We start from the raw sequence: 101893 nt of genomic DNA on the forward strand, positions 1-101893 counted from the left end.
GGAAAATATTGAGTAAAAGTGTAAAACAGTAAACTTGAAAAAGCTTTGAGGGGACAAGATGCATGTATGAATGCGTATACGTGTGTGCTGGTTATGCGATAGTGTGAACCAAAGTGCACAGAAGTGCTGATGAATTTGAACCTCTGCAGATATGGCAGCACAGCCGACTAGAGGAAGACTCAGAGGGAAAGAATGATGAGCACCTCAGCAATGGCGAGCTTTAGTCCACATCACTGATAGATTAGTCACACCAGTCCAAAGACCTCACCTACTCTCACCCTCCTCAGCAATGCAACACACAGATAAGCTATGCGTATACAATAAGCTGCGTGAGAAGACAAATGCTGAATTACCTTCAAAACCAAGAGGCTTGGCACAGAGGCTGATGGTCCGTGTCCACATGTTGAGAAAATGTCAAATGTTGTCTGGCACAACACTTCCTTATATGAGAAGACAAATAATCATGACTTACTTTTTAAAATTAATTACAGCTAATTTATCTGCCAGGATTTTATGAGAGGGATATGGTGCTAAAGAAGTCTCGAGTCTCATGACGGCTCAGTCTATTTAAGTATGACAAACAGTAAGAATATAAACATAAGATCACATTTCAAATCTATCTTTTTTGAACTGACCTAGTTGCTCTTTTAGGGTGTGATAAATTCTGCATGGCCAAGCTATATACCAGCCAGATCTTTAATATTAGCTATAGTTATTTTTTTAAATTCAAAATTAGATGGATCATTTTGAGCTACTTTAATAAAATACATACATTTCATGGAACTTTATAGTTGACCCCACTACATTTTAGAGGGAAATATTATACTTTTTATACCAACATGTATATTTGATAACACTTGGGTCAGTCTGCAGATTTCACATACAAAACATAAGATCAGCTTAATAAATGTGGTGCAATGTGGTGCATTGTTACAATTGAAATTTTCCGAGAGGATACAGAATAATTATAATTAGCTCTAATTTGACCCGTTACGAATATGTAGAAAATGTAGATTTTCATGTTGATGCATCTTTATCTTGTGACAACCTTTAAAGGATGAATTGTGAATGCCTCAAATCTGCCATGTACTACAGAGAAATCAGTCAAAATCATTTGGAAGACTCATGTAATGCAACAGAAGAGAGTAAAATAAGAGTTTTGCGATTTGGTTCCTCATTTTCTTTACTCACATGTATTGCTTGTCTCGCCATCCTGTAAGAGAGGCAAGGCAAGGCAGCTTTATTTATATAGCGCATTTCATACCCAGGGGCAACTCAATGTGCTTTACATAAAAACAAACATTTAACAGTAAGAATTGGAAACAAAAAAACATAAAAACATACAATTTGAAAAATAAATAAAACCCAATTATAGTAAAAACATGGAAACATTTAAACATACAATTAAAAACAAAACCCCCCCACTAATAATAAAAAAAATAGTAGAGAAAAAATAGAAAGAGAGAAAAATAAAATAAAAACTAGACTAGAATAGAGCATTAAATAAAATAATGATTTGCTTTAAAATCATTAAAAGGACATACAGTGCAAAAGACATTAAAATTGAAAGTGCTTTAAAAGAGCTCAATCATAAGCACAGGAGAAGAGAAAGGGATCCCTTCTCTGTTGCTCTTTCTGAGGTTTATTCCATTTTCCCTTTTAAACATTTTTTCCCCTGATGTGAACCGAAGGTCTAAGGATAGAGACAGTTGTATTGATGAGCAGACTGTAAAGCTCCCTGAAACAAATTTTTGATACTGGGCTATAGCCTACTAAATTGACTTGACTACTACTGTCCCACACTCCAATCCAGAAGGTGGCGGCAATGCACCTATAAGCTGGTTGCCACCCTCCACTAAAACCTAAAAAGGAGGAAGAAGCGCTCGCTGTAGGCCTTTGATGTCGCAGAAAAAAGACTTTTGTTGTAAAGAGCTCCGTAAACGCAGCATGCGACACAGGAAGATGCGCATGCGCAGTACGACTGCTGGTGAAGTGTTGCCATAACAGGCAAGTGGCTAACGCTAATGTTTGCTAACTAATTAAGATAGGTGAGTGGGTTTTTATTCAAACTTGTCTTAAAAATTCAGTTAAAGAGCGACACATATTTTAAGTGTTGGAAAAAATACAAAATAACGACAATAAGGTGAGTTGTCATTCTGTGCTGAAATTATTTGGGCCTTGTCAGTGAGCAGCTGGCTATCATAAACTGGCTAACAAGCTGTTAGCAATGGCGAGCTTTTGCAGCTTGCCACAAACAGGCGTTTGTTTATATCAGTTTTTCTTCATTTCTGTGACAAATATACTTACTTAGTTAACTTCTCCCACCGCTTTATATGGTTCATTGTGCCCGATCAATAAATACAAAGTTTTAAAGTCGAGGTGAAGCTTACGTTAATGTTTGTTAGCTTTGTGTTAACGTTAGGTGGACATTTTCTGTAGTCAGCGGCCAGTTAAAGCAAAACGATGGGTATCAACTGTGTACTCATCCTTTTCATAAGAAATAATCAATGTCTTAGAGCAGAACAGCTACTCAACCATAATCACTGATCAGTATTTTCTCTTGTTATCGTTACCTGATGATTACATTTACTTGATTGAAACGCTAGCGACGACTAAGGTTAGTAAACACCAGGCCGCAGAGCTCACAGTCTGCCTTTAATACTGTCGAGGCCTTGTTAGTTGTCAGCAGTGTTTCACCAGGCCAAACTTTTGATCAGGACACCGGTTTGGTTGGCTTTTCTTGTCTCGTTCAAAGAGGAATGCCTACCAGCTGTCAAATGTCATGTAAAACATTCATCATCATTGTACCCCAGGCTTGAGCTGACTTTTTCTAGATGCAGCTGTGTGACAATGAGGGGGGAGACAAAACTATATCAATGTTGTCAATTACACTGCAGGCAACTGGACACTCAATTCATGGGGTGAGATCCAAAGTCCAAATTTGTAGAACTTTCTTTTCTGTTAAATCCACGATAGCACTATTTGTGTCATCTCAAAACTGCAAACTACATGTGGGCACTGACAATGTAAACAATAACATTTGTGACTAATATATAGACCAGGCCAACATATTAAACCTTGTTAGCTGATGAGTAAAAATAAGTTGTGGTTCATTTTTGTAACTACAATGTTCTGCTCAGTGCATATATTGATCATAATTCTTTAAAAATAAAATTTAGATCATGAGGTTAAAAAGTATTGTTTTGTATTTATGTTTTTTAAAGAAAAAGACATATCATTAAATTCTTAAAAGCCCTCAAGTACCTAACTGTAATCAACTGGTTTTGACCTGTATTTTTCTTTTTTTCTGGTTTTTCCCTTTGATTCAGGTGTTGTTGTTGTGTGTGTGAGTGTTCCAGTCCGAATCATGGAACAGTGTGCATGTGTGGAGCGGGAGCTGGAGAAGGTGCTCCATCGCTTTGTAATGTACGGCCACCAATCTGAAGAGAGGCTCGATGAGCTCCTGCGCAGTGTCTGTGAGATACGAGGACAGCTAGTTGCATTTGGTAAGAGAGACTGAACACTGAATTAAATCTTACTGTTGTGATCATTTAAATTCAGTGTGCCTATCAGAAAAGAAAACAGTGCTTTGTTATTAATGCTTAATCAGTGCTTTATTGCATCTAATCACACACAGATAAAGACATACACAGTGAAAACTTTTTGTCCTTTTTCAGGTGTACAAGATGCAGACTTGTCAGTCCTATCTCAGACTATGGCCCAGTGTTGTAAGAATATCAAAGAAACAGTGCAGATGCTCGCCTCCCGACATAAGGACATCCATGGCAGTGTGTCAAAAGTGGGCAAAGCCATTGACAGGGTAAGGCCTGCCACTAACTTTATGTGATATTGTCCATTAGGCGTATAAATGCTTCACCTATGGTCTGCTTCTCTGCAGAATTTTGATGCAGAGATTAGTGCTGTGGTGGCAGAGACAGTGTGGGACACCCCAGAGAGACAGAAATATCTGAGTGAAACCATTGTGGAGCATCTGTACAGGCAAGGGATGCTCAGTGTTGCAGAGGATTTGTGTCAGGTAAACAACTATGAAACTTTGATTTGGATTTTTTGGTGTAATCCTGAATAGCTTTGTGATAACTCTGAAATTCATAAATGCAAATCTAGTGCAATATTTATTTATGTTAACTTCATGAGAATAACTTTAACTAACTGAAAATACCCATGTCTTTTTCTAGGAGTCTGGTGTAGTTATAGATATGAGTATGAAGCAGCCTTTCCTGGAACTGAACAGGATCCTTGAAGCTCTGAGGATGCAGGATCTCAGACCGGCACTAGAGTATGTTTTCTTTTCCTTTTACTGTTTTCTGCATCTACTCACTCATCATCTTGTAAAGACCTAACTATTTCCACACATTGGTAAAGATAGAAAATAAGTTAGATGACAGACGTTTCAGTTGTTTTAAGTTAAAATGTACTGCCACAAAAAAAACATTTAACACAGTGTAACCATTAAAAAAAAAAAAATCAAGAAAACAGTTTTTTTTTCATAGTTGCTAACATTTTTACCATCTGCCTGAATACTTCATGCATTTTCTATTCAGATAGTGGTACTATGATCATGCCAGCTGTGTCGCTTTTGGATGTTCTTTGCTAACTGTACTTGTCCGTGTCTGTACCTTTTCAGGTGGGCAGTGACAAATCGGCAGCGCCTTTTGGACCTGAACAGCAGTTTAGAGTTCAAATTGCACCGCTTGTACTTCATCAGCCTGCTCAGTGGGGGAATCGGCAACCAAATGGAGGCCCTGCAGTACGCCAGGCACTTTCAGCCTTTTGCCTCTCAGCACCAGAGAGGTAGGCAGTTGAAAATTGCATCATTGTGGCATTTTTGACACAAACACACAAAGACATTTAATTTGAGTCGTATTTCACTGTTTATTTAAACCTAAAATATTTTGCCTTTTGAAAGAAAGTGTTCTTGAGGCAAACACATGAATAGTATTTACCCCTGAATATTCATTTTTGTTTGTTTTTGTAATTTATCATCCCTCTATGTTTTTGTCCCTGCAGATATCCAGATCCTGATGGGCAGTCTGGTTTACCTGCGTCATGGCATCGAGAACTCTCCGTACCGTAGTTTACTGGAGACAAATCAGTGGGCTGAAATCTGTAACATCTTTACCAGAGATGCCTGCGCTTTACTGGGCCTCTCCGTAGAGTCTCCACTCAGTGTTAGGTTAGAAAACAATGAACAACACACGAGACATCATCTCTGACTTCCTTTATAGTCTATACATTTATACTCAAGCTCAGTGTTAAAAACATTTGGATCATTTTAATTTTTTTTCTCGGTTGTCTTGTGTATGTTTTTTCTCCCCAGCTTTGCATCAGGCTGTATGGCTCTGCCTGTGTTAATGAACATCAAGCAGGTGATAGAGCAGAGACAGTGCAGCGGAGTCTGGACGCACAAAGATGAGCTGCCTGTGAGTTTCTTTAGTCTTCACATTTTCCAGATATTTTGATCTTTTTTTTTCTTCATTCTCTCTCACCTTTCATTTTGTCTTGACAGATTGAAATTGACCTGGGCAAAAAGTGCTGGTACCACTCTGTTTTCGCCTGCCCGATCCTGCGGCAGCAAACCTCAGAGAGCAACCCACCTATGAAGCTCATCTGTGGCCACGTCATCTCCAGAGACGCCCTCAACAAACTGACCAATGCTGGGAAGTAAGTCGGCCATGCATAGGGAAGCAATCTTGTCACCTTTTGCCGAAAATGTGAAAGTCGTCGTTTTGAATCCAGAATAGGTCATTTGTAATTGACCAAATTAGCTTTTTAAATTTGAGGCAGGGGGTGCTGGATGAGGACTGAGAGACTGAGCCGCCAAACATTTCTCAATTCTCTGTTTAGGATTGGGTGCAATTGAAACATATTTCAACTAGTTTGGCGCTTAGTGCGCAGTTGTTGTTTTGGTGTTGGACTATAGCATGAAGTTCCAATGCTAATAGATCCAGGGTGTCTGATGAAATAATTTCACACTCTCAAAATATAATAAGGTGTGTTTTCCAATTAATTTGTCAGCAGTTGTTAGGGCTGTGCGATATGACAAAATATATCATATGATGATAGAACAAAGTCCAGTGTGATATTATATTCTAGCGTTTATTTTGTTGTGAAACCAATCACACTCTTTATGACAATATTTTTCATCATTTTAATTCATTGAATTAAAATGTGCTATATCAGGATAGGTATAGTTATCGCGATATGAGATATTGGTCATATCACAGAGCCATAGTTGTTGTGCATATAGTATCTGTGGACCCTCCTGAATGGGTCAAGACCCCAGAAACAGTACTATTTTTACGTGTTTTGACTTGTTGCCATGTGAACCCTGATGATGACCACAAGTACAAACGTGTTAATCTAACAATAAAGTTGTGACCCATTATTCCTCCTAAATAAATTGTGAAAGGTTTATAGTTAAGAGGTTGAAACAACAGATATTTTCTGTTTAAACCAACAAGCCACACACTGTAACTTCTTGCCCTCTTCACCTTCTCTTGTCTCATTTTCAGGTTGAAATGCCCGTACTGCCCCATGGAGCAGAATCCGTCACATGCCAAACAGATCTACTTTTGATACCACACACTCTCCTCATGAGTAAGGATGAAGTTACCCTGGAGCTCTTTGCGTTTCCAGGACCATTTGCTCTGGCCCTTTTCCTCAGTCCCTGGCCCTCGGCCTGTTGTTGTAAGCATTAAGGTTTTATCCCAGTGCTCCTCTGGACAACCTTGGCTATCCCGTAATCCACCTCGGACCCTCCAACTTTGCATAGTATACAGAGTCCAGTGGGGATGGTCCAACTCTAACCTGTAGTTGCGTGAGGAGCCTGTCAGTTAATGAGAAACATCCTCCCGAAGAAGCACCTCTGAAAAAGGATCATTCATTGAAACTCATTTGCAAATGCCTGCAGAGTTATAGGCTTATCTTTTTAAAGTATGTAATACTTTATAGTGTTTGTTTCCTCTGCTTTATTGACTGTTTGAGTTGGCTTACGAATGACTGCTTCTTTGTTTCCTTTTTCCTTTTTTTTTTTTTTGACAGAAGCAGTTGAATGAATGATTACGGATGGGTGTAGAGTTTGAGTAAATGATATCGATAGACAGTTTCTGATTTCAAGATGATAATAAACTATTCTATTATACACAAGAAAGGTATGTTTAGTAACAAAGTGTGCTGAAGGTTTATTATTTGCTGGTGAAGGGAACTGTGGAGGTCTTTCTTTTGAATCGAACTCTGATTGTGACCCATTATTCCTCCATAATGTAATAAAGGCCTCACGTAGCTTGAAAGTCACTGTTGGCTGATGTATCCGTTTTGATCAGTTCAACAGTTAACTCATCAATGGTGGAACAGCTTTTTTTTTTTTTTTTTTTTGTGACTGACTGCACCAGCAAGATTTTCCTCATTATAGAAGCCATTTGTCTTGTTGTATGTATGTATTTAACAAAGACAACAAAAAGGAAACAAAAAATATATACTACTGTGAAATGTGCTCTGTTTCTATTTTTCATTGCAACTGCCAGACAGGCTCATGTAAAATAGTAAATCAAACCGAACGGCAACATGCATAATCGACACTACTGCGTAAACTTTCAGAACTAACGACTCGACAGAACACATCACGGTTGTGCCATCGCCTCTCACTCTGCCCCGCACTGTGTATCCTAAGCTTGCACGCCATGTGATTTGGAGATGTAAAGTGGTGTGATGGTAGACGTATGGTCTGACTATAGGCTTGTGATTCAGCTTTACTCGTCGTGGGTGGGGAAGTCCTCTGATCATTGTGGCTGTTGTTTAATATATACTTAGAAAATGCCTCTGCTGCATAGGTTCGGCTTTTATTTGAGATGGAGTCAGAATAGAAACCTTGAAATCCATACATTTCCTCAGGGCTCATTGTAACCGTTCATACCACACTTTGCAGTTAGTATTAAAGTTATACATTTATATAAAGAGTCTTGAACAAAAAAAAAAAGATTACACATATTTCACTATTGATTCTGAGGCTGGTAGATTGGGTGTATTTGGAGTTTGTATATATTATTCAACTGGTGATGTTTCAGCTTACAATTGGGGAAAGCGTGCCACAAGGTCCAACGTTATTTGGATGTGTGTTGATGCTCCGTACTAATAGTTCCTGGTGTCCTCTTGAAAATGGTGATGTCACCTCACATCGGTGAGGCTAATTTGTTCAGCAAGCACTGCACCAGCATAGCTCACACTGACAATGCAACATATAACTCAGTTTAAAGACAAACATTTTTATCTCGGTTTAATTTGGACTGAATTAAAGTACATGTTTTGTGCGAGATTTCATTGAATTTCCTCCGTTTTTCTTTCTTTGGTTGACAATCATTCATCGCTTCTCTGAGTGTTCCTTCAGATAGACTGCTAGCGCTCTGTACTTCTGTCGTATTAATTTTGTTGAATGTTTGCGTTTCCTGCTCTTGTGTGTTATGCAACTTTTATTGTAAATATTTATCCTCTAACATGTTTCATATACTTGCATCTGAAATTAAAATAAAAATTTATACTCCAAGTCAGTTTTGGAGGCTTGCAATGGCATTCGGTGGTGGACTGCTCCTATACTTAATTTACTGTGGGTTTCACCTGATGTCGCTATAGCTGCTCACTCCTTCTTTTATTACCACTTGGTGGCGCTATTGCTGTATTATCCATACTTGAACAAAAAAGCCATGAAATCTGTTAGATCTCAAGTTATGAGGTTTTAATTTAGATGACTTTCAAAATCGGAAGCTATTTTTTCCTACATGCATTATTCACTAATATTTGATCATGTCAGATGAACAGCACTGATGGCATTCCACGCTGCAACCCTCCTACAGAGGTCTGTGAGGTAAGAATCTTTTTTTTCTCCCTCATCCCACTTCAGTAAATCACTCAACCTCTCCTGAGCTGTGCAGTTATATTAAGCCCTAGTTTATATAATGTTGTAAATGCGAAGGTTTGGGCATTGTGAGTCAGTCACAGCTCATAACTATTCAGATTATACGACCCTGCATAAAAAAATCACTTATTTACATTCTTTTGTAAAAAGTTTTTATTTACGTATACCCCTAAGCACATTTAGATCTTTTACTGTCACACCTCCATTCCTCCCAAGATATCCTTTTGCACTTAATTGTACATTTGATGGTTTCCGTAGGCGTGCCTGTTTTGTTAAGCAAACAGGGATCCTGCTATATTTCCATCTCAGCTGACCTCCCACCTCTGCTGTTTGTAATGCAGAAGGTGGTATGTGAGGGCTGGCTGGGGTTGAGCAGGGAGAGGCGGAGATAAGGATCCAAGGCTAAACCTCTAAAAGCCACATTAGTCCCAAAAGCCTCTGCCGCTCTGTTGTTCATTCTGTCATAAAGCTCCTGTCCTTGGGTTTTATTGGCACGCTCTGTGGAGATTTTAAGCCCCTTCAAAGCAGGCCATCGTCTGAGCCCTCGGGTGAATGCCATCAGCTCCACCTCTAATATTTTGACAAGTGATTTCTGGGCAGTTTCATTCAGAAAACAGAAGAGAAAAGCCTTTTTAGAGCAGTTTGCACCCAAAAAAAGAAGAAAAGGCAACCACCAACCAAACAACTTTTACACCACGTCATAACTGTTTATTATGAATCCAGAACAATCATATATATTTATACTGTACAGTTTTAATTCCAGTAAATAGACAAGAGTCACAGTATGTTGAAAGGTCGATTGAGAGCTGGCTTTTGAATGTTCGTATATTTATAATAAACAATACAGAAAAAAACAATTTCACCTATGTCATGCATTTGATGTTACTGTATGGGAAAGTGCACCACATCGCACCAATAAGCAGGGCAGTCACATTCATCTACTATCACTTTCATAGCATTCAAAAGGTGTGGAAGTGTGCCCATTTAAGACAACAGTGTGCTTGGGACACAGAGACAAAAAGGCAAATCAAGTCAAAAATTACAATTATGTACAAAATATATTGATCTCATTTGACAGGACCCAGAAACTGACAGAGATAAATCCAACATATCCAGTTTCTTAAAAGTAGTTGTCTTGATGGCAAACAAATAGCCTAAGTAACTTGGCACCAGAGAGCTCTAATCCTCAATACTTAACCCAGAGATGCAGCTTACCTCGCAGAGTCCAGGTGAACTCTGGATCCACAGGTGCTGAGAAGATACAGGGTTGCACAAAATCCCTTTACATCCTTTGGTTACTGTCAAGACTTAACACCAGTCCAAAAAGTAACTACCAAATTATCACAACTGGTAATAATCAGCTTATCAATGTGTTCATTTACAGGTTGACATCTGGACAGAAATCTTGGTGCTTGGTTGGAGTTTGACCATGTTTTATACAGAAATGATGCAACTCTTTTCCATGGATAGATGATACACAGGCATAAGATTTCTGTGCAGTTTCAGTGTAGGAGGTTATTGGTCCAGTTTTGCAGGAGAAGGGCAAATCAACATAGTAGGTGCATGGGCAGAGAAAAGTGAACAGACAGGAAGCTACGGAGGCCTGGTGCTGCCAGGAAAAGAAGAGATAAAAAATGTAACGTGTGATAAAAAATAAAAAATACCCAAAGAGTCCAAATTTAGAGACAAAACTATGAAATAAGTCAAACGTTTGAGTAAAACTATTGATAATGACGAGGTAACTTTTTACCAATATCTCACAACCTTGACTTAGTGAGAATATTTTGACTAAATAACTGATTATTTTGACAAACCAACATTTTCATGTAGTACCTAAAATGTGGTGCAACTTTTAAAAAAATATTATCTCATAATTTTGACTTATTATTTCATAATTTTGACCTAATGAGTCCGTTGTTTTCTTTTCCTGGCAGACGTGGTCAGGCAAAAACAGTTTACATTGCAAATGAGTCTGACACATTCAAATTTCAGATGATTCAATCCTCTCTATCCACGGCAGACCAGAGGAAGGTCTGTCCTCTTTTTGTTCCCCGTCTCTTTCACTCCTCAGCTCTGGCACTTCTCTTTCTAATGTCCCATTCCTGCTCCCTCCTCCTCCTCCTGCTCCTTCTCCTGCTACTCGCTCTTTGCTTGCCCTCAGCTGGTGCAGTTCCCTCTCCAGCGCTTCATTGCGGTGGTACATCTCTAAGTAGCTGGCCTGCAGCTCCTTCTGGTAGTGGATGACTTTGTCCTTTTCTGTCTGCCATGTCTGCCTCTCTTCCTCGAAAGCCATGGCCTGGGCCTCGCTCTGGCGTCGCTCCAACAGTAGCTCTGCACGCAGACGCTCCTCTGTAGGTCCCCCGCACCCTCCTGCAACCAAAAGGTTCACATAGCTTCAACTACAGTCCAGCACAGCCATGGGGGGAATATAATCAAATACATTGGCTGCATTTGAATGCACAGAGAGCTCTGCTCCTGGCCTGGTTACTCAAATAACCTTGTGTTGGGTCCAAGTTGTTGTTCATTACTCAAAATAACCCAAACAAGCTTTGCTGTGATGATAAGAAACCCAGTTAATTTAAGATGCCTAACTTGATATTTAACAGACATCTGTGGCATATAAATTTTCCATTCATTCATCATCTTGGCTTGCTCGGGTAGGTCTTGAATACTTCCAACTTACTAGAATACTTCTAGCTGGTTTTATTTAATAAGAGAAGTCCTTTAAGAGTTGCAAATGGCTAAATGCTGTGTCTGTGCATATGGTGCCTCAGGATGACCAGCATGAGGTTAACCACGAAATCATGTAATTCAAACATTGCCGGTGACACGTGAACACATGACTGAGAGACTGAAACAGATCAATCTACCTGTCGCCCCAGCTGGAGCACTCTCTTCAGCTCCTTTTCCATCTTCATGGGCAGTCTGAGAGGGGCATCTGCGACGCTGCGTCCCCTGCAGGACAAGCTTTAGTGCGTCTATCTGTACCTCCCGGTTGCGCAGGTCTGTGCGGGTCTCCCTGAGCTGCGTCTTTAGCTGGAAGATCTCACTCAACTTCTGGGTCACCTCCGCCTGGGAGTCCCTGAGCTGCTGCTTCAGCAAAGAGATCTCCCCTGACTTCTGGCAAACCTGAGAGAAGGAATAATGGGATCAGAAAGGACAGGAGCAGGAAAAACATACATTTTTAAAGACTAAGAAATTTATGATCATTTTAACAGGACAAATAATGATGATATTCACTGATCTCCACTGTTCCCAGTAATTACAGAAGTAAGTACTGTCATAAATAGCCTCCAAAGACCTTACCTCCCACTGCGTCTCCTCCAGGGTTGGACTGGTTCGCTTCACCGTGGCTCCAGCCTCCTGGCTTTTTTCCCTTTTCAGAGTGTCGAGCTCCTCTTGCAGTCGAGTCTTATCCTGCTGGGCTTTGTACAGCTGCAACTGCAGGGTGCGCTGGGAACGCTGGGCATGCTGGGAAACCTGACGGAGCTTGGCGGCATAGAGGCGCTTCAGCTCCTCCACCTCCTTCTCCCACAGACGCTGTTTGCCCTCAAACACCTGCATGCGGAGAGCAGACGGGGGTAAATCTTTGAACAGATTGATGTATAGAGTGATAGTGAAAAACAGACAAATACAATCAGATTCACCTGAGCGATTGCGCCCTCGCTCTCATCCAGGTTTCTCCTCATCTGTTTCAGCTCATGTTCTTTCTCCACCAGGCGCTCCTCCAGATCGCGCACCTGCAAAGGACAACAGCAAGAATGAGTTATCAATCTGTAAATCATATTCCTGCTCATTCTCCCATCCATCCATCTGCTTCTTACTTACCACTTCCTCAACAGACAAGGAGAGTGTCCATTCATAAGGAGGTGGAGCATCCCCACTATATGGAGCCAGACGACTAAGGGTCGCCATGCTCCGACACGCCATCTCCCCTATGGCCACACCCCCCGACCCAACAGCCTTCTGGCCCAGAGAGGTGCGGTCCAGGGAGCCGATGGTGTTGATGTGGCCCATAGACGCGCTAGAGGAAAGAAAGAAACCACAGAGACCATAAAAATCTCTTCTGTTATCACTTCCCACACAGTCATTAAGATAAAAAACTCAATTATAGCACTCAATTTGATTGTAAAGTACTAACAGAACCAAGACAATGATGCTGCAGCAGACCTGATGTGAGCCAGGTGTGGGCGGAAGGGGGGCCGGTATGGCGGCAGACTGCTCATGGAGTTATGGCCCGAGTCTGACAAGTTATCATCCTCCTGGCTCAACCCACGTACTGCCTACACAGTTAGAATTATACAGTTATTCATCAATAACATGAATAGGTTGACAAATGATTAATCTTATTCATTAATTGTGGCTAAATTAAATGACAAATAAAACTTGTATTGATTTTGTATTTAAACCCTATGATGTGCACCTAGATCCTTCTTTGGCCTGAGCCTTTTAAACATTCAGTTTAAAAGATATTCTGATACCAAAAGCACAAATATCTGTGCTTGGTCTTGACTTAATGGGGATTGGGTCCAAGCTAAACGTTATGTGTTAGGATACCTTGTTAGCACTGGATGTTGGTCCTCCATGACGCGAGGGTGAGGAAGATGAAGAGGAGGTGGATACAGCTTTAGGGACATGGGCGTAAGCTCTGTGCAGCCCATTGGAAAGGCCGTGATCCACATCCTCCGACTTGGAAGACGGATACAAGTTCTGCATGGAGCTGAAGTTTTTGGGGGTGACCGGCTTAAAGGCAGAAGACCTGAAACGAACCTGGAGAAAGAAAACAAAGTTCAGGTATTTAGATGATGCAGTGGAGGAATCTAAAGGGGAGAGAAAGACTGAGCTATGTAACATAAATCACACGGTTTCTATTAAATCAATACTGTTTTTTTTAAAAAGAGGATAGAAGAGGACTTTGTTGTGTTGGTGTCATCAGAATAAGAAACCAGGTTTAATTTAGCTTGTCCCTATTTATTATTACAGTAGTAAACAACACTTACCTTTTCATACTTGCCCCCACTTGGTAGTGAGTTCTTTGTCAAATCAACTTCGGTGCCGTCTTTATGGTAGACCTTGGCGTACACGTCCTCCTCTTGTCCACTGATAGAGGCGAAGCCGGAGATAATGTCCTTCTTACTGTCACTGCTGTGGCTTGCTTTAGGCTCTTTTCTGTTTGGGAACACGGTAGGTCAGCTGAGGTCATGTCCATGTGAATGTTCTACGACAGCGTCTGCTTCTAACGCAGCAGCACCCACCTGGTGATGTTGAGGTAGTTGAGTAGCTCTCTCTGGGTGAAGCCTTTCTTAAGGAGGCCGTTGGACTGTTTGGGCCTCACCTGGGGAACAGCACGGTTCAATTTAGTGGGAGATACGTCTGGTCTCTCTACCAGACTGCCGACGCTTCCCATGCCGCAACGGGAGGAGAGGGGCGGATTTGGGAAAGGGTGACGGAAGTTTTTGTTGGGGCCACGGGTCAGAGGAAGAGTCTGGACTGAGGTTGCCATTGGTTACGGGGCTCGGTGGGGAGATAAGGTGCTCTGTAAAAAGGAGAAAAAGAAAGTGAGCATACAGGGAAGGTGCGGCGAGTAGTTAATGTAATCATCATTTATCAAATGTTATGTTTGTTCCCTTTTATGCACCAATCTGTTTTTAACATTGTCTATGCCAGGCACTAGTGTGTTCACTGTGGGGTCTCACACAATCAGCTTTTCACTCCCTTCCTGATATAAACCCCTTTTGCCCCTTTTACAACCCTGAGTGGATGTTGGCCTCTGGAGAGAGAGCGAGAGCTGAAAGACGTTTCATCAGCTGTGTTTCTCTGTTCAGACAGCTGTCTCAAGAGTACAGCTGGAACAACTGAGCTCAACACACCATCACAGCATAGCACCTCACTACAAAACATACACACAAATTGCCCTTTGTGCCAATCTATTAAAGAGGAAAGATAAATGTAAAATAACAAATACTAGACCGATTTGAAGTTTTTGAAAATATTTTATAATGCAGTTGTTAAAGAATCAGTAGCACGTGTTCGCTTGTCCCAACAGCAAATCAAAAGACTGCGGGATCATGTGAAACATGGACTCTGTGGTACTCTGTAAGGGGAAAGGTTTATTCTGAGGCAGGGCCACATATGTCACATCACAAGCCTGTTGCATAACTCGGATTCAACTAACAGCAGGGATCAAAGGAGAGAAAAAAGGACAGAAGTGCTTTAGTAAACAATACACATTATGGACAATTTAATCAAGTCCTATGGCCTACGGCTTATTTTGTTTGCCAATTTTCTGCGTCTCATGAAAATCATGAACATCCAATGTACCAATCATGCACTGTTCCTTCATGTGTCTAGCATGGCCTGAATCTATACTGAACAGATGTGATGGCTGTCTGGGTCATATTGGGTTTTCTTTTCAGTCACAGCAGGAAAATTAAAGCAGCGATACAGCGATGAACATTTTGTTTAGGTTTTTTTTTTTTTATTACTAAACCAGCTGCCAAGTTATCCAAACACCTACCTAAGAGGCATGATTGTTTTGCCAACTCAAGTTGGAACCTCTTCAGGCTCGAGTTTGAGTATTTTCCCTCCACACTCTCCCCACCACCATCGGTTTTCAAATCACCCACATGTTCCCTCCTTTCCTTCTTTTCAGACAACCTCATTAAGGATCACTATTGATTTCACCCTTTTGACCCTCTCTCTCTTTCCGTGCATAAACACCCCCAGCAGCCATAAAACATTCTTGACACCATAAAACACACAAATACGTTGCAGTCTTTCCGACTATAAACACGACCGGAGGGAAGCAATTTCTTTTTCTCTGCTTAGCTTCTGTGGCAGCTATGGCACAGGTAGAGTTTAAAGGGCCAAACCAGACCTTTTTCTTTTTCTTTCACTCGTTAACTTCTAATCTTGAATACTTAACATTGCTGCTAACCATTTTTCAAAGCACACCACAAATCTTAATATTATTTCATTACTTGCAGGCAATTATTGGTTTCCATTCATTTATTTTATCAGGAAAATAAACCCAAGAGGCTTAAAAGTGGCTTCACATAGATAATCCATCACAGAGAACATTTCCTGATACAATAGATGTTGTTGTTGTTGTGTAATGCATTTGTGAGACGGGACTGTTGTGGAAACTCTTCCCTTCCCTTGTGCGTTCAAGGACATCTGACATCTGATAGCTGATATTACAGATATGGCTGCCAGTAACCACTCTACTGGAAAAGGCCTTTTCTCAGAATATCTGAGTCCTGGAACATGACCCATGAACTAACATAAGAAGGATAATATAATATTATATGTATTGCAACACAGAAACTGGAGTATCTTTATAAATGTTACTTCTCATAGTCCCTGCTTGCATTTGCATCAATATGCATCAAATCAAATGTATCAGTACAAAGAATGGATTACCTATCTCATGCAAGTGTAAAGACTCGAGTTGATTTTGATCGCCTAAAAAGTAGGAAATCAAACATTGGAAACTTTTTTTTTCTCCTATGAAGTCTACAGAAGAATGTGCACAATTTGTAGGATGAAACATGCAAAACCCCCAGTTTGGAGGATGCTCACGAGTGCTTTGGCAGACAGCTGCATATCTGCATGAGGGATCAAACCTGCGCTCATAATGACTGGGCCATCCTGCTCCCTGGCTGTCAATTCCCATCACAGTCAGTACACACTCATGACACGCATGCTACCTTAAAGCAATTTCACACTCTCTGCTGTCACACACAACTATCCCGTGTATGAGCACTGACACCCATAGTCACACTCTGGCATATCCTCTTGCTTCTCATACAATGCACATTTATCAAGAGCTTTGCACCGCTGGCCCCGACAGTTATAACAATTATGCAAATGGTTAAAATAGGCAGTGAGAGCTTTGCAGTGGCAGCTTCAGCCCACTCCATTCAGGGCTCTCAGCCAGGCCGAGATCAAAGCAGCCCAAGCTGCTCATGTTTATATTCATGAGGTACTGTTTCCCCAAATGTAAAACTTTCCACTAAAGCATCCGGCTCCTAATAAGCCAATATAATAGAGGCTGAACTCAGGCGGAGATCCCTGTGAGGGGAAGAAACCTGATAATCAATTATTATGAATATAATCAACTATAATGTGACATTGTGAGCAAGTGTACTTCTTGGTGCTATCCAACTGAGAAGTCTGACTGTATCCTAGGTCAGAGTGCAACTTAGTCATGATGGATATAAGTCGGTGCAGGTCATGGGGAATGTGTGTACATGTCTGACACCATATGAATAAATCATGAGCATGCCAAACCTTGAGGCCACTGGCCAAGGTCTGACACAGTATTTTTAGGTACAGTATATTACCCCGTTTAGGTCTTGTATCTGCCAAAGACATGAGAGTCCAATCGATGCTTGACGGGAAGCTGAGGTTGGGGTGAGGGCGGGTGAGGCAAGGCGATTGCTTTTGGGTAGAGAAGAGGGTAAAAATCCTTTTAGTCTGCAACTACAAATCTTTAAGGACTGAAGAAATCTTGCATCCAGTTGTTTTCCATAATTGCCTTCTAGTTTATGGGCCTGAGTAAACCAGGAGACACAGCAAGATTTACAACCTGGGGGCCCAACTAGCCAAGGGGCCCTGAAACGCAACACACCTCCTTAAATCACTCACACACACACACACACACACACACACACACACACACACACACACACACACACACACACACACACACACACACACACACACACACGGATCAAAGCAGTGCTTCCTGCCAGCTTTGAACAGTTATGGTCTAATTGAAAAGTGCTCTGCTCTTGATTAATGCTTCTTTCAAAGCAGTGATGAGCTTTTCCAAAAGTCGTTAACTTTGATCAAACATGAACATTTTTAGCATGAGTTTATCAAAGTGCTGTGTATATATAAGTGAGCCTCTTTATCCTTCTGATACACCTTTACCTGCATCTGCTGGGCTATATAAACATAATGGACATACATTGGTGGACTGAAAGATGTAACAATGTTTAGTTAAGATGCCTCTGACACCTTGCTCAACAAACTGTTTTTGTAATCAGTCATTTCATTAGGTATCTGAATATATGTATATGCATTGACTATTGTCTGTCTCCTCTGTGTCTTGCCTCTTGTGATCTAGAGCAGTATATTCTAAAGAGGAACGATGTGAGCATGTTGCTGAGAGGCGTGAGGCTCCCCTGAAAGCTTGCAGTGAGGCTTTACAATGAAGGTTTTGGCTTTTTTTTGCGTTTTCTCAGGACGATGCCCTAACACATCTAGAAAACCACACAACTGCTACTTAACAACAATCACAAAGAAAACAAAACATGCTGCAAGTTGAGGGTTTCAAGGACACGCTCTCCTTAAAATATTGTAATCAGGTCTCCTGTGGGTGAAAACAAAGCTTTCAATGAAACACTTGAGCGTGAATAGAGGGGACATTTCAAACCTTCAGAGACACAAGGGTCACCACTGGGACAAAGACAGAGGAGAGACGGACGGGGAAGCCAAATTCCAAACATGCTTCACGGAACACAAGCTCGGGCTCGTCAGCTTCTGATGCACAAAATGCTCACTCCCACGGGCGCTCGCTCACACTTTGTGTGTGCAGGTCATTCATCGCATCCCCGAAAAAAGCATATGCACACAGCTCGCAGCTCCAGATCCTCTGCCCTCTTCCCTCGGAGCTCTCTCTCCCAGCTCCGTGATCAAAGTTTGTTTACGTTTGTGGGGTAACTTTGCAGGTTACATCTAAAACTCCCACACAGCGCACACTCTGTTATGTTATATAAGCTCTATCAAAGCTGTGCTCGCTAGTGTTCACAGCTGCTAGTTGTGCAAAACACTATCGAGCGATCACTAAATACATCACTCGCCTTACTTCATCTAGTCCACAGAGAAATAAATGCAGTCATATTTTTAACAGTGAAAGCCTAACAACCCATTTTATGACTCTAACAACAAACGTAGCATGCTAAGACACAAGTTCCTGCCACAAAACGGGCTAATAAAGCAGGAAAAGACAAGAACAAGACAGTGCACTCTGTTGGGCTATATTAGCTGTGTTTAAGCTAAATGCTTACAAAAATAATATGCTAAAATGCTGATAATTAGGAAATTATATTGTGGTTTATCATATTTACGGCCTTTATCTGATAGGTCACTCAAAATGCTCTGAGATAACTTCTGTTGTGATTTGGCCTTATATAAATAAAACTGACTTGACTGTATATATGGAGCAGTGTTTAACGCCAGCGAGTTACCGCTCAGCTCATACACTTTGCCCAACATAGTGATGACTTCACAGATTTTTAAAATAGCTTTCCTCGGCTTGAACGTTTTACAAATATAAAACCTCCATGGATCAAAAATGTTGTCAGCAGTTTTACAGAGGCCTCTTTTACAGTAGTGGTCAATGGGGAAAATGCTTTTTGAGCCACAGGGGGATTTTTCACTGCAATACTACGCGTGACCACTGGGGAAAATTAACTGCAAGACTGAGCAGCAGCACCATATCCAGCTCTTATAATACATTCATGGTCTGTTAACTTGTTGCCAAAGATTAAAACCACTCAAGAATGAGCAGGTAAACATTTTGCAAGTAGGAAAGCAATGATAGTAGTTGTGCGCCCAGGATTAACAGTTACTCACTCCTTTGGATACTACATGCCCTCAATGATGGTTTTCTCCTCACAGGCTACAAGATTGCTTGTGCGAGCAGAGATATTCTGTGTGTGAATGCTGTGAAAGCATTTGCAAAAATGACTACAAACAAACAAGGTGCCCTGTGAGGAAGGTAGCACCATTAAAGCTTTAAATAAATGCTGGTTCTCCCTCTTAGGCCAATCCGTAGAACTTTTCATTAAAAAACAAAGAGGGACGACATGAATTATAATTTTATTTAATAATGGATGGGGACCCGCTTCTAAAACCGAGAGCACAAAATGAAATCCATGTAAAGCCAAGTGTGACTTTGTCTTATATGAGTGTTTCGACTGTCTAAATTTGTCAGCAGCAACAGCAGGGTGAGCTGTGCCAGAGGCCGAGAAAGGAAGGAATCAACCCACATGTGAAGCGAAGCAGTGCTCTGCTCTACGACTATTACATGCTAGTGTGTAATGAGTGTGTGTGAGAGTGTCTCTGGCTGTGGGGCACGACAGCAGAAGAGTGCTCGACAGCAGCCTCTAATTGTTAGCAGGTTATTCATTATGGATGAGAGACAATCACACAGACAGACTTCGTTCCTCTCCAGGAGACCCCGAGGCCATTCGGAGGAGCCAAGACGCTGAAAAGCAGGGTCATGAAATGTTCCTTCTCCTCAGTTTGCGTGTCATGTGTTATCCTACATCTGTGACAGCTACTGTTTAGCAGACATGGAAATTTGGTCAGAGCCACCTGAGGCTAAACTCTTTCGAAGTGATTCTTGTCTTCTGTTTTCTGAATGAGAGAGCAGACAGAACTGTGCATAAAAGGTCTATTTTCATTTCACGACACTGAAGATGAGAAGCGCCCATAATTCACTGGTGGTCAGAGGCGGCGGCACTAAAGCTAAAGGGCCAGTGTTCAGTCTCACACTGTCTCCATTGATGACGACCGCTTAAGTCTTTACAGAGGTCGACAGGTCATATTTGGTAATAGCTGTAGATACAAGCTGCTATTGAGAACACACAGTCAAGATCTGACATTTTATTACATGGTCTGACAAGGAGGAACAGCTGAATTTTGGGGAACACTGGGCCAGCTTGTATATACCATACTATACAAGTCTATATACTCTAGACTCATTACTATGGATAAAATATAGCCTAATTATTTTGCTTCTACTGTGTGATGCCTTTTTGAAGCAAAGCATCTTTTCCAACTTTTTCAACCAATAGTCATATATATGAAGAGTCTTCCATACGTGTATATCTTAAAATGTTACTCTGTGTTAACAGCAGAAAAGTAAGATTTTGACAGTGTAATTTCAGACAAATAGAAGTATTATTTATTCCCTTATGGATTGAGGAAATTCTTCTACTTCTTTCTTAAACTAAATAAAACTTCCAATTTTTTTTAAGATGAGCTAAAACATTACCTTTTTGCAAAGACTGGACTGTATGGGGTTTTTCTTAGCTCATAAAAAGTTGACAAGTGACCAATTCCCAACATTTATTTCTTGTTATGACAGATAAAACATAAAATAACACAGTTTGAATTGAGCCTGTTAAAAGATATATCCTTCCTCGCATGCCATGCCTGTCATCTTCATCCATCCATTATCTTTTGACATTTAGTCGTTTAATGGATTTGAGCGGGCTCCTTCTTCAAATGTCTTTCCATGCTGAGTAGATAGATGAGACTTTGAAATTTAAAATGCTATCGAACCCTCATTAATAATTTCCACCGCAGCCTTTCTAATCACTGACCCAGAAGAGAAAACCTTGAAACTTGACTAAAACTTGAAACTTTAAGAACATTTAATTTACTGAAAAATACACAGTGAAAAAGGCTACCTCAAAGAATCTGCAAGTAGAGCAGCTTTAATTTTTATAAGCCCTACAGCTCTGTTTCGAAGTCTTACAGTCCTGATCATTACTGCCTGGCTTTGCCCTGAACTCTCTGCGCTAAATCAGCTTTCAAGACATCCTCTGAGGCGGACCAGCTGAGGTGGGTTTCCTCACTTTGCATCTGTTAGCTTATTGACAGCGGTCTGCACAGTGTGTCTTGGCCTCAATTGCCTCTGCTGACTGTATAGTATTGTATTTCTGCGCTGAATTCAATTACTGGTTGCAACTACAGTAGTGATGTGGGGGTTATCTGGGGTTACTGGTTGCACTGGTGTTCCATTGACCCTTATTGATCTGTTTCTAACTGATGTTATGTAAGGCTGTTTGAGTGCAAGAAGATGTCACCCGAGGGAGTGTACAGAGAGGGCCACGTCTTACCTCTGCATGTATTATTAGAGGGATTTATGGGGAAGTTTATTCAGCAACAGCGCTGTTTTGGTTGTTTTCCAATAGTGATTCAGTCCAAAAAACAAGTTTTGTTAAGATATGAAGTATTCCATTTTCTGGTGTGGAAGGATTGATTGTATAATCTCTAACTTTGTTTTGATTAGGACTAAATGAAGATCTGTGTTGAACCCTCTGTGAGGTTACAAGTTCAGCCTCTGTGGATGTGTGTGTGTGTGTGTGTGTGTGTGTGTGTGTGTGTGTGTGTGTGTGTGTGTGTGTGTGTGTGTGTGTGTGTGTGTGTGTGTGTGTGAAAAACAGAGATTAGTACCAGCAGTATAAGGATAAGTACTTCAGTGTTGTTTCAAGTGGCGTCAGTCATTACACACACACACACACACACACACACACACACACACACACACACACACACACACACACACACACACACACACACACACACACACACACACACACACACACACACACACACACACAAATCACCTGAGTGGTAAATACAACACACCAAACCAAATATACCTGATATACTGTACTTATGTTAAATACAATAGTGCATTGGTTTCCTTCACTAAAAAAGAACTTCTAATTTTAGATCCAACCACTATCCAAAGCAACAACTGCCTGTCTCACACTGTCCATCTGTTTAACAGTCACAGGAGATAGTCAGTCTTGCATGAGTAATCTCAGTGATCTCAGTTATTCAATTATTACTGCATGAACTTAAAAAACTGTCTAAACAATTAGTCACTGCATCACTGCATCATATATTCTGAACATGGAGGTATGATGCACGTTAAAACCGTGCTCCAGCTTTAATAAATATATGATATAAAATATTAAAATATTAAAAGCCTGAAATAATGTCTAGGACTGCTCTGGTGTAACTTAGTCCAGTCTTGGAAGAATGAAACATTTTTCTGGCACTATGTTCAGGTGTTAATGTATGAAATACAGTGCCTGGCATGATGGGAAATGTTTTGTTTACTTGTTTTGAAAATGTTAAAGTGACGAGATTTAGATCCTCCAGATTTTGTCCATATCATCTATTTGTCCAATCCCACCTGCACCTTTTCCTAATTTCATCAAGGAAGTCAGCTACTGTAAAAACACCATCCAGAAATAATTTATCACATAACTATGTTGGAATTTGTGAGAAAGCAAACAATACAAAGGCTATTTATTTCATCTGATCCTGAGTCCAAGTTCTCTGTTTGGTTTCTGTGCACCTTGTTACAAAGCAGGGCTCAAACAGTGTTTGCCAACTGCTGCTATCAGCAGAGCCGCTCAACGCAGAGCTGATGTTCAGAGAGAAGAATGTAAAGAGAGAGAGCGATGTGAAGAAACAAACGCACATTCCTTACATTTCTCACTGGGTAATTATTAATGTGCCTTCACATAACCCATACAGCACTGATAAGAGTGAAGTGGAGGCCCTCGTTCCTGCACTACAGGCTCTCCAGTGTTTTGGGTCATTTTTAAATGATAGTGTCTATTATCCAAAGCAACTTAGTTCCTATGAGAACCATGTTGGTAATATCAGACTCTTAATGACTGATCATTTTACAACATAATCAGAGAGGGGGATTCATATAGTGTTAAATTGGGCTGATAAAGACAAAAGAGAACGCTAGCTCCTTATTAAATTCATTACAGGGACAGTAGGGGGGATGTGAGCAGAGACTCTCTTTCTCTTTTCGCTCTGTAGCTTCTTTGTTTCCTGGAGCGGTTCACGTAGGAGTCACTGTTCTGTGATTACAGCGATAGAAATCAAGTGGTTCCCACATCGACCCACACCTGAACCTTTCCACTTAACAGCTGCAGCGAGTGCACATGCGTCCACACACCTTCAACAGGTCGGGCCACACACACAGCACAAATTGCAAATAGGAAAATGTGCGGACTGCAGATGCATACACAGATATGGATTGACACACAGTATGGCTGCTTTGAATGTTAATGCTTAACAACTAAAAGCCTAAACAAGCGCAGATAAAAAGCTTTACCGATCACATCCTGGGAAACTTCTCTCTGATCTCATATGATCTCTAACACCCGGAGCCCTGCGAGTCAGGTAGTAAACATTGATGCTGACACATGCTGATGCCAAGTCAGAGGATCAGCATGCTTTCCTCCTGTGGAGTTTCTCTGTAAACAGAGTAAGTGTTTGTTGTTTGCCCGAGGTGAGAAACAGCACAGTGGGAACAACCGAAAATTAGCTTGTTTAGCCATATAGGGGTCAAAACTTCCCTGCGCAGAGTTTACAATGGCAACAGTGAAATGTCAACATGAGAAGCATTTCACCTTTTGCTGCTGAGACATTTTGCCCCTAAGTGCACAGAGAAAGTGGAGACTACACAACTCTTAAAATGCAATGGGTAGCAGCATACGAACAAAGTCAGCCTAATGAAATCTTGTTACTGAGCTTGGGTACAACAGAAAGCCATGAATAGCCCTCGGGGGAATTCCAGGGACACAAGTAGACCATCAGACAAGCGATCATAAAAAAAAACCCTAGAAAAAGAATGCATGTAATGGAAAGAGGGTTTATTGAAGAAATCACGATGCACAGCTCAGCAAAGCAGCTAATCCTATATATTGTTATTTAATCACCATGTGGCACCGTTTTGGGACATTCAATAATTAACAGTTAATTAGCATATTTTTTCCTTTTTGGAAGTAAATGGGGAGGCTGCTGCTCAGCATGACGTCATCTGCCCAGGAGAAAAGACTTAGTTAAAAAGTTAGCTAATTCCAATTCAGCTCCACTGCAAACAAGCATTCCCTGTGGTCTAACTAATTAACAATCAGACTGCTTTCCTCTTCTCTCTGCAGCTTAAGCAGTTTTTTGACAGTGCTGCCTTAAATCTCAGTATGACCTCTAACCACACTGAGCTCACTGGCATGTAAATAAGTCAAAGGAGCAATTCTCTGGACTGTATAAAACATACACAAACAGGTTGGGTGAGTTTTTCCTTTGATTTGAAGCCCAGTATCACAAAGAAGGGAGATTAGATACTTTCAGTATCATAAGACCGACTTTTCAAAGCAAATAGAAAGCCAAACTATCTGATGACATTAAGTCAACAGAGATACAGAAATAACTTTCCACAGAATATAAAGATATGTTTAAATAGCCTGATGGTAAAAAAATAATAGTTTTTTTTACCTGTCTGTCTGTTTGTCCACCTGAAACTTCACTTCTCTGCTCCTGATGCCATACTCACTCTGTTCACTCTTTCTATCTCATGCTCGCGCTACCGATTATCACGCCACATGACTTCCTGTTTCTCAGTCTGTGATGGCATCAGGGGAGGTGTGGATGGGAGGGAGTTGCCTGGTCCTGGTCCACTGACATGCAGGCCACCACAGGATGACTTTGCATTGATCTAAATAGAAGACTAAACTCACCTTAAGCTGCGCATGAGGGCAGTTTGAATGGAGACTGGAGGTTTACCTGTGTTTTATAGAGGAAACTGGTAGCTATCACAAAGTTGACCACAACAGCTTTAAGCCAAACGCAACACCCCTGAGAGAGAGTCTGGTACTTTCCTGTTCACCCTACACCCTCCTCACCTGCTCATCTCTTTGTGCACTTTAAGTCCTTTCAGAGGCCAGTGTGGTTGGACTTGTTCTCCCTGTTCCAGAGACAAAAGCCCTCAATATGAACCAGCTTTGAGATGGTCAATCCATATCCAACATTGACACACGAGAACCAGCTTCACTGGACACATAGCAACAGCTCAATGCATCTTGTTTACCCTCGGATAATAAGGCAATAATAAAGGATCTGACTTGAGTTAACAGACAGACAGCAGGAGCGCACAGAAAGAGGGATGAGGGTAGGAAAAAATAAGACGGCGCAGATGAGGAAGACGTGGAAAATGAGAGCATGTGGGGGCTGTCTCAGCATGGACTGTCTGGACAATAGTCTGAGTGTAAGTCTCCCTTCCTGAGGCTGGGCTACTGGACGGGTTCTGCAGCGTATCACATTACATAAGTCAAACTGGAGACGCTCGCATCTGAGGAGGGAGAAAAGAGAGGACATTGTTCACTGCTTTCTGACCAGGAGAGAGCGACTACTTCCGTCTTTCCTTGCCATGTGATGATGTGGGCTGCAAAGCTCACTTGGGTGCTGAGGCAGGGAGGGAAGGTGGTATCTGAACTTCTTGAAGCTGGCACCAATAGGAGGGCATACAGGAATCTCAGTTAATAAAGCACCTTGCCAACCAGAGATGCACTATGCAGCGATTGGCAAGCTATTAAAGACATTCCAGAGCAAGAATGTGATGTTCTGTGGCGCCCTTTGGCCTTGCCAGCTACCATTTCAAAAAAATCAGCTGAAAAATGAAAAGTAGGGATAACCCCATCAAAGGTAGCCAGCCAGTTCTAACACTTGAGCAGGTGCCGCTGCAATGTTGTCATTACCTCTGGGCCCCACAGGCATATCCAGTCTCAGATTCCACAGATTCTCAGTTGTAAGACTCCTAGCTGGCCGACAGAACAAGACGCTCTGGGAACCTGGAAAAGTGGTGAGGGTGGTATGTGTATGTGCATTGATGGAAAAATGGCAGCGCAGGGGGGATGGGGGTAAGTGGGTGGGAATGGCGTGTTGAGTATTGTGAGACAGACAGAATAGCGAGGGTGTGAGTGGAGATCCGCAGATACAAGGCAAGAACAACAGAAAAGGGACGAGTCGGGGCCTGCTTACAGATACTGTACTGTACCTGTCTGACCAGTCAACTAGACGAGAAGACAAACCCAGGCTAGACTCATTTCCTCTGCCTAAGCTCCTCTGGACAACAACGTTACAGGAAGCAGCAATGGGAGGCACACTAGCTGTCTGGTTCATGAGAAATAACATAACACCCACCTGAGCTCGATCATTTCTGTCAGTTTAGAGTTTGCTCTCTGAGAAAAACATGATGTGACATTTTAAAACTCTGTCAATAAGGATTTAGTTAGCTGGAAGTTCACAGAGACAAAGTTCACACGAGAAAAAACCCCCAACTAAGATAGATAATTACAGATAAATTCATTTGTTGATGGAATGATTTGACATTTTTGGAAATACAATAGATAGATAATTAGAGCTTGTTAGCTAAGTTTAGCACATATATTGGAAATACTTAGTCTTGCTCTGTCCGGTGTTAGCCTAATATATTCACCTACAGACACCTTTAAAGTTCTCTTATCTACATGTTATTTCCCAAGAAGTGTTAAAATATCCGTTTCTTGTCTTGAAGGATTTTCTGACCTTAGGATAGAGTCAGGCTAACTGTTTCCGCTTGTTTCCAGTCTTTGTGCTAGGCTAAGCTAACCACATGCCGGTGGTAGCTTTATATTTATCATACAGATGCGAGAGTGGTATTCATCTTCTCATCTAACTCTTGATGAATAAGTGTATTTTCCAAAAAATATTCCTTTGAAAAACTAATTAAGACCTGTAAAAGATAAGAATTACAGTCCGAAGGAGTCCGAACCATTATTTTTCTACCTGTGTGACCTAAGTGAGAGATAAGCTGGCCAAGTGAAGATAACTGTATGTAACCTTTAAATCTACCGTATTGATTTTATGTGAAAGAACAGGACGTGACAGCAAACTGAAATTCTGTTGGGTAGAACAGAGCAGCCTGGACGACCGCTACTTGTACACGCAGATATAAATAAACTACAATGCCTGCTCGCAGAAGAGGGCTCCGACTCATGGCCTTTTGTTCTGCAACGCTACAACTCTTCAGACTAAATAAATGAGACAGGGGCCAAGTACCCTGCACACACACACAATTCATCCCAACACACACACAAACATTGCTGCTGGTATCTGTAGAAGGCAAGCGGTCCACACAGGGAAATAAGGCTGATCAATAAAAACCCAAGAAAACAGTTGGAACACACAACAGCTGATTCACAGAGGGGAAAAGTCTACGTTCATTAACAAAACAGTCCCAGGTTGAGATGCTGCGGCTATTTCCATCTGTCCTCCGATTTGGTGACATTTAGAGACAAAGAGCACAATAGGCTATGGGGTCGGTCCACCCTCCTACATTCTCAGACCTTTCCCCTCTGAAGGTCATGAGATCCCGCCTGTCCCATGAGGATAAAACTATTGTTCAGTAATCAGGAGGCAGGTCAAGCACCAACTAACCCAGGAAATATGGGCACAGTAGACTTTACTATGCTCAAATATTAAATATCTTCCAGATCTGGTTAATCTGTCAGCAGAAGAGATTTTGATTGATAGAATTAAGCATGTGGACCAACAAGCTTGCTCCTCATTATAGGAAATCTACCCATGCATACTCACACTTACACTTTAACTGTTATAAATTATCAATCTGTTATGTTTAGTCTGTGCAAATCTTTTGAAAAGTTAGTTATGTAATCTAAAATCGAACATAAACATTAAAGTATTCACCTAATGTCAATATACTCGTGATAGACATTTAATGAATATGACTTAGAGCAATGAGACGGTTTGTTAGAGGTGGAAAACAATATTGCATTTAAAGTGTATGGAAGGAACTGAAACCTCCTAGGAGGAGACAATGACTAATGACAAGAACAAGCTGTATAACCAACATTATATAAAGTTAATGTTGTGAACATGTTAGCAAAAAGTCGCATATGTACACTTCCAATGGACACAAGCAACATTAGCTTTCGTTTCTTGCCACCTGGCATGGTTCTGTAGTTGCTAAATGATTTGACTATGTCAACTAGTCTGCCATTAGGAGCTTGGCATGTAACAAAGTTGCTTATCAGAGCTGTAAAACCAAAACAATGAGTTGAAATATGCTAAAACGCTCCATAAAGTTGATGGAAACGGCACAGTCTAGTGATAATTCACAGTGGGTTCAACACCATAAGAGACTCCTTTCACATTACGCATAGTCATTTTATCCATTGTCAATATAAAAATATTGAGCAAAGCAGGTTTACTGTGTCTCAAAGATCATTTAGGCAAGTTGTAAGGAGTTTCAGAATGATCACTTACCCTGAAATTCAAGATACTACATGCCTGTTATTGTGTTTTGTTTTCTTCTATTGTAGCTTTAAATCTGTCAAGAGGAAATGGCAGGAATGGCAACATACTTATAAAGCTCAACCTTTAGCTATTAGGAAACACCTGTCACTCGGGGATAATGATTAACTTGGGCGTGTAGGAAAATAACAAGCTTCTAAGGGTGTAAGACCTGCAACGTGAACTACATGGAATTTGTGTATTATAAAGCAGGGATAAACTGAGACTGATCAAATTTGAGCTGCTGTTTCAACCGTCACAAAAGTCTGTGTGGACTGGTTCATGTAGTTTAACAACTGATCTTCTTGCGCAGAGTTACACAGGATTTATATGCTGGCGGATATTTACAGACCAACACTTCTTTATTCTAATGTATTAATCCAAACTAACATTTACTGTGATAGCTTTGAGTTGGGATATCTAAAGTGTTATATCCAACAGTGGCAGAATCCAGGCAGGGAAAGCTAAACTCAAGGCCAGGTCCCACAGTGATTTTCTTAACCCAGCCAGGCTTTAATCGCAGCGACAGACGGCCAAGAGAGCGGATCAGGCGAGCCACAGGCAGAGGGATGACCGAGGAGTGAAAGCTCTAAGTGTCAGTTGACGACACTTTCTCCACAGTGCAATCAGGCATGGCGTTGTCTATAAAGAGTCTATGAGATGAGTGCAGACAGGAGGGAGAGAAGAGGGTGAGAGGATAAGCCCGAGATTAGGAGCAAAGACTGAGACGATGGGGAGAAAGGGGAGGAAAAGCTGAGGAGTTGAGGAGGGGAGACAGACCAAACCCAGTGAGTGGAAGGACGGCTGATTAGTGTTTGATTAGCTTGCTGGCCTGAGGGGAAATCTCTGCTAACCAACACAATGCCATTACAACTGTGCTCTTGCTGCTACACCATCTGCTAGACTGTGGTACGCATGACTGACCTGCTGTGCACTTACATGCTGCACAACAAGAAAAAGAACAACTAACAGCATGCTGCTCTGTAGTTCACAGTGATGTTGGATTTATTGGGCTCTGAAAGGGAAAAATATTTAATTGCACATTTAGTGATTCTAAAACTAAAATCACACTGTGAGAGGTGCAAGGTAGAAAATGACTGTTTCGTGATAAAGGACTTCATGAGTTTGTATCGATGACTCTTAAAATCTGGCAACCCGGAGCAAATGGTCAGCAGTCATCTAATGGTCAGCACAATTAGTGTTTCATCAGCTGCCGTTGCTTTATGGAGACACACACACCCATACACACACACACACAGGGGAGTGTCAATCCCTTGGGAACTCAAACAGCTGAATGATGACATCGCATCAGCTGTCTGGCTGATTCTGCTGAAAGAAGAGCAGCAAAGATACAGGTTTTGCTAATAGGATGTCGTCAAAAATGTCTCCAAAAGCCTTTAGCTTTGCTGTACTGACAAAATCTAACATGATGACACTTTTGAATGACACACCGTTGATAATATTTTAGCGGTGAATATAGGAGTTTTGAGAAGATAAAAACATACTTTAGTTCTGCAAGTAACTTTTTTTTTTTTTTAAATTGGGTATTCTTCCTACATTGACAGAGCACAGAAAAAAGCAACTTCACTTCACATTTGAGAAGCTGTAATCAGTATGTTATGGTATCATTACTTAATCAATTACCATAATAATTCATGAATTTCACAAATGTACAGTTAATTTTCTGTTAAACCACTAAATAATTATTGGATCTGCCCATTTTAAAAAAAATTAACAAATGAGACAATTTTAGAAATGATGAATCTTGGTAATATGACAACATAGGTCAAAAATCTACAACTGGTGTTTCACTTAATGTCAATGCACTCAGGAATGGTCTGTGCACTCAAATCACAACCACATTTTCTCACAGAACACTCACAGTGTCTAGACAAGCAGATAGTTCCTTCAACCGAGTCAAATGGAAATTTTACATTGTTTTGAGCACAGAAATGAAACTCTATTGTATTGGAGTGGGAGCAGAAGTTTCAGTCACTAGTAACTCAAAACCTGCGGATATGAAGTTACATCTTTCTGCATGGATAGACACTCCTGAGGTAGATTTGGCATGTGATTTAATTTAAAATCCCAATCTCAAACTCCAGCTAACACTGCTTTATTTTATGTGTTTTATTTGTTTTCACAGTTGATGATAAAATGCTGACTGCAAAATCTTGACTCTCTGCCCAACACTCAGTCACCCCACATACTGTAGTGTCATACAAAAGTGGGTTGAATGAGATGAACAGATGCATTTTTGTGTGGTGGCTTTAACCCTAAACAGTACTTAAGTTGTCTCAATGATTGCCAGTGATCAGTCATGCACAATCACAAAGCAGTACATAACCTTGAATCGTCCGATAACTCATTCCTGAATTATAGGAATGGTTACCACGTAGTCTCCAACAGCTCACACATCTATTATGTCTCTATTGTCAGATATGCTCCTTCACTTGCGTCAGCATGCACCTATAACTTCCTGAAGCTCTCCATGAGTCCTCAGGTCAGAGGTCACCTGTGGCCTCTGGTCTCCACGACGACAGCCTGGCAGTCCCCAAGACTGAGCTGGAGTCTCCCCCTCCACCCACACACATATACACACACACAGCTTTTGTCCCCAAACTCCTGTGCATCAAAAGAGAGCACGGAGTGTGAGCTTCAACCCAAACATTTACAGCCCTGCAGGGCAAACACTTCAATACACTGGAAGTGCATGGGACCACCATAGCTGCAAAGTGACAGAAGATAAATGACAAAATATGCACTGTGGATCCATCAGACTTTCTTACTCTCTCTCTCTCTCTCTCTCTCTCTCTCTCTCTCTCTCTCTCTCTCTCTCTCTCTCTCTCTCTCTCTCTCTCACACACACACACACACACACACACACACACACACACACACACACACACACACACAGTAAAACCCTTGCAAATGCCAGTGAAACAGCCAACAGAGAATCAAATTGTGAGGATTAACCCTGATTTGAGAACATAAAGTATGTGGTCCAGTTAAGAGCAACGCTGTGTCATTAGCTCAAAGGCTTTCATCTGCACAGTCAAGCTTATCATCAACTTTATTTCATTCAGGTCTACTCTGCAGAAGGTTTTGAACATACCATCATCATGAACCGCAACACTACATGCACTACACAGATTCCGGCTGCGTCGCAGCGTGCAATGGGAATCAGGGATCAGGGAAAGATTAGAAAAAATTGGGGCTTACCATATTCTGCATGCAGGACATCTCTTGGTCAGCACTGATACTCTGTTGCAGTTTTGTCTCTCGCCGGTTATATAATGAAACAAATGCCGTTTACGTGGCTCCGCAGGATATTTTCCAGGACTTGGTGCGGAGCAGACACGGATCTGCCTGCTGGGGGCGTGGAGCGGAGCGCAGACTGTCTGTTTTCCCTCTCGGAGGTTTGAACAGCAGAGAGAAGAGTGAGTGAGAGGAAACATAAGAGGCAGGGAAACATGTGCCTGTCCCTTGGTAAAACGACTGACACACTTTATATTGTGAAGAGAGACAGCGCCATCTAGCGACCAGAAGAGCGACTGCGCAACTTGATCAGGAGCATCCAGACGCAGATGGCAAAGATCCAGCATTTACTTTAATTGATTTACTTTTACACGTAACAACCGTGCAAAGCAGGCAACTGCTCCAGGGACCCAAAAGTCTAAGTTTTATTGCATGTGAAATGGTTTTGATTGCACTGTACTTTAAGGATAGGTATGGTGATGTTTTTGTTATTGCCAACAAATCCCATAAAAACACCAAAACCAAAAATATAGAATATTTAATTTAAGTCTTTTAAGACTTTCTGACTTCCATACACTGTCGGTTCAACCGAGACCAAAGCTGATTGGTTCCTAATTAATCTTTTAAAACGGGTCACTTAAAAAAAAAAGGCTCAGTGCTAAAAAAGAACTGTAGTTTTTAACGATTTTTAGTCAACATAAAATATAATGGCTGTCTTCGTTGGAATGAATGAATATGTCACACATCAACATGCAACAGACTAATTAATTTTTTTTAATTTTTTGGATAATATTGGAGGTTTATTGCACTGTTTTTGACACCATTGACCATCACATGATCACATCTTATTACAGAGACATTTAATTGGCATTAAATGAACTGCATTAAGGTGTTTCAAGTCCTATTTATTAGATCGATTTCAGTCCTCCATGCACGCAAAAGACACAGAATTCCTCAAGGTCCTGTGCTTGGACCAATAATATTCACCTTATATGTGCTTGCTCTAAGTAATGTTATGAAGAAATACTCACAGAATATACTCACTTATATCCTTTAAGCCAGATGAACCCAATCAGTTAACTAAACTCCAAGTATCCCTTAAAGACATAAAGATCTGGATGACCTGCATATGTCTATTCCTGAATTCAGAAAAAACTTTATTTTTTGAGTGAATAACTTTAACTAACTGTAAGTTATTATGCGTGGCTCTAACCAACTTAGAAACACATTATCTAATGTTACAGTTACTCTGGATGGCATTACTATAGCCTCCAGCATAACTATTGAGAATCTGAGAGTCATCTTTGATAAGGACATGTCCATTAACTCCCAATTGCAGTTCCTTATTAACAGGTTGCACCAAGGTCTCTAAAAACTCTCCAGCTCGTCCGGAATACAGTTACACACGTGTACTTAGAAAAACTAGAAGAAGACATCATATTTCTCCCACTTTAGCTTCACTACACTGATTTCATGTAAAATCCAAAAGTAGAGTATTTAAAATCCTTCTCCTCACCTACAAAGCCCTTTATGGTTAGGCATCATAGTATCTTAGAGAGCTCATAGTACATAGTAACCCACTAGAACACTGGGCTGAATGCAGGCTTACTTGTGATTCCTTGAGTCTCCAAAAGTAGAATGGGAGGCAGAGCCTTCAGCTATCAGGCTCCTCTCCTGTGGAACCATCTTCCAGTATGGGTCCGGGTGGCAGACAAACTCTATGTTTAAGAGTAGGCTTAAAACTTTCTTTTTTGATAAAGTGTACAGTTAGGGCCAGCCCAGGCTTGCCTTGGACAAGCCCCTAGTTATGCTGCTGTAGGCCTAGGCTGCCTGGGGAATTCCCATAATGCACTGTGCTCCTCTCTCCTCCTCTCCTTCTCCATTTGTATTCATTCATGTCCCATTAAAGCATGTGACTAACTTTACATCTTCCTGGTAGTTTTGAGCTTTCATGTCTCACATATGTAAACCTTTATTGGCTTACTGCCTGCTGTCCCCGTGGTCAGACAACATGGATTTGAGCTTAAAGTAGCAAATATGGCACATATATCCCAAAGCAAATGTGGACCTTTTTTTGGTAAAGATGCAGTGCTCTTGGGTATGTGTATTCAAAATGTGGGTTAGTTCTGGTTTATCTGGTTTTCCAGATTTAGGAAACAGGAGCGGGTTGCCCAAGTGCCATCATTCCACATGGTGTGTGGGCCAGTTGAAATGGCTTAAAGTGTCCAGTGTGGGAAGAATCTAGGTCACATCAATTTTGCATTCTGGGTAATGATCACTTAATGTTGTCTATCATAATATTGATACTGCATGATAATATTTCAGAATTTGTAACTCCTATTTATGTTAAAGAAGAATCACTCTTATAGAAAAATTCACAAACTGCCTCATAACCATAATCACAGTCATAATCACAATCATAATCATTATCATATCCATAATCACAATCATAATCATAATCATAATCATAATCATAATAATCATTATAGACAATAATTTGCTTTTATTTTCAATATTCTGTGGGCTAGTGCACATTATAAAGTAAGTAGATTAAGACAATTGACCCTATGTGTTTATAAAGCTGTTTAATATACAAACTTATGATGCACAACACTTTACATACAGGGCATTTGTCTGGAAAACTAGATATAGGTTATTATAGCAGTGTGCTTCATTATTCATTATTAATATTTTGATGTGATGTTCTCATTGTTGAAGTAATACTGTTTAAAATGGCAGAGCAAACCAGCTGCTGCATCAGTGATGTCATGCAACTGTACTGTCTCATGGTTTCTTAGGTTTTGTTTTGGGCACCACTTTAACATTTGTGGACACTGATTTGGCTCCTTGCAGGTTCTGAGCGGTGCAGGTGTACGTTCCCTGGTCGACATCCCTCACCTCGTCCACCAGGAGAACAGACTGAGTCTGCTGCCGAGCCGCACCTCCACTGACTGGACTGACGCCGTCCTGTGTGTACAGAGGCCTCCCTATCTGTATCCAGCACAAAAAGTGTTCTCTTTACAAAAAAACACCACGGCTTAATTGTGAGTAAGTCATTAATAAATGATTATAGGCCTGGATGATCTGCAGCCCATAGGTTCAATTCTTGTTGACTAATAATGAACTAGCCAAAAAAACAAAGTAAGCTATAGTGGTATATACTATACCATATAGTATACCACTATAGCTTACTCTAGTATGGATCCTTTACTTAATTTAGCTCATCTGGCAAACAGGGTTTTTTTATGCTTCAAAATAGCTTACCACTCATCAGTAAAGCTCTAATAACTCATTTATTACCCTAATAAAGCAATCAGCTACTTATAAACCCTTTGAAAGTATCCTGTATTTAAAGTGGTAAAGCAGAAAAGCTGTATGTAGCATTCTGACCTCCTGTCCAGGGTATTCCCAGGTGATCTCTATGGCCACATTCGGTTCTCCCACTGCAGTACAGCTGACACGCAGATTCTCACCCACGGCCACTGAGCTCGTCGAGGCCTGGATCACTGGGGCAGGAGGAGCCATCGGGTCTAAAATGTGGGATATCAAAGAGCCCTGAAAGTGTTAAGGTACACCAGCCAAGTAGGCACATACAATATAATATGTTCTGTCTGTTTTTGTCTGGTATTTGTCTGTTTTTGTCTGTCTCTGTGAAAAAAAAAGTGTATCAGCTATACACTTTATTTTTAAAGTCAAATATTAAATTTTTTATATGTTCTGGGACATTTCTAATCTCTAAAAGGCATTGGTGTTTAATTTTGTTATAAGTGATTGTCTCTTTGTGTGTGCTGGTTTGGCCACTAGCAATAAGCAGGTAAAGACAGAAAATGAAGGTATGATTGAAGGAATGACTCTGTAGCCACACTCACAGTTGACATAGATGAGCATGTATTTGGTGGAGCTCTGCCTCAAGTTTCCCAGACTGGCCACACAGTACAAGGCTCCAGCGTGATAAGGCCGGGGACGATGGATGGTGAAGCCCTTTTTGACATTAAAGGAGATCTCTGTCCCGTCCACTACCACCTCCACTGGTGGGAACTCACGGTGCAGAGTTACCTTGGCTTCAGGTGACGTCACCTGGCAGGGGAGGACTGTTGGCCAGTTGGTTCTCAGCTGAATTACCTCGTAGTAGTCAGATGACGGAACAAATAGCTCTTGTGGGTCTGGTTGGTACACAGCGAAGATATGGCAGGTTGGGGATAAGATAACATGTGAATGTAAAAAGGCTTCCTATCAAGCTGGCAGTAAAATAAAGCAGAGGGCTGCAGTTCTGAAAAGTGCATATGTAAGCATCAATAAAGTTTATTCAATGTACCAGGAAAGAAGACAAAGACTTTGACAGCTTTGTCATACTCCTTTCTGCAGTCTGTGTCCTCACAGTACATTGGGTAACAGGTGTACTCCCCTGTGTCTGCACCTGTAGTGTTGACTAATGTCAGAACTCCGTATCGCTCATGTTGGACAATCCTGCATATGCAAAACAGATTCTACTTGTTATTTGGTGTAAGCTTGAACATGCTGGCCCTAAACCCAAGTGAAGAATAAATGGTACATCATGCATTATTATAATGTGTCAACCACAAAGCTTACTTTAGCCTCCCATCGTCATCCTCCTCCAGGTAAAGGGGGACGCCCCAGTGCACAGGTTTGCCCCTGCACCTCAGCTCCAGAGTGTCTCCAGCCTGAATGCTTATTGTGTCTCCCACCTTTGTAAACTTACCTCTGTTTAGCACCTGAATGTGTCAGATACATAAATCACACAGAACAAAAATTACTCATAAAGATAGAGTGATGGGCAATTCCTGTTACATAAGAAAAGTGATAAAATACCTGTGTCAGGAAGGTCTGTGCCTGAGCGGCTGTAGTCTTGACCTTAGGTTTGGTTGTTACAGCTCGCAGCCCTTTGTTTGTAGCTTTCCCAAGTTTGGGTTTATTGGCCTTCTTCCCTGGACTGGTCCTCTGTTCTTGGGCATCATTTTGACAATAAGCTAAACAGTGTACAGAGCACATGATACATTAATAATTAATAAATGAAAACACAGTCACGTGTTTGGTGATATTAATTTAGTGATAAGCAGTCAGTATCTTAAAAAAAGAAGATTGCTCTGTGTGGTGTTAGCATTTTTTCATTAGATCACAACCTCTTCTAGAATAAGCTAAATTGTGCATTAGATCAACAGAAAGCTACCCTTCTTGGTACTTCAAGGAATGCATGTTCACAGAACTGCTCAGCAAGTGAATAAAGTCACTTACCTAACTCGAAGATTATAGCATAAAGAAGGAAAGTGCTCAGCACCAGCCTCCCCTTCGACCCAAACAAGCTCATCAAAGGCATGATTGATGAGTGGATTATAAGAGTTGTCTGCAGATTGTTAGTTCATGCAGTTCAACACAAAGTGCGAACTACAGAAACCAAAAGGAGAGACAGAAAAGGGAAAAGAGGAGGAGGAGGGCAGAGCTTGCAAAGTGAGTGGTCAGCTGTTTACCAGAATCACACAAATTCCACCTCCTGAGAGTGGCATTAGTACCCCAAATTCCTCCTGACTGGCTCAATGGAGGCTTTCAAGCTTGTCTGGACCAATCAACAGAGGCCCCTCCATCTGGAATCGCACAGGCTGTTTGCTTAGCTGCTGGAGTGGAAGTGTGCTAGCAGCATGAGACACCACATAGCCCAGACAAAGACTGTGGCAAGCTTATTAAAAACATTTGGTGCCCAATAAACCTCATGTCCTACATGCATTAATTGTGTTCTTGTAGGTAAAACACATCACAGGTCTGATCTGCTTTAGACTGATGTAAATAGACAGAAAAAGCAATACAAACCTGGTCTTGCTAGTTTTAGGATTATCATTCTTAAATCTATCAGTTTTGATATTTTATGTTATAGCCTGAGGGTTTTTTAAACACTGAAAAGTTTCTTGTGTATAAAGCTAGATCCTGTGAAAACCCATCAATTCAAATCAACCTTTTTAAACATTGTAATCTGCTGTATAAACTGTAAAACTGTGTGAGACAGACTTGACATTTTCGGCTTTATGAATAAACGTGACCTAACTTGTGAGTATTGCAATAAGCACTAATTATCCTCTATACAATTACATGTTTCTACAAAAGAAAGAAATAGAGGTTTGCGTGTTTTATTATATCATGTGGTATCCGGCGGGAACAACGTAAAGCTTTCCTTTTGAATGACTCGTTAAGCCATGATTCTGAACATGAAACAGGTAAGCTGCTGTGAAAGGTCCTTTTGTTCTCAGTGAACTCTGGTTAGTGAGCCGTCTCCTGCTCTTTATCCTAGATTAAAAGTGGAGCTGGACTTTTTTTAAATCAATATGCGCTGCAGAAAATGAACTCCAGATGGTAGCCACATTGAATACTGGATTATTTGTTTTTAATTAAGGAAAACATTTACAATATGTAATTAGAAAAGATGTACAGTTTCTGTATTTACACTTTGAAACAATAACAATTAATCATCTTCAAACATGCAAACAGCAAAAAAACATTTCACAAAAGGCTATCTGCCTATACATTGTACATTTTCCATCTAATTTTATATTTTGATATGTAAAAAAAAAAAAAAAAAAAAAAATCTCAAGTTATTACTTATAAAATACAATTACAATCTATATTTCTATTCTATTTTACATTTTTATATGACCAGTGTAAATTTGGTGTTTAATTGTAATAAAATTCTGTAATTGGAAGTTGTTTAACCCCTTTTTTCTTTTGCTTTGTTTTAAACATAGAGGTGAAGGGAGCTACTTTGATTGTGGGGCAGGAATGGATTTCTTTACAAAAGAAGAATTGATAAAGTAGCTCCAGGACAAGGCTCGGGCATTGATATAGGCAAAATATAAATATGATTAATAATGATATGAAAATGAGCTTGTTACTTTACAAGAAACAGTATGAAATTATACTTTAATCTGGCAACTGCAAACTGCATCAACATGTAATAAAGTGTCAGTGTGGAGTAAAGGTTGGCCCATTTGTCTGCATTTCAACACGACACACCTGTCACGCTGACACTCTCAGACACTGAACACCACTGGAATAAATCAGCAGCGGTGTGTGTAAAACACTTAGAGCACTGTAACATCTCAATTCGTCTCTGTCCACTCAGCCCAAGCTTAGAATTTTTCTTCTTTAATGATGTCGTTGTCTTTGTTGCTAATGACTGTGTCAGTTGTCATTTGGTTTGCCCTGACACGATTCTTCTGAACGCTGAAATGGATCCCGTAGCCAAAATAGATGAGTAACCCTGCAAAGAGAAGTCATTACAGTCCATTGACTCACTCAATCAAATGCCTCTCAACCTTTCAAGTGGAAATAAAACCTTACCCACTAACATCCAGATGGCGTAGCGCATCCACGTGTCTGCACCCAACTGGACCATCAGGTAGACATTAATAAATGTACTCACTATAGGCAGTGCAGGGAGTAAGGGCACCTATGAATGTATAAAAGTGGGAATGTGAAACTTCTTTTAAGTTCATATTTATTAGAAATTACACAAAAGATTTGGCTCTGAATACTCAGATACACACTTAAAATGCTCTCACCATGAAAGTTGCCTTGTGGGGATTCTGTGGGTGTCTCCAGATGATGAAAACGTTGAGCAGCAGGATGAAGGCAAGGATGCAGACAATCACCAGACTCCATGCTTTCATACGGGATAATGCATCTAGGGCTTGGGTCAGTGTGATACACAGCCCTACCACACATGCGACTGTACAGAGAGAAACAGAGAAACGATGCGTAAGAAATTGATGAGAGAGGACACTTTGTGGATTGGAATTTCAAAGGAAATCAAGGAACTGCTGGTGATCTAGAAAAGGTAACGGTACTGGTAATTTACCAGAGACTATTGTCAGGATTGTGACCGTTCTTGAGGTGGCTGGAGTGGGAGATGATGGAGGCCTCAGGAAGCCAAATCTGGCATTTGACTCCATGATCTGTAGGTCTCTGTCTTCAGATGGACCCACCTGGTACCTTGATTGCAAAGAAGAAATAAGTGCATGATGTTTAATCAGCATTTAGGGTAAATGGTAAAAAATGGTTATGAAGGTGAGAGAGATTAAATGAACCTCAGTATCAGGATGCATATGGCCACAAGTGTGTAAGCAAACAGTGTGCCAATGGACATCATTTCCACCAAGGCTTCCAGGTCAAACAGCAGAGCCATGATAGCTGATAATTGGAATACAGAATTACTTCAAGTTCATGAATCTCTCTATACTGTAAGTACAAACACATTGATGTAGAAGTAAAAATACAAGCTTCCTCTTGCACACCTGCAACAAATCCAGATGATACTGTGGCTATAGCAGGACTTCCTTTGTCCGTGACTTTGGTCAGGGGTTGAAAAAGCAGACCGTCTCTTGCCATAGCAAACAGCACCCTGGGCATCGGGAACATGGAACCCAACAGGCTGGAGAGACAAACACAAACAGGGTCAGACAGTGAGCATCTAAATGGTTTTAGTACCAGGAGAGTGTATTGACGGGCTAAAGGACAGACTGTTTACATTGATCTGTCAGTCCTAGATGTCACCCCATTTTGTCTTTTCACCCTTAGCCACATTCATATGACTGTTAACTTGTTTTATTTAGGGACAATAACATTTAACATATGAGACAAACTAGTTTTAAACTAACCGTGGAAGTATTTGTTCTGTTTTACATACGTAACTACATGTTTGACAAATTACATGTATGAGACGTCATTTTTATGGTTAAGGCTTAATATTTTTCACTGCAACCTTTTCACATTTGGACAGATGCTTCCCGTTTGCAAGAAATATAACTGACCTAATCTTCTTGAGCTTTGGGATGTTAGAACTCAATTAAGTTGGTGGCTTTCCACACACCTTGTAGCAGCTTTGAATGCGTTCCAGGTTTTGTGTGAAGTTGATTACCTGAGTAAATATTGAGTACAGTATTGCCTGGAAAAATCTTGAGTGGAGCCAGATGTTCCAATGAGATGTGTGATAGCTCTGTAAAACTCAAGTAACATGTTTCTGTCTGGTGTGGCTGTGTTTCGGATATATCTATTGTCTCTACTTTAACATCCGATTGCTGTCTTAAGTCACTCTGACTGATGAGCTTGTGGATTTGGGACTGTGAGTCCTAAATGGTGGATGATGTAATCCTGTAGATTAGTGATTTCCCTACCTTGATCATAAACATCTGTTTGTATAAATGTAGCATTAGCATTGGAGATGGCTTCTTTAAGTCATGAGAGTTTTGTACTGATTGATAAAGTCATTAATAACCTCCCTAACTGATACCAAAGGTGCATCTGTAGTAAATATGATGATAAATAAACTTCTACTTTATAACTTCATCGTCACTACATACATTTAAGTTGCGGAAGTCTAGAATAAGGGATGAGTACATATATTTTTGGAAAAAAAACTGCAGTGCTGCAGTATTTGTTTCATAGATATAAGTCAGTGGCGGGCTCTCTTTTGTGTCAATAGCAGTTAACCTGTTCATCACGAGAGCCCCCGCCAACATGGTTTAGCTAGCCATTTTTAGCTAAATTAAACACAAGTCAAACACCAAGCTACTAACTGAGGGAATAGCAAAAAGCAGATTCCTATGGATTAATAGGTTAAAGATTTAACATTGTTTAACTGTCAGTCAAAACTGTGTATCTCCAAATGTGTCATTTTGAATTTTTCAATGGAAAGATTAAGTATTCATTTAAGGGTTGAATAATGATCCTTCTTCTTAAGCTAAACAATCCATTAAATAGTCAGTGGACCATTTGAAAAATGCAGTATGACAAATGTGTTTTTCTTATAATAAGTGTTTGGAGACCTTTCACTTTGAGACAAATGTTACTGTTCAAAGATACTGAATTTGTGGATACCCCCAACATTGGCTTCAAAATGAAAAAATGAAACTTTACATGAATTGCATTATCCAGTGACAGTCACATCACATGACCCTGGCTATATAACCAGATGATTCGTACCTGGTGGACAGAGCACACAGTGATCCCACTGCCACGACGTATTTAGCAGGACCCCAGCCGATATACTCAAAGGCTACTGGCAGGGGGCTTTTTTCATCGAGCAAGTAGTAAGGCATCATCAGGGTGAGAGCAGCAGACACAGCAAAGTAGGCCAGGAAGCAGATAAGTAGTGAGGCTACAATACCTATGGGAACAGACTTTTGAGGGTCCTTCACCTCCTCACCTACAAAGAGGGACACAAAGAGGTCAGTTATACTTTTTATGAAATTTCTCTATTAAATAACAGTGAGTACAACTCCACAAACACCACAAAACCTTAGATAATTTATACATGTATGATATCTCGAGGCTGCAAATCAAAGTTAGAAGTTATGAAAATGGGAGAAAAAAGAAACGTTCAAATTAGGTGTTGATTTTTAATAAGCATTTAAAAAAGGGCAATATTATTTCGGCTGGATTATGATAAATGTTGGAATATAAATTCCTAATGTAATTTAAAGTATTGGTGAAACATTTTAAATTTTTCATCACGATGAGGAACATCATTAACTGATGATGTAGTGGTAATAATATGTAATAAATTAATTAAAAAAATTAATAATTTACTGCTCTTACTAACTAATTATTAATACTAAGTATTATTATAATTGAAATTAAGAGGGTTATTTTCTTAACAGTCCAGCTACATGGTTCACTTTTGACTCTGGAAATACCAGTTTGACATAAAAAAAAGCATAATGTTGTTCACTTACTGAAAAAAAATCTGGAGCTTTCAACTAAATGAACAAGCAGTTGTATATGATATACAATCTCCACTGGACATACAACCACTGGCTATCACGTGACTGAAATTCCAAAGGTGATAACACTTGAGTCATCTCCATGACAACTGAGAAAACTCCACTACTGACCAAGGCCATGAGATATCCAGTCATTTCCCCTAAGAAGATCTTATGTAACATTTGTTGTGTTGGGTTTTTTTAAACCATTATGTGAAAACACATTTCACTAATAGATTTCATTTGAGGAATTATATGTGACAAGAACATGCTATTTCAGCGACAGGACACTAAACATAGAACTTAGAAAGTAAAATCTGTTACAAATTGAAATCTATTAATGCACTGCAAAGGCAGGCATGTTTAATGTTGTTTACTCTACTGTGTCACTGTATATAAAGTATATACAGTACATTTAATCTCATATTTATTTTGTAATGAATCTTCTACTGGCTAAAATGCATTTAACTTTGATATAATCCCACTGATAGGAGGGAGACAAGTTGTCCTCTCACCAGTTGTAGCAATGCAGTCAAATCCAACAAAAGCATAGAAGCATGTTGCAGCTCCAGCCAGGGTTCCAGTGAAGCCATAGGGGAAAAATCCACCGACTCCATACACATTAGTAGTAACACTAGAAAGAGAGCATTAACTTGTTACTATACAGTAAGATAACCATGAGGGCAAATAATAATGCATCTGTGCAAGACAGGGTCCTGCATGCACCCAATCACAGACATCATCATATTGCTCATCATTATAGACATTACTTGTTTACTGCTGTGGTGTTCAGCAAAGTCTCTTCACTGATTTGCCAGTTGGAGATGTCTCCCTTAATGAATCCAGAGATGGCCACAAACACCAGCACCACTATATTGACTGCTGTGAAGATCTTGTTGATTGTTGTAGACTCTTTTACTCCGAATGCAAGCACACCTTCAAAGAAAATATGGTAAATATGATTTTTTTTTTGCACTTTTTTGTATTACTGCTACTATCAGTGGCATTAAAGCATTACCTGACAATATCATGATGAGACCCGCAGCAAAGACATCTGGGTAGGGTGCCAGGCCAGGAACGCCTATAGATGCATTTTGCTCAAAGAATTTCGATATGACACCCCCAATGAGGTCATCAAATGTCCCACTCCATGCCAGCGCAACACTGGATGTACCTGAGCAGATAGTGAGGAAAACATGCCATAAACTAATCAGCCTGAGTCACCATTTAACTGTAGTCATAAACAGAAAGTATTCATGGTGATTTTGCCATCCCTGTGTCATTTACACTTTATGACTCTGTTATTTCAAACCACGCAACAAACTTAACAAGATGTCCAAAAACAGATAATACATTTGGAGTGAAAGACAGAAACAGATACATTTTCTAGGTGATGACAGTCAAGAATCTGCTTCTGCAGCAGGTGAAAGGCCACACAGTGTTTTAGTGTCTCGTGTTGATGGTTGATCATTTATGGGTTTCAGTGTTCTCGGTCAGCCAAACATATTACATAACACAAAATATCTATTATTTTCTAAGGATGATTATCAAACGTTTGAGCCAGATATTAAGATTAATACAGAAATTAAGTGAGATTATATTTTCCTGTACACCTCAGCAAACACAGGTAAAAGGAAAATCAACCTTTATTCAACAAATGCAATATTATTATAAGAGGTCTTGTTCTCATAAACTAATCTTATAACTTAAGTCATTGAATAATAGGCATTATAATAAATTGTAATTGATGATAATATTAAACAAATTCTGTGTATCACACTTGCCTATGACGTAGGAGAGTAACAGATTCCACCCTGTGATAAAAGCCAGAAGCTCTCCAACAGTCACATAGCTGTAAAGGTATGCTGAGCCTGTTTTGGGAACCCTGGACCCAAACTCAGCATAGCACAGCCCGGCGAATATGGATGCCATGGCAGCAATGAAGAAGGAGATGATGATACTGGGTCCAGCAGTGTCCCTGGCCACCTCTCCAGAGAGGACGTAAACCCCAGCCCCAAGAGTGCTGCCCACACCAAGGGCCACCAGGTCCAGAGTGGTCAGGCATCGGTTAAATGTGGATTCCTCCCCATCGGGCTCCAGGGGCTTCCTCCGAGACACACTCACCAGGCACGATTTCACGAAGCCGCACGGCATTCTTCTAGGGGTTTGGATCAGGATGAAAAGATGAGGGAATTATGTAGGAAGAGACAGGTGGGAGTGCAGTTTGATGTTATTGAGAAAGAGGGAGTAAGTGGAAGAAAGAGTGAGGGGAGTGAGGGAAGAGGAGAGGGAGGGCGGATCAGTCAATGTGTCAGTGAATAATTGTCAGGTCAGCCCCACTGTAGAACATTTGCTCTTTAAATAAACATTATTTTCTAAATCTATTTGCAATTCAACAGCCAAAAAAGAAAAAAAACACTATTTATTTTTTTAAAAACAACACACAATTGAACACTAAAATTAAGATATCAATTCATGTAAAATGTAACTTTTATACTCTACTAATTTAGTTTAAGGACAAAGAAGACTGAATTCACTCACCTCTGCTGTGTAATTCTCTGCCTCACAGGTGTGCTAAGATGAGACAATTAATACAGTCCGTCATTCTCTCTAAATCACATTAATCCTTTATACATGCCCTTCTTTATCACCCCCCTGATATGATAGTGCTGATGCCTGAAGTTTTCACTGCCGCCCACAGCAGAGCAACAACGCCCTGCTCGCGACTGCACTTTACTCAACCTTCAATTACTTACACAATAACTACCTTGAACATTTATTGATGACTGCTGATAACCAATTATTCTGTTATTTACTACAGGAAGCGTGTTCTCACCTCACCAGAGTAGAATCATGTCAGAGATAAGCCGTCCTCGCAGCTTTTTGTGATCAGTCACTGCTGACAACAAACATATATAAGGGTATATAAGGGTGTGTGCTGATGTTAAACATGTAGTTTGTCCAGAAAAATTAGAAAAAATTGCATTAACTGTTTACATAAAGAAACATTTTTAGTTTCTCTTGTAAGTGAGTATAACTTTGCTGAACAGCTCAGAGAAAAGTATTTGATAGATAAATGAAAATGAATGAAAAAAGGCAACTAATGAGATAATTAAACAGGGACAGTTATTTTTGTTATTAATATTTTTGGGGGTAGTTAAGGGGTAGGAGGGTGGGGGGTGTTGTACAAAAAAAGAGAGAAAAATGTGAGACTTCTTGTGAGTAACTCGTGCTCTTAATGTAAGCCCAAGCTTTGATAATCTTTTCATGATTATGCCTTCAAGATAATCCAAGACTTTAAGGTACACATTCATATGACTTTGGAGTTTGTCCTTCTCAAAAAGGAAACTGAGAAAATTAGAGTAAACTTTAAACTCTGGCCAATGAATGCTACATGCTTATTCTTCATTTCATTAAATGAAGCTATGCAGAGTTTTTCATGTCACACCCCCCCAAAAATACTGTATGTTCTCAACTCCGTACATTCTCAACTTAGAAAACGTGCCTGTGACTTTATCACTGCTGCTATGTTGGAGTTTGTCTGCTTGTATTATGGGAGCCGTATGGCCATCTCCACCTGGAGGTGTGAGGCGGCCAGCCTAATGACCCTTAGAGTTAATGAAACAGAGGAGGACAAAGCAGCTTTCATGGGTTATGCATGCAGCAGGCTACCACTCTTTGAGAGGTAGCTTTCACCTTCTCATCTCCTATCAGGGGATTTCAGCTCACCTAATCCCTCCTGGCATCTACTTCAGCAGGCATGAAGTGAGTGGGAAGGCAGCCTGTGTGGATGGTCAAAGTACCTTTGACCAAACTTAAAGCTCAGGCTTTCTATCTGCAGATCTCACTGTTTGAGATACCGTTTCCAGAGAGACAGTGGGGTAATGCTTAACTTAATAGCAGCCACAATGCACGTGATGTACAGTTTTATCATCAGGAGATCTATCTTGATTACAGTGAAGCTCAGTTGATGATCATTCATGTATTGTTTATGGTTGCTTTATGGTTTAATGGGTTTATGGTTGCCATTTAAAGAAGCTTTTCAAATTTAATACGGTTAAATATTGCTGTCCACCATTAAAAATTCACAAAAGCAAATTAGAGTAGAAGTTATAGATATGAAGCTGACTTTCTGATGGTTATTTTACTCTGTAGATACACAAGTTATTTACCTTGTCTTCAGTCCCACGAGGAGTGACTGGTGACTGTGTGGTCAAGAGAGCGGAATGAGGCAAAAATATCCGTGCTGTTGACTTGGATGAAGGAAACATGATTTTTACTGCGATATATACAAGACTGGCCTGTGTGACCCTCCCACTCAATGGACTTACTTACAAAGTAGCCTTTCTCACTCCCGACCAGTTTGGATCATAATGTGCTCATTATTGCATGGATGGCAATGGGTGAGAATTCTGAACAGCAAATCCTATTCAGAATGTCAGAAATGCTTTTGTGCGCACTTCATTTGTTGATTTGATTTGTTTTTGCAAGTTTGTATTTGATACTTGCAAATTTGTGAATTCGTGGGATAGATAAAATTACTTTAGTTCTCAAAAGTCCTTGGAAATAATCAATCTGATATAATAAAGTTACAAGATGCTTTGATTACTGTATCTATGTCACTGGTTGGTTTAAAAATGTGACAAGAAAGATAACACAGAGTCTGTAATCAACAAATATAACATTATAACATTTTGTTACTGTTTTAAATACATGATGAAGACAATTCCTCTGTAAATTCATTGTTTAACCACATAAGCCTTACACTGAGCACATAGTTCCTGCTGACTGTCACAGAATACATTTGTGTGGTTGTCATTTGTTTTAGCTCCGTCTGTATTATCCAATGCAGGTCATGATCAGTGTGCAATACATTTATAGAGCAGAAGAGGTCAGTATAGAAGAGTTAGGCTGCATATCATCTTTAGTGCCTCCCACCTCCATCTGCGTATACCTCATATGGTTCATTTTCTCTTCAGCACTGAAAGAGGGAAAATTAATGAGGTTTCAGGATCACATGGTGTCAGGTATGAGCTGTTCGGTATGAGGCTTCATGTTTATGCATTAAGCAGAGATCAAGTGATGTCAGTGAAACATTGATAGTAACCGCTAACCCAAACTAAAGTTAGTCTGTCTGGGGTCAGCCTGGAGTCAGCACTGAGTCATGCTTTTTCTATGTGTGGCACTGGACTGCCTGGAAGACACTGTGCTTCCTGTAAGTCACCTTTGCTCTTCTCTCATCATCACTTCTGCAGCCACATTCTCCACACATAGTATTACAATATCACCATGAATAAAGTTACTACAACTCCCTGCATATAACTTTTTGCCTCTGGCCAGAACTTACGAAACCAAAGCCGTAAACCAGAACAAAGAGTTTAAAGTAATTGATACACTACTATTACACTACTACTGACACAGAGGACATACTTAAAATGAGTTTGGTAGCCAGTTTAAATTTTTTTTCTCCTGCAATCGCACTACATTACACATATAAAAATACAAATATAGAAAATGATGAATCGAGTGTCATATTTTTGGGCATGTTTTGGCTCCTGTAGTTCACAATGCTGACATGGTTTCCCTCTCTGTCTCCCTTCCCCCCTCAGCTATTTCTCTCCCCCCCTGTTACTGGAATAGACACCTGACATGACAGAAATAGACCACAGCAGACTGTTACAGCAGTGCCAGCAAGCTCCCCCTCTATTAAAATCACATTTGAACTCTCAATCATGAGACAAAATTCAGAAATTCCAACAAACAGGTTCAGAGAGTTGTGTCTTTCCAAGCACAACATCGAGTTTTGCATGTGTTATTGGTGCTTCGCATTTTTGAATTCCCTTTAAATATTTTTTCTTATGAGATGAAACAGTAGGAAAAAGGTCATGCTAAAATGCACTCCTGGCTCTGCTACTGTGCACATTCAGCAAGATGTGCGTAAATTGGTGCGTAATTCAAGCAGGCGTCAGATATAGGTCATGATTGGATGCAGCGTGGTATTCTCTTCACCGTAAGACATAGCACTGCAACATTCATACATTCTGGCTCACACACATTCACAAGCACACACACACTTTCGAGAAGCAGCGAGAGAGAGCTCCGCAGTCGTTGCGTCACAGAGGACACGTAACGGGACGGCCTGAGTCTGACCGGAGACTGCGGGTTAGCGGGGACAGAGCAGACACAGCAGGACCACTCTCACCGATACTTTCTGCACAGAGAAGGTAGGCTGTTATCTGTTGTTAAACATGTTCTTCAGGTTAAAGACTACTTCTTGCAGACCATAAATTACGATAGAAATACTATGGATACATTTGCTGATGCGTCATTACATGTGCCAATGAACTGCAGCAGACAGCAAGACACTCCTGGAAGACGTGTATGTGTTAATTAAGTGACTAAGTTAATATATATATATATTTGTATAACAGAGATTCTCTGCATCTACATCTTCTTTGAATTTGTATATTAAGCAGATTTATAAAGTCACAAAAATAATTAATAGATACACTAGATAAAAAGCCTTCGAAGTTTATTTTAACTGTGGGGTATAGAGAAGGGTGTGGCTCTGTACATATAGAGGCCCAATCCCCCCCAGACCTTGATTCTGACATTAAGTTAAACAGTGCATGCTATTCTGGGGGAGCTTCACTTCTGTTTTAAAAAAACAGTGCAGCATTCCAAGTCTGGATGGATTTTTCTCGAATTTTCTTTGTACAAAAGTTGAGTAGCACTAAGTCTACATTTGTCAAGCACTTACTCTTCTAATTTAATTGTGTCTGTAGAAATTGTTATTTTCTGAAATAATCCACTAGGGAAAGTTAACAGAACAAGTTTTGTCTTTAGTAGCTGCATTTCCATACTTTAGGCCTCCAGGCTGAATAGCTCTATTGTACATTTGAGGGGCCTTGCTAAACATTTCTATGTAAAATGTGACCAAATAGTTTCCCTGCCAGCTGACTTATTGCAAATTCCATCTGTCTGCATGTCGATTTTGGTGAATTAGTGACCAAGTCTAATAGAAAATCCTAGTCGTAATTCTGTACTGATCATTTGTAACCCACACTGCCGGGCAACACACTGAAAATGCCACATGATCAGATTCGTTCAGGAAAGGAGGGTTCGTCACCATGCATGCTGTCTGTCTCTTTGCAAGATGATTTCCTGTACAGCAGAGAGCAATGACACCTTTATCAGGGCAGGGATGTTTTGTAATGCTGCTGTCCTACCTCAGCATTTCTCTCTCTCTCTCTCTAGGCCTAAAAACTATTGATTCCTGCACAGTGTTGACACCGAAGACCAAATATAGAAATGGTAAGGACAAGACTGCTCTCATTTTGGATTATGCAAGTATGATGTGGATTGGATCATGTGGGCATCCATATAATGTCTGTGGGACACAGATGGTTTTGTGTATCACTGAGTTAGCTGTGGAGAGAGTGAGGTCATCTTTCTCCCACCTGCCACCATGTGAGTCCTCCCTATTATGAAGGCAGCAATGCAGGGTGTCAGTGATACCTGTAACAACTGAACATCCTAAAGATACACCTGATGGCACATTTCCAAAGGCAATTGCTTTATCGAATTATTTAAAGCTTGCAGCAGGCTTCCAACTTGTTTTGTCTGAGCTGTAGCTAAGTCACTGCCATGTCATTATGGTTTCACTTTGGGTGAAACACACACTTGCTCTTGATTATACTTGTATACTGCAACATTGTGGCATTGGCAACAAAAGAAACGAGTAGCACCCAAGGTTGACAGAAGGGACATACATTTAGTTGATTATATTCAATCAACTTAAGGACTTTTCCATATAAGGCCATCATAAGAAATGTGATTAGTCTAGTTACAGGCCTGTTGCTAGGGGCTTGTTTTTGTGGTCCTGTTGCTATGTGGGTGAGGCTCTCCAGCTGTCGTGAAGAGTGATGGTCGTTGTAGTGAAGCAGAGGATCAGAACATGTGCAGTGGCCCCTCGGTGGGGTGGAGAACACATTTTGGATGACTGCAATGCAGCAGTAAACTCTTATGGCAGCAGCTGCAGTTTGAGCTTTCAGTACGAAGGCCAAGCTCTCTTATTTCCCACAATGAATGAGCTGATAACGTCACAACTTTACAGGCCCACAAATGACAGAGCTATGATGTTCATGATTTTTACAACAATATCCTCATGCAGAGCTTTATTGTTCTTTACATACCCAGTGGAGGTTGTTCATAAACTCTGACATTGTTCATTGTATTTGTTGTATGTCAGACCCCTGCAAAGAGACCTGCTTTGTGTGCAACCTGACTCCCTACTGCTCATACACACCCACTGTCCTATCCCCTATACACAAACACACACACACACACACATACACACACACACACACACACACACACACATACATGCAGACGCACACACAGCAGGTTTCTTCTGATCTGCTCTGGGGGAGAGACAGGTGCAAGCAGTCAGCTGCTGTAATGTCAAACTTGGCTTCACCTCATGTCCCAGTGTCCCGTCACTGCCACATTATATAATCCACCATTCCCAGGAAGAGGGCTACATTAGAAACTGGGACATTCAACATAGGCAAAAGAATAAGAATTCTTAACACTTATAAATATAATTAAGTGTGAGTCTTGACACTTTTTTCTCAGTTTTATAAACAGTATGAGCTGAAAACACATGTCACCTGAGGCTGAGGTGAGCAAAGACAGTACAGACGTTGAAGGAGCAAACAGTGAACTCAACCAGCCTGTAATTGTTGTCAGTGTGAGTTTCCTGCAGCTAGCTAGCATACTAGCTACAACTTTGGCTGCTGGCAATATCTTCATGACACATATTTGAATATCATTAATTCCTCAAACATTCAAGACATCATTTAAAAATCAGTTCCTAATAAATTTGGGTGTCATAATTGATATTTTAATATGAAAAAGTTGCATGTTTTTTAATTGTGTCAGAGCTAGACATTGTGTATGTCACTGTGCACCTTATTATTCATGAATCATCACATGTCAAATGTTTCATGCTTGAAATTCAGTTTAACTATGTATTTTTACAGGTGTTCAGAGGCACAATAGCAGATTGTCCGGACTTTGATCCAACCGCTGATGCTGAAACCCTTTACAATGCTATGAAAGGTATCGGTAAGTGTCTCACTGCTTCGTGATTTTTGGCCAGGGAACAAAAGGTCATCTTTCATCTTCTGCACTAGTAGGAGGCGGAATGGTTACACAAAGAATTTCCCCCAGAAGTCGTGACAGACAGAGTTTCCTCAATATCTGATATATGTCTAAAAATGTTGCCTTGTGTTCCTCAGGTAGTGATAAAGACACTATCTTGGATCTCGTCACCTCTCGGAGCAATGCACAAAGACAGGAAATCATTGCAGCATACAAGAGTAGCTTTGGACAGGTAGAAAAAAATACATGTCATCTCTCTACTATAGAAATGTGTTTTTTTGGAAATGTTTCGGATATAATGCCGTTAATAACTGAAAATTCCTTTACCAGGACCTGATTGATGATCTGAAGTATGAGCTAACGGGCAAATTTGAGCGTCTCATTGTCTGTCTGATGAGAACCCCGGCCTATCATGATGCCAAAGAAGTCAATGATGCTATCAAAGTGAGTTTAATTAAAAACAAAGTAACTTTTTTTCATACTCCAGTCACATCTATTGATGGAGAGGGTACTTCATATTTAACTTCCTGTTCTGTTTCAAGGGAGCTGGAACAAATGAGAGATGTCTGATTGAAATCATGGCATCTAGAAACAACAACGAAATGCATGACATGGTTGAAGCATACAAGGATGGTGAGAAATAGTTTTTGACTTAACCAAGACTAACAGCATTATAAAAATGTCTTTGTTTTACATTTGTCAACACTTTACAATGATGTCTGTGTGTGTCACCAGCCTATGGCAGCGACATTGAGGAGGATGTAATCGGAGACACGTCAGGTCATTTTAAGAAGATGCTGGTTGTTTTACTTCAGGTCAGTTCACTGAGGAGTTGATGTTATTGGCAGCATAGTATCCAGTCAGCCATGCACTGACTATCATAGCCACAGTAACCACTGACTGATCAGCAGCATGTTGTTTTGGTTCGCTGGTGACCTTGTTTTCATGGTTCCAGGGGACCAGAGATGAGTCAGGAGTTGTTGATGCAGACCTGGTGGAGCAGGATGCACAAGTGAGAAAGAATTTGAACAAATTGTGACTAATAATATAGTGCAACATACTTATGTTTATTGACCGTATGTCATCCTGGGCTCTCTCACCTCTGTGTAGGACCTGTTTGCAGCTGGGGAAGAGCAGTGGGGGACAGACGAGGCCAAATTCATCATGATACTGGGAAACCGTAGCATGACCCACCTTCGCATGGGTGAGCACAACTCTGAGGGAAATTAACATGGGGGCGTGGTATTCAAACATTCCCACTGTGACCTATAGTCTGTTTGTCTCTTAGGAGTCAATGACACGTTAAAAATGGTTGACAAAGTGTAATTAGAGAAAGATAAGTTGTAGTTAAATTGTAACACTTTTCACCATCTAAAACACTTCTAAGAAAACAGTTTGAGGTCAGATTATCTAACAGAGTGGGAGCTTCTTTTTAAAGACAGGTGGAGGATAAAATGGCAAAAGAAGAAAGAATATGTCATTTTTGAATATCATATCTGAATATCATTAATCCCCCAATTGTAATTTGTAGCATTTATTCAATGCAAAGGTGCCTTGATGCATAACAAATAACCCTTAATATACCTTTAGGAGGACGAAATAGCAAAAATCACCCAGTGCTGTCTCCTTTTTAAAAAAGTTTTCGATGCATACGAGAAGATTGCAGAGATGTCCATAGAAGACAGCATTAAGAACGAACTGTCTGGGGACTTTGAGAGGTTGATGTTGGCTGTTGGTAAGAAACACTCAACCTTTAACCAACTATATTCACCTCAGGCAATTTATATAGTAAAAGTGCCACTTTATAATGGATTTGGGAATGTCAAGTTGCCAATTAACATGAGGCTGTCTGGGTTTTTCTCACAGTCCAGTGCATAAGGAGTGTTCCCATGTTCTTTGCCAAGCGTCTTTACAAGTCAATGAAGGTAAATACACTCTGGCTCATTGTAGTTCAAACCAATCTGTAGACAGATGTACTGTGACAACACCATCATTTCAACACATTATTCTGCAGTCTAATAACATTATAAAATGGACCCTCACCACTTGTCCTGTCTTTCGTTTCCAGGGTCTTGGTACAGCTGACAACACCCTGATCAGGATCATGATTTCTCGCTCTGAAAAAGACATGTTGGACATTCGAGAATGCTTCCGTCTCAGATATGAGAAATCACTTTACAACATGATAAAGGTAATAAAAAAAAGCTAATGGGACTTTTTATATGCACTTATGATATATGAAGGGAGTAAGCTACATCTCCAACACGACTTTATGTTTGTGGAAAACAGGATGACACATCAGGGGATTACAAGAGGACTCTGCTTAATCTGTGTGGAGGAGATGATGAGTAAGTTACAGTATGGCTGCAGACAACAGCAACAACCAGATGGGGGTGATAGAGCACCACTTTTAGGGAGTTGCTGTTTTCTAAAGGGAGCATAACTTTTTTAAATATTTGCTGTCAGTACGGTTATGCAGAGACACATGAGAATTTTTTGGTGAAGTTGATAACTATCTGAAAGTAAAGCCAATCGGTGCAGCAGTGTTTATTTATTATAGAATTGTCTTCCTAGAAATGTGCCCAATCATGTGAGGTTTTGGCTTTGCTGAGTGTGTTGTCTCAAACTGATTATTACAGCTTAGCTGGAGAGTTCTTCCCTGAAGCTGCTCAGATAGCCTACAAGATGTGGGAAATAAGTGCCATGACCAAAGTCAAGGTTTGGCCCTTTCATGCTACATTTAGCTCTATTACTGCATGTTTTGCTCAGTGGCATGCATCTTAATTACCTGCTAGCCCTGCAACGGCCTGCTTCTTGCAGTGACGTGAGTTTGTGCTGATAACACTGCCGATGCGTGCACAGCAAAGGCTTTGTCTAACCACGGATAGGATCAGAATGCTGTTCACTCAAATACAAATACATTTTTGTCATAATGCTCTTGCCAAAACACAATTTGCCTCGCTTTGTCCTACTGAATGTCAAAAAGATCTCAGCATTTTGGTTGACAAAGACCGTTTCACTAATGCTTTGTAACTGAGTTGTGTTTCAGCCCACCCACCTTTTCATTGCTGGTGGTGTCATGGCCTCTAACCTCAAGGGGCCACACGAAATTAAGAAATTATTATCATAAATATTAGGATGCTTTTTGAGAATTATGATATCAGTTAAACAATCTTTGAACAGTACACCATTATATTAGTTTTTTTGCGTTTTGCATGTTTTATAGACCTTTGCATGTTAAGTGCTTTTCTAGATCTGGTTTATTTAATTTCAAAAGAATGGAGTGTGTAACAAGCCTATCAAAACTATCTTGTTTTGCCACTACACATTATGTATGTTGAATATCACTGACTATCATTCTCCCAATTGTCATTCCACTACCCCAGCTAAGGCCAACAATCCGCCCTGCATCTGATTTTGACCCTGCTGCTGATGCACAAGCATTGAGGAAAGCGATGAAGGGATTTGGTATGTAACCCCACTTTGAAAAGTAAAAGATTAAAGACATATATGTTGCTACAACAAAGTTTTAAAACAAATTGGACAACTAACTACTTCAATTTTGCCCACAGGAACCGATGAAGATGCAATCATCGACATTATTGCACACAGGAGCAATACACAGAGACAAGAGATCAGACAAGCTTTCAAATCCCTACTGGGAAGGGTGAGAGAGAGGTTTAATTGAAAATAGGTCAAAAATAAAATGAAATTCACTTTCTTTCTTTTTTTATTGCACATCATATGTTAAGCTAGGAAACTGTTGATAATTTGCCTTAAAATGTTTCCTGTAGCAGTCTCTGTGTTTGATCTGTTCTCAGGATCTGATGAAGGACCTGAAGTCTGAACTGTCAAAGAACTTAGAAAGGCTGATCATCGCGCTCATGCTGACTCCGGCTGAGTTTGATGCCAAAATGATGAGGAAAGCAATGGAGGTACTGAGGTTGATCACAATTACATAATAATTTAACATGTTTCTTAAATGACAGTCTGCAGCCTAAAGTTAAGATGGGGGATTTAAATGCATTTTTAATCATATTTCAAGTCTGTAATGGTTGGTTCCAGATAGTCTCATATTATGTCCAGATTTGTACAGATTTAATGCAGCTGAATTAGTTGTAATTAGATTGTTTACAGTCAAAAAACTTCTTAGTATCACAACCACTGAAAGGCCCAACATGCTATGTAGGCAACTAGGCAGCCCTGTGAAGCAGTCCACTTCAGCTGCTTGATATTTAAAAAGATACTTCCTCACATTAATCATTATTAGAATATATGGATTTTTTCTGTGCATTTGTAGAGTTCACCTGTACTTTCTTTTGATGTGATTCTTATGTGGCTGATTATGATTCTTATGTGGCTGGGTATTTTGTTGTGGCTGTTGTGAAACCACTATCTTTTTGTGATAAAAATGTTTTTCAGGGGGCTGGGACAGATGAACACGCTCTGATTGAGATCCTGGCCACCAGGAGCAATGAGGAAATACATGCCATGAATGCTGCCTATCAGGAGGGTGAGTTTGAGACAGCAATTGATTTAAAACAACTTTCTTGTTCTGCAAACCTTTTGCATGTAATATATATATATTTATAACTATATACATAACTCACACTTCACAGGCTATAAGAAGTCTTTAGAGGAAGCCATTCAGTCTGACACATCAGGCCACTTCTGCCGCATACTTGTTTCTCTTGTGCAGGTAGGGTTCATCATCATGAGAACTTATGAGAACTGTGTTTAAGTTCCCCACCCACTCACTGGTTGCAGACTGTCTGCTGACTGTAGCAGAGAACAAAAATGTTTATTTAATCACCTCCATAGGTTTACTTTCATAACGTCTTACAGCACATATTTGAGAAATAATAACATGAGCTTGGTGAACAACTGAGTTTTAGCCCATTAAAGTTGAGTATCAATATTAATACAACATTTACTCTGTTCAGGGTGCAAGAGAGGAGGGCCCTGCAGATTTCGAAAGAGCTGATGCAGATGCTCAGGTGATTTCTTCACTTTGTTGCTTCGTGTATCTTATAACTATTTTTAGCATTCAGAACTTGACATGGAAGCATGTGTTTAAATATTTGTTCTTGCTGCTTTCTGTAACTTCCTAACAGGAACTTGCTGATGCATGCAATGCAGAGTCTGATGATATGGAGATGAAGTTCATGAGTATTCTGTGCACCAGGAGCTTCCCTCATCTGAGGAGAGGTAAAGGTCAATTCGGATACTGTACATTAAATTGGCAATCAATGAATTACAGTTCCAAATATGTGTGTCAATGGAAATTCAATTTCTAAAATTGTTTATGATAAGTAATGAATCTCCTTACTATTCACAGTGTTCCAGGAGTTTGTCAAATGCAGCAATAAGGACATTGAACAGATTATCAAGAAGGAAATGTCAGGAGATGTAAAAAATGCCTTTTATGCAATCGGTAATGCCTGAGTTTTACCTTAAGTTCAATTGCATTAAATGTCATAACTTATGCTGGGACAACATCTGTTCTGTAACTCTTCCTAAGCCCTTTCTTGCTCTCTCTTTCCGTTGCAGTTCGCAGTGTAAAGAACCAGCCGGATTATTTTGCAGACCGTTTGTACAAAGCCATGAAGGTATTTATGCAGTGTTTTAATGTTGTATAATTGTAACTGCAGGCCTGCAGTACAAACATCAGGGCCTTGGTGCCAAATCAAGCAAGTGATAAGGTCTTTTTTGTTGGTGCATGTAATGTATTTATCTTTGTCTGTGTTCTTTCTTTGTATGACATTTCTGAATGCTCTCGGGCAGAAGCATCTACTGTAACATAGTCAGAGTAAACAAAGTGTCTATTGAACTTCTCTACAGGGCCTTGGCACAGATGACAGAGCGCTGATCCGCATTATGGTCTCCCGTAGCGAGGTCGACCTTTTTAACATTCGTAAAGAATTTAAGGAAACACAAGACGCATCCCTCCATGAATTCATCCAGGTAGAAACTATGATCGTAAGTCAGAGTATTACTAACGCTCCTGGTGTGTTTGTTTTGTTCTTGTCTCTCTGTGAGGTTTTTTTCTAACCCTAACCCTTTGTCCTGCTCTGTGACATTGTGTGAGTGTGTTGCACATCCTTCTTCTGGTGCTGTGGTGGGGAACGGTAATCTATAGCTTCCTGCGGTGGGCTATGGTCTGTGGCTACTGCACAGCTGTTTAGGAATTTCCCTTGCATGCTTAGCTTCCTCTCTATATATGATTGGCTGAGATCCAGAGAGACAGGAAGTACCCAGAAGCAGTTTTATAATAACTTAGAGATGAAATCACCGTGACACTGATACAAACAAGCAAATAGGGTGCTCTAGATTGTCTTTACCAGAAATATTATCAGATTTTGCAACAACAAGGATTGCTATATATTGTGTATTCTGCAGCAAAGTTAGTATATCAATTTTTTAGTGTTGCGTAGTTTCATAAGCAAGACAATGCTTTTAAAATCATATGAGGTTGTCGATTTCAGTGGCAAAAGAGATTCCCATTCAAGTCATTGGTAAAGTACCAGTCTATGTATTTATTTAATAAACTGGCAACAATTTACAGAAAAGTTAGTGACTGACATTAAATATTTAAAGGGATAGTTTGACATTTTCGGGAATATGCTTACTTTCTTTTAGAGAGTTAGATGAGTGGATCAATACCATTCTCACATGTGTACTGTAAATATGAAGCTTGACCAAGTACATGGTTGGTTTGGATTAGCAGATAATAAAATACATAGGCACATAAGCCTCTGTCAAACCAGAACATATTGTTTTTACAGTTTGGATCTTGTACATACTAAACAGACCAGGTATAACTTGTTAATTAGTGAGTTTTAGGTGCTGGTTGGCTAGGCTAGCTTTTCCCCATGTTCCCAGTATTTGTGCTAAATTAAGCTAAGCAGTTGCCGATGGTAGCTTAACATTTACCTTACAGAGATGAGAGCACTATTGATCTTGTTATTTAACCGTCTTCAAGGAAGAAAATAACGATTCCGATTCCATTAAAAAGATATTTTTGTTAAAAATCTGTGTCTATTACTGTCAGCTGATATAAACAGTAATTCTACTTTTACGTCTCTGTTTTACTTTAATTGATTTCTCAACTAAGTGACTGAACCTTTGTGTAAGAACATTAAGAAAAGCATGCTTTCCAGTTTCATATCTGTGACCAAGTGTCAGTAGATATGAACATGATGAAAAAATAAGTTTCCATCAATTCAAACTCATGCTGTGTGTGTGTGTGTTTTCCATCATTGTTCAGGGTGATACATCAGGAGACTACCGCAAAACCCTGCTGGTGCTCTGTGGAGGTGAAGATTAAACTTGTGAAGTCTCTGAAGCTCCGTTCACATACTTCAGTGACAAACCACGAGGCAAGAGCGATCACAGAGTGAAACTGTGGTTGTCAATGTTAGTATCCATTGTCACTGTCCCTAACTGTTGCCACCCCTAAGCCAAAGTGACCTATGACCTCCTAGCCTTCCAAGCAAGTATTCTGCTCTCATGTCTGATCCTTCTAATAGTCAGGATTATGTCTTTCTTTCTTTTTTATATGGATATGTTCACATTAGTGTAGAAAGGTGCCTCACATGTGCAGCATATTGGAGACGTGTAAGTGCTCAAGCAGTGCCTTCAGATTGCAGGGCATTCAATAATTACTGGGATTTTAAGGTATCACACATACCTCAATAAAATGAATAGAAAAATATGTTGTCTCCTGTCTTTCTTCTTGCATTATTTATGTTTACATTTAAGTTAAATGCATATCACATTGGACTACATTTCTCTTGCTGTGTTTTTTTTTATTTTTTGACAGTATGTGTTATGGGTGGAATGCCCGGATTTGTGTTTGGTCTGAGCAGAATAGGAACTAAAATATTTAACATCAGGAAACTCCCACTCAACTTCCATGCCTCTACAGCTGAACAAACTCAAATAGTTATTGATCTTCATAAATGTGTCCAAGACCATTTTATGATGAGCTATAAGTAAATAAAGACATTTACAAGTTTTCTTCAAGCAGGATAAAAAGATGTCAATTCAAACCCAATAATTGTATTTGTTACACAGCTAGTAGCTAAATTAAAGCAACTCAAGCACGTATTAGGCCAGCCTAACATGACTTCTGAGGCTACCTGTATCATGGCAAAGATATTAATACCCTTACACATTTACAGTATATGACCTAAAAGAAAACATTATTACACACTTTTATTTTATATTCAAATATTTTAATTCAATTTTCAGTTATATGGATTATTATTACACACTTGACACTTGATTGTATGTGTATTTTTCACATCTTGGTTGGACAAAAAGTGCAAGACAGCTGTCTGATTTTAGAGCTGTCTGTTCATGTAAATGTCTCAGTTCATTGCGTATGTGTGAGTGCAGCTGTTAAGCCATCTTTGAGTTAAAAGAGGAAAGAAGAAAAAAGACGTATGTGGCGAGGAAATCCCCTGCAGTAGGCTAAAATCCAAGGCCTCAAATAGTCTGTAGCACTCAGTTGCACTCTGGTTTTAATGGCACACCCAACCTGAAATTGCCCCAGTTGATGATAATTATGAGAGATTAGGAGATTACTTCAATGGCACATTGTTAATATACAATTGATGTCAAAATATACACTGTTTTTTGAATTTTCCTTTGATAGCTGGGGTAACTTTTGACTGTGGTGGTGTTGAGAGCAGCTCCTACCACATGCAGTTTAAAATTTCAAACTTGTCCTGTCCTCTGACTTTTTATCTACATGTCTCCATTGTGTTTTCATGATTATTATTGTGGCATCAGGATGTAATCATGCAAACAAGCCATGTACACGACTGCACCATATACAAGTAAGTATATAGTCTGTCTGCATGTTTTTCTTCAATGCTGCTCTAGTTACATCACTTTCTTTTCATTGCAGCGTCTTCTTTTCATTCAGTTATGTTGAGATGCATCGATGCAGTGTGGCGTATGTGCTCAAAGCCGTACAAAAATTAATGAAATGCTTTTAGTGTTGTTTTTTTTCACGTGTTGTGTTACTCAATGAAGGCAGACCACACAGTTGGACACACACCAGGCCATTTTACTGTTATGGGAATTCCCCAAATCGCACAGTGAAATTGCTTCCCCCCTATTCACCAGTTTCCTTAAAAAGTGCCTCTCAGACACAAGCTGAATGTGTGGGTGAGTTGTTTATTTGTTTTAAACATTTGAAATGTAGTAACAGAACATTTTTAATGCGTTGTTATCCGTGGCATTGTCTGTTTCTTTTGTTGTGTTTTATTTAAGGTGGTTTGAAATAATGTCATGTTGTAACTGAAATGAGTTGCTCTTCCTGTGGAAGAACAACTCATAACATAGAAGGCAAATGTAACACAGTGAAAAGACAAATACTGAACATTCTGACTTGTATTATTATTTTATATAAAATGTTTATTTTAAACTTGATCATTATTTCTGTATTATTAAATCATTAGTTCTTTTTAGGTGTCATTTTCATTATATCACATCAACAGATCATAAAATATGGGACTGTTTCTCAATCCATGTTAAGAATACAATAACAAGATTTTACATTTTCTAGATGACAAAGTAGAATATATAGATACATGTAGCTAGACATTGCTATTATTATTTATACATAAGCCTCAGAGACATACACTTGATATTTTGGCATGCTGGTTTCTTGGTCTTTATTTTAGATTTTTAAGTGAAAAAAAAGACACAAGGAGCCTGTTACAGTTCAACTAGAGGATATATTCTATCTGGTGTTGATGCATATCCAGTCCATTTTTTTTTTGCTAGTTGAAGGCCTTGAGACGGCAGCTGGAGTTACCAGTCAGCTAACAAAAGGACATTTTGTATTAAGCAGCACAGAGCTAATGACTATCAGCTGCTGATTTCTGCTGCTAGGAGATGGGAGACTGGACTGTCCTTGTATCTCAGCAGGGTGAGGTGCAAACTCTGTACTTGTGACACTGTGGGCTTCAATCTGAGGATTACTCTCTCACACAAGTCATCTGCTTGCTCTCCTGTCTCTGCAATGAGGGAAAAATGCCTTAAAATGTTTTGAAAAAGTAGGTGGGAGGAGAAAACAAAGAGTGTGATTACCCTGCAGGACTTAATATTTTTTCAGCATATCAGCAGCTTGAGATGGAAACATTGTTCACCAATAAAGAAGTACAAGGTGTTTGGTGGCAGGCACAGCACAGAGGAAAAAACAACTTCTGTGTGTCAACTGTAATGTTTGCTTGTTCCTCCCCAGCTGAGGAACACATTGACATATCTTATCATTGTTTTCTGGCCAATGGGGCACTGCTAATCAACATGCTATACAGTCTAAGATGTCATATTATGCTGTTGTGATGTTGTATATGGTTTTACGTTAAGTGCATGACTCTTTATTTGAATCTAAAGCTCTTTAAACTGCATTACATGGGTGAAAGGGATTTTCAAATAAGGTTTATTGTTATTAAAGCACAGACATCCATTACAGAGTACACACATTACACACTGTCTTTTTTGTCTTTGGTGTTTTCTCACTCACTCGCCATCTCATTAATCTTTTCTTGTAGTATCATTTTAAGAAGGCCTAGTCTACATTTTTAACTGTGGAGGGTACTATTTAGGCTGGTTGACACTTTTCATGACAGCTCTTAATAAACTAGTTTATTTAGCTTTAAGCATGTATCTGCACATTAGAGTATTACTAGTGTAATCTAGTCAATCTGCACGTTCCCTAAAGAAAAAAAAAATTGTGATTCTGATTAGTTTAAGTTTATCATTAATCATGTATACAGTATAGTGTTAATGAAACTGCAAACTGGGAGTTTCCTAAGTTACATAACATGCATGTTAATAAGAGCTCCGTGGCTGTTGATCTGAGATCTAAATCATTATGGGGTATAATTGTGTTAATCGTCTTTGTTGACATTCAAGAATGTGTCTTGACTTGTGACTTACATGAGGCTAATGGTTACTAAATTTATAGTGGTGTTCCACACAGATATGAAATACCCAGTGGAAACCAGACTATTTGTAATTAGCAAGTACCCTTTAGTGGTTTAGTCAAATTGTGCTGGGTCACAAGCTGAATTACATCAGATGTACTTAGTGCTTCCAGTTAACTAGGTAATGGGAGTTTTTGCAACTCCCTGGGGGGAAAATGTGACCACTCATTACCCATTTGTTGATTCCCACAAGATGTCACTATTGCTCTAAACTATTCATGTTTGGTCAGTGGTCTGTAATGAAGATCTGGCAGTTTTGTTCAACCTATACTGTATTATTCAGCACAAATAGCTCTGAACTCATGACTGACACATCTTTTTTAACATTTTATTTTTATTTTATTTGGCCTTTGGTAGGCCTACAGCAACTGTGAAGTGTTTCAAACACTCAACTTCAAAAATGTAGTAACTCAAAAAAATGTAAACCCCATAAACTCCCACTAAATTAAACTATAAATAGAAATTTAATGTGGTGTAGGTCCTAGTTATAGTAATACATGAATATATTCATCTACATTTCGTTTAGGCAGCAGAAGTGATTTTTGAATTAATCTTCTGACAATATTCAGGTTCTTTGTGTGCTCGTGAAACCTTTTCCAAGTTGGACTAAAGGAAAATAAAATGTCTTGATATGATGGCCCAGCAGTGTTTAATGTGGAAAGGCAGAACACTGATAAATTATATAGACTTCAACACTAGGACAACATAACATATAGCTTCAAATTTAAAGATAACCCAGGCCAGGCAATGCTATTAAGCTCACAATTAGTGCTGAAACATTACTTGATTAATTAGTCAACCAAAAACGAGCATCTATTTGATAATTATTTGTCTTTTTCAAAAGAAAAATGCCCCTTAAAAATCAAAAGTTCCAGCCATGAAATATTAATATTTACTGATAGTAGATTGAATACATTAAGTTTGTTGGATAAAGCAAGTAGTATGGATATGTCAATTTGGGCTCCAGGAAGTTCTAAGGGGGAGTTTTTTCCACTATTTTATGATATTTCTAACAACACATTTATAATGAAAATCATTTGTTGAAGCCCTATATGACAAATATATTTTAAACCTCTAGCGTAACAAGTGTATCAGTGTAATTCGGATGAGGTTTTACTGAACTAGTTCAGAGGAAATATATGATGCAATCACAGAAACTCCCACCAGCCCTATCCCCTCTAAATTCATCAATGAAGATAAAAGCAATTCAGAGAAGAGGCTCGGGTTTGTCCCACGGACTATTAGTGCTGACTTTGAAGAGTTAAAGAAGTTTTTTTGTTTTTTGTTTTTTGAATTAGAATAATCACGATTCAAAGAAAAAAATAGCTGGCTCTTTCTTGATCATGTCATATGAGCCATTATTACAACATACGAATATCCACACATGTCTTTGAAGGATGCATGATGTAAAACATTGGTGTCAGTTCTGCAATAGTCTGTACCGTGAAGTATGAAATGTGAAGCACTTTGCTCCAGTGTTTACATTACGCTGAGTGGCTCCTATTGGTGCTGAGCTGACAGAGAGCTGGTCTGTGATTGGTCCGCACGGCTGTCAATCATTGTGTTTACATCAAACGTTGTGAGGTGGAATTTCCCAGGTTACAGCACAGACCAACAGACCACTTCCGCAATACATGTCGGGGCAGAGAGACGAGAGGCCACGGCGAGCTGAAAGGTATCCAAGCTAGAAAAGACACCTCTTTGTTCTTCGGTTTGTCGCTTTAACTCCGCTTTCTGTATCGATAAAAGTATCCGTAGTGAGTAAATAAAGAGGAGCGAGCCGCTTACTGTCCAGTCATCTTAAGTGTTAGCTAGCCGACAGCTAACGAGGATGTTGCTAGCAATTTGCATGACAACAGCGAAAACTAATATTAGCCCTCTTCAGCCAATCGAGGTAGCGATCATTAGCTATATTGTGCTGTATTTGACTCGCGTCTGTTGTCTAGGTGTTTGTTGGCAGGATTCGTGTTAACAATTAGTGCTATTTTTCTTCTGCTTTTGTCCTTTCCCCGCCCCCCTCAAATATGAACGTTGTCATATTTAGCTATCATAAAGGTTTCACACCGGCAGGGTAGCATCATGGTGGTGTTGTTGCTACTGCTGCTGCTGCTACTGCTGTTGTTGTCTCCTCTGAAAAAGCTGCCTGTTGGTCCTTATTCTCCTCATCGGACTTCACCCATAGTATACACTCATCCTGCTATAAATTATAAAGTGGGAGAAAGGACGTAGAGGTTAGCACTACGGGTACATGGTATTCATTAGGATGTCTGAAGCCTTCCTATCTATTTCATACACCATCGAGAAATAACAGGGACACATGTATTATTGTAAAACCGTATGGATTGTGGTGCCAGGTGATACCTAAATCAGGAATGTGAGAAGCAAGAGGTGATGATAATGCTTTAATACTGAAACTTGAGGTAATTTCCTCCACTTTCTATTTGTGTCCATGAGTGTAGGGTTGTTGTTTTTTTAACCTTTTATCATGGGATTCAAATGTTACTTTTTGCAATGCAAAAAGGTGCAGTCATTGTTTCTGTGGTTGTGTCTGTTATTTCAAAGGGTATACTGCACTAAACACTGTAGACACAAGTAATCAGCGCTCTGTGTTTCAAGTCTTTCCTATCAGCACTGTTAGTTTCCTTTTAAAGGTTAGGTACTGCTGTTTGTTTTTGATCTCTCAGCCTTTATTTTCCACTTAACAATATCTGGTACTTAATGTAATGATCATTTAAAAGAAATAACAGTTGGTGTCTTCTTCCCTCAGTTCAGAGGACCATGTTTAGGAAGTGAACGACGGCAATGGAAGGGAAAGGCCCGTACCGCATCTATGATCCGGGTGGGAGTGAGGTCAAGGCCAGGGAGGAGGCCGGAGGGGGAAGCAGCTATCGACAGCTACTGGAGGAGAACAGCATACTGAGGGAGAGGATGAAGGGGCTTAAGAGCCTAGGTATGTTCCTAAAGGGGATGTGATTGCATCAAGGCTACGCACAGAGCGCCAGTGCCAGCTGCTCTTTGTCATTACACATCTGTTGTCTATCTTAACGCAAGACGATTGTATGTATCCAGATTTGGGAATATACATACATTCATTTATTTAGTGTTGTATGTAAAATCCCATTACAGAAAACAATGTTAAGCTTTTGCTTTTGTAGCAGCACTAACTTAATTATTATTTGATATTAAGTCAAGTGACCCAAAACACGCATCATATGATTGCCCCCATAACATATTACACCACTGTATTTCCAGTCAAAACAAACAAACGCATGAGGGAAACTGATATGTAGCGAATTAGGAGAATGTAGTAAAACCTGATCATCCTCATAAGTAGTTTGTGGAAAAGCTTGCTTGCCATTGTTGTTAATGGTCTGACTGCTCCTTTTGTGACTCATCAAAGGAGTGTCACAGGCACGCAACTTCTTAGCAAACTTCTATCACATCACATCTTATTTGACTACTGCCTGTGCTGACATTTTTCTTTGAGTCTCCTCACGTAAGCTTCACTGTGGCAGTGTCGGGGGAAAAAATAACTAAGTTCACGAGAAGTGCTGGACAGAGATGAGATCTCGCTGTGACTTGCAGGTGATTTGCTGGAAGAGTCTCAATCAGAGGCATCAAGGCTTCGACAGAGAGTGGAGGAACTTGTAAGAGACAACGAGGCCCTCAAGTCCTCCAGCTTTGCAGCTAGTCTGTGTACTGGAGGGCCCGCTCAGACTGAGACACAAAGTAAGTAACATTTAATTAATGTATTGTTTTGAATATATTTTTATATTTGTGGTTTATTGCTGTGCTTGATGGTATGCTGTTCTACTTTAAGGAACTTGGATTAACTTTGGTATTGATCATGGCTTATTTCAGATCAGGGTAAACCCTGTTTGCACCCCACTGCTGAGCAGAAGGAGGAGCCAGCAAGCTGTTTAGGGAAGGCCCTCCAGCCCGAGAAGCCAAATGTGAGTGTGAGCTTTTGTGTCAGACAGTAACAACTTTGTGATGATTGTAAATAACATAATGTACACATGTATACAGTACGAGGGTCAGAATATGACATCTCACAACTCTCAACTGGAGGATCTTTTATTGAAGCAACTACGGACACTGCATGTAGTATGGTGCTATGTAACTTTATGGTCTTTACAGGAGGCCTTGTCAGAGTTTGAGGTGGTGAATATGGAGGGGAAGACATCAGAAGCCTTGACTGTGCGTACTAGACTTTTTGAAAAAAAAAATAAGTAAAAAAATAATTTTCCAACCATCACAGGATTTCAAATTTCTTGAATTTCATAATTCGTTTAGCTCCAAAGTCAACTTTCATTTTAACAAACAGTTTGGTATATTTAGAATATCACAATGTTACCAGTGCTAAGCTAAACCAGATCAATTATTATTCAGTGTAATTTATTAAGGTAATATAGAGCCTTTCCTTTTATCGCTATTTCCCCAATATTTGGAACATATCCTTGGCGTGGTGACTCATCAACAAACTCAATACTGGTAGCTCCAGCCTGAGTCAGCCAGGGGAAAGTCCAGGATTATTACTGACTAGAATTACACCGCTGATTCATTCACACACTACATCCTAGGGAATGTGTTAGTAGGACACTCTGCCAGAATTATTCAGACATGTTGTAAAAATATCATAAACTAGATTGCCAAATTCTCTAAATTTCAGCAGCCTAAATCAACACAGAACAGAGTCTTTTTTTGTAAAAGTGTTGCCACAACCAACTGTAGTCTGCAGGGACTAAATTTAAATCCAACTGTTTTGATTTTTGAGAAAATCCTGCTGTAGCTTGTCATAGAAATAGTTTTAATATGATTATAAGTATGTTATACTTTCAGTCTTGTGCTTTTTGAAATGCACATGTAATTGTTAGCTTGCCCAATCAGTGAGCTCGAGAGGAAAGACTGACTGTTTGTTTACCTGTGTGGGTATCTCCAGGCCGGGTCAGTGGCAGGAGTAATCCCCCTTCTGCCTCAGGAGAACATCGAGCTAGCAAGCCAGCTGAAGAGATTAGAGAGCTCCTTCAGCATATTCGCAGAGGAGTCCAACCCAAACCAGCTGTTAGCTCACCTCGGTCGCATGGCTGTGGAGTTTCACCATCTTTCCTCTAAAGTCCAAAAGAATGAACAGAGGACCTCCCTCCTACAGGTATGCAGCAGTCTGATTGTATGAGAAAGTAAGAAATGCTAGTTTGGCTGTTGAATAAATGTAAATGTAATGCTATTAACTGTAAAAAGTTAGCAAGCTGTTGTGAGATGAAATGCAGTTGTATGACTTTTATGAAGTGACAGATTTGTACATATGATGATGTTGGTGCATGTCATAAAATGATCGTTTAAGGGCAACGTTTTATAGAAGAATGTCCTTCATCATATTGACTTCCTCTGGCTGTGTGATTATAAAAGACTGTTATGTGTAAGAAGTTGTGTTCTTTTCTGACAAATGTTGTTTCCCCTTTGCAGCGGTTTTGGTCTGTGGTTAAATTCATGTGGGTTGGGCACAAATAAATAACTACTGCTACTATTGATAAAACACAAACACTTGTGTAGATGACCAGTAGGCCAGATGTCTGCTGAGTGCACTGCTTATCAAATTCTAATTTTGACTGTAATAACCGTGACTTTATTTAGAAATGTGCCATGCAAGTTATAGGAAATGTACATTTTTAAGTTTGAGTGCATCACCACTTTTCAAATGTATTACAGGCTAAATTTTTATATACAAAACTGGGTCTTGTTATTTCAAGGTGGGGTTTTATTATTCTAATTTTATTGTTTTTTTCCTCTCAAATAAATTTAAACAAATGATGATTGCTAGTTCAAAGGATGAAAAATGTGAAATATAGTTTAACATGTTCAAAAAAAAAATTGTTCCAAAGCTGTGGGAAACATTGCATAATTATTTTCATACGCATTCACAGGACGCCATCATCATTTTAATTTCCGTTTTCGTTGCAACATTGCGTTAAAGACAATATCTTCTGATTACATGAGAGTACAGACGTAAGAACATGTTGACAATGTCATCACACTGAGCGATGCTAAATGTTGCGATATTTGTTTTTTTGCTGCGTAGACTCTCTGTGAGCAGCTCAGGCAGGAGAACAATGAGCTTCGAAAGAAAATGGAAGATGATCATCATATCAGGAATCGAGACTTGGAACAGCTGAGGTAATGTCTCTCCTTCTCTTTAAAATTAGCTGGCTTTGTGTCACTTCTGTGGGAGTAGAAATATGATTGCTGGTAAGATTAGAAGGAATATTTGTCAGCCCATGCTATTAAGTACTAAACAATGAGTGCAGTTATTCTTTTAGTTGTTTTTTTGTAACTGTGGAATAATTTAATATCTTGTGACCTTTTTCATGACAATATGACTATTTTGCTAACATACTTTGTGATGGATGTTGTCAGATAAACATGCTTTCACTTTTGATGGAGGGGGGATTATTCCAGTGCTTTCTGCTGGTGTCATTGTACTCAGCGGGTTTTGTTGGGTCTTCCCAAAGGAAGAGGCTGTACCAAAAAATTCACCTTCAAAGTTTGGGAAGGGCTCTTGTTCACAATTACTACACACATACACGCTCACTCTCTTACTGATTCAGACAGGAGAATCAGAAATTAAAGGAGCTGGTCACCGGAGGGCCAGCAGCAGCAGCATCTGCAGCACTGTCTGACACTGAAGAGGCCAAAGAGGAGCCAGCGAAGGAGGAATCAGCTGCTGTAAGACCTAAGATGGAGGCCAGCACACCACAGAAGGTAGTTTAAATTATAATACATCTTTTTGGTTTTTTATAAGAAAACAGACTCCTGAATAGCTAATTTACACAAGTGTTAACCCAGTTTCATGGAAATAAAATGTTTGCCATTTACTTAAATATGTTTTTAAAATGTTTTCTCAGTTACTTTGTCACTTAAATCATCCCCATGTATAAACGCTCACACTGCAGGGTCTGTGTAATGGAGGAATGTTGTGGACTTAGGAATGTTTTGTGTGCCCCCAGAGTGGAAAAGCTGCAGAGAAAACCCCAACTAAACCATGTGATGTAGAGGTGTATGAAAAGAAGATCAAGCTTTTGGAGAAGCAGAGAAAGGATGTGAGTCTTTTTCTTTTTTTTTTTGCACTTACTGCTCATCCTCTTTTGCCATAGGGGAAAGTCTCTGTGTGTTTTGTTTCCTATATGTTCAGAGTCATTTTGTTTCACTTTCTGGTGCTGCTTACAGGTACTGGAGGTGAACAAGCAGTGGGACATTCAGTGGAACTCCATGAAGTCACAGTTTGAACAGAAGGTACAGTAATGACTTTACGTCTGTTGTGAAGGGTGTGGGAAGACATCGCGGTGTCCTCTGATGATATAGAGCTGTTAAAGGAGAAATAATACCTAAATCTCTCCGATTCTCAAGAAAACATGTTCATTTTCCTCATTGTAAAGCTCACTTTTACAAAGATCAACACGTTTGTTCATTTTTTTGATATCCAGTCCGTTCAATCCAATTCCCCAAGTGTTAATGTATCTTTTTTTTTTTTTAAATGTTATGTTCACTTTGAGTTGTGACAAAGTTCTCAACTTCAACACCTCCAGGAGTCTTTTAGGGTTTGGATATCGCATATAAATTGTACAATATAAAGAGCATGTTGAGTATTTTTGTTGCATTTTCTAGAAAACGGTCCTTTTCTCAAGATACATGTGTGGAATAGACTGTTCTTTATCTGTTACCCAGGGTTAAAAATTAACTGTATTGCAGCTAAGTCGTTTCACTGTTCTCATTTGAGCCTCTGTAGATGTTAAGTTTAGTAACCAAGTGCTTTGTTAATGTAAGGGTCAGGAATTGCTTTAAATATTTGTTTGGCACTTCATTTCATGTATTTCATGAATTACTTTTGCTACTGTTAATCAGTAGTACAGTAGTAGTAGTAGTACACATTTTGTAAACAATATTTGAATATATTTGAATTTTTCAGGTCTCTGTGTTAATAGTTTTCTTAAACTTACGGCAGTACAGAGAAGCTGGGTTACAAAATACTCTAGATGAACATTATAACAAAAGAGAACGCAATTGTCTTTCCAGAAGCAGTAAAAGTTGAAGCATTGTGACCACAAAAGTCTCATTTCACATTATGTCAGTGGAATAATCGTTTTTTTTTTCTACCATCCAAATTGTATCAAGTGTCCATGCCAACAGATAGCAAGGATTTTGTCATTTGGGAATACAGGACACATATGTTTGTGTGCATCAGTTGGTAGTGAGCAGCTGTGTGTCTGTGTGTGTGTCTGTGTCTGTGTGTGTGTTTGTGTTTGTCCAGTGGAAAAGGTGCAATCTTGCAATAGCTTGCTATCTCAGCATACTTACCACAAGGCCTGTCACATTTCAGCAAGAATTCCCCTTACCTCTCTGGTACCCGCTGACTTCCTGCTGTGGAGCAGTCAGAGGGCAGCAGAGACACACATATGTACACACGCTCACACTCATACTCACACACCTACGCTTGTGCACACACCCACAAGATGAACACACTAAATTCACACTTTGTTAGACGGGGACACCATGTAGTCTTGGGTTTAAACCACAGAAGCCTAGATATATCCATTTGCGTCACTAAATTTGTTCATATTTTACACAAAAAAAGAACTGCGTATGTTTGCAAATGTGTTTGTTGCTGCGGCTTAGTTTATAATTTGATAACGCAAAGTCCTGACACATTTCTAAGTCTGTATCTTTACACATGCATTAGCTGATGTTTATCTTTACCAGAGAGTTGTTATCACTGCTACTTTTAAGAATCAGTTTTGGTTTTTGTTCATGAGAATGATAACTTACCACTGTGATTAGTGTTTTCCTCAACTAAAGGGTTTACATTCTTTCTCAGATCACAGACCTCAGACAACGGCTCGCTGAGTCCCAGAAGACTGTGCTTGAACTGGAAGCGGAGCGAGAGCAGAGGCAGCGCGACTATGACAAGAAGCTGCTGCTGGCCAAGTCCAAGATTGAAAATGTACAGGTGAGAGTAATAACACAAAGCCCAGATGAATTAACATTCAAAACCAGGACACAGAAAAAAACGTGAAAAAGTAGACTAGAAAGAGTCTTTTTAAATGTTTGGGGTGTATATGTTTCAGGGGGAGAAGGAATGTCTAAACTCTGAGACCACTGAGCTAAAGCAGAAGGTTCGCTACTTGCAGGATCAACTGCTGCCCCTCAGCAAACAGAGAGAGTACCAGGAGAAGGAGATCCAACGCCTCAACAGGGTTAGTATGGCAGAAAGAGAACAGAGATGGACAGCAAACTGTCTTTCTATGTAATACATCTGAGTAAGATTTGTTTTGTGTTATTTCCAGGCTTTAGAAGAAGCCTTAAACCTGCACACCCCTTCATCCTCCCAACAACCGCCTGGCCAGGGTAACTTTGCCGATGCAGCCAATAACCTGAAGAAACAGGAACTGCTCACTCAAATTGCTGTACTAAAGGAACAGGTGAAACATGCAACAAGACATATGCACACTTCTGCTGCAGTCATCATTCATCTAGTTAAAGGGACACTTTGTTGTCTTTCAACCAGCATCGTATCATTACAATGTGGATAGTATATGCAAATGAACAATGTTTAACTTCCCTCCTGCTCTCAGAGCTCCCCTCTAATTTGCTGGCACTTTGGAGATCTGCATTAGACCACAAACCATGTTTTCTCATTAACAATCGTGGTGCCTTCATTGACGGTAAATGCAAATCTCCCAAAACACTCTTGGCTATCATGTTACCATGGTGCAAGCAATTCGATAACAGCTGACAAAAATCATACTTCTAAATACTTTAAAATGTCAGTATATTTGGAAGAAAACTGGTTTCGTGATATGAGGCTGAATATTGTGCTGTTGAATCAGACACAGTGGAGTCTGGTAGAGGACAGGAGAAATTTTACAGCTTCAGCTAAGCTAAGCTGTTAAGTTTCTCCTTGATTCATCAAGAAGAGCTGAATCCAACACACAAAAAACAACTAGCTTTACAATATTATGTCAGTGCAGAGATGTGGTATTACTATTAATATGTATGAGCCCGAATATAGTGCTGTGTAATTAGACAAAACGGAGTGTGGAAGAGGATGTGACCACTGGGCCAGAGCAACGTTTCCCTGTGATCCTAACACAAACAAACAACTAACTTTATTACAGTTACAACTTACGAACCCAAATATATTATACTAAATACCAAATATAGTGCTTTGCAATTAGACAAAACAGAGCAGTAGATGTGGAAAAATGTTTTGTAATTAAGCCTCAGTAAAGATATATAACGCTGCTCACTTTATCTTTGCCAACCATATGCTCGATTTGTCGTAAACACACCATGATTAGCTCCCTGGTAGCTTATTTGATGAGACATGCACATTTAGCTGGTTTTAATCATTTTTTTGAATGTTTATAGGTGAAAATCTTTGAAGAAGACTTCAGAAAAGAGCGGAGTGACAGGGAGCGAATGAATGAGGAAAAAGAAGACTTGAGGCGACAAGTTGAGAGACTGCAGGGTCAGATTACTAATTTGACCAATCAGGTAAGCACACTGTCTCATATGTGGCATGATGAAGGAAATGTTTGTATCTCACACGAAAGCATATGTTTTTGTATCTTGCACTGAACAACAGTTGATGCTTTCCAAAGTGGGATTTGGTTGATCGTTTTTGTTTGTGTGTGTCATTCAGCTTCATCAGGCACAAAACGAGTGTCAGAGAGAACGCACAGAGAGGTGTAAACTGGAGCGACTGCAGATGCAGCATCACAAACAGGTACTGGCTGTAGCTCAGGACTGAACTTGATATTTGCAGACATACTGAAATCCTGAATGAAATGGTGCCGTCAGCCTGGAGAGGTGCTACAATATGCTTGGTCATTTTGTCTATGGTTTCAAGCACATTAACTGAGGGCCAAAGTGTTCTCTTGAAGGCATCATGTTGCATGATGTGAATTGTGGTAAAACCTTGCAGACTAGCGCCCCCTTGTGACAGTATGCACTCACTTAGATGTTGACAGTTAAAAGTTCATAGTGGACACATCAGTACTCTAGCACAAGAGCCTAACTCCAGCTAGCTTATTTGTCAGTGCATTTGCGATCAGCAGGTGGAACATTTACACTCCTCAGTGGGAGGCAGCGGCAGTAGGGTTGAAGGTCAGCAGTAGGGCCACTGCGCTCGCTGAGAGTAGCAGCCGTGCACTGATTGGGGATCACGTGTGTACTTGTGATCCCTCGTAGGGGCAGCAGCAGGAAAGACGTACCTCAGACCCCACGTCAGGCTCAGTGAACGGCCCGCTGAGCCCTCCCTACTGTGGTCCCTTTGTGCAGGTGGGACCGCAGGGCCTTGAGGGCTGGCCCATACACTTCCCTCCCCGGATGCCCAATGCAGCCGCAGCCGCCGCAGCACCGCCCCCTGTACGAGACTTCCAGCCTGTTACCCCGGTAAGGGTCCTCTAAGGTCCCTCTTACTCTGTCTCTGGAGTGACTCAGGCTCACTGAGTTCACAAGGCTCTTTTTTCTCTTACCTATACTCCCTGTAACTGTTGGGAGCAACACACACATGTAATTAGGTCTGGCTGTAGCTCCACTCAGCCACCTAACAAATTCTGAGTTAAAAACTCTTTCGTTCAATATATCGATTATTAGGTTACAGCACAGACTTGAGGGTTGCTGGTTCTGAGGAATGTTAATCTTTAATGACCTGAACTAAGGTGGTGCTTTCTCTTTGGTCAGGGTTTTCCTTGGCAGTCGTCATTCCCACAGTCCAGAGGGGCCAGAGCAGTAGGGGAGAGTTCAAGACCACCACCAGAGAATGCAGGTATGGTACAGCATTTTTTCATACACTGAATAATTAAGGCTGGTGGTTCCCACCTTATTATTAACAAATCCCATGAAAAGACCAAAACCAAAACTACCTTTTTTTGCTGGAGCGGCCACTAGGGATGTGCATGAGCCCATTTTGTCATGGTCAGTTAACCGGTGGGTATAACTGAATATTCGCTGCATGCCGACATCCACAAGGGCTAAATAGATAATGCATCAAAAAATAACTTTCAATATTCATAACAAACAATATTTAACTGTGCAAACTTGTTTTAAAGTTATTTATTTAAATGATAATAAGCCTTCATTTCTTTACAGAAACACATTAATTAAGAGAGAAAAATCTTACAGGCTTACAGACCCCTAGAATATAACAGCGTGAATTTTGTTTCTACCTATCATAAACAACGCTGAGCATATCCTTTAAATTCATGTTAGCAATGAGAGACGTAACGTTAGTTTTGTCACTACTTTTGTCACACTTTCGAGGAGCTGTGACAAATGCTGACACACTAGTTTGGTGTTTACCATCAGGTATGTCTCCCTTAGTAGCCTTCACAGTAGGGGGATGCTTTTTTAGATAAGTCAGCATTGTCGATGTGAATCCATGATAGCTCAACTCTGTTCCACATATTCCACACCTGACAAGATGAACCTTTACTTTCTTAAAGTTTTTCCACACTGGACTTTTGTGTGGCTTTGTCTGCATCATGTTCCCTCCACTCAGCTAGCTAGCAGGCTAACATAGTACCAAGTCAAAGTAGCTGAGGGCAGGAATAAAAATGCACTTGCGTGTCATGCTCTACTTCAACACAAGGTGGAGCTCAAGAGCTCATTAGAGTTTTTCAATGGAAAAGAAAAGCAGACCACAGCACAAAGGTCAACGCTAGTCCCCTCGAATGATTATTCGGTTATCTGGTTTTAATGACTCATCCCTACCAGTCCTATAACCATGGTTGTCTGTAAGTGAGTGAGTGACTGCATGAAGTTACAGCATTGGTCGAAGTTTGTTAAACTCCTGTTTAAACAGACCAGTACCAGCGTCTCTACCATCTGCTCGTCTAACCCTTGTGTGATGAACGCTTCGGCTGACAACGCTTTTAGCAGCTGGAGAGATACCTCGCTGTGCGTTTGGATTTTATGACTGAATTTAAACCAGCTTTATTTTCGCATATAAGCTCCCATATTTATCAAATAAAAAAAACTCATTTGTAAACAACAAAGCGTGTCATCAATACTTAGTTGGACTACTCCGTGACTGTCCGTAGAAGCAGCACAGAGTAGCCGAGTGAGACATCTGTCCTTCCTCCTTTTCTCTGCTGAAACATGCATAGCTCTTAGTGAGCAGTTGGTCTCATGTCTCCTTGGGTCTAGCAGCAGTCATCTTATGGCTTCTTCCTGTGTCTGGGTGTGCTGCAGCCTAGCTTTACACTGAAGACAACCTGCTGGCAGCAACCCAAAGCTTGGTGTCACTAACTCCTAAGTAAGAGGAGGATCTAAACTAAAAATCTAACATTAAAGATCAAAGTAAGCACTCAGGTGTGGCGCAACATTGATGAATATCTTATTTTGTGAAACGTGTGATGTAACTGGTAACATCAGTGTTGTCACAAATTTTTATTATCTAGTAGGGAAATGTACTCACTATGGCATCCTTATCTTGCAGGTAAAACAGGAGACCCACATAGCTATAATGTGAGTTTAGTGTGGGGTGGCTGCTCTGCAGGTACACTTAATTTGACTGTAACTGCGGTAACCAGAGATAATCCTCTTGAATTTGCACCTAAAATGCTGTCAAGACTTTCACATACAATTTCTACCGCAGCCTCCATGCTTATCGACAAGGGAAAGAGGCACACCAAAGAACAATCACTGACAAAACACTCAAGGCAGAGTGAAAAATGAAAGACCCACAAAGTGAAACAGATGAAAGAGCAGTTAACAGATGGGTAATTAGAACAGTTGTAATTAGAATTAAAATAACATTTCCTTCAAATCAAACATCCTAACGTGAGGAAAAAGTAAAACTTTATTTTGGCTCAAACAATAGCTTAACCATGTCATGTAATGCATCTTCAGTACACTTAAACAAACATATTACTGGGACCTCTACAGAAGACTGCAGATGAACATTTAATATCCAGGACTTCACATTATAAACACTACCACTGACTGTCCCTGTAACAAACACAGTTACACATTCACACCTGAAAGTTCCCTTGTACAGCTAGTCTGATCTGCCGGCCACTGAACAGCTCCACTGTAGCAGTTAGGATTGATGGCACCTCAAGCACTGTTTTTTCACTTTGCCCATCCAGATTTACCCAACCGGGCCTGAACCGACAACCTTCCAGTCACAAGCTTGCTTTTTGTAACCTGTAGACCGCCACTGACACCTTGATCTGTCTCTAAATACTTTTTGAGTTTCTTTTCTATATGAAGCTAAAACAGACAATACTTGTTAGTAGATAAATTCATTGTTGTTGTTGTTGTTGTTGTTGTTGTTCTTTTCATGGAGTGTGATAACTAGAAAATTACAGGATATTGCAAGCCTTATCCTTTAATGCAGACATTACTAACTTCTGATTTTTGTGTATTTTCTGAGTCATAATGTTAGTCCAGTCAATGGTGAATCATACTAACTTTGTATTGAAATGAAAGTGTAGTGCAGCAAAGGGTGTGACTGAGGGGATAACACAGTCTTGCTCCTTTTGTGTGTGTAGATCAGTCTGCAGCAGCAGCAGCAGCAGCAGCAGCTGCAGCCGCAGCAGCAGGATTTGGAAAAAGGGAGCGACAGAACATTGACCCTGGAAAGCACTAAAGCATCACCGTACCCACCTAATGGAATTTGGGTAGTAGCATGAAATCAGTTTGTTTTTGATTTGAAAAGGTGTGATTTGATCTATAATTTTCCTACTGAACTGTAGATATCCTATTGTAATGTTGTTTATACTTGCGTTTTATAAGGCTATTTGTGAAACACTTCGCTATTCTGAGTATATACATGAAATATTATTTAGATTTTTTTTTATCAGGAACTGAAGTCATTGTTAAATAGGTTTGAATAATTAACATTGTTCTTTTTTTTCAGAAAATATACCTATGTGATTGTTTCTCTGCAGATATGTAACAACCTGACACTTAGTTTGTTACTTGTAGGGTTACAGGAAGCCATTCCCCAATATGAATAAGACTACATATACTCATTCCAACAATGAATGATTATATAGGTACATTGAATCATAGAATTTACAATGTGAATGTTAATTGATTTATGAAGACTTCTTCAGTACCATCGATGTTATAGAAACGTCCCATATGTGTAACTGTTCAAAAGTGGTTGTTGAAATACAAAGATTTTGGGAAATGAATTTTGATGGTATCATACCAAAAAGATGATTGTGATTATTGATAATTTATTTATAACCTGCTGTTTTGATAGTTGCATTGACTAAGTGTAAATCATTGTCTTTAGTAATGCTGTTCTTTCTATGTTGTTAGTGTAATCCCAATATATTGTAGCTATTGACATTGTATGTTTGTATCAGACACAATACACAATGCACAGTACATACGCAACCTTTTTTTTTTCTCCATGATGATGGACCTAATCTCATTAAACACAACACTTCTACTTGACCACAATTTATTTGACCACTCTTTCTGATATTCATACTCATCTTACTGTATCCTGTACCCACAGTTCAGCCCCAACGTGCAGCATCTAGAGGTTACAGCACCAAAACCTTTAGGGAACAATGATGGCTACCTTAATCTTCATCCTCAAATATGTATTATTTCATCTTAATGAGTTGTAATGAATGAAACTGCACACATCAGTACTTTAATTACTACTGAAACATACGATTTCTGCTCAAGCAGCAGAAAGAGGAAGAATTAAATCGGTATTTTTGAGGCTCTAGACTCAGTGTTACAGCAGTGCAGCCTCTGCCAGGATGTCTGGCTTTGCTCTCTGTCCACTTCAACAACTAACAGCAACATGTGCCTCGTCGACTGACCTGTGAACTGCTGTAACACAAAGTCAAGAGCCCTGAGTCGAGACACGGGATCCACAACTCAAGATAACGCGTGTAACTATTTAAAAATGGTATATCCAATCACAAATCAAGCCACTGACTAAACCGAATACCCATCAAGATTTCTTTAGGTTGTTTATCAGGTAGTCGATGAAGGGCTTCAAAATGTGTCCAGGCAAATTTTTTAAAAAGGCTCCATTTTATCAAACAAGTTATTAAGTTACAGGGAACAAAATCTGAATGGTGAGAGCTGAAATGATTCATTAATGGAATTGCACTTTGAAAGGTACGCTGTATTTACTGGCAGTTGTATTTTCTTGGTTTTAGCCCTTTTCTTTTTTGCTGTAGGCAAAAGCACATGTGAGACTTTTTGTATTTGACTGGCTTAATAAATCTATTCTAAATGTATAGTAGCATCTTACCTTGGTTATTCATATTCTTTGTGCATTTTTCTTGCAATATAGAAATGTCAGCGGGCCACCTCCCCATGTCACAACACACAGTAACAGTTTCCAGTAAAGAAAGGCTTGCACAGAAGTGTGTTTTCAATGATTTATTGGAAGTAATTAACATTTAGGCTGTAATCGCTAACAGGTCCTGTGTTGAGAAGATGACATGATGCTGTGGGATTGTAGGGCAGCCTGAATGCACTGAAGAGCTGCCCTGAACCCAAGACTCCGAAGAGGCACCACAGAGTGTCTGTTTTCAAGCCTCCTCTTCATTCAACATGCCATCTTCCTGCATCAGAAACTGTTACATTACTCTAACACCAACTCTCTTGAATTCTACATAAGCTATTCCGTGAATATTGTAACATTTACTTCATTAGATGTACAATACTGCATGATGAGTGAGGGATCTACTGAAAAACCTGCTGTGTGTATAGCTGGAACAGGTGTCTGCGAATGTCGGATCGTATCTCAGAAATGTTGACGCTTGGGTGCCACCTCATTACTGGCTTCCCGTTGGGCCCCACCAGGAACTTTTCAAAGTTCCACTTGATGTCACTGAGCTTAAGAGGCTCCCAGAACAATCTGCCATAGGGGTTATAGAAGTTTTCTCCAACTGGCGGGCAGGAGCTCTGCATAAACAAAAAGCCAAACCCAAAACAGGATATATGAGGGAGCAACACATTCTGTGCACAGTAAAGTAAATATCCTCCACCCAACAGATAGGCACAAGACCAACTTTTATCTGGAAAACCTCCTTTTTAATTAAATTAACCATTTACATGAAAATTGTCTACTTTATTCTTCATCTTATACAGCCAGCAAACCAAGTGAGAATGTTTTTCAGGGACTAAGATATATTCAAAATCAGACAGCTGTTAACAGATCACAGTTAAGCATTTCTGTGCTGGAAATGAGCACATTTGTGCAATATTAAGTAAACATGAAGATCCCAAAACTTATCAACAGGTCAGATGATAAAAGAGAATGTGGATTATTTCCAAAACACCTAGACTAAAGTTAAGAAATGCTGAGTAATGACATATAGCTATGTCAAAAAAACATTTGTACAGAGCTGGAAAATGGCAATTGTAATGCACTTTGTGATTTGAAGTACTATAAAACAGACTACCTCTGATTTATACATCAGAGGTAGTTCAAGTTTTTGAACCCCATTCTTGTCTGCAAGCTGCTCATATCTTAAAAGAGGAAAGTTACCTTAAGGAAAGTGAAAACCGCTTGCTCATCTCTTCCATTCACGTCACCTTTCTCAAACAGCAGGAAGTTTGGAACAAATCCATTGCCTGGTCTGACATGCCTGGAATCCAGAGAGAGGAGCTTATCAGTGGACGTGCCTTTCAGCATTATGTTCCACCAGTGCTTAATGAGCTGCAGCTTGGCAGCTGCCCTAGATTCACTCCAAGCTAAGCAAAACCACACAGTGTACTGCAAAGGCTTTGCTATGGATATAAGATTACATAAATTAAATGTGTGTGAGAGCCCACTACCAGAAACTGATCATGCTCCCTGATTAAATGAAGTCTTGTTGATTGACCAAGGATTTACCATTATTGAAAATTCCTCTCTACATCCAGTTATTCACATTGTATTACTATATATACCATCTTGTGAGATCCTTGTGACTGAAATTGAGGGGATTCTCATATTTTCACATAATGTACAGTTTGAAAAAAAATTCCAGTAGAAGATACTTTCAAGTTCCCAAAAAGAAGCAATTTTAGAGAAACAAGATTTTCACCTGACAGTACATTATATAGCTCTTATCTCACTGTCATTAAATAATTGGTTATTTTTACAGTGGTTTAATAGAGGTTTGCAATGAAATAAAAAGATTTCTCACTTTAAAGCTGGCAGAATTTCATGTCTTTGCCCCGGTTCCTGTTTCCCAAACTGGTTGCAGGGGAAGCCTAATATAGTAAGTCCGTCTGGTTTCAACTCCTCGTGTAGTGCATTCAGTTCTGATAATAGAATAGAAAGATACATTATTTTTGGTTTTTATACTGTTACACAAAATAATGACGCCTGTGGTGCTGTTTCTTACCCACATACTGGAAGGTGTATCCTCAGTATGTAGCCACATTGATGAAGAGGACACTCTTTCCAGCGTAGTCACTGAAGTTTATTGTGTGATTCCCATTTAGGGTCCTTGCCTGGTATTTGTATATGGTGCCATCTATGGATGCGTCACATGACTGGGGGTACAGACACAGGTAATAAGTAGGTCATCATTTTTTAGCTGGCTAACAGCCAACACTGTCACATAGCCCTTATTTGGTATAGTATTCATCTCATAAATTGTGCTTACTGTATAGACACGTATGCAAAAAAAACAAATGCTTCACATTTTCCCTCCAAAAGCTAGACCAAGATGTGGATTTGCCCTTCTCTCACTTCTTTAAACAAATATTTGATTATGGGTGCTGTGCTTTACAACATTTCAGTCACCCACTCCTTTTAATGATTTTTGTTGTTTCACTTGAGTGAAAAAAACCCTTCCCCCCCCCATTTCTCTTTGACAAACAAGACACTCCTGAAAATTGTGAATGAGTAAATGTGCCGTGAAGTATAGTAATACTAATTTAAAATCATGAATGATTAAATAACTGACTGCCAGTTTACAGTCTTGTGTTGTTAGTTAATATATTAGTTGTAGTAGTATCACAAATATGTTTATAATATAATGACATCTAAATTGTGTTCCAAATATATTTGTGAAAAAATAATCACGAAAGCTCATTAAGGTCTGTTTCTGTGAAAAGTGTCAGTTTGAATGTGCTTTTATAGTAATGGGATGAAAAACAGTGGCGAGGCCCTCTGTTCTCTTTCCTGTGCAAACATCAACATACGCACAGCAGCAAATCGTTTCAAAGGCATTAACTAAATAAACAAGGTGCAACACTTTCACCTTTCTTCCCACTCATACCACTGTTGTTGTTTTTTAATGTGTGTCGGCCCACTGACATCTGCCCGATTACATAACACAAGCCCAGTGTCAACAGATGAGGAGAACATTGCTCTCAAAGAGACAGTGTCACTTGAATAAATTAAATACTGCAGCTTGGACTGCAGTGGATTTGTACCCATCGTTAAGTAATATCCCTCTGTACTATATCTTTCAATTCAAACACTGACACATGGTATTTTACACAGTTGACTTCACGTCTGCATAACAGATGTGAACCTGTGTGATGAATCCTGTATGCATAGAAAGGAGGAACTGGAAGAGTCATAAACCATTGGGCATTAAGAGGTCAAAATGTGTCATTTTTAACATTAACTGTAGCTGATTGTAACCTACATGTACTAACTGTTTGTTGTGGTTCGTGGTGACCATGACCATTTACATAATATCAACACCACATGGAAAAAGACTTAACCTCTGAACTCTGTAAATTAATTACAATAACAAAAACTGCAACAAGAAGCTATTTGTTGCAACTCTCATAAAGTGCAGAGTTAAAATAAGGTGTTTACACAGTTTAATCTTTACATGCCTCATCATATTCATCTGGTGTGAGACCATTAGTTTGACTGCTAATTATTATCACCACCTGTAAGCTATAAAACGAGCTGTGGTAATGAGTGTTCTAGCAAATACAGTACAGTCCATTTCAGGTGCTTTAATTGGGCAAAGAAACTGCTAAATGATTTCAGTGGAGAGGAACATTCCTGTCCTAATAACATGCCAAACATGAACCCACAGTTGTCATGGACCCACCTTTGCAGCTGTGTTATTGTGGTTTAGTTGTCAACCCTCTTAACATACAAGTTAAATTATGACTACAATAGACATGCACAGGTTACTCTTAAAAATTACAATCAAAGTCAAAGAACCATAACATGCATTCTACTGCTATGGCTTGACAACACAGGTGTGAATGAACATTACTGGAAAATACTGATGTCATCTGATTTAAGGTTTTCTGTCTGGTCTGTCTGCCTGGATGTAGCTTAAAGATGGTGTGTGTGCGTGTGTGTGTGTGGGCGTGCGTTCGCGTGTGTCTGTGGCGAGCAACAGGTACCTGGGTGAGCGAGTCTCCAACGGCGGTGCAGGGTCGCAGCAAACCGAGCAGCAGCAGCAGTGGCAGGAGGACCGACATCATGCCGTTCTTCCCCAGACTCTTCGTCTGTTCGCTGTGGATGTATGTCCGCTTCTCCCTCAGGATAAAGAAACTCCTCTGCTGGCAGGAGGTGGGGTGGAGGGCCGCCACAGCTGGCTGAGATAACGCCCTCTGCTGACGTTACCCGCTCACAGCAACAACAAGCCTTAATGAAAAGATGAATGAATGAATGAATACACTTAATAAGAAATAAATGCAGCATGGATTAGATTTCTTGAGTAGAATATACAGATGGTAATAACATAGTGAGGAGACACATTTATATCACTTTTTCTTGATTATCATTAATCACTAGTTCCCCCTTAACCCTCCCTAATTCTGTCAATCTGCCAAAAAAAAAGCAAGCGCAGTTGGTTTCTGTTCCTGTCTTTCATTCTGAGCATGCCAGGTGCTTAACCTACTGTGAACATTCATAAACAGCATTTGTTGAGATGGTTGAGGAGAAAAAATACATGGAAAAGGGCTCTTTTTGTAGTGATAAGCTGATCCTCACTGAATCTTGACGAGTACAAGGTGGTAAGTGTCACCTTTGCTGTACAGATGAGAAATGCTATTGGTTTAATTTTTATTCATGGATCATTCCTCCCTCTCGGATCAGCTGTTGCCATGGTGAGCTGGTACTTGGCTAAATGCCCTGTGGGTGGCTGACAGGCCTCTTCCCAGAACTGTTTCTCAACAATGTTGGAGTGGCTCATTGTGACTAATGTTTTTACACAGTGTTCATATCTGTATTGGCCCATGGTGACATTTGTTTAGCAGCAGGGCAACATGAAAACGCCAAAGCAATGATGCACAGAAAAAATAAGGTGAAAAAGATAAGAAGAAAAAAAGAATAAGAAAAAAACTCAAAAGATGTATATTGTCTAAAGGAAGTGTCTGAATTCTCTGTATTTTATTTTTCTGACACACACATTTCCTATGCATGTGCTGGGTTCTAAAATGCAGTTTAATATCAACTTCCCCATCTGATCATATTCAATTTTGAGAAGTAATACTGGTTTTGTAGGGGATTGATTAATAGTTACCATTCAGGGACTGGTTTACATGTATAAATGCACCATGTGAAGAAGGGAAAATCTGGCTGTTATGTCCATAATATTGCACAATTCAATTTTGATTTGTGAATTTGTCTCAGTATGTATTTAAATAAAAGTGAGGGCCATCAAGCTGAACAGTACATAGGCAGATCCTTGAGCTACTATGCAGATGGTCAATATTTTTAATAAACTAATTGAGCACCATTACAGCTATTTTAAAGACATGCAGGTACAAAACTGTGAGACCCATATTTACATAAAACTGTAGGCCTTTTTCATTTACTTGAATCATCACAAATTATGTTCAAAGTTAAAGAGACATGGCAGGTTTATTTACATGCAAAACTAGTTTGTGTGTGCTCGGCTAGTCTGTGGGTATGAATGAGTCATGAGATAATTGCCACATGCAGGGCACACACATAAAAAGACACACATCATTTTGAGGTTAAATATTCTGTAGGTGTATGAGTGTATGGTTGAAAACTGCACCGTACTTCAATATTATACAAAATACTACAGAACATAATACAAATAGATAACAATGAAAGAAAACCTGTAATCCAGTGATATTTCCTTGAAGTTGACCTTTTATACTATCAAACAATATTTAATCATCAGGGTTTGTGGAGCTGTTGTCATGTCAGTAGCTGTAATTTAGCACAGGTTTAAACCTCTGTTGTCTGGAACAAAATGACATGGTGTTTGCTAAGATGCCATGGAAGACAGTTGTATCGGAGGGTCCACTTAAACTAACTGCAGATGTTGTTTCAAAGAGGTTTAAGGGCAGGTCTGTATTACTCAGTCTTCAAAAAGGGCCTTATCTTACAATTAGGGGTCCTCCTGAACAATAATTAAAGTTCCTAGCAAAGCATTTCTTCATCATAAGATTAATCCATGAAGGAAAGGTGAAGGTGAGTTGATCTATAAATAGTGACCAGGACATAACTTACGCCGAGCTCCTTATTTCTACATCAAATGGTTCAAACAGCGGCTCTATCTCGAGGGCCCCCTTGACCCTGTGAGCCCTTTCCTAGAAATCCATCCATCCATTGATCCATCCATTGATCCATCCATTGATTCATCCATCCATCCGTGTGTGGATCCCAGTTTCAGGACTCACCACATGAGGTCGATCCTGAGCTCTCTGTTCAGTTTCAGGACTCACCACATGAGGTCGATCCTGAGCTCTCTTTTCAGTTTCAGGACTCAACACATGAGGTCGACTCTGAGCCTCCTGTGTAGTTTCAGGATTCACCACATGAGGTCGACTCTGAGCTCTCTGTTAGACCGATTTTATATACAGTCTATGGTTAGACCACCAGCCGTGACGTCATCTCCAGCGGTGCCGTCAGGAAGCTAGCAGTCGGATGCTCTGGTGAAGAGATGGCGTCCCTTCTGCAGCCAGATAGAGTAGTCTATCTGGTTCGTGGAGAGAAAAAGATCAGAGCCCCCATATCTCAGCTTTATTTCTGCCGATACTGTAGCGAGCTGCGGTCTCTGGAATGTGTGTCTCATGAGGTACGTTCACATTATTCTTGGTAGTGGTCAGCTCGCTGTTAGCTAAGTCAGCAGCTACTTTGTTGTTAGCCGACTGGCTAGTAGCGTTGACAGCTAGGCGGGATTTGTGGAGCCATGTCTGGTGTTGTATGGTTGAGCCGCTTGTCGATCAAAGTGTTCTCCTCAGTCTCTGTAGCTCATTGGCTGTAAACGTCGGTTTAACCTGCGCTGTAGTTCGCGTTAGTCCTAGCGGTTTACATGCTAGCGCTTGCTAATGGAGCTAAACATTGATTGTTATAAAAGGATATAAAGGATTTTAAAATGAGTGGAGTGTCTGAACAGTAAATTAAGATTGCTCTAGTGTTAGTTTACCCCCAGATAGTTATCTCCTTGTCAAAATGCAGCTTGTTAACGTGGCTCATAGACACCACACCCAGAGTCAAATAGCCTAGATTTTTCCTCTGTGACAACTTCACGTCTGTTGTCTCTAATTTTTGTACATTTCGGATCCACATTTGCGATTATTTTCCTCCAACATTGCTTCGTAAATAATCCCATCAGTACAGTTTTGTTGTCATCGCACCACTTGGCCCAAATACATGCTAACGTTATGGATTTTGATTCTAACATATAGGAAAACGATGAAAATGAAAGAATTGGATGCGCATTTTGACTCATTCCTCCTTTAGAAAATAATATTATAAATGTTATTACATTTGAAGTCAACCAAAATGAAACTGGAAGAAAGATTTCAATTAAAAACGTGTAAATTTAGTGAAACAAAAGAAATCAAAGTTGGATTAAGAAAACTCATCTATGTTTGTTTTTTATAGAAGAAATTAAAAACAGGCAGCAAGTTTTTGTCTCCCCCTTTCAATTCATTATTCCATTAAAGAATCATTTCAAAAACAACTGACAAAATAAGAAATAAAAGTTTTTTTACTTCGACTTTCCACTGCATAATATGAAGATGCTGCTACCCAAATTATTCATTTAGCTAAGTTTCATGTCTTCTCTTGTACCTCTGTCTCTGATCAGGTGGACTCTCACTATTGCCCGAGCTGCCTGGAGAATATGCCATCTGCAGAAGCAAAGCTGAAAAAGAACAGGTGAGACTAACTATCCTGTTGATCTGTAGAGAGGGACATATATCAGTAAAGTGGTCATGTTAGTGACTTTGTTAGCTGTCTTGTCTCCCTTACTTTGCCGTGTTTATGTAATTAATTTCCCTTCCTCCATTTCTATGTACTCCAGGTGTGCCAACTGTTTCGACTGCCCATGTTGCATGCACACCCTGTCCACCCGGGCCACTAACATCCCAGCTCCTCTGCCTGATGATCCTACTAAAACTGCAATGAAGAAGGCCTACTATCTGGCCTGTGGCTTCTGCCGCTGGACCTCCAGGGATGTGGGAATGGCTGACAAATCAGTTGGTAGGTGCTAACATAATGTAGACAAATTGATTTGGTCATATTAAGAGTATTTCCGATTGTTTGACAATAGCAATAAGATGCATCAAAACACCACATTCTTTTAAAGTCCTGTTGCTATTTCACTCATTAGTTCAGCTCAGAAATAAAGCAGGTATTGGTTCTGTTTGTTCTTTATGGCTGTATAAATATCATGTTTTGGTGCATTTTGTTCATTGCAGCCAGTGGTGGATGGCAGGAGCCAGAGAACCCTCATAATCAGCGGGTAGGTTTCTCCCCTGTGGTCACTGAAATTCTCTCGAGTTGCTCACATGTTTTCTGATCACACATTACTATATTTTAAAATAGACAGCTCTTCATAAATTCCCCAGACACATAGCCAGCCTGAGGCAAAAGAAAACAAAGCAGCTGCTTAGTGCCTCACAAACAACAGTGGTCCCTCAAACATATGACTTATAAATGCCCTCTTTGTATTTGTTATAATGTACCTCACATTAACACATTTTAAATCAATGGCCATCTCTGGATTGATTTTTTGTTCCCAACAGATCTTCAAGCTGATTGAGTATTACCAGCAGCTGGCTCACAGAGAGAAGCAGGAGAGAGACAGGAAGAAGCTGGCCAGGAGGCGACAGTGCATGCCTCTGGCATTCTCGGTACTCTGCTCCCTCTGAGCTCAACAGTTGAATTTAACCCTTTGAAAACTGTACTTTCTTCTGTAACCTTTTGAAATGTCAAACAGCCTGTTGTCTCATTGTAATTGTTACATAATGTGTAGATACTAATGTAAAATAACTTTTATCAACATTTGCTTCTAAGAGACTGGTTTGATATAGAAATTCTACCTAAATCTCAATTTACCAAGGGTACACTCAGTGTATGCACTATTGAGGGTATTATATGATTAGTACACCTTAAACTAAAACAGGTGGGAATAAGTTGCTGAATATCAGCCGCAGTAGTTTTTGGTTGGAGTGCCACATGTCCACACAAATGCGGATAAATCTGACAGCTCTGTTTACATGTGTGACATAAAGTGTTTCAGTATAGCCAATCTGGTCATTGAAACTGACATATTTTTCTTCTTTTTTCATTTCTGTTGTTAAGCACTCTAGTATAGTAATTCCTAAGCTGGACTGCTTGTTAATGTCTGCTGCAAAGTCTTCATATTTATAAAGGAATATTAATGACAACACCTATGCAATATAGCATTTTTTAAAAAGTCAACATTACTGCTACAGAGTACCTCATTGTGCCTGCGAGGTCTTACATTTACTTTTCGGAAAACTTGGCTTTACTCGTTTACACATTAACAAGAGACCCACGTTTTCGAACATATAACTCCACTCTTAAGCATGTTTCTTAGCTGCACCATTTTTAGTTATAATAACACCAGCTTTGCGTGGTTGGAAGGCCACAACAGAAGAAAAGTGTTTTTTGGCCTTGGGGTGGACATGGTCTTCATGCTTCTTGAGCTTGTTGACATGTTTATACCTCCTGCATTCTGCTCTTATAATATTTAACATTCAGTACTGCAAACTGATATTACACATGGTGTATCTATACCATTTTTAAACACTTAAGCTGTGATGCACTGCAGTTGTTTCCCATTACTGATGCATTTCTGTTGCTCTTGCATGTCACCGTTTGCCACTAATGTTTGCTTAATCACTTTGGTTTCACCTGGTTCTGTATTCTCTCTTTTTTCTTTGCTAATGCACTCTGATATTTTGGTTTTGACCCCCCAGCAACACACTATTCATGTGGTGGTGAGTTGTATTTTTCACAACTTGGGTAGTCTCGTCTTTACAGGAGCTCTGTCTTCTCTTTATCTCTGTTCATGTCTAATTTGTTACTGAGTGACATCACAGATCACATGAATGTCTCCTTGGGTAAATGAGACAGAGATTCACACAATGGGAGCCTTTCTTACGGTTAGAAGTAGAGAAGAAATACAGTAATGTGACCAGATCAAAATATTTTTCATACTAACCAAGTCGTGAATCTTTATATATTGTATATAATATACATTTATATATTTAATAATTGTCAGAAAGGCTCCTGTTTTTGTCTCTTATCACAGGACAAAAAAATGTGTATCTGGCTTGTTTTATTGTTCATTTAGATGTCAAATACCCTTCTTTCCCCCTGTTTTGTTTTTAACAGTTGTCAGAAGTTCCCTTTGGGGCCATGACTTAGTGCTAAAAGTAGTCTGTAGAAAAATAGTCGTAGATTAAGTAATTACATACATGGTTTTTTGAGTTCCTCATTTTCAGCTGGCTGAATGACTAATCATGTTGTTTCGTACTTACTCAGGAAAAGTACGGGCTGGGTACCAGACTGCAGAGGCAAAGGTCTGGAGCTCCCATATCAAGTCTGGCTGGTCTTTCGTGAGTCATCTTTTATTATACACCTGGAATTACTGCTTTTACTCCACTCAATTTGCTCACATTTGTTTCCTAGTTAAAACCTGTTTAAATTCGAATGACTTCTCCCTTGGTTTCGCCTGTTTCAACCAAATAACTACATTGTATATGCAGTACATATATACAAGCATACATATATATTATTAGTGAGTTAGACAGATTAAATTGATTTCTTAGCTTTGAGCAATCATTGGTTTCATGAATTTTCAGTATGCCCTGAAAATCATTTTTCAGAGCCTTTAAACTTAGCTTTAGACGTGATCCATGACAGCAAGCAGTTCAGCACCCTTATTTCTTTCTCAAAGTTGCATCATCAGCACTGTGTAGTAATGCAGTCGTGAGCGGGGATCATTTTTAAACCTGTTGTCCATGTTGTGTCCAATAACCCAGTCCAACATGTGAAAATAAATAGGCGCTTGACAAAAACGCTACATTGACAAAGAATTCAAGAGATCATATCCAGGAGACAAATGTAAAACAGACAAGAAAAACACAAAAGAATAGTGTGACTTTGTTGGTTCTTGCTGCACAGCCAGGTCTTAAATCTTTCTGCACTGCATTATCATGCAACTGTATTGTAACTTTGACAAAAAGTAAAGCTGTCAACTGTGATGGATTACCTCAATTACTTATACAAATTCATGAAAAAACTGTTTTACTGAATTCTGGAAAAATGTCTTTTTTTTTTGCTAATTACAGATGAGGGATTGAAATAAGTGAACCATCAGTCATGCCATTCTTTATAAGGGAAATCAAATTGTTGATGCCAATACATGTTTTCCTCACTAGCCTTAAAGAGGGTGAGGACCAGAAGGAGATCACCATCGAGCCTGCCCAGGCCCTTGATGAGGTGGAGCCCCTGCCTGAAGATTGTTATACCAGGCCCATCAGTTTACCAGAGGGTGAGAGTTTGTCCAACATTGATAATTTGATGATTTTTATAAGTATGTCTATTGTCTGTAGTATGTCTAAGTATGTAAATTGAGGTTGAGTGTAAGTTTTGTTGCCTCCTCTCAGTGACCACCCTGCGCCAGCGGCTTCTGCAGCCTGACTTCCAGCCTGCGGGAGCATCTCAGCTTCACCCCAGGCACAAACACCTCCTGATGAAGCGCTCACTGCGCTGCAGGGTCAGTGAGACTTTTACTGTCCTCTCAATCAAAGCATGTTGTTTTTGTGTGGATCACATTTAGATAATCATATTTTTCTTAATTTACTCCTCCAGAAATGTGAGCACAATTTGAGCAAGCCAGAATTTAATCCGACTTCAATCAAGTTTAAAATTCAGCTGGTGGCTGTGTGAGTATTGGTCATCAGATCCTGTCCTGAACATCTGTTTTCATTATGTAGTTGAGCGTCAGTTTTTAATAAAACATCTAAATCAGCCTGAAGCCTGATGCACTTTAATTATATTAAGGTCCTGTTAGTCAAGCTTATGTTCAGGAAACTCTTAATGCAAAAGTAAAGCTTAATATTAAACATGTATTGTTATTTTTAAAGGAAAATTGTCTTTTTTGTTTACATTACATTATAATTGTCTTCTGACAAAAAAGTTCATAGTTTGTGAGTGGTTCCTTTTTAAATTACAAAAGGTTCAGAGTGACTTTGTGAAAGTAAATATTTTTATGGTATATTACATGGAAAATATTCTCCAGAGCAGTCAACTATATATATATATATATATATATATATATATGTATATATTTTTTTTTGTCATTTTAGCTTTTGAACAAATTTAGTTTTTAATGCTTTTCTCGAGTGCTGTGAGTGTGTTTGAATGTTACAGCGTGCTGATGGGCTTTCTGTCGTTTCTATTCCTCCCACAGGAGTTATATCCCTGAAGTGAGAATTATGTCCATTCCAAATCTCCGGTACATGAAGGTCAGTCTATACAATATATTGTTCACACAGGAATTTATTCTTTTCATAATCTTCAGTGACACCTTCAAGGACTGTATGCTGCTTTTAAAGACCTAACTGACTCACCTTTAGCTACATTATTTTGGCTCAAGTCAACATTATTGTCACTGTTGCCCTTCAGGGAAACTTGCTTTGCAGCCTTTCTATAAAACTGTACCACATACTCAAGCACCATAAAAAAACACTAAAAATCACTAAGAAATAGTACATAAACAATTAACATGTAAAAGTAACAATAACATCAGAAATAAGATGATAAAAGTATATTAAAACCAAGAACAGAGACCAACAATGCAGTGTATGATGGTGAGAGCGATTGTTTTGGACTTCACCTCTCTAATGAGGAAAAAATGATACCACCAACACCTGAACAAAAATCATTGGCCCTGAGACATTTACTGAACATCATTGCACTGCATAACCTTTACAAATGAACTCAATCAGCTTTACAAGGTAATTTGGGTTAAACAGCAGCTTTTTTCCTCTGCCTGTTCATTTAGGAAAGCCAAGTGCTGCTGACCCTGACCAACCCAGTGGAGAACATCACCCATGTCACACTGGCCGCTTGTGAGGAGGAAGATCCTGATGACATCAACAGCACTGCCAAGGTATTAAACTATTTATTTTTGATTATTTTACTTTCCTACAAACAGTACAAATAAAAGTCATTATTGTCTTAACCACCACCAAACATTGACAGTGATCAGTGTTGCTCCTACCTTTACTGACACCGCCGCAGGATAAAGAGAGCTGTTTGGACTTGCTTTTATCTGACGTAAAGGACTAGAGTGAAGGATTTAGTGGCATCTAGCGGTGATGTTGCAGATTGCAGTCAACCATCTCCCTCTTCCTCCTCCCCCTCCCATTAGCCTTTATAAGACAACAGTACGTCAGAGTTGTGCGTCAGCCAACTTGTTTTGAGGTTCTTTTGCTCCTCAGAGGATGCAGCAGAAAATAGCATTATGGCTTATAAAACAGAAAATGAAGGGCACAGTTACAGATTGTGCAAGGTGTTCATCACATGCTTCTTAAGTGCTGCACCTCATATTAAGCACTACTCTCAGTCTCGGCCTTACCAGCTACCTTAAAGAGTGTGCAGGATGGTCGGCTCCTTCATACTGCCTGCTCCTTATGTAATAGGTAGCTTTCACATTATCTCATATGCAGAGCAGTTAGAGACCCATTTCACCTCCATCTGTCAGCTGTCAAACGCACAGCGAAGAGTGCCACCTTCCTGAGGAAGACGGTCTGCTGAGCTGCCTGTTGCCAGCAGCCGCTCCCAGGCTTCTCATTGACTACAGGCTGTTTGTCTTGGCCTCTTTAGTGATGAAGTCATAAGCCAGACTGGGTATGGAAGAGCTCCTGGCCAAAACATAGCATCTTCATGACCCATTTCCGTTCGCATTATGGCCAAACACAGTGTGCAGTTGTGTCATTCTGCTTGATCTGATATTCAAACACCTGAAGGGCTGTGTGAACCACTTCGAACCACGCTCATTTGATTTCAGCAACCAGCTCTTCCAAAGGCTGTGTTCGCTCACCTTTTACATATTCAGTGTATTATGCATGTAATACATGTAACACATCTAAGTGATATTCACACAAAATGCAAATATGTTTTTATTTTCTGACCAGTGCAAACATTAATCAAGATTTGTCCAAATCAGGTTTTGGTCATAAGTTTTGCAAAGAGTTGCTAATGATGCTTTGAGAGCTGAAGATGTGATTATTCGGTACCCCTATATTACTAGTTAAATTTCATAACTGTGTTGGTCCATTCAACCGTATGACGCTCAAATGTAATCCTGACTCCAGAGGAGAAATGTGCTCAGACAGCTGGAAAGCTTTATACAACAGTCTCTGTCTGCAGAGAGGAGCCAAAACCATGTTAATTAATAGTTTCATATTTTTACCTTTTAAGACATATAAATCCACATTAGCGTGTTTAAAAAAAAAACTGAAGAGCAACATTAAGATTAAAATCTTGGTTGACCTCTGGCGGTCTGAAAGGATTTAATGTTAAAGCTGCTTCTTTTTTTTTTTTGTAGGTCATAGTTCCCAGCAAGGAGCTAGTCTTGGCAGGAAAGGATGCGGCTGCTGAGTACGACGAATTGGCCGAACCTCAAGACTTCCAGGATGACCCAGAGTAAGTTAACAAAACACACACACACACACACACACACACACACACACACACACACACACACACACACACACACACACACACACACACACACACACACACACACACACACACACAGAATTAATAGTGTGAGGTAACTTTTCCCCTCTTGTCTCTCCTCCACAGTGTTGTTGCCTTCAGGAAATCCAACAAGATTGGTTTCTTCATCAAAGTGATCCCTCAGAAAGAAGAGGATGCCGATGTCACTGTTTCATTTAAGGTCCGGCACGACTTCCGCAACCTCGCAGCTCCCGTCAGGCCAAGCGAGGAGGGAGCTGACACCACCACTGAGGCCATTTGGCTCACGCACCACGTAGAGTTTAGGCTGGGACCACTCGCTCCCTGAACATGAAAACATCAACGCTCAAACAGTTCCCCAGTCTTAGTGTTGGGTTCTTTGAGTTAAGTAGGGTATTTAAAAATGATTTCTGATTCTGCTTATTAATATGAAAGAACTATTTGAAATCTACTTGGCATACAGTTAATCCAGAGGGAGTTTTTGGTTGTTTTTGTTTCAGCACTAAGTTGCCTCATCAGACACATTCTGAAATATATTATTTAAAGCTCCCTGTGCTGCCCAGTTTATAAAACAGGATGACTACACACTACCTGATACAAGCATCAAGTTCAACCTGACCTCATGAGAAGTACTTCAAAGTACTGTAAATATATCATGCTCCTCAGTTTAAACACGTTACCATCTATTATTACAAACTTAACATAAATTGCAAACAGAACAACATTTATTTACATCTTATTTAAAAATGTCAAGTTGTAATTTGTTAGAAAAATTCTACTTCTGCTGTTGCAGGAATGTGAAAAACGATTAATCACATAAGCTTATTTTCTTTAAACCTACCAGTCTCTCCACTCTTACTCTTACAAGTACATCGTCTTTCATTAATTGTGTTGTGCTGCTAAATGGAATACTTGCCTCTGCTGTATGTAGCAAATAGCTAATAGCTCAAAGAAGTTGTTGAATGCAATAATGTTACAACAAAGAGATCACAAGAAACTTTTATCTTAAATAAAAGATGAGCAGAATCGGAAATCATAATTAAGAACAATTCATACATTTCCCAACTGTGCAGCACACACACACACACACACACACACACACACTTCTGCACTTGCATATTCTCGTCAGCCTCCTTTTCTGCAGACAATAGTATCGTATTAACTCGCATGCTTCAGCTTTAGTAAATATTGCAAACGTTAGACAATGTCATCGCAGTTACTGATTCTGTGCTGTATTCTGTTCAACAACCTTGTTCTCTGGGGCGAAGGTGACACCAGCCCAAATAAAGAGGATCGTTTTACTATTGTCTGAAGTCACACAGTAACTTTCATGGCACTATGGAGAGGATGTATAAGAACCTCTGTAAATTACATTAAGTACAAAGTGTTCATCGGTTTCATGTGTTAAGACACTATGGTTTATTTCTGATTTAAATGCATTGTTTTGGTTGGTAGGATTCACTGACTTCTCTGTCAGTGTGTATTGTAAGTCGCTGTCATTTTTGGTTTTCAGTGTGTAAACTTAGTAAAACAGAGCCTTACAACACAGTTAATCTTATGTACTGGCTAATAAAATAATGTGATACTGTTAAAAGAGTGTCTTGACTTTTCTTTGTGATGAATTGTGCTGTGCTCATTCTCACCACAGGATGGAGCTATAAGGAAATAGGTTTTTATTAGACAGAGATTGCCTGGGAGGGAGCTTTGGGTCGACATCAGAGGAGACTGGCATATGTGTTCCAGGAGATAGTCTTGAATCGTTATGATATTCTTCTGAGGGTAGTAATGTGTGAGAAAGCATAACAAATGGATCCAGACTATAACATTTTAAAGAAATCCAAGCAAAACTAAATGCAGTCTCCAGGATATGAGTCATGATGATGAAATGTCTGCTTGTCAACAACAGGAGCAGATTGTAAGACAATGGAATTAGTCTGTACACATGGGACAGTTTATAGCCCCTGAAATGGCAGATCAGATATGTGACACAGGCCTCCTCCAACTCTCCAGTGATGCTGTCTGCTGTGTAAACAGGTCCACTCTGTCTGTTTAATAAAGCCATGATTTTCTTTTATCTCCGGCAGATATAAACAGCTCAGAAGAGTGGCCTGTGCAAGAGCCATAAATCACCTCTGAAGATGAGGTAATAAAGCACTCATGGGGGCGAGTCTGTGCCACTGAAACTCACAGCTCTCACTTCAGGCACAGCTGATGGCAGCAGTAGCTGACTTCCAGTGCACACAGCAGTGCTGGACTATCTGCACTCTTTGTTATGTTGTTCACATTTTATTGAAAAAGATGAACAATTACTATGCTAAAGCTGGATATACATTGTCATGGCCATAATTTAATCAAAATAAACAAAAGAGACAGTGATTGAAAAAGACAGAATTGCATATGGCTGTAGAGATTTATGCAGTAATCTTATAACTGACTCATGAACAGACCTTGAATCAGTCCCAAAAACACCGTCTGGAAGAAAAATTCCAGATTCCTCCAGTCGGGATAATATTTTCCTGGATCAAGACTTGAATTATTTCATGCTCAGCATGTTCCTATTTGTAGAACCTCATACTGTAAACAGCACCGAAATTTGACCCCTGGTCATGTTCAAGGGATTAGAAATGAATATCAGGGTTTTCCATCATAAGTAGGTAGGTTACTCAAAGATTTCATTCCTGTCCTCTCCTCTCCTTCTGTTTTCTTCTTTTGAAGACTAACATCTTTATTTATAAAGACAGACCCGGCCAGCTGTGACCGGATGAAAAATTCCTCACTGAATTACAAGTTTGACTGCACCCAGGACCTCTCCACAATTACGTCATTGCCCAAACCGCCAGTAACTCACCCGCAGAAGAGGCATGACACAGGCAAGCAAAATAAGAGAAAAGCTACACCTCAGCAGAGGCAGTAAATTCTCTCCATCTAATAAAAAATTGGAGCTTGAAGCCTGCACGACTATCATTTCTCAAAGTATTACCCCTTTTCTCGAATCAACTCTACAGAGCGTAATGTACAAGCATGAGAATAAAGGTGTGTTTTGTCCATTAGAACTGTCAAGTGGATGGATATTGCCAATTCAATCCTCAGTGGAGTCACTATATATTTCCCAGTTTGTGGACCACAGTATTTGGACATGTTCTGTTTCTGGACATGAGGACAAAAAGCACAAAAGATCCAGGAGCTCTTCTCACTCACATCCTCCTTTTTTTAGGTAGAGCAGTAGGCCTGGAGGTGCTCAGAGTGATTAATCACCTCCTTCATTTTCTGCTCACCAGACCATCATCTGGTTAATTAGAGGTAATTGATGATGTCTACCCAGATGAATAACTGTGGGCATGTGGGCTTCCAAAGATGGGAGAGCCAAACCTGTGAAACCTTAGCTTTTCAGGGGGGGGGGGGGGGGGGGGTCATTGTCTCTCCATCTCCCTCTATTTCCTCTGGCTTTCACTCTCAGACTGCATTCTGATGGCTGTAGGCTGGTTGGAATGTTGACTTTGGACGCCCGGTTGAAAAAGATCGCTCTGAGAACGCAGCTGAACGTCGACACCCCCTCCAAGCCCCTGTACGCCTCAATCGACAAAGACACAGACTGCATAACCACTCAGTACTTTCATTTATTCTTTGCTCAATTGCTCACTGGGTGCATGACGTTTGTCAGGGCACAAGAGGGTCAGCACCTTGAACTGAAGCCAGTGACCCAGATTGGGGCCTAATGGGAACCACTGGAGGCCTGAAAGTCTGCTTTTTGCTCAGCCATGTCAAACTCAGTGGAAATACTGATGTAGAAATCAGAGAATCAGACCAGGGCTAGTTTAGTGAAGTGCAGTGGATAATACCCTCAAAGATTCAGATTGACATTTTGGGTAGTCCCATTTGTGACCTCGACACTTTGTACCTCACTCTGTATTCCCTCGTGAGCCTCAGGGGAAAACATACTTATTTTTTTACTATCTTTTTCAGCAGTGGATTTGTACCTTCAAAGGTATTTTTTATAGGATCCCACAGATGTCTGCTGTTTGCCCAAAAGGATAAAATGTTCACCAGGAGTTAAACCAACAGTAAAATCTGATTATTCTAGAAATGCCTCTTACATTTACTGGATTGCTCCAAGAAAAAGTAAAAGAGCATATTATAGCCGTGCAATATTTGGGATTCAAACGTCTATTCTAAAATTCCAGTAGGAAATATCTGAGATCACAAAAAAACTATATGCTGCTGAATATCAGGAACAAAAATAATGTTTTGTCTTTTCAGCTGAAGTTTCTGGTAACACTTTGTGACCGAATCATGGAGAAAATTGATACCTCTAATAATGGATAGAGTATAAATCTCATCTAATCCTCTTTTTTGGCCAAAATGTCAACAACATTCCTTCAAAAACAAGTTATTTTCACTAGTATGTACACTGTTTGCTGAGTAAATTTTGTGTTGCTACCTAGAGGATCAACTTACGCTGCCAATATCCAGTCATACCTTGGCTTGAATTTTCCAAAAGGCTTTGGTTGTCTTTGCACAGACATATAATTCTAGAGCAAAGCTTGAGTTTTCCTGACATTTATAGAATCGTGCATCTCTCCACCTGCCACACTAAGATCTTAATTCAATGATGCCCAGCACAGGATAATCCTCTGTGGTATTCAAATATCAGCTCAAACAAGGTTCATTAATTGCCAGAATGAATTATGCCCCAAAGAAATTCTGCCACATACTGGCATTAATGTACGTTCAATAAGTAGAGGATTTCAATTAGGGCAACACTTGTAATAGATTTACAATTGTTGTCTGACTGTGGATGATAGCTGGAGGCTTTTTGGGCAGTTTAGCACCAGCTGCTGAAAGTGTGCTAGCAGATGAGAATGTGTAGATAGATGTTAAAGAAAGATGTGGCTGGTTTCTGCTGTGCAGCCGTTGCAGAGCATGCAGCCCAACCTGACCCACCACAAATACTATCTACATACATCACATACACACAAATTCCCATCACTGAGCAGTGCTGTATTTCCCCCAAGAGAGGCTCAGTTAAATCAATCTAGAGAATCAACCTAAGTGTTATTGAATTTACAGTGCAGGAATATGAAATGTCAAACTGTAGATGTGGATTTGCTGTAGACTCTTATCAGTCACACATTTCACTCCTGGAGCTGCTTCTGGAGGAGTGAACTGAAGCAGATATGACAGCAGCAGAGAAGACCAAATATGTACTTTGCATTCATATACTGTATAGTGTGGATTTTACATGCAACATGACTTCATACATCCTTTTACTATGTTTTGTACACGTATATGTGTGTGCGTATGTATAGAGAGAGGGAGAGAGAGAGAGAGAGAGAGATAGATACATAGATGGATACATACATACATACATACATACATACTTACGAAATGTATTTAAATCACATCTTCTAAAATATTGAACGTGAGGGTCAGAATGTTTGAGATTGAAGATAAAATCCTATTAAAGGAAATGAACATCTTTTCCTTCTTTTCTCTGATTTTTGGAATACTTGATCATTTGAACTCTTCAGGCCACTAAAACGTCCCATGACTAAACTAAGATCATATTATCTGTGATGAGGTGTCACAAGTACTTCATTTTAACTGGTCACAAGCCTGGAAGGTTAGGATAATGGCATATATGTCTCCACTACAACTCACAAAATAGGTACAATATTTTTTTGAAGGTATATAAAAGGAATAATAAAAAATAATCTAAAAGACAAAAAATATAAACACTGTGTTGCCAAACTTATCTTAAATGTGAAGTTCTGTTAACTTTCTCTGCATAATGACACATCTTGCACCATAAGCAGCCACAGATGCAGGGGTATGTAAAGTATATATTTTGATTCAGTATCATCTTCATCCACTGTGCAGTCTGGATTGTAAAGTGCACACTACCGAACCTGTACCCACTATGTCATCTATAAAAGAGGGTTATAGACATTCAAGCTCAGCTATAGAAACAGAGAATGACTTATCATCCCACAGGGACTGTCTGCAGACAACAGAGGGCTAAGTTACAAATTTCAGTCATCTCCAAAGAATTTAACAAAGATATACTTTGCCATCTCTGCAAAACAATAAAACAATAAACTGATAATGACATCATGATGATATGCAGATTGTTTGATAATTTTAGCCTAACAAAATGTGTTTGTGAAGTAGAAATGAACCACTGAGAGTATATGTGGTATTAGAAATAGATCCCATCATCACATAAAGCGCATTAAAGCTTATTTTCTCTTTAGGTTTTTTTAAAATCAGGTTTTTATGGCATCTTTACTTTGCATTGAATATATTTAGTGAGTAGAAAGTTGCATGTGTTACTACTGTAGCCCAAAGGCTACGCTGGACTATGATGGATATCTGTAAAATCCCATTTTGTGTACATACCATCATGTGTACTCACTAACACAGTGAGGTGAATTCATTGTTCTCACTCCTCTCACAAAAGGTTGTTTGTTTAGGTAAGGGCTTCTTACTTTTTGAGCTTCTACAAAACTCAAGAGGCTGAACATATTCAGAAACAGAAGCAGAGATATAAACGAAATGAGCCTTGATAAGCCCCTACAAGAGGATGGAGACTACATTCACCAGTGTCTGAAGTGGAAGAAATTCCCAAACATTTATTATTTACAGAAGGATGTCTGCTGTCTGAGAGCTCGGCCTGCTGTTTATCTACAGTGTGGACAGGCTGTAGGAGTGTTTCGCTGTTAGGTCCTTTCACTGCTCAACATTGCTGCTGGGAAGATCTGGGTAGACCGGGGTTTTGTTGGCTTTTGTCTAAACCATGTTGTTCTCTTTAATTTCCTGTTGATGGGGCTCAAAGATTTGATTTCCTGCCTACGCGGGAAAGATAATCTTGTTGCCAATCCGCTGACTGTGTTGGGGGAGAAACTCCCCACCACCACCACCTTCACTGTTGGAGGGCAGACCTCGCTGGGCTTTCACATCTGGTGTGTAATTTCAGAATTTAGTTTTGAGAAGACTTGGCAGGAGAAATTGTTAAATGACAGTATGTGTGTGTGTGTGTGTGTGTGTGTGTGTGTGTGTGTGTGTGTGTGTGTGTGTGTGCGTGCGAAAAAAAAGCTAATATGAGAGTCAGCGGAGGTGGTAGTGATCAGTATTATGTATTATTAAATAAATCACTTGATTGAGATAATAACATAATCTGTAATCTGTTTGTTCAACTACCATTAACAGTAACAACTATGAAACTTCTGAATAAAACATCAGGTTTTATCCGATGTGCAAGACGGTGTGGAGATACTGCACTGGAGTGGAAGTGCAGCGGCCTGGTCGATGATTGGAAGAAGGTCAGAGCAAAAAAGGAGGAATAACGAAGATCTAGGACAAGGAGGGAGAGGAGAGTCCTGAGGAGTAAACATGTGTTCAGAGGAGGGGAATATTTTGTTCTGGGACCAATCTGAAGCATCTGTCACTCCTTTCCTGTGTAACATCCTCTGATAATGGATGAGACTTAGCTACAAGAAATCCTCAAAGTAGCTCACTTTTGCAGCCGCTCTTTCTGTGAGTCTGCAGCTTTAAACTATTTGTGTTAAAAGAAAATTCTCATAGTATTCAGTGGACAAAATTAGATCTACAATAATGTTAGCATGCACAGGGCTGCTAAATGGAAAGTCATGACTCACCATTAACTGCACACAGCAGCTCACCCACCACAGCTACAAATACAGGAGCGCACTCCAAGACGTGCACCGATAATATATGCCTGACAGCTTTCCATTTGCAAGAGGATGGATGAGTCTGACCCTAAAGTACTTGACCTTGTTAAGCCTGAAGCAAGAGCAACACATTCCACATTGGATCAACATTACGC

At 39.8% G+C, this 101893-nt stretch overlaps 8 protein-coding genes across 15 annotated transcripts; 4 read left to right on the forward strand and 4 right to left on the reverse strand.

The window, feature by feature from the left end:
- The first annotated feature begins 1916 nt into the window (after positions 1-1916).
- On the forward strand, positions 1917-7513 carry rmnd5b (required for meiotic nuclear division 5 homolog B). The gene is made up of 10 exons (XM_062425783.1): positions 1917-2048; positions 3330-3506; positions 3678-3820; positions 3899-4036; positions 4197-4297; positions 4646-4812; positions 5029-5194; positions 5339-5441; positions 5528-5682; positions 6534-7513. The coding sequence occupies exons 2-10, from the start codon at positions 3368-3370 to the stop codon at positions 6595-6597; spliced, it is 1176 nt and encodes a 391-aa protein (XP_062281767.1). The 5' UTR covers positions 1917-2048; positions 3330-3367; the 3' UTR covers positions 6598-7513.
- A 3333-nt stretch (positions 7514-10846) lies between these two features.
- n4bp3 (NEDD4 binding protein 3) lies at positions 10847-32307 on the reverse strand. Of its 3 annotated transcripts, none has more exons than XM_062426066.1 (10): positions 32120-32307; positions 14185-14465; positions 13930-14098; positions 13487-13699; positions 13100-13212; positions 12758-12953; positions 12577-12669; positions 12236-12487; positions 11800-12058; positions 10847-11299 (listed from the first exon to the last, which is right to left on the reverse strand). In XM_062426066.1, the coding sequence occupies exons 2-10, from the start codon at positions 14430-14432 to the stop codon at positions 10911-10913; spliced, it is 1932 nt and encodes a 643-aa protein (XP_062282050.1). In that variant the 5' UTR covers positions 14433-14465; positions 32120-32307; the 3' UTR covers positions 10847-10910. The 3 variants fall into 3 exon arrangements, with proteins under 3 accessions (XP_062282050.1, XP_062282052.1, XP_062282051.1); XM_062426068.1 differs by lacking the exon at positions 32120-32307 and adding an exon at positions 28871-28965; XM_062426067.1 differs by lacking the exon at positions 32120-32307 and adding an exon at positions 25043-25093.
- A 2632-nt stretch (positions 32308-34939) lies between these two features.
- On the reverse strand, positions 34940-37490 carry LOC133986275 (platelet-derived growth factor receptor-like protein). Its single transcript, XM_062426102.1, has 7 exons — positions 37409-37490; positions 36986-37143; positions 36746-36888; positions 36471-36622; positions 36025-36318; positions 35546-35685; positions 34940-35146 (listed from the first exon to the last, which is right to left on the reverse strand). Exons 1-7 carry the CDS (start codon positions 37488-37490, stop codon positions 34940-34942), a joined length of 1176 nt encoding a protein of 391 aa, XP_062282086.1.
- Positions 37491-39288: 1798 nt separating this feature from the next.
- LOC133985500 (cationic amino acid transporter 2-like) lies at positions 39289-45087 on the reverse strand. Its single transcript, XM_062425157.1, is given in 11 exon segments — positions 39289-39419; positions 39500-39608; positions 39721-39887; positions 40017-40150; positions 40246-40348; positions 40453-40589; positions 42140-42362; positions 43434-43570; positions 43689-43854; positions 43937-44092; positions 44703-45087. Coding segments are annotated over 11 exon segments (1833 nt in total). The 5' UTR covers positions 45073-45087.
- Positions 45088-49037: 3950 nt separating this feature from the next.
- Positions 49038-59791, forward strand: anxa6 (annexin A6). Its single transcript, XM_062425204.1, has 25 exons — positions 49038-49142; positions 50176-50232; positions 51963-52047; positions 52221-52315; positions 52414-52527; positions 52626-52716; positions 52819-52898; positions 53039-53095; positions 53194-53287; positions 53723-53818; positions 53950-54008; positions 54152-54274; positions 54373-54431; positions 54723-54801; positions 55470-55551; positions 55656-55750; positions 55905-56018; positions 56506-56596; positions 56703-56782; positions 57027-57080; positions 57198-57291; positions 57422-57517; positions 57634-57692; positions 57925-58062; positions 59351-59791. Exons 2-25 carry the CDS (start codon positions 50230-50232, stop codon positions 59408-59410), a joined length of 1998 nt encoding a protein of 665 aa, XP_062281188.1. The 5' UTR covers positions 49038-49142; positions 50176-50229; the 3' UTR covers positions 59411-59791.
- Positions 59792-61239: 1448 nt separating this feature from the next.
- On the forward strand, positions 61240-78554 carry tnip1 (TNFAIP3 interacting protein 1). Of its 6 annotated transcripts, none has more exons than XM_062425022.1 (18): positions 61240-61260; positions 65854-66036; positions 66672-66815; positions 66948-67039; positions 67227-67286; positions 68029-68238; positions 69166-69260; positions 69692-69845; positions 70091-70183; positions 70311-70376; positions 71956-72087; positions 72206-72334; positions 72425-72559; positions 73509-73634; positions 73783-73866; positions 74331-74534; positions 74826-74910; positions 77639-78554. In XM_062425022.1, exons 2-18 carry the CDS (start codon positions 65889-65891, stop codon positions 77734-77736), a joined length of 2055 nt encoding a protein of 684 aa, XP_062281006.1. In that variant the 5' UTR covers positions 61240-61260; positions 65854-65888; the 3' UTR covers positions 77737-78554. The 6 variants fall into 6 exon arrangements, with proteins under 6 accessions (XP_062281006.1, XP_062281005.1, XP_062281004.1 ...); XM_062425021.1 differs by lacking the exon at positions 61240-61260 and adding an exon at positions 64692-64761; XM_062425020.1 differs by lacking the exon at positions 61240-61260 and adding an exon at positions 64722-64797.
- A 936-nt stretch (positions 78555-79490) lies between these two features.
- On the reverse strand, positions 79491-83603 carry gpx3 (glutathione peroxidase 3). The gene is made up of 5 exons (XM_062425027.1): positions 83445-83603; positions 81464-81614; positions 81263-81380; positions 80620-80719; positions 79491-80033 (listed from the first exon to the last, which is right to left on the reverse strand). The coding sequence occupies exons 1-5, from the start codon at positions 83523-83525 to the stop codon at positions 79812-79814; spliced, it is 672 nt and encodes a 223-aa protein (XP_062281011.1). The 5' UTR covers positions 83526-83603; the 3' UTR covers positions 79491-79811.
- A 2329-nt stretch (positions 83604-85932) lies between these two features.
- On the forward strand, positions 85933-95638 carry dctn4 (dynactin 4). The gene is made up of 13 exons (XM_062425957.1): positions 85933-86098; positions 87116-87186; positions 87332-87510; positions 87729-87772; positions 88056-88163; positions 89824-89897; positions 90723-90835; positions 90951-91060; positions 91156-91229; positions 91757-91811; positions 92351-92458; positions 93899-93996; positions 94159-95638. Exons 1-13 carry the CDS (start codon positions 85964-85966, stop codon positions 94376-94378), a joined length of 1389 nt encoding a protein of 462 aa, XP_062281941.1. The 5' UTR covers positions 85933-85963; the 3' UTR covers positions 94379-95638.
- The last annotated feature ends 6255 nt before the right edge of the window (positions 95639-101893 follow it).

This window comes from Scomber scombrus, chromosome 9, assembly GCF_963691925.1.
Source record: "Scomber scombrus chromosome 9, fScoSco1.1, whole genome shotgun sequence".
NCBI classification, from domain to species: Eukaryota; Metazoa; Chordata; class Actinopteri; order Scombriformes; family Scombridae; genus Scomber; species Scomber scombrus.

Bases quoted from the DNA above. Each gene is read 5' to 3' on its own strand.
- rmnd5b (XM_062425783.1), top strand. From the start codon at position 3,368: ATGGAACAGTGTGCATGTGTGGAGCGGGAGCTGGAGAAGGTGCTCCAT. The intron at 3,821-3,898 runs GTAAGGCCTGCC...GCTTCTCTGCAG, and splicing joins TGGGCAAAGCCATTGACAGG to AATTTTGATGCAGAGATTAG. The intron at 5,442-5,527 runs GTGAGTTTCTTT...TTGTCTTGACAG, and splicing joins CGCACAAAGATGAGCTGCCT to ATTGAAATTGACCTGGGCAA.
- n4bp3 (XM_062426066.1), bottom strand. From the start codon at position 14,432: ATGGCAACCTCAGTCCAGACTCTTCCTCTGACCCGTGGCCCCAACAAA. The intron at 14,099-14,184 runs GTGGGTGCTGCT...GTTCCCAAACAG, and splicing joins AACTACCTCAACATCACCAG to AAAAGAGCCTAAAGCAAGCC. The intron at 12,954-13,099 runs GTCTGCTGCAGC...TCTTTCCTCTAG, and splicing joins CCACACCTGGCTCACATCAG to CGCGTCTATGGGCCACATCA.
- LOC133986275 (XM_062426102.1), bottom strand. From the start codon at position 37,490: ATGCCTTTGATGAGCTTGTTTGGGTCGAAGGGGAGGCTGGTGCTGAGC. The intron at 35,686-36,024 runs GTGAGTGTGGCT...CCCACATTTTAG, and splicing joins CATGCTCATCTATGTCAACT to ACCCGATGGCTCCTCCTGCC. The intron at 35,147-35,545 runs GTCAGAATGCTA...TGCTGGATACAG, and splicing joins GGGAATACCCTGGACAGGAG to ATAGGGAGGCCTCTGTACAC.
- anxa6 (XM_062425204.1), top strand. The intron at 52,316-52,413 runs GTAGAAAAAAAT...TTCCTTTACCAG, and splicing joins ACAAGAGTAGCTTTGGACAG to GACCTGATTGATGATCTGAA. The intron at 55,552-55,655 runs GTATGTAACCCC...TTTTGCCCACAG, and splicing joins GAAAGCGATGAAGGGATTTG to GAACCGATGAAGATGCAATC.
- tnip1 (XM_062425022.1), top strand. From the start codon at position 65,889: ATGGAAGGGAAAGGCCCGTACCGCATCTATGATCCGGGTGGGAGTGAG. The intron at 67,287-68,028 runs GTGCGTACTAGA...GGGTATCTCCAG, and splicing joins AGACATCAGAAGCCTTGACT to GCCGGGTCAGTGGCAGGAGT. The intron at 68,239-69,165 runs GTATGCAGCAGT...TTTGCTGCGTAG, and splicing joins AGAGGACCTCCCTCCTACAG to ACTCTCTGTGAGCAGCTCAG.
- dctn4 (XM_062425957.1), top strand. From the start codon at position 85,964: ATGGCGTCCCTTCTGCAGCCAGATAGAGTAGTCTATCTGGTTCGTGGA. The intron at 87,187-87,331 runs GTGAGACTAACT...TATGTACTCCAG, and splicing joins GCAAAGCTGAAAAAGAACAG to GTGTGCCAACTGTTTCGACT. The intron at 88,164-89,823 runs GTACTCTGCTCC...GTACTTACTCAG, and splicing joins GCATGCCTCTGGCATTCTCG to GAAAAGTACGGGCTGGGTAC.